Source organism: Lithobates pipiens, unplaced genomic scaffold (assembly GCF_037356315.1).
Source record: "Lithobates pipiens isolate NorthernLeopardFrog02 unplaced genomic scaffold, aLitPip1_a1.2 Scaffold_3, whole genome shotgun sequence".
In the NCBI taxonomy this organism is placed as follows: domain Eukaryota; kingdom Metazoa; phylum Chordata; class Amphibia; order Anura; family Ranidae; genus Lithobates; species Lithobates pipiens.
In genome coordinates this window covers 169,038,513-169,155,833 of record NW_027507790.1, presented here as the reverse complement: position 1 = coordinate 169,155,833, position 117,321 = coordinate 169,038,513, and the positions used below count along the sequence as shown (strand labels likewise).

Here is a 117,321-nt window from a genome sequence, read left to right as displayed (position 1 = left end):
ACTTGTACCTCTGTATAGGCTTTTAGTTAGAAAGCTGCAGGAAGTGTCAGTGGACTACACGTGCGCTAATCAGCACACTCGTAGTGCTTTGAAAACTACAAATCCATCCTCTGTGGTGGAAGATGCCACTTGTAGTTTATTTATTCACAAATCTCCATTTCCAATCTGACAGCTGCTCCCAGAGATGTACCCTTGTGAGACCTCAGGGATGGAAGGGGGGGGGGGGGGTAATTAAAGCGCATGTTGTACCCTAAATACAGGTGCAACATTTTCTAAAGATGAACTTATTATCCTTTAACTGCATCTGCTGACATTTAGAACAATTACAATATTCACCAGACACATGCTTGTTGCTAACAAACAGTCCTTAAAGTGGTTGTAAACCCTTACTAGATTAAGGCTTACCTGTAGGTCCAAGAAATATCTCCCAAACCTATACACTTTAGGAGATATTTGCCCAAATGGGCACCGCGCCGTAGACAGCGGCGCGCAGGCACACTGAGCGTGGCATCGTCGATGACGAAGATGCCGCGCAATGCTGCGAATGACAGCGGCGGAGCTGCGAGACCCCACCGAGAAGATGGATGTGCCAGACTACAGGGGACAGCGGTGACTTCTCTGGCTCCTGTGTCAGGTAAGTGACACATAATGGGTTACTATGCGATGCATAGTAGTCCATTATGCTTTGCCTTTGCAGGGAATGAAAGAGGAAGTAAACTCATCAGGGTTTACTTCCTCTTTAATTGGTACATTGCAGAATCATGAAGTGTGGATAATCACAAAGATGCAATTGTCTAGCAAACACTATAGCATTGAATAGGCATGTCAATTAGCAGCTTATTGTAAGAATTTTAAGCCATACAATAAAGAAATCACCCAAAACATTGTTATTTTTAGGTGTTGGCTTCAAAGCAAGCGTCTGACTTTGGGAGACTTTTTTTTACATTATAATTAATCACAGAAAACATGTCTCTTGATCTATCATTACTGTCCATGTCAAGTTAGTCCTAAAAAGGAAAAAATGTATAACAGTAAAAATAAAAAGTATGGCTATTCCACTATTAAAGCGGAGCTCCACCCTAAAGTGGAGCTTCCGCTCATTGGAACCCTCCCCCCCTCCGGCGCCACAATTGGCACCTTTCAGGGGGGAGGGGGTGCAGGTACCTGTACAGTACAGGTATCTGCACCCACTTCCAGCATAGATATCTGCAGAATCTACGTCCCTTTCCTAAGGTCCCCCGCTGCCTGCTGGGAAAAACACGGATCCCAGAGACAGTGGGGACCATCCATATTGTGCAGCGCGACTCACGCATGTGCAGTAGGGGACCGGGAAATGAAGCCGCAAGGCTCCACTTCCTGATTCCCATACCCAAGATGGCGGCGGCAGCACCTGAGAGACGATCGAGAGATCGGCTTCGGGTGCTGACATCGCGGGCGCGCTGGGCGGGTAAGTGGAATTAGTTTAAAAGGCAGCAGCTGCAGTATTTGTAGCTGCTGGCTTTTAAAAAAAAAAAAAAAAAACGGCGGACTCCCGCTTTAACATTACAGTCAAAAAGTATAAGGGCTTGTGCACACAATGTGCAGAGACCTACATTTTTCTAGTGCAGAACGAGCATGGATACACAGAAAACAGGTCCCCTGCCCAATACTTAGATTTGTCAGATACAGAGCAGAGGATTACATTTTCTCCGCCCATTTTGAAGTAGTGAAGTTTAGCTGTAGTGCATAGAAATAAATGAAGTCTCACTAACACAGAGATACATTTAATATTTTTGGCCAAACTTTCTTATAACCGACAAAATGGAAAGTGTCTTTGTTCATACCAGATTAAATCCCTTGAGAATGAGAGAATAGAAATTCTTTTTATAAAAGACTACATTTTATATTTATATTTCTCTTTCGTTCATTGATGGACAAAGCTCCAGTAATCTTGACCGTAGGGTTATTACGCCACCTTCAGGAAGGAGAGGACTAGGCAGAACATGTACTACATGTGTAACACAACAGAACTGTACAGTTCCGCCCAGGGGGCGGTCCCTCTAGTAATAACCCCTCAGACTGCCTCCTGCAGCTCAGTTTTTTTTCTGCCTAGTGAATGAGAAGGACCTGGGCTCCCTGCGGGAACATCGATCCTGGGGATTTTTTTCTGTTTTTTGCCTTTTGTGCAAGATTTTAAGATCCTGTGATCTGCTACCAACAGCTGGCTGGGTGACAGTCTGGATAATATAGATCCTTGTAGTCTCCCCAGCCTGGTCATCGAGCATGTGAAGACCCTAGCTACACGCTGGGCCGGCCATGCCATGCCTCTCAGGCTCCAGGGGTGGCCGGTGAGCGCAATGCTCTGGGGCACACATATGACCGGACTACAGATGTCTTTTTCTGTGGCCACCAGCCACCCCGTACTGCTCGGGTGTGGGTCTGTGATGGCATGTCCCCAGCTATCCGGATGGCAAGTACAGCTCTTCTTGCCTCGGCGGAATTGAGCAGCTGGGCATTACCTGGGAGGTCGATTAGCGGATCCCTCTCTTTTCCCCCTGTCCCTATTTTACCTCCCCCTCCTGTGGGGGATGCTGCATGACTGGGCTGCTGAGCGGTGTGTGTACCTGAGCCAGGGGTCCTCCTGGGGCTCTGATCCTTGATTGGGGGCTGTGCTGGCCGTCTGTGGGCTCTGTATGTGCTGCCGCCATTATCTGTGTTCATTCACTGTGTACAGTTACTTGTCGGCCATTTTCTGTGAGTCTCTGTGGGAAGCATGGTCGGCGGCCATTTTCCCTGGGATTTCCTTATACAGGGCGCCCATTTTTTTGTAGCCTCAGCGTGGTTTTTCTCCTCAGCGCTGGTTCCTGTACCTCAGAAAAGCAAGTTTTTTTGCTATGGTTACCTGGGAGCTGACACTGGACACAGGCACCCGTAACAGCATGGTGCAGCGCTCGGTCGGGCTGGTGAGTCCTGCAGTGGGGGCCCCTGCTCTGATGTGTCAGAGGACGCTGACCAGGACCGATCGGACAGCAAGGATGATTCCACATCCGGGTCCACGCAAGAAAAAGCGATAGAGCATTTATCACAGCTGTGCGTGATACCCTGAAAATTCAGGCTACAGCAGGATCCTCTGCTGAAGTAGCGGTCCCTTTTGGGTCCTGTAAGCCAGCCCATGCACCTAAGGTGCTTCCGTATCCGACTTATTTTGATAAGTTCATATACAAGGAATGGGGAAGCCTGCAACGGACCTTTTCCATCCCAAAAAGAATGGCGGTGCGTTACCCCTTTGATGAGAGCCTTCTTAAATGGTTGGCTCCTCTGGTCGTGGACCCCCCGGTATCCAGGTTAAATAAAGTAACCATGATCCCGATAGAAGGGACTCCCGTCTTTAAGGACCCTACCGACAGGAAGGCCGAGGCAGTGGCCCAGTCCATGTTTACGGTAGTGGGGTCAGTGATACGACCAGTACTGGCCACAACATTAGTGTTGCAGACACTTACTGAGTGGGCAAAACTATTTCACCGTGAATTGGAGAAGCAGCAGGCCTCTTCTGCCTGCGCAGAACTAGCAGACCAGTTAGTGCACAGCCTTAAGTACGTCTGACGCGGCCCTGTATACGCTTCCCTTGCTCTCCAGAGTGTTCAGCAGTGATGCTGCGGCGCTGGATTTGGCTGAAATGCTGGTCTGCGGACCAGGCATCTAAAAAAGCCTTGACGGATCTACCTTTCCTTGCTGAGCGGCTATTTTGAGCCTCATTGGATGACATTAAGAATGTCACAGGTGGGAAGAGCACCTTGCTCCCACAGTCCAGAAAGAGTAAGAAGCCACACCACAGGCAAGGGCCCTCATTTTCCACTCAAAAAGGCTTTTACGTCCACCCGTCTCTTCAGCAAAACGCTCACAGTCTGACTACCGAGGGACAGAAGCATCCCTGGACTCGTAAGCCTAGCAAACCAGCGAGCAAAGGTGCTGCCGCATGAAGGTTTGCCCCCGCCTGCCACACGGGTGAGGGTCGCCTTCGGGAGTTTGCAGCCTGGTGGGCCTTTCAGCTGTCCGACCAATGGGTCTGCAAACTGATTTCATCGGGCTACAAGATAGAGTTCCTCTCTTGGCCACCAAACAGATTTTTCCCCTCCAGCATACCCTTACTCCCGGCTCGCCAGGAGGACCTGTTTGGGGCAGTAAGGGACCTGCTAAGCCACGGGGTGATAGTGCCCGTTTCAGAAACTGAAAAGTTTCAGTGGTTCTATTCCAATCTGTTTGTAGTCCACAAAAAGGAAGGGGTACAAAAGGAAGGGGTACGTCCAATCTTGGACCTGAAAGCCCTCAATTGCTTTGTGAAAGTACAGAGGTTCAGAATGGAGTCACTGCACTCGATCAGGGGGACTCCCTGGCGTCTTAGGACATCCAGGACACGTACTTGCATATACCCATATGCCTCAGGCATCAGAGTTTTCTGTGATTTGCAGTAGGGGAAGACCACTACCAGTTTGTGGCTCTCCCCTTTGGCTTGGCTTCAGCATCCCGAGTCTTTACCAACGTATTGGGTCCAATTTTGGCATTGATGCGACAACATGGGAACGCAATCGTGGGTTACCTAGACAATCTCCTTCTGAGAGCAGCTTCCGCCTCGGAATTAAGGGAGGATGTGGCGATCACCATGCAGGAATTTGGGTGGGTGTTGAACTTCAAAAAGTTGGTTCTTGTGCCAACTCAATGTCTGGAGTACCTAGGCTTACTGCTGGACTCCGTGGAAGAGAGAATGTTTCTCCCTTCAGACAAACGGCAGACTCTCAGAGCAACGGTGAAGCGGTTGAACCACAAGTGGTCATCGCTGCGCTTCTGCATGCGAGTCCTGGGCTTCATGGCGGTACCGTATGCCCAATTTCACACCAGAGTCTTGCAGGAGGAGATATTGGCAAAATGGGACTGCGCTTCTGCATGCGAGTCCTGGGCTTCATGGCGGTACCGTACGCCCAATTTCACACCAGAGTCTTGCAGAAGGAGGTATTGACAAAATGGGACAAATCTCCGTTATCCCTGGATCGACGGATTCAGGTGAGTCAGTTAGGGACTCTGGTGGCTGGGATCTCCGGCCCTTTGGTCAAGGAAGTCGTTCCTACCTTTTCATTGGACAGTGATCACAACAGACGCCAGCCTGAACAGCTGGGGTGGAGTACTGGGAGTACAGTCAACCCAGGGCCTCTGGTCGAGCGAGGAATCCCAGTTGCCGATCAATGTGCTCGAACTTCGAGTGATCAGGCTATGCCTCTCCATATGGTCGATGAGACTACAAGGGCCTCCGATCAGGATCCAGTCAAAAACCGCCACAGCAGTGGCATATGTCAATCAAAGAGGAACAAGAAGCTCGCTGCAGCACAGGAGATCGCTCACATCCTTCGATGGGCAGAGCAGCATGTACCAGCCCTGTCGGCCATATACAACCCAGGAGTAGAAAACTGGCAGGCGGACTAAGTTGCAGATGCTGGACCCAAGAGAGTGGTCATTGCATCCGGAGGTGTTCAGGCTTCGTTGCCTGCGGTGGGGCACAGCAGATGTGGATCTCCTGGCCTCTTGGCTCAATCGAAAGGTGCAGAGGTTTGTGTCCAGGACAAGAGATCCTTGGGCGGACACGTCCACCGCATTGGTGGCTCCATGGGAGCAGTACCGGCTGATTTATGCCTTTCCTCCACTAAAACGGTTACCACGTTTGCTCTGCAGAGTTGATTCCAGTAATACAGATTGCCCCACATTGGCCTCGGCGTCCCCTTGGTACGCCGACCTAGTACACCTGGTGGCAGACGCTCCTTGGAGGTTACCAATGCGAGAAGACCTTCTGTCACAAGGTCCGATTCTCCATCCTGCTTTACCGTCGCTGGTTTTAAACGGCATGGCTATTGAAAGCCAGATGCCAAGAAACCGAGATCTGTCTGTGATTTCCACTATGTTGAGGGCACGAAAATCTTCTTCTGGGAAGATATACCATCGTACGTGGAAGGCTTATATCACCATGTGTGAGGAGATGGAATAGGTGCGTGGACGCCACCCCATTTCCAGGATCTTGCTGTTCCTACAGCGAGGAGTGGACCAGAAACTGGCCTTAAGCACCATCAACAGACAGATATCAGCCTTGGCTGTCCTTTTCCAACAACCTCTGGCATCTCACTGTCTAGTGAGCACCTTTCTACAAGGAGTCCAGTGTGTAGTCCCCCTGGTGTGTCCACCTTTACCTCCATGGGATCTGAACCTGGCGCTTCAGAAACCGCCATTTGAGAACATCAGGGAAATCCCTTTGTTAACACTCTCAGAAAGTGGTCTACCTAGTGGCCATTACATCAGCCAGGAGGGTTTTGGAACTGGCGGCCTTGACTTGCAAGTCGCCCTATCTTGTTATCCACATGGATAAGGTGGTGTTGCGTCCACAACCTTCTTTTCTACCGAAGGTGGTTTCAGCTTTTCACGTCAATGAAGACATTGAGTTACCATCTGTGTTCTAAACAGACACATCCTAAAAGGAGGTGGCCCTATATTCCCTGGACGTGATCTGGGCTCCAAGGGTATAACTGTCTGCCACAGCTCCCTTCCGGAAGTCAGACTCCGTTTTGATAGCTGGTCCGAAAAAAGATTGTCGGTCTCGAAGTCCACCATTTCCAGGTGGATCAGACAGATCGTGATCCAGGCTTATGCCTTGAAGGGACAGGTGCCCCCCCTTTCCTGTCACGGCCCATTCCACCAGGGCAACTGGGACCTCTTGGGCTTTCTGACATCAAGTGTCGGTCGCTCAGGTGTGTAAGGCAGCAACTTGGTCGACCGTTAACACTTTTACAAAGTGGATGCAAGCGCATCTTCAGATGCCTGCTTTGGCCGCAAAGTTTTGCAGGCAGCCGTATAATGTTGCAATTTTACTGTCTCTTCTGTTAAGAGAAAGTTACCTTTTTGAATTTTAATGCACTCTGATGCATATGTTGATCACAAGTTCTGATGCGGTTGGTTCAGATGGTGACTCCCCCATTAGGGAGCACCTCTGGTTGTGGGTGAAGTTATGTTGCTTTTCCCACCCCTCATTATGACACTGCTTGGGGATGTCCCTACTGTCAAGATTACTGGAGCTGTGTCAGTCAACGAACAAAAGAGAAAATAGGATTTTTGTACTCACCGTAAAATCCTTTTCTCTGAAGCTCATTTACGGACACAGCACCCTCACCTCCTATTGGTTTACATTATACTGCTTGTTGACGTACTGAACTGCAGGAGGCAGGCTGAGGGGTTATTACCAGAGGGATCACCCCCTGGGCGGGACTGTACAGTTCTGTATTACATGTTCTGCCTAGTCCTCTCCTGAAGGTGTTGTAATAACCCTACGGTCAAGATTACTGGACCTGTGTCAGTCAATGAACGTCAGAGAAAAGGGTTTTACAGTGAGTACAAAAATCCTATTTTTATAATATATCTTTCTCCAAGTGGTGCTTTAGTCAGGAATTCAGTAACTTGGATAAACTCATGAACCAGTTATTAAGAGGCAAAAATATAAACTAGGATCAAATTATCACTTAAAAAAAAAAAAAAATAAATAAAAAAAAAAAACTAATCGCTCCCTAAGGATTAAGCTACACAAGAAGCAGCAATTTAGTCTTGCATGGTTTTACAGTGTACGATATGCAATTAATGGCTACAAGATGCCATTTGTGTAGCATACTCCATAGGGAGACTTTAGCGCTAAGAGATCATTTGTTAATCCTAGTGATTAAAGAGGAACGGCAGTCTGCTCACATAGTTTGTAATAAAAACATCTTTGACACTCTGAAGCTTCCCTTCAACCACTTTGCATATTTTATATATACCGCGATTCTGTACTTGCCAAATATGCTGCAGAAAGCTCCCTCCACCAAGTCTGGCAGCAGCCATTTTGACTGTTAGCAGCTGAAGTTGCTTGCCTGTTCACTTCCTGGATTTACACAGACGCATACCTCCAGCCCTCTTATGACTCATCTCCCCTCCCAACAAACTGAAGTGTGTGAGAGCTGTGCATGATGTCATAAGCCTAGGCTTTTTATCAGACAAGAAACAGGAAGTGGGCTGTATAAGGTATTTGGCTAGTAAAACTTTTTCAGAGTGTATATATATATATATATACACACACACACACACACACACACACACACACACACCTAAACCTGTGCAGTGCATACTAGCTCATTATGCCTTTTCCTTTGCAGGTCTTAAAAAAAAAAAAAAAAAAAAAAAAAAGTCAGCAGGTTTACTCCCGCTTTAAGCTTTAGCAATTTTAGTAGCAGGGTCAAGCTACTAAAAATCTGTGTAGCTGTAGCCCAATGAAGTGACTGGCGGTTGGGCGCTTGTAAGGTGTGTTGAGGTGCTATTTAATCTAATGTGCGTTTTACCATGTGTTACACTTTTGCACGTGTGAAGCTAGCCTAAAGGGCATCTGTGGTAAAAATGTCAATTTCAAGCCTACTCTTAACTATCAAAACAATCTTGAAGTTTGAAAATGTACTTTGCAAAAATCCCAACATATATTTACTTACTGAATTCTGTGGTACGCAATTCACTATGCCCTGTGAGTAGGCATTGCTGTGTCACGTTTCACAGTGCCTGCCCTCAGAACTACAGGGGTGTTGAGGAGGGGTTTCAGGAGGTGGAGTCAGAGGAAGAAAGGTTGTAGGCAAGCTACCATGGGATATGTAGCCATTAGAAATTGATATCAAATGGCAGAGAAGGTGAAAACATGCATGGAATCCAGGAAGCTGTGGAATGATGGCCAGCAGACAGGCAGCACCTCACAGCATGAATGGGGATTTTTCCCAGTAGGCCTATATTGGATTGTCAAAAATAATTGTATTGCCAATACAATTCTGAGGTTATAAAATGAAAGTATATGCTGTGACTAGAGGTTGGATATGGCGGGGGGAAAAAAAAAAAAAAAAAAAAAAAAAAAAAAAACACACAACCTTTCAAAATTCCCAAATACATCAAGAAAACCATTTTATATATGTGTGGGTAGATTTGGGGAAAAAAAAATAAATAAATAAAAAAAAATAATCGAAAACCTGTCGGCATCCTTCTCCCAATAAACAAAAGAACACATGCAATACCTGCACAAATCCAATCCTTGTTGGAACTGTCAAAATGGAAAAAAACAAACAAAAAAAAAAAACGATACTCTCAAATCTGGTGAAACTGACCCACATTGAAATCTTTCTGGGGAAAAAAAAAAAATGCCTAGATCCATACACCAGCAACCTTTGCTTACCGTTGATGTTTATCCTTGCTCTAGTTATAATTTCAAGATTACTAAGGTCAATATCTTGTGCAAAGAAATCCCTTTGTAGGGTCTTTATTTCTGTGGCTAAAGCCCTACACCCAAAATCCCTAGACACAGAAGAGTTTTGAGCGTTGACATGAATCTTCTGGCACCATCTTCCACTAGCTTTATTCTATAAAACATTAGTACATTGTCTTTATTCCATATTTTGCACCTTTCCTTTCCAACTCAGACTGGTCATTGAACACCTGTTAGCATTTGCTTGCTACAATGATTTTAAAAAGATTGTACTTGTATTCTTGATCATGATTATAATAGTCTGCCTTTTAGGTCTTTAATAAATCAGATCTAATTGCATAAAAAAAAAAAAAAAAAAAAAAAAAAAAAAAAAAAGGGAAGACGATTTGCATAAATAAAAACAAACAAACAGTCACTGCATTTGAAACAGAATTTTAAACATTTATTATCACAGTTCACATGAAAAAAAGTTATATTATTTTGTTTCTATAACTCAAGTGCCAAAGGGCCCAATGTTCTTAATATCTGTAACAATCATGGTATGTTGAATCAACAAAAACAAAAAAAAGGGGGGGGGGGGGGGGGGGTAGTCTGGGAAGGATAAATGAAAATTTATATACAAAAAAAAAAGGTCTAAAAAACACAGTAAAAAAAAAAAAAAAATTATAATCTAAAAACAGTAATTTTTTTACATTCATTATAGCATAGTTGTTAAACTGATTTCCGTGACTTACACCTAGTAAAGTACAAAAGAGAAAAAAAACAAAAAAACAAAACAAAACAAAAACCACATTTTGGGCTGCATCATCATTTGCAACACCAATTAGACAAATATTAAAATGAGAAAACATTTCTATAATTTTAGTCCTTTACCATAGAACAAAATTGAACACTCCTGTAATGAACATTGCATTTGTAAGTTGTAGGTACAATCATAAAGAAAAATGGCTCACAGACACACTATCGCAGGTCATGTGATCACTGGCTTATACTGGAAGATGGTGTCGGGATTAAAAGATGGGGACCATATTTAAGTCTATTATTCAATTATTGGTCGAATGCTCTCTGGGTTGCTTAACTTTACCAATTACTTTCGTTTCTAAATTTAGCCTTTTTTTGTTTAACACAGATCTGTGATAACACATGCATCATACACTACTTATTCCAACCAACAAGATGCACCTATGGATTTCTTCATACCATCAAGTGGACCAACAGTGACCCCCCAAAAGTTTGTAGCAATAGAATTAGAGAAAAATTAATGAATATGAAAAATATAATATTTTCTATCCCCCCCCCCCCACTATAAAAAAAAATTAAAAAAAAATCCCCCCCCCCCCCCCCCCCGGTTGTATAATCAAGAATGCACTGGCTGCCATAACCTGGTACAAAAATCAGTGCAAGATGCCATCTAAAATCGCTTATGTGTTATAGCGTTATTTTTTTTTTTTAATCAAGGCATTCAAAGTCTAAAGATTTGTCCTCTATGCAAAATATATATATACACATACACAGATTCTAACTTGAAATGGAACAGCACAAGTTTAAAAAAATAAAAGTACATGGCTTTCAATAACTATAAAAAGATATGCACAGTTGGCCCTTTGTGGCTTTAGGAGACCAAATACGATGCAAATTTGGAGATGTTCTGCACCCATAAATGGAAGCTTAGATATTATAAGGGACTTATAAAATGCCATTTTTTTTTCCATTTTTAAAATATTTTAAAACACGGATGATCTAAGACTTATTCATAGAAATATATGAAATCTGTAGTTATGACAAGCCTGAGCCACTACCAAAATCCCATACTTCATGGCTCAACCGCATTAATACAAAAATTTGATGGCCAGGGCCACAAAGTTTGGCTTGTGTTTTCAGTGTGAAAGTCCAGGTGACTATTTGTTGTCATCATAGTCGCTGACCATACTTTTGATGTGGTTTAGTTTGGTCTTGAGCCCTTTGCAGCGGTTCCGTTTGTTCTTGAAATCTGAAGACTGGAAGGAAACAAAGGCTTATTATATAGTACCAAAAGATTCTGACTGGAATTAGTTAACCTCTATTTCTTTGTAATTATCTGACTATAGTAAATTGACATACAGTACTAGTTTGTGGGTTATTGCAGTGCTTGCAGCAGTCAAAAGCTGCACAAAAAATTCAAGTGTATGCAATGTGTTCTAGCGTATGCAGTCAGAGTGCAATAGTACAGTTGGGAGAGTTCTGTACCAACATTGCATGGTTAGTACAGCAACCGCCTCCGTTTTTTTTGTTGAACGACAAAAACATTACATGTTCACCAGGCATTATTGTACAATATATTTAATGTTTTGGTAAAAAATATAAAAGATGAGATTGAGCTGAGTAAAAAAAGATACTGAACAGTGTTAACACATTTACAATGATAGAGTCCTTAATTGCCTTGTAGGAGCCTCATGTAAAGCTGAACTACGGTCGGGGGGCATGACCGGATGCTCTAGGAGGGCGGACGTGTATGACCTAGCTCCGGAAGAGATCCTGTCAGCTGTAGCCGATACAGTGGCGAGGGCACACCTCAGTTTGGCAGCCCTGATGCCACACCGTTCCCTCCAGGGGAACGCGCTCTTTACAGTGGGATCGAGGGACTAGAGAGGAGAGCCACTGATGCACCTGCAGTACCCACCCCCATCGTTCGAGACACCCTCGTGCAGCGTGGATGGTCAGACACCAAGTAGGGTGTGAGCTCATACAGTCTGGACACTGACCGGCGAGGGGAGAGATCTTAAAGCGGAGTCCAGCATCTATAAATTTACCAGGGGAGGCTAGACTGGTCTGCAGCGACACCCGGTGGACTGTAAGTTATCTGCATCTGGGATATGCCTATTCTCTTTTGCATGGGGGGGGTGGGGTGGGGGGGATTAAGGGGACACCCTGGATTATTGGGGTGATAGCCCTCAGCCTTATTAGATTACCTCTCGGTTGCAAGTACTGTTTTACCCCCAAGCGTCTCTGCTAAAACCTAGCAATGACGAGGAAGCGGAGGAGACATAAAGGGGAATCAGGCGGCAGCCAAACTAGAGAGATTTGCCCATAACCCAGCTCAGACCCCCATAAAAAGTGAGGGCAACAGGACTTGCAAGCGCAACTTAAGGCGCATGCCGGGGCCGCAGCTGTGAGGAAAAGCCAAGGTCAAGCAGCACCAGGGGTAAAATCACACAGGACTGAAATCCGCAGGGGAGGACATACGGGATATTCAAGATACTCCAGAGCCCCCTTCTGGAGCTGTAGATTTAAAAGAAGAGAACCATCATTGAAAGAAATCCTGCAGGCAGTTCCTGTAGGACTTCCCTAGGTGAACTGTCAGACCAGCTTAAAATAATCCGGGAAGAGCCATTCTTAGTCAAGCATGACCTATAAAAAGGTGTGAGAAAGGACTACCGCCCTTGAAGGAAGAGTTATTCTGGTGGAGGACATGCTGAATCCCCTTAGGCGGGAGAGAAGGACAGTAAAAGAACAAATGCCCAATTATGAGATATAAAATGGATGATATGGAAAACAGAGTGCAAATGAAAAGGGTTAGGATCATGGAGCTCCCTGAGCGCAGTGAGGGTGCGGATCCTGTGATATGTCTCTAAAAATGGTTCAGTGATCTTTTTTGGAAAGGACAGGCTCACCCTTTTTTTTTTTTTTTTTGCAATGGAGAGAGCTCATAGGGTGCCTTCTAGACCACCATCAGGGGGCTACCCAAAACCCCTACTGGTAAAAGAATGCTCTTCTATAAAAAGACAGTAACCATACTGCAGAAGGCCAGGGATATGGGTAAAATCATTTATGAAGGCGCTACGGTATCTATATACCCAGATTATTCACCAGAACTGCAGAGACAGAGGGCTAAGTTTTTGGAAATGAAACGAAAACTACAGCATTTGAAAGTTTCCTATTGTAGTGATATATTATATATAGTGGGTAGATGATTAATTCGTTATTATAAGTACTCTTCCGCAGCAACCCAATTCTTCCAGAGAGATGCACTTTATTGATTTCCAATACAGAACAAAGTCTTGCAACAGATGACAATCCAACAGAGTAGATCTTACAAATCTAGAACATATTCAGAGCTCCATGTTCCTTAATCCTTGGTGCCTTCCTAACCACACACCCAGACAAGACTGAACGCCATGTTATATATCCAACACATTCAATGGCTGCGCAATTTGATTGGCCCTTTCCATTAAATGCTTTGATCTCGATGCGTTTTTCAGCGAGGCAGAAGATGACCCCTAGCCGTGAACAGCTGTAGTCATAAAACTGCTCTAATTCGCATTCTTGCATGTTTACATGAACAAGTTTCCTTCAATATGCGCAATAAGATTGATACCACCTTAACAACCTTTTTGTCAACAAGTCCCCTTTGATATGTGTAATTGAGTTGGCTCGGACAAGTCACACAAGTCAGTCAACTGAAATCTGGCCTGGTCAATCTTGTACTGTATGTGTCCATATAACACCATATACATGGCCATACACACTAAATATCTATATCTATATCTATATCTACATACATAATATATATATATATACATACACACACACACACACACACACACACACACACACACACACACACACACATATATAAAAACAACATATACTATATACTATGCCTTGTTCTAGCCAGCAAGACTGCAGGTGACTGCCATGGGTGAGACAATTTTTTGATTCCCAGAGGGGGTTGAGGGGTGGTTGGCATCCCATAAAGGGAAAATTAAAGAAGAACTAGAAAATGGAGTTTCAAAGATTGACGTATAATAACTGCATGGGTGACCTAGGGGCACAGCTGATCACTTATTCGCACATTAAGGAGTTGGGGTGGGGGGGGTTACAGTAGGTTAGAGGGATAATGTGTATATGGCCTTCTTTCAGTTATTGAGGGGAGGTTATGTACGCAGGAATATATATTTGTTATCTTGAGCACATAGGAAGGTCACTTTGGAAGCCCCTAGAGAGGACCCAAGAGGGTGGTGAGTGAACCAGGAATGAGACACAGATGGTGTGTTAGGTATGAAAGGGGTATGTATGTGGGGATATGAAGAATAAACGCATTTCAAAAAGGAAATTTTTTGTCACTAAATTATCACAGAAGACATTTTTTTTTGTTTTTGTTAAGACCACACAAATTATATGGAAGCTACACAATCTGGAGCAGATATTTTGAATTTTATGCATTTGTTGAACACTAAAATGGTTAAATGATTAATTCTATGCAGGAAAAAAAAATAATAATAATTTATTATATGTTCTTGGAATGTCCAGGCGTTAGGAGATACCACCAAAAAAATAAAAATAAAAAAAAGTATGGGGTGGGATTACTCTGCCTACAGGCGACGCACATTTACTCATGTCTCTATAACACAGCTGGGCTGGGGTGAATATAAAACACAGTACCATTCATTTTACACCTCCTATTCTAGGGCGGGTGGGTATTCTGATCAGGTCTGGGGTAATGTTCACCTGCAGGCAGATCAACACTGATGAACTGAGGTGCTACATTTTTTTTGTATTGTACTACGTGTTGGCTGATTTATATGTACCTCCTCCCTTTGACACTTTAATTTTGTATAGGTTGGTGGAGTTTGTTCTGAACAAACCAGGTGCACAGGTTATTGTTATGGACGATTTTAACAGAGTTTTGGACAAGGTGGTGGGTAGGTTTTCCCAGAGGACACAGACGGGCGCTACTGCCGACGACTGTCCCTATTTTTAGGAGAGACCGGACTGATGGATATATGGAGAGCGCGGAATCTGCCAGCCCAGCAGTACTCGTGCTTTTCCAGGACACACCCTTTCTAGAATTTATTTGGTTCTGGGGAATGAGGAGGCACTAGAGGTGAGAACAAATGTAAGTTATATGCCAAGAGGTCTTACAGATCACTCCCCGGTGACAGTGACAATAGAGGTGAGAGAAAATAAGCCCTTTTTGGATGGAATTAATGGGTGACCCAGATGAGGTGCTAACAGCCTTAAGAGAGTTTGTTGTTTTGAATAGAGGAACAGCTCCGGGTTGGGGTAATCTGGGACACCTTGAAGGCCTTTATTCGTGGTATATTGATGCAACAATTGTAAAAAAAAAAAAAAGGACCAAGGATTTGGAATGCATGTCTGGGGAGAGGGTGGTAACCATGGAAGAATAATATGTGAATAATCTGACCCCTGATACTCTCAGGGCTTGGTCAGAGGAAGAGATTAGCAGGACACTAATGGATTAGGAAAGCAGAGCACAAACAACTTTTTCAGAGGCAGAAAACCTTTGGGGAGGGTGGAGCGAATGTTAGCCCATCTGGTTAAGACAAACTCTCCCCCATCTATGGTCCCCATGATTAGCATAGGGGAGGGTAGGGTTTCCAAGGCCATTTATCTTTAATGCTGCTTAAATGTCATCCTTTTAAATAAAACATGGTTTATAAAACAGATTCTGAACAGTAATTCATGAACATCTCCAATTAAACTGTAAATATACTTACCGATTTAATGTTCTTTAGACGGTTGTATTCATCAGCAACAGCCTGTACCAAAAGATAAAACTTATTATAGCAGAAATTAAATGATTGACTGTTGGAGTATATTAATTTTTCCTCCCTCCCCAGTGTATATAATTTATTCTGTGAGTGTCCTGACAAGAGGTCCTTGGGACAGAAGTAAAATTTTTATTGTTGCTGTATTAACATGAAAGGGTAATTCCAGTCAAAAATTTAATGTGGCTGTTTCAAGAAGCACAATAATTAGGCACTTGAAGATATGGGCTGTGTGGTCGAGTCATCAGAAGAAAGCCATTACTACACAAATATCACAAAGTGTCCCACTTACAATATGCCAGAGACAAGCCTCAAACCTTCTGGCACCAAGTCATTTGGAGTGATGAGAAAATGTAGCGTCTATGGTTGTGGCCAAAAAGCTCCATTTAGAGAGGAGGAGTTAACAAGGCCTATGATGAACGGTACAGAGATGGATGGGGAACTGTGCACTACAAAATGGCACAGAAAATTTGGTCAAAATTGTTGGCAAGATGAATGCAGTATGTTATCAAAAAATAGTGCAGGAACATTTGTATTCATCAGCCATGAAGCTGCGCGTGGGACATACTTGGACATTCCAACATGACAATGATCCAAAACACAAGGCCAAGTCGACCTGTCATTGGCTACAGCAGAATAAAGTGAAGGCTCTGAGTGGCCATCCCAGTCTCCTGACCTCAATATCATTGAGCCACTCTGGGGAGATCTCAAACATGCAGTTCATGCAAGACAGCCCAATAATTTACAGGAACTGGAGGCTTTTTGCCAAGAGGAATGGGCAGCTTTACCATCTGAGAAGATAAAGAGCCTCATCCACAAATACCACAAAAGACTTCAAGCTGTCATTGATATTAAGGGGGCAATACACGGTATTAAGAACGGGGTGTGTAAACTTTTGATAAGGGTCGTTTGGGTAGTTTGCCATTATGATTTAAAAAGAGTAAGTGGTTTGATAATAAATGGCTTCAGTCAAACACTAACCATGAGTGAAAGAAAAGTGTGTGTGTCACTCACATTCTCTGAAAAATGGGCAAAAAAAAAAAAAAATCAAATTCTGCCAGGGTACGTGAACTTACGTGTACGTATTAGATATATACACATACATAGCTATAAAGTCACTGGTGCATAACAACTATGTCAAATGTTTCAGAGATCGTACCCTGTACGATTGGCTCCCCTGTGGAAGTTCATCCAATTCTTTATCCAGCCTGGACAGGGATTTAGTGACCTCATCTAGTTCAGCTTGCAGCTTCTTGTATTCCTGTAGGCCTGTATCAAAATCTCTCTTGTACTCTTGTCTCTGTTGGTCTGAAGTGATAGGAGGATACTCGCTGTATAAAATAAATAATATGGTGAGCAAATGTCAATGCAAGGTATAGTCACATACATCTGGTAGCAAAGTCTAAGGCTACTTTCACACTGAGTCGCTTCACAGGTGCTACAGTGCCAAAAATAGCTCCTGCATAGCACCTGTAAAGAGCCTCTCCTGTCTCTACAGTGTGAAAGCCCGAGGGCCTTCACACTGGAGCGGTGCACTTGCAGGATGGTAAAAAAAGGTCCTGCAAGCAGCATCTTTGCAGCACTGTAGCAACAGTGTCTACACTGCTCCTAAAGCACCCCTTCCCATTGAAATCAATGGGGCAGCGGTGCTTTGCCGGCAGTTTTAACCCTTTTTGGCCACTAGTGGGGGTTAAAGGTATCATCCCACTAGCTAAAATGACGGTAAAGCACCGCTAAAAATGGCACCACTTTACTGCCAAAGCCCACAACGCCTCAGTGTGAAAGTAGCTTAAGGATATCATTGTTTAAATCATCCGATTTTAAAGTGGTATTAACGCAAAAAATAAATAAATTGTAAACTGCAATATATTACATGTGGTGGCTGCATTCGTTTTCCTTTATGCTCCTCCTCTTCCCCCCCCCATATCCATTTTCACATGGCGATCTGGCCACTACCACTCCTCCTTTGAATGGAGGAGCACCTATGCACAGCAACATTGTCAGTCTGGGGATAGGGGGTGTTAGTGTATCTAAACCTGCTAGTCCATCTAAAAAAAAAAAAAAAAAAATCAGATTCCAGCTACCACTTTATAAGCAGTTACAGCAAACTTGCTACATCAGTGTGACAGCTTGTTCTGCTAAAAAGCAGACTTAATGGCCAGATCATCAGTGTAAAATAATGTAAATAAAGATAAAAAAAATAATGCAGCCACCACATCCACAAATTGGTAAACTGCAATAAAAGTTTGCTTTGAGGTTTAAAAGCAAAGTTTTTTCTAAATTCCAGCTTCCCTACCTGTACCAATACACCATTATTATACTGTTGCAGAAAAGAAAGCTTATGCTATGGCATGCATAACCTCAGCCTTTAGTTTCTTCTATAGAAAACTCCTTCATGACTTCCTGGTATACATCATTTACGACATGAAAACCTAGTAGAACGAGGAAAGTATTTCAGCAGCTGACCACATTAAAGTGGGGTACACACTAAGAAAATTGGGTGATCGATTGTCTGATTTTCCCCATTGTTTCACAGCAAGTCAGAACCGAGGAAGGAAATAACGTATGAAAGTTCTTGTACGACAAAATTTCTTTTGCCATTTGTTTCTGATCATGCGCAGTACATCTTTTCTGATGTTTGTCGTATTAAGACAGTACACATTAAAAAATGAAAATTGTTTGAGCTGTTCCCATATGAGAAAAATTTTAGTTTGTCTCTTCGGAAAGGTCGGAATAGGCTGTCAAAGTTGTGTACACACCATCAGAAAATTGTACAATCGTTCCTCAGACGAACAAATAGGATTTTTTTTTTTGTCATACTTGCCTGTAAAATCCTTTTCTCTGGAGTACATCATCGGACACAGAGTGAGGCTAATATTCATTACCTGCTGGGACATCCCAGAGCAATAGCCTTGAGGGAAGGGAGACAACCTGCCAAACAAAAACCGAATCCTCGGCTGCTCGAACATCCACTTGATAAAATTTTGTGAACGTATTGCACTGAAGACCAGGTAGCAGCCTTACAAATCAGACACAGATACCTGATGGCAAAAAGCCTAGGAGGTTTCTATACCCCTGGTAGAATGAGCTCTCATCCTAAAGGGAGGAGCTTTACATTTCAGATGTAGGCCTGAATAACTAATTGACTGACCCAATAGGCAATGGAAGCTGCCTGCCCCTTCTTGGGTCCTGTTGGTAAAACAAGAGTCTGATCCTCGGATCTCTGCAGATCTAGACAAATAAATCTCAATCTCAACTGCCCAGACAACATCCAAAGAATGCAGTCGTCCCTCTTCCACCGAAAGGGGCTGAGAGAAAAAAGGCAATATAATGTCCTGATTTAAATGAAAAGGCCAATGCCACTTTTGTCAAAAAGGATGAAAGAGGCCGTAACACGATCCCGTTGTGGTGAAGGATCGAGTACGGTTCCCTGCATGAAAGGGCCGCCAACTTCGACACCCTTTTAGCTGAGGTGACAGCCATCAGGAAAGCTAGCTTGCGTAACAGCAAGTCCAATGGGATTTCCTTGATAGGTTAACATAGGTGACCTAATGGGGGGAAGCAAACGAGTTACCCCCTGCATAAAGGTGAATGGGAAGCTAAAGGTCTTTTGAAGAATACTGATAGGGCCGAATCTCGACCTCTGATTGTACTCAAAGCCAATTTGATTTCCACAGCTGACTGTAGAAAAGAGAATTCTCCCAATCACGTATTTCCAAGGATAACATTTTTTGGCTTCACACCAAGCAATACAAGTCTTCCACACCTTATGATAGATCTTCCTAATTGACAGCTTTTATAACATTCACTAGGGTAGACATTACTGGTCATGAGATGCCACGGTCCTTCAGCACCCTGGCTTCAATAGCCATGTCATCACTGCCCGTAATGCCAGGACGTTGATCTGTTCTGTCCTTGACCATGTCCCATGACCTGCGAGTCCTTCTTGGGTCGCTCACCAGTCTGAGAGACTGGCATCTGTAGTCAGTACTCTCCAAGTTACCAGGAGAAAGGATTTTCCCTTTTCATGGGTTCCGATTCCACAACCACCAGTTTAGACTTAAAAAAGGTTTGTAATGGCTCGCGTTTTTCACCTTAATGCATCCTATGCCTTAAAGTGAAAACACCTTGCAGTCACCAGCCCCCTAGCGCACGGTTTTACTTACCCGAGCTCGAATTTGTCAGCGCGTCCCGCCGTCACTCTCTTCCTGGGTTCCCAGCTCTTTATTGGATAGATTCATAGCAGCGCAGCCATTGGCTCCCACTGCTGTCAGTCAAATCCAATGACTCAGGCGCCAGGGACGAGTCCTGCATTCAGCCTCCATCGTCAAATGATGGACTCGGGAGCTCACCCACAAGGTGACCCCCTCGAGAGAGCGTTCCTCCAATGGGGTTATCTAATGCGGGGAGGAGCCACCGAGGGACCCCAGAAATGGATGTTCGGGGCCACTCTGTGCAAAACAAGCTGCACAGTGGCAGTATGACAAATTAGTTATTTAAAAATAAAAAAAAAGGATCTTTTGGTATCACTTTAAGTGTGCCCAAGGAGATAAGAACTTTGGATAATTCAGGGCTTGTCCTCTCCAGTTCCAGGTCAACAAGAGGTCTTCTTGTAGAGGCCTGGAATGGAACTGGGTATAGGGCACAGCCTTAAAAAAAGGGGGATACCATCCTCCCTAGAAGACTCTATAGAGCAGAAATGGAACATTGTCTGATGCCCCTTATCTGACTCGCCTGATTCTTCATGGCACAGACCCTTGCAGGTGACAATACGACTCTTGCTTGGACCATATCTAGGATCAGACCTAAATACTTTAGACTTTATGCTGGTTTCAAGGCTTACTTTTTGGTATTTATGATCCAGCATAAGCTTTTCAAATACCACACTGTGCATGGTATGCTCTGTTCTAGAGCCTGTAGTGAGTGATCTGAGCAGAAGGTCATCCAGATACCCGAGCACCTAGAGCCCTTGGTCCCCTAAAAGACCCAGTACTGGTGCTAGGACCTTTGTGAACACCAGGGGGAGCTGTAGCAAGCCGGAAGGGAAGAACCACAAAATGAAAATTATGTTCCTCTACTGCAAATCGCAGGAACCTCTCATGAGGCTGAAATATAGGTACGTGTAAATACGCGTCCTTTATATCGATGGAGGCTAGAAAGTCTCCCATCTGGAGTGAGGCTACTACTGAGCGGAAAGATTCCATCTGAAAAGGACTGGATCAGTAGATACTGGTTCAGGGATCTTCAGTCCAAAATGAGCCTCGTGTCCCCATTCGGTTTACAGTTTAAAAACCAGTTTGAGTAAAACCCTGTGCCTTTTTCGGGTACAGGAAACTCTACAATCATTCCTTGATGCACTAAATGATGTAGTGAATGAAGCCATAAGGTTTCTTTTTGGAGGATCTGAGGAAATGCTGAATCTTAAAAAACCTAAGGGGAAACCCCCCCCACAACTACAGCTTGTAACCCTGGGATATAGTTGGTGACCCACTCTTCCTCTATGCTTGTTCTCCAAATGTGTTCTCCAAGGTGGAGCAGCCTTCCCCCCCACCCGAGTGGGGGCATCTCCTCAAAAGAAGGGCTTGGTTTATAAGAATTTTGGATCAAGGGCTTTTTCTGGCTCTGACCTTGCGGCTTGCCCCTGGCTCTAGCGCCCTGTTGGTTGCAGAACTGCCTTGGCGCTAAGACATTTGAGGAAGCAGTCCCTGAAGTGTTAAAGGGACACCTGGTGCTTTTCTTTACAGGAAGTAGAGAACTCATCCCTCCGGAAATCTTTTGGATTTGTCCAAATGATCACCAAATAAACGTTTCCCATGAAAGGAGAAACCTGCCAATAACTTATTACAAGGAAGCTCGACTGACCAGTTCTTAAGTCACAAAAGTCTGCGCATATGTACAGACATAAGAGCCAAAACGAGAAACCTGCTGTATTGAATCCTTTAAGGCAGTGGTCATCAACCCTGTCCTCAGGGCCCACTAACAGGCCAGGTTTTATGTATTACCTTGGGGAGATGCAGACTAGAATACTGCAATCTCTGAGCAGAAAATGATACCACCTGTGATGTATTTCAGTTATCTTGCAAACCTGGCCTGTTAGTGGGCCCTGAGGACAGGGTTGATGACCAATGCTTTAAGGCATCAACAGTAAAACAGCGCTCGAGGAATATCTGAATATTTTCAGGCAGACCATCCTCCTGGTTAGGCCTGTCAGGCCGTCTGACCTGATCTTGAATTGCTGCAATAGCTGAATAGCTGAACTGGCCAAAAGAAAAAAAAAAAAAAAAAAAAAAAAAAAGAAGAAGGGGGGGGGGGGGGGGACACAGGTTTGTTTGCTGCCACCGCTCCCAAAGTATTGAGCACCAGCCACCATTGTTGCAGTCACTACATCTAAAAAGGGTGAAAAGCTTTCATCTTTCATGGGTTAATTTTGATCTTGGGGTTGGATACATTTCTTAGAGCGGTGTTTACAAGCTTGATGTAAACACATTGCTTATTATACCTGTCCCAGTCCTCATCCTCCAGCTCCTCTCCAGATTCTCCTCCTGTGGTATAGTCCGCATCATAATTCTCATTTGGAGACCTCATGGCTCTTCCTGGTCTTTTATTGCGAGGTGGACCTTTCTTACTTGTATCTGAGCTGCTGCTGTAAGCATTTGGAGAAAACCCATACTCTTGCCTTACTGGAAGCACTTCTTCTGGAATCCTAATAAGGAGAAAAGTGAGGAGAGACAAAAATTAAATTATTCCTCTTCAAAACAAAAAGCAACTGTTCATGAGATTACTCAAGTACACACACTTCCCAGTACTTCAATGACACCATCAAGTGTTTAAGAGCTTAACACAACCCTGTAATCACCACTTCTCAACTCTGAATAAAGAGAAATCAGAGTAGCAATGACAGACACGGCCTGGACAGATCCTACAGAGGACAGTTTTGTCCACCTTTGACAGTCACCAATGTAGCAACATGCCTTTATGTTAGGGTGGACCCCTGCAGACCACCCAATTAGCTCAACCCGCAAACTCCTTACCTTAAATCATTTCTTTGGCCACACCAAACAAATCCAGGTCACAGAAAAAAAAAAGTATAAAAATGCACACACTTCTTAAAGCAGAGTTCCACTCAGATTTTTGTTGTCACCTGTTCTGCTGCTAGATAGTGTAAAGCATGTGAATAATAAAAAGGCCATTCAATTTTTAATTGACTTACATTTGTTTAATGCATTTCTGAGTGCTTCCACCTTCACTGTGGGCATGTAAAGCCCACTCGGACTCGCCAGCATCACCTCCCGATCTCACGCTTTCTACACAGGGCGTAGCGAAGGATTATTATCTGCGGCAATGCCCACCGACTCCTGGGAAAGATGACACATCTCCCAGGAGCCAAGGCGCTGCAGGATATGACGTACATCGCTGCGGCCCAGAAGAGGCAGATTACAAGGGACACCCTAGCAACAAGCCACAAAACACCATTTTTTTTAATGCCAAATGTTATACAATACTTGCAGCAATGGACTGATTCATATAAAGAGAAAAATATGGGTGGAACTCCGCTTTAGGTGTCCCCGATTGTCAAGTTCAAAAGTTGGGATGTATGAAGCACATATTTCAAGCCCCACACTTGAACAGCAGTAAAATATGTTTTTTCTTTCTATTCTTAAAAGGTTATTTATCCCAAATAATGAACTTATCTTATTTGGTCCTTTTTGGTCTGTTAAATACACCATTAAAAAAGTTTGTATGTACATACAGTGCATCCAGAAAGTATTCACAGCGCTTCCCTTTAGCCATATTTTGTTATGTTACAGCCTTATTCCAAAATTGATTAAGCTCATTTTCTTTACAATTTTACAAATACCGCATAATGACAGTAAGAAAGAAGTTTGAAATCTTCGCAAATATATTTAAAAATAAAATAAAACATAACAAGTACATAAGTATTCAGTCTTTGCTCAATACTTGGTTGAAGCACCTTTGGCACCAATTACAGCCTCAAGTCTGAGTATGATGCTACAAGTTGGCACAGCCATTTTTTCAGATCTCTCCAGAGATGTTCAATTGGGTTCAAGTCTGGGCTCTGAGCCACTCAAGGACATTCAGAGTTGGTCCGTACTCACTGGTATGCACAAGGTTTTTCAAAAAGATGGAGCAGATTTTAACTTTTATTACAAACTAAGGAACAGAAGCACATTCTGCACATCGATGGATAGAGGAAAGTTCAAAAGGTTATTGTCCCTGAGGTTGTATGCACTCAACATGAGCACCATGTGTTGCCTGACAAACATCAACACGGTAGGCCATTTCTTGCCACACACATCAACTGGTCGCTAGTTATTGAATTCACAGCCCAACAACTCGACGTCTCAGATCTTGAATAGTAGCAGGCATAGGTGGGTCATGTTCAACAACTATACAAGTATTTTTGCTCCTCAAAATTCTAACATTGTAACATTTAACTTTACCAGAGAGCTAAAACGTTGAATCATAAAACCAAAAAAAAAAAAAAAAAAAAAAGTCCTTGTGGCACTGAATGGAAGTTTTAGGTGGGCTTTTAACATTTGAACCTTCCTCTAGCCAGTGATGTGCGGAATGTGCTTCTATCCCTTACAGTCCGTTTGAAATAAAAAGTTGAAATCTGCTCCATCTTTTTGAATAACCCTGTATTTTCCCAGGCTGCAGTTGATAAGCCAGACACATTACATACCTAACATGTTACTTCATGTCTTCATGTCAACAGCCATTAGAAAAACCAGCAGCACCGTGGTAGTTCAAAGCTATCAATAATAAAGCAGTTAACAACTCTACATGCAGGCAGCCCCGGCTAACAAAAATCCAACTGGCAAACAGCTCCTACTTACAAAACAGAGGGAGACAACAGAAAGTGAGGAAATCTACCCCTAAGAAGGGCAATTCACTCCTGTAAGTCATGGGGGTAGAAAATAAAATAAAAAATAAAGTGTTTCCACTGAGGCTGCATTCACACTTGAGCGTTTTCAGCTCATAAAGTGTTAAAAAAAAAAAAAAAAAACCCAAACAAGCAAAATTTTTGTGGCTGGAAAAGAAGAAAGGAGGAAGAAGAGAAAGAAGAAAGAAGAAAGAAGAAAGAAGAAAGAAGGAAGAAGGAAGAAGAAAGAAGGAAGAAGGAAGAAGGAAGGAAAGAGAAAAGTTCCAACTTGCATACAAATTCAACTTAAGAACAAAACCTATAGACCCTCGTTTGTAACCTGGGGACCACACACTATCTACACACACACAAACTAGAGATATATATCCTGGTTTCCCCGAAAATAAGACCTAGCGTGATTGTCAGTGATGGCTGCAATATAAGCCCTAGGTCTTATTTTCAGGGTAGGGCTTATATTGCCGCCATCACCGACTATCACGCTAGGTCTTATTTATTTTCGGGGAAACAGGAGAAGATGAAAAATTACACACACACACACACACACACACACACACACATACACAGAAAGTTTAATCTTAAAAATCCTCAATTTACATTCAACTCACATTTATATATCAAAAACATTGCTTGTAAAGTGCTGTAGTAGTGAGGGTGGGGGTGTATGAGGTCACCTGCATCCCGGATCTGCAGCCCTGGTTACACAGCGTTTGGTAGATCTGTATAAATGTATTACATACACAGGCAATACGCCTTATATGGAATAGATTCCTAATATTCTTTTGTTATTAATGTAAAGGATTATACTTACACACGTGATCCAATGTTGTGATCTGAATAGGTTTGCCCACCATTTACACTTCTATAATCCAGAACAGATCCATTGATTTTATCATTGTATTCTGACATTGCAGGTATGGCTTCAGGATTGGTTGCCACAGTTTTTACCTATTTAAGTAAATACAGCAATATGTTAATTTTTCTTCATGCATAAGTAAGCCAGAACCATTGGGTATCTAATCTTACTTAGAATGTGCCCCCCCCCCCCCCCAATCTGCAGACCAAGCCTAGTCAGAATTCCAGTATTTTTAAGTATTGTGCAAATCTATACATATACCTCCTCCCAGATACTAGTTGAATGCAGCGAGCGATGCCTGAGCAGCCAAGCACCAGGTCCCAGCACTGGTCACATGGGGTTTTGATCTAGACGTTCTACAAAAAAAAAAGTTCTTAACCCCCAGAACTTTTACCCTCCATGACCAGGCCATTTTTTTGCAGCACGGCACTGCGTTACTTTAACTGACAATTGCACAATCATGTAACTCGCCAAATTTATGTAATTTTTCCTCACAAATAGATGTTTTTAGAGGTATTTGATCACAACTTTATTTTTTGCACTATAAACAAAAAAAAATAAAAAATTTAAAAATTCTTCCTAAAAACTAATATTTATAACAAATTAGCCGATATATATTCTGCTACATGTCTTTGGCAAAAAATAAGCATACATTGGTTTACGCAAACATATAGTCTACAAACAATGTTATATTAAACAAAACAATCCAAATGAATTTGAAGGGCAGACTTTAATTCAAGGGGTTGAACATAAATATCAAGTACAAATTTTAGGAACTGCAACCATTTTTATACGCAGACATCCCATTTTCAAGGGCTCAAATGTAATTGGACAAATGAATATAAATCATAAAAGGTTTATTTTTAATATTTTGTTGAGAATCCTTTACTGGCAATGACTGACTGAAGTCTGGAACCCATGGAAATTACCAAACTGGGTTTCCTCCTGATTCTGCTAGGCTCTAACTGCAGCTGTCTTAAAGTGGAAGTAAACTCCCCTATCGTTTTCAGCCAAGGAAGCTGTCATCTTTGCCTCCATTTAATCTTCAACTGCTATGATGCTGCACATGTGACTTGTTATGACACCAGCAATTGGATGGTTTGATAGTTTGGCTGAGAGCACAGCCAATGTTCAGTTAGCATTCCCGCATGCTTTTTTTTTCTTTTTTTTTTTTAACTGTTTAAATCGATGGGTTTACTTCCACTTTAAAGTTCTTTGTTTGTTGCTCAAATGGGTTGAGATCAGGTTATTGTGAAAAGCTCAGTGTGCTTTTGCAGTGCATTTTGGATCATTGTCTATCTGTAATGTGAATCTCCATCCAATCACCTTTGCTGCATTTGGCTGAATCTGGGCTGACCAAAGCAGCCAGATGAATTCTGCAGTGTTTAGAGATACTGCCACATCATCAATAAACACCAATGACCCAGTGCCACTGGAAGCCATGCATGCCCATGCCATCACACTGCCTCCACCATGTTTTACAGATGACGTGAGCTTTGGATCAAGAGCTGTTCCAAGCCTTCTCTGCACCTTTTTTCTTCCCATCATTCTGGTAAAGATTAATCTTAGTTCCATCCGTCCAAAGAATGCTTTTCCAAAACTGGTCTTGCTTTTTATTTATTTTTTTTAAAGATGTTTTTTGGCAAAGTCTAAGCTGGCTTTTCTATTCTTCAGGCTTATGAATAGTTTTGCACCTTGTTGTGAACCCTCTGTATTTGCACTTGTGAAGTCTTCTCTTCATTGTAGACTTTGACAATGATACGAACACCTCCTGGAGAGTATCCTTCACTTGTCAATGGGTTTTTCTTTACCAGAGAGAGGATCCTGCGATCATCCACCACTGTCTTCCATGGACGTCTAGGCCTCATGTTGCTGAGCTCACCAATGTTTCTTTCCTAAGAATGTACCAAACTGTTAATTTGGCCACTTCTAATGTTGGTGCCATTTCTCTGATGCATTTGTTTAGTTTTTGAAGCCTTACAATGGCCCATTGGCCTGTTCCACTCGCATGGGCAGCTCCTTTAAGCGCATGATGTAGGTTCACAGCAACAGATTACAAATGTAAATATCACACTTAAAATCAACTCCAGACCTTTTACCTGCTTAATTGATGAAGAAATGATGGAGTAACCCACATGTGGCTGTGAAACAGCTTTTGATTCAATTGTCCAATTACTTTTCATCCCTGGAAAAAGTGGGGATGGCTATTAAGAGCTGTAATTCCATAACCCTGATTTGGCTGAACATACCCTCAAAATTAAAATCTGAGAGAGTGCGCACATTCAGCCCATATCCATTATACAACTAAAGCTTGAATAAGTTTTGGTAAATACAAAAAAAACAAAAAAACAAAAAACAAACACACAATACACACTAAAATTGTGCCCATGTCATAACATACACACACACACACACACACATCTCCAACTATACACACACCTACCTGTGCAGAGCTGCCGCCCAGTAACAGTAAATCTGCTATCGGGCGCTCAGCAAGTGGTTAAATAGATGACCAGTATGCTCTAAATACAGTCAGGTAGGAGCTCTGACTTTAGTTACTACATATTTGTTCTCGATTGGTGGTGCAGCGTTTTAATGCAACAGCATGACAGCCAAGCAACCAGCCTTTTCAAAAAGGAGGCCAACAATGACAGCCTATGTAATTCAGCATAGGTTTCCATTCTTGCAAGTGTACAATAATCGACACCAACACATTGGCATTCATTATTCCAAGACCCATTTAAAAGGCTCGTAACTGTAGATTGTGCAATAACTATTGTTTGCAATAGGTTATTAAATAAACCCATTACTTTAAAACTTTCCATAGCGGTGGGATACCTATATACACACAATCCTGTGTATATAGGTATCTTTGATCCAATCTGTTCTCTGTGTCGAGTCTTGAGGCCAAGAAAAGATCACAGTTCTCCATTTAGAACTGGGTCTACGAGTCAACTTCAGCATAAAAATCATGAAAAGTTCAAACAACCCTTTCTACCACTCCTTGAAATGCCTCTCTCGCTTTGTCCGTTACAATGACAATGCACATATACAAGCCATCCCAGTGTTTTAACTCTAAACAGAAAGGAGAAAAACAAGTTTTTCTTGCTTTCATTACCATCACAAATTGATATGAAAAACAAAAAAAACAGTGCCAAAGTACAAGAATGCAATGAATTACAGGAAGCAAACCATGGTGAAAACCACCTCTACTGCTAAACCAATTCCCTCTAAAGAGGTGCTTGCATGAGTCACTGCACTGTGTCTTGGCACAATACTAGACATACACTAGATAGTGATTTGGGCACAATCAAAAGAAGGTTCTTTTGCTTTCTTTTAGGACCAAAGTGGTGTCATTTGAGCTACCTTCTATACAATAGGAAAACAAAGTATCTACTTCATTCAACCATCTGCTTCTTTGTCAGATCCATCAGTGGTCATCATATATACAGCAGATCACACAAAATAATTGGATATTTGCTCTGCTAGATATCAAATATATTATTTTACCAAAAACGAGTCAGTCAATGTATAGAAGAGGGTGTGCAAGATACCAGAAAACCAAAATATGATACCAGAATTACGCTATCTGGGTGAAAAATAGAAGATATTAAAAAGTGAACTGTTCCTGGCTATGGCCCATTTCAACCCATGTTGGTAAGGCTGCCCATTACCCAATTTATCATCTGTATTATCTGAATTCTAACAGTTTTTTTTTTTTTTTTGCTAGCAGAGTTAATTACATTGTTGACACTGTATTCTAGTCTCAATTGATTGCCTTTAAAGCATTAACAACTGAATAAAACGTTCTCTCTTATCATAACCTTTACTGCATATCTCTGGAGTTTAAAAAGTTATTACCATAGATAAAAGTTTTACTTCATTTACAAGCCTCTTGAAGTAAAATCTGGATAAACATTTCAACTAATCACTATGCAGAATGAGAGTTTAACATGCACTGTGGATTGAACCAGATGAACTATATTTCACTTTATTCTATTAACTCGTGAGCAATTATTAAAAAAAAAAAAAATAAAAAAAAAAAAAATTTATATTATATATATATATATATATATATAGAAAAAATAAATACTACGGTAGGTAAAACCATATACATACGGGCACGTTTGTTTTGGTAAATACCTGGGGGGGGGGGGGGGGGGAGAGAAAGGGAGAAAAAAAAAAACACACCCTTATTCAAGCTATAGTTATATAATGGATATGGGTTGAAAGTACATACTCAGGTTTAACTTGAGGGTATGTTCATCCAAATTGGAGGAAGGGTTTAGTTATTACAGCCCTTAGAATAACCACCCCCCCTTTTTCAAAGGAACAAAAGTAATTGTACAATTGAATCAAAAGCCATTTCATGGCCAGGTATAGGCTTACTCCTTGGTTATTTCCTCATCAATTAAGCAGGTAAAAGTTTTTTCTTTTTTTTTTTTTCTTTGGAGGGTGCATGTGATCAGCACAGGGCCAATCAGCACTGTCCAGACAGAAGGTGGTCAGGGGTTCTGCAGCCACAGTGCAGTCAGTAGACTGAAAACTCCTCCTACGAACCTTTAACCAGACACTCATAAGACTGCTAAATACTGCTGATGGGAAAAGGTCTTTAGCAGTGTATATTTACTAAAATAAATGCATTTTCATGTTGTGTGTACTGTGGGAGACCAGATACAGCGCATCCGGAAAGTATACAAAGCACTTCACTTTTTCCATTTAGTTATGTTACAGCCTTATTTCAAAATGGTTTAAAATGTATTATCCTCCTCAAGTCTACAAATTACCCATATTGATAACGTGAAAGAAGTTTGCTTGAAATCTTTGCGAAACGTATTAAAAATAACTGCGATTCCTCCCCCCATGTACATAAGTATTCCCAGCCTTTGCCGTGACACTGGAAATTGAGCTCAAGTGCATCCTGTTTCTAATTATCCTTGAGATGTTTCTACAACTTGGAGCCCATCTGTGGTAAATTCAGTTGATTGGACATGATTTGGAAAGGCATACCTGTCTATATAAAGTCCCACAGTTACCAGTGCATGTCAGAGCACAAACCAAGCCATGGACCACTGAGACAGGATTCTATCAAGGCACAGAAAAATGTCTACAGCATTGATGGTCCCAATGAGCACAGTGGCCTCCATCTGTAAATGGAAGGCGTTTGGAACAAAGAGACAGAGACATCCAAAACTCTGCTGACCAATAGGGATGGGCCAAACAGACCTGCTCAGTTTGCACCAGAACTTCCAAACACCGTGAAAATTCGGACCCAAATAAACAAGTGAATGGGACCTGGACATCAAAAGTGCCCATGCCCCTGAGGGGAGGGAGACACATCAAAAAGCAGGCTACCATCAGATGTGAGGACCTATACTGCTGCCTGTAGTACACTGCCCAAAAGCGACATCCTCCTGCCGCCTTACATCCATCTGGTAAAATTTAGTAAATGTATGTCGCAGCCTTGCAAATCTGTCATAGAGGCCTGGTGACGCACTGCCCGTGACACTCTCTCCCCTGGTAGAGTGTGCTCTAATTTGAACAGGTGGAACCCTTCTTTTCAGTCCATAAGCCTAAATTATAACCTGACTAATCCACTGTGAAATAGTCCATTTTGACGCTGCTTACCCTTTTCTGGGCTTCCTGGCAGCACAAACAAAAACATCAGTCTTTCACATCTGAGCTGTCACCTTCAGATGGATCCTGACAGCTCTCACCACATCGCGAGAATGCAACAATTTTTCTTCCGCAGCACAAAGTTCTGGGGAAAAAAAAAAAAAAAAGGCAGGGAGGCATCTTGGTTGAAGTGAAAACTGGACACTACCTTAGGCAGAAAGGTTGGGTGAGGATGCAACACCACCTTGTCTTTATGAATAATTAACCAGTTGCCGACCGCCGCACGACGATGTACGTCGATAGCATGGCACGGGCAGGCATATTGGCGTACATGTACGTCCCTTGCCTCCCGCGGGTCGGGGGCCCGATCGGGCCCCCGCCCGGTGCCTGCGGCGGTCGGTATTCGTGCGGGAGCGATCCCGGACGAGGGGACGGCCATTCGTTCATGGCCACCCCCTCGCGATCGCTCCCGACGAATAGGAATCCCCCGTGACATCACTTCCTCTCCTGTAATGTAAACACAGGAGAGGAAGTGATGTATTCTCTCCTCCGTGTCGGTATTTTCCGTTCCGACACGGAGGAGAGCGGATCGGTGAGTTGCACCAACACTCTACACACACAGTAGAACATGCCAGGCACACTCACACCCCCCCTTTACCCCCCGATCACCCCCCCAATTACCCCTGCCCCCCAGTCACAGTGACACCAATGTCATTTTTTTTTTTTTTTTTTTTTTTTTTTGCATTGGTGTCATTTGTGACTGTAATAACTGTTAGGGCAGTTAGAGTTAGCCCCCTTTAGTTCTAATGTACCCCCCTAACCCCCCCAATAAAGGTTTAACCCCGTGATCACCCCCCGTCGCCAGTGTCACTAAGGCTGGGTTCACATTGCAGCGGTTTATGAGAACGAATGTGATTCGCACCGCACTGCAGTGCAAATCACATCCGATCTCTGTGCGATTCGAGTTCAGCCATTCGCCGCACCCGCCACACCCGCCGCACCCACCGCAAATTCGCACGGGACCCTTTTTTTGGCCCGCAGCAGAATCGGATCGCATGGGTGTTCACACCATGCGATCCGAGTTTGCAGATCGCACTGCGATATGCGAACTGATCTGGGGGTGTCAGTAACATTTCACTGACACTCCCAGCAGTTCGCATAGGGCAGTGTGAACTGCCGCCGGGAGGCATGCGATGCGGGAACCCGCCGCGGATTTGCGGCGTTTCCGCATCGCTCCAGTGTGAACCCAGCCTAATAAGCGATCATTTTTCTGATCGCCGTATTAGTGTCACAGGTGACGCTAGTTAGGCAGGTAGGTATTTAGGTTCGCCGCAGCTTTTTATAGCGCCAGGGACCCCCATATACTACCGCATAAAGCCCCCTGATTGCCCCCTAGTTAACCCTTTCACCAGTGATCACCATATAACTGTTACAGGTGACGCTGGTTGGTTAGTTATTTTTTATAGTTTCAGGGCACCCGCCATTTATTACCTAATAAAGGTTTAACCCCCTGATCACCCGGCGGGTGTCATTTGTGACTAATAACTGTTAGGGCAGTTAGGGTTAGCCCCCTTTAGTTCTAAGGTACCCCCCTAACCCCCCCAATAAAGGTTTAACCCCGTGATCACCCCCCGTCGCCAGTGTCACTAAGGCTGGGTTCACATTGCAGCGGTTTATGAGAACGGATGTGATTCGCACCGCACTGCAGTGCAAATCACATCCGATCTCTGTGCGATTCGAGTTCAGCCATTCGCCGCACCCGCCGCACCCGCCACACCCGCCGCACCCGCCGCAAATTCGCACGGGACCCTTTTTTTGGCCCGCAGCAGAATCGGATCGCATGGGTGTTCACACCATGCGATCCGAGTTTGCAGATCGCACTGCGATATGCGAACTGATCTGGGGGTGTCAGTAACATTTCACTGACACTCCCAGCAGTTCGCATAGGGCAGTGTGAACTGCCGCCGGGAGGCATGCGATGCGGGAACCCGCCGCGCATTCGTGGCGTTCCCGCATCGCTCCAGTGTGAACCCAGCCTAATAAGCGATCGTTTTTCTGATCGCTGTATTAGTGTCACAGGTGACGCTAGTTAGGCAGGTAGGTATTTAGGTTCGCCGCAGCTTTTTATAGCGCCAGGGACCCCCATATACTACCGCATAAAGCCCCCTGATTGCCCCCTAGTTAACCCTTTCACCAGTGATCACCATATAACTGTTACAGGTGACGCTGGTTGGTTAGTTATTTTTTTATAGTTTCAGGGCACCCGCCATTTATTACCTAGTCTCACTAGTGTACCCCTAAATTTAGGGGTGTCTACTTTCCAAAATGGGGTCATTTGGGGGGGGTTTGTGCCATCTTGGCATTTTATGGCCTTCAAAACTGTAACGCCCTTAGAAAGCCTGAAGGCGGTGCTTGGTTTTCGGGGCCCCGTACGCGGCTAGGCTCCCAAAAAGTCCCACATATGTGGTATCCCCGTACTCAGGAGAAGCAGCAGAATTTATTTTGGGGTGTCATTTCACATATGCCCATGGCATGCGTGAGCAATATATCATTTAGTGACAACTTTGTGAAAAAAAAAAAAAAAAAAAAAAAGTTTGTAATTTTCCCGCAACTTGTGGCAAAATATAAAATATTCCATGGACTCAACATGCCTCTCAGCAAATAGCTTGGGGTGTCTACTTTCTAAAATGGGGTCATTTGTGGGGGTTTTGTGCCATCTTGGCATTTTATGGCCTTCAAAACTGTAATAGGTAGTGAGAAGTGAACTCAAAAATTTACGCCCTTAGAAAGCCTGAAGGCGGTGCTTGGTTTTCGGGGCCCCGTACGCGGCTAGGCTCCCAAAAAGTCCCACATATGTGGTATCCCCGTACTCAGGAGAAGCAGCAGAATTTATTTTGGGGTGTCATTTCACATATGCCCATGGCATGTGTGAGCAATATATCATTTAGTGACAACTTTGTGTAAAAAAAAAAAAAAAATTTTTTTTTTTGTCATTATTCAATCGCTTGAGGCAAAAAAATAAAATATTCAATGGGCTCAACATGCCTCTTATCAATTTCCTTAGGGGGTCTACTTTCCAAAATGGGGTCATTTGGGGGGGTTTTGTACTGCCCTGCCATTTTAGCACCTCAAGAAATGAGATAGGCAGTCGTAAACTAAAAGCTGCGTAAATTGCAGAAAACGTACCTTAGTTTGTAGATGTGACAACTTTTGCGCAAACCAATAAATATACAATTATTGACTTTTTTTTTACCAAAGACATGTGGCTGAATACATTTTGGCCTAAATGTATGACTAAAATTGAGTTTATTGGATTTTTCTAATAACAAAAAGTAGAAAATATCATTTTTTTTCAAAATTTGCGGTCTTTTTACGTTTATATCGCAAAAAATAAAAATCGCAGAGGCAATCAAATACCATCAAAAGAAAGCTCTATTTGTGGGAAGAAAAGGACGCAAATTTTGTTTGGGTACAACATTGCATGACCGCGCAATTACCAGTTAAAGCAGCGCAGTGCCAAAGTGTAAAAAGACCTCTGGTCATTTACCAGCAAAATGGTCCGGTCTGAAAGTGGTTAAGTATGGCTCTTTACAGGAAAAAGCTGGCAATTATGACACTCCTTGCCGAGGTTACTGCAACAACAACAACAACTAAAAGAAAAAACACCCACACACACTTGTCAAAATGATCAAGGAAATATGGTACAAAGGCTCAAAGGGTTGCCTTTGCAAGACAGATAAAACTAGAGTCCAATCCCATGGGCACAATGGCGGCCCAACTGTCAGTGTTATATGAGTCACTGCTTGTATAAAAGGCTTGGATCAAAGAATGTGTAGCAAGCGGTCTTTGAAGAAATACAGACAAGGCCAAGATCTGACCCTTGATGGTATTCAAGGCTAGCTTAATTTCTACCCCCAATTGTAGGAAGGCAAGAATTCTTCCGATGACATACTTTTGAGGATGCCATCATATGGCTTGCCCCCAGGAAATATAGGACCTCCACATCCTATAATAAATGGCCGGCTTCCTTGCATCAATCAGGGTACTTGCCACTGAGCCCGAAAGCCCCCGGATCCTTCAAAATTTGGGCTTCAATAGCCAAACTGTTCAACTTGCTTGTAAGGCAGGATGGAACAAAAGTAACTGCAAAAGCAAATCTGGACGGGATGGAAGAGTTCACGGTCTCCCTACTGCCAACGTTATGATCTCGTGCATACAAGGATCTTCTGGACCACGCCAGAGCTACCAGTCTCACCAGCTTCCCTTCCTCCTTGATTCTGCATAGAAGCTGCGGTAGCAGCTTAACTTTGGGGGCGGGGGGAAAGAAAATCTGTGAAAACTGATCCTAGAGGGTCACTAGAGCATCTGTCCCAAATGCAAGCAGATCCCTTGTCACAAAGCGGTCCAACTCCCTGTTGAACCTGGACACCAACAAAACTATGTCCGGGGTACCCCACTTTTGGCATATGGCTGAAAAAACCCTGGGAACAATTATTGGCAGCTCAAGAAGCCTGCATGCCAATTTTCCACTGCTGACAGAAAATGCACATGCTTCTCTGCCCATGTGAGAATATAATCCACCTCCCTATGGCCTGCCTGACTCATGGTAACCCCTTTCTTGGTTGATATAAGCCCCAGCTACATTGAGTGTATCCTGACAGGACAAACCACAGCCTGAAAGTCCAGGATATTAGAGTCAGACGCACTGCCCGAATCTCTAGAACATTAATGTGTTTTTTTTGGTCTCTGACCACTCTCCCTGGACAGTGGCCTTCTCCAGAACCGCTCCCCAGCCCAAGAGGTTGGTATCCGTCATTACTACCTTCCAGGCTACCGGCATGAAGGATTTTCCCTTCTGCAAATTTCTGGCCATCAACCACCAATTTAAACTCCGGCGCACCTTTGGGGACAGATACATGAGGATCCAAGCCTTGGACTGCCCAGTGTTCCAAGCAGACAGAATACCATTTTGCAGCAGTCTCTAATGAAATTGGGCATAGGGAATAGTTTTGAACAAAGATACCATTTTCCCTAGCAACCTCAAGCAAAGGCGAATGGAGGGATCCTCTCCCTTGACCACGCGGACCAGATCTCATATCCCTGACCTTTGTCTGAGGCAAAAACAAAAATAAATAAATAGGTAGTACATCACAGGACACAGAGCCACAGTATTTACTGATGGGTTATATAGGCACCACTAGGTAATGGACACTGGCACACCCTAGACAGGAAGTTTATATAACCCCTCGCCTTACTGGAGTACCTCAGTTTTGTAGCAAAGCAATATATGTGTATTAGAAGAGCGGAGGGAACTCTGTATCCCGTGATGTACTTTAAGAAAAGGATTTTACAGGTAAGCTGCTATAAAAATCCTAATTTCTTTTTTGGTACATCACAGGACACGAGCCACAGTATTTACAGATGGTATGTCCCAAAGCAATGCTATTTGAGGGGAGGGAGACACAACAAAAGTAAGGAGAAATCAGACCTGAGGACCTTGTACTGCTGCTTGCAGCACACTGCACCCAAAGGCAATATCCTCACGTCTTCTCACATCCACCTGATAGAATCTGGTGAATGTATGACTGAAGACCAATTTGCGGCCTTGCAGATTTGAGCCATGGACGCCTGGTGATGCACTGCCCATGAAGCACTAACAGCCTTTGTGGAGTGCCCTTTAATTTGAAAAGGTGGAACTTTCCTCTTCAAAACATAAGCTTGAACAATTACCTGTTGAATCCACTTAGCAAAGGTAGATTTCAACCTTGCCTTTTGTTTTTTTTAGGACCTTCAGGCAACATAAAACATCCATTTGGGAAACTGAGCAGTCACTTCCAAATTAGTGAAAGTTTTTGACTGCTCTCACTACATCCAGAGAAGGTAGTGACTTTTCTTCCATGGAACAGGGATCTGGAAAAAAATGAAGGCAGAATATCCTGGGTTAGATGGAAAACTGAAACCACCTTCGGTAAAAAGCTAGGACAAGGATGCAATACTACTCTATCCTTGTGCGTGATTAAATATGGCTCTTTACAAGAAAGCCGCCAATTCTGATACCCTTCTTGTAGAAGAAATCGCTACCAGAAAAATTTAGAGATAGAAAAAGTAGTGGTGCGTTGTACACAAAAAGAAAAGATAAAATGCTAAACGTCCTAGTGAAACAAAATGACAGTGGAATAGATATCTAAAAGCAGGTGCTGGCAATTGCCAGGCTAACGGCGTGTAGAAAGAAGCCAAAACACAAATGTGGGCTAACAATAAGCAATTAATACAATCAAAATGTGCAAAACAAGTGTTAATTACCAAACTTAGGTACGTGAAGCAAGGTGCATATATCCCAAGTGAAAAATAATAGATAAAATTAAAATAAAAGCAAATATTGGATTATACATGTGCATAAAAAGTTAAGTCCAAACAAAAGCATATATAACAATCTCCATAAAAAATGCTTCCTTCTGCAGAGATATACGTAGTGCAATATATAGTGGCTTTGCAAACCCAATAATAAAGTGCTGGTAAACAAAATTCGGCAAGGTGCTGCTAGTGATGGGCGACTAGTGAAATCCTGTGCTGATTAAATATATGGGTGTTCCCTTACCTTACTGCTGTAAGGTAACAGCATGTAAATATATATCTTTGGGGTCCTTGGTGGCCGTCCTAGCGTGGTAGCCCAGGCTCTTGTCGGTATAGGTGTCCAGCCTACAGTTGGCGTTAGCACCCCCTTTAATAGTGACCTTTAAAAAGGTAACCAGGATGGATGGGTCTCGCCATAGGTGGAGATTAAGAACAGGAGGGATGCCCCATAGTGTAGTATATTAAAGCGTGTTCATTGAGTTAAAATAAAGCTAGACAGGTACACGCATAAAAATTAAAGACAGTACAGCAATGTAAAAATGAGCTCAAAAGCATCACTTCCGGTATCATAGTCCCGAAGCGTGTTCGTCACAATCACGTGACTTCCCCTGATGAAGTCACGTGATCGTGACAAACACGCATCGAGACTGATACCGGAAGTGACGCTATCGAGTACGCTGGTCATTTTTACATCGTTTTTATCATTAGCCCACATTTGGGTTTTGGCTTCTTTCTACACGCAGTTAGCCTGGCAATTGCCAGCACCTGCTTTTAGATATCTATTCTACTGTAATTTTGTTTCACTAGGACATTTAGCATTTTATCTTTTATGTACAGCGCACCACTACTTTTCTATTTTTTATTGGGTTCAGACATTTCCCTCAGTGTGTGCAGTAGTACATGCTCTATAGCCATTTGAATTGGCGCAGGAATACCCCTTTCTATTATTTACCAGAAAAATTAGCTTACTTGTCAAAAGGACCAAGGGAATATGTCATATCGGCTCAAAAGGCCAGTTCTGTAATGCTTACAGAACTAAATTCAAGTCCCAAGGGTTCAGGGGCATGCTAACAAGTAGATTAAGGCACGTTAGCCCCTGTATAATGCGCCGGAACAAAGAATGCGAAACAAGCGGACGTTGAAATACCGACAAGGCCGAGACCTGGCCCTTGATAGTACTCAAGGCCAGCTTCATCTCCAACCCCATTTGCAGAAAAGCAAGAATTCTCCCTATGACATACTTTCTGGAATGCCAACCCCTAGATTCACACCAATAGACGCATGCCTTCCAGACTTTATAATAAATTACTCTGGAAGCTGGCTTCCTTGCATTAACCGGTTCCCGACCAGTGCACGCTGATGTACGTCGGCAGAATGGCAGGGGCAGGCATATTGGTGTACAGGTACGTCCAATCTTCAATGCCGCCCTGCCATCGCGAGCGCGCCACCAGCGGTGCGCTCGCGTGCCGGTCAGGACCCCCGTGAGTCCAGTCGCGGGTCCCGCGGACTCGATTGCCGCGGGCATACCCGCGATCGTCTCACGGGACGGCTGAATGGAGAAGTTCCGTTTTAAACAGCATTTCTCCATTCTGCCTAGCAACTAGTGACGCTGATCTCTGCTCCATGTGATTGGAGCAGAGATCAGTGTTCACTAAATGAAAGCCCAACCCCCCACAGTTAGTAACACACCCCTACATTGCCACCCACTGGTTAAGCCCTTCACTGCCAGTGTCATTTACACAGGAATTACTGCATTTATATAGCAATGATTGCTGTATAACTGACAATGGTCCCAAAAGGTGTCAAAAATGTCCGATGTGTCCGCCATAATGTTGCAGTCACAATAAAAAAAAAAACGCTAATCTCCGCCATTACTAGTAAAAAAAAAAAAATGTATTAATAAAAAGGCCATAAAACTATCCCCATTTTGTAAATGCTATAACTTTTGCGCAAACCAATCGCTTATTGCGTTTTTTTTTTTTTTTTTACCAAAAATATGTAGAATACGCATTGGCCTAAACTGAGGGAAAAAATGTTTTTTTATATATTTTTGGGGGATATTTATTATAACAAAAAGTAAAAAAAAAATATAATAAAATATAGGGGGCTAAACTTTCTGTCTAGGGTGTGCCAGTGTCCATCAACTTAGCGGAGCCTATATAACCTGTCGGTAAATACTGTGGATCTGTGTCCCGTGATGCACGAAAAAGAAACCTGTGTGTGTCTCTATGACCAGACCCAAGTATTCTAGCCTTCTTACTGGCCATAAGGCTGACCTCTAGGTTGAGAATCCAACCCAGGTGTTCCAAATACTTGACCAAGCTGGACAAACTCCATTCTAGCCGTGCAACCGACTGATCTACAAGTAGCAAGTTGTCTAGGTATGTCATTACTGATATAACCTGAACCCTTAAATCTTGCCAATACTGGGGCCAGAATTTTTGTAAACACCTGGGCGGCAGGAAACCGAAGGGCAAAGCCACAAACTGAAAATGGTGCTGTTCCACTTCAAAAACAGACATTTCTGGTGAGTGGGGCAAATTGGCACATGCAGATATGCATCTTTGATGTCTATTGATGCTAGAAATTCTCCTCCTCTCAGAGTGGACACGAGTGACCGGACTGACTTCATGCGAAAGGAGCAGATGGTTAGAAATTTATTTAGATCTTTGGAGATGTCAGACCCATTCTAGATTTCATTCAGTTTTGGCACTGTGAAGAGATTTGAATAAAAACCCATGCCCTGCTCCTCTGCTGGAATTTCTGTAATTACACCCTGTGACATCAACCAGTGCCTGGAATAAAGACCTTTTTAACCACTTGAGATCCGCGCTATAGCCAAATGACGGCTACAGCGCGGATCTCCTTTTCCGGGACTACGTCTATTGACGTAGTCCCGTGTACGAGCGGCCTGCGCGCCCCCTGAGGGGCGCGCGCGGCGCGCTCTGTGATCGGCGAGTCCATGAGACTCGCCTGATCACCGATCCGTGCAAGGGGGGGGTCGATCCCGACCCCTTATCACGTGATCAGCTGTCAGCCAATGACAGCTGATCAGGTGACATAACGGAGCCAGTAATCGGCTAGTATTCCTCCTCGCGCTTACAGCGCGAGGAGAAAAAAAAAAAAGGCCGATCACCGGCGGCCGTGATCGGGACATCAGTCCCGATCACGGCCAGCAATGCAAGCGCTCACCTGCCCCCTGCAGTGCCACCCTAATAAAAAGTACGTGCCCCCCGTCAGTGCCACCCAGCAGTGCCCATAGTGCCACCCAGCAGTGCCACCCACAGTGCCCACAATCTGCCTCAAAGGTGCTGCACCCCAGTGCCGCCCATCAGTGCCCAGCAGTGCCACCTATCAGTGCCACCCATCCATGCCCATCGGTGCCCACCAGTGCAGCCCATCAGTGCCGCCTAATCAGAGCACTTCAATGAAGGAGAAAAATGACCCGTTTGCAAAATTTTATAACAAACTATTAAAACATGATTTATTTATTTATTTTTTTTGCATCTTTTTTTGTTTGTTTAGCAAAAAATAAAACTCCGAGCTGTAACTAAATACCACCAAAAGAAAGCTCTATTTGTGGGAAAAAAAATGATAAAAATTTCATTTGGGTACAGTGTTGTATGCCCACGCAATTGTCATTCAAAATGCATCAGCGCTGAAAGCTGAAAATTGGTCTGGGACTGAGGGGGGGTTTAAGTGCCCAGTAAGCAAGTGGTTAAACAGGTCTCTAGGAACATTCAATCTTGGAAAATGAAACGGAAACTCCCACAACTATAGCTTGTAGCTTAGAGATAACCCATCTGTCTTCCATCATACCGTGATCTCACCAAACACAGGGAAGCATAGGTTTCCCAAACGCCTATTACAACTTCTTTAGCAGCTCCTTCAATCGCCACTACATTTGTACCACTGTAGCAATATGTAAATTGCTTGTGTTAGTTGTGGTCCCCCCACAGAGAGCTATGTAGTTTTGTAGTGGTTACTACTTATGGCCGCCATAAATAGTATGGCTACTGTGTTTGGCGGGATCACCGTATGGTCACTTGGAGTCGGTAAGGGGCATTAATAATCACTTGTGGTGTGTCACCATCTTGGAGGATATGATTTCACTTATCTTCGTTTGGATTGTGATTTTTTGCACCTTATGTGGACTTTTATTTGTTTTTTTACTTTTTTGCACCCATTTTCTATTGAATGGAACTTTTGATTCGTTGAATATTTTCTCTTTATTTTTATGGACCCCCAACATGCTTTATGGATTAATCACTTAATATTGTCAACAAATTTGTGTCTGCTTTAGGTTTTATCTAGTGAGAATTTTTTCACCAATATGTTCATCATTTGAGTGAATGTTTGTTTTTCTTTTGTTCACTAAAGGATGTGGTAACTGCTTTAGTTTTCTCAGTTGAGAATTTGCCACCACTCAATATTATTACATTTAATATATTAGCGCTGCACTTTTTTCCCCACTATATTGCATTTTAAGTTTTTGTATTAGACTTTTTGTGTTAGCTGGTTCTATTCATTGAGTTAAAACATATCCAAATATTAATTACATATTTTTATAGCACAGCATTACCTTTGGGTTTTTTAGAATTGAAATTTGGTTGCAGATTCCTAGGTCCGCTTGCCTGCACTTTGATAGCCAGAACACAATAATGGTAGTAGGTAGGCTAGACATTTAATTCTATTTACATTTATAAAACAACATGTCAAATTATGCCCAGAATAGTGCAATTTTTAAAAGTCTAGCAATTTGTCCCTTTCACTTTGCTGTGTAAAATATGCTTTCAAAGGGTAGCAATGAAAGCAGGACACAGACAGCACTGCACGCTCTCTTGTAGATCTCAGCATGGAGCCAGAACAAACAAGCTGACAATGTCATGAAACTACAGTCCCCTCCCAGAAACTCGAGTCTCATTACAAACACGTCCCTATCGTGAGACATCTTACATCATCTCCAAGCAGCTGAAAGACTTATCAGCACCCTCATCTTGAACTTGGAATGCTAACCTGGCAGGTTTACAAGGCAGCAATACCTGTATACCTTGTCACAATCCCTGTTGTCTATATTTCCACTTCTAAATACATGAACTACTGTTTTTATGTCAAAATTCTGAAGTGTCCTTTGACAATTTTCATAGACAAGGTAATGCTCTTTGCCATGGCTATACTACACTGCTTACCAAAACCTTGCCAGCTGTGTGCCATAATCTTAACCTTTGCCATATTTAATAAAAACAGAACTCCAGGCTGATAAAAACCCAAACCTCCCAATCCCGGGCACAGCTACCATTTTTTTTTTTTTTTAAATCCTTAAAGCTCCAGGGTCCAGTTTGGTTATATCTAGTTCTCCAAATGTCAATGGTGCCGAGCAAGCAACCCCCTGCATTCAGTATAAAGATTTGCGCCAGCAGCACCTGGAAAAAGACCAGTGCCAACTATGAAGCCCAGGTTACTAAAGTGAATTTGTGCCCTCTGAATGCGATATATGAAGGATGAGATGTAACCAAGCTGGGACAAACTAACCAAACAAACATTTTTAGCATTGGGCGTTTATGAATATATCCTTAAAATGTACGAGCTCATCAGCGAATAACTCCTCCAAATCAAAGGCAGGCAAAAAACAGCTCTCGTATGCATCTCATTTGCGTATTTTACAAACAGTTCGTAAATTTACTGAAAGTTGTCAGCCCTGCCCTGTCATACTGACAGTCAGGCAGAAGACAAACTTTTCGTTAGGAAAAAAACAGTTCTAGTTAATCTATAAAATTTGACTTTATACATACCTTAGAAGTCAAATCGCAGATAGTGTAGCAATATGGACTACAACCGTAAAGTACAGCAAAAGCCCGCACGAATCTCTTTCTCCTTCTCCTGATGTGAGACAGATCTCTCCATGCATAGAGAGGGGTTGCGGCCTACCACGCGGTATAACACTCCAACCCATACCAGAGGGGCCTGCTCCGCTGCTAGTCATCGGACGTCCACCCAGCACCACTCTAATCACCGTTTAGCTGGTGTGCCAAGCTTTACATTGAGAAGGCGGATGCGCTGCATGTGTATCACTACACAAGATATTGTCTAGAAGATATATCGGCCTGGTCATTGTTGAGGGGACAACTGCCCAGCCTTTACCCACCGTTTGTCACGGTTTCACTGGGACATTTTGCACAGACCTCTTTACCTTAAAGGGGTTGTAAACTTTTTTTTTCACCTTAATGCATCCTATGCATTAAAAAATATAAAAAAAATAAAAAACACCCCAACCCCCCTTTTACTTACCTGAGCCCCGGAATTTCACACGCCGGAGATGCACTTTTCCTCTACCCAGGATTTTCAGCTCTTGATTGGATAGATAGCAGCGTAGCCATTGGCTCCCGCTGCTATCAATCAAATCCAACGACACGGGCGCCGGGCCAAGTCCGGCATTCGTGTCTACGGACGCAAACGCTGGACTCAGGAGTGTGCCCACAAGGTAACCTCTCCGGGATAGCATGTCTCCAAGGGGGTTATCTGATATGGGGAGGAGCCATGAGAGCCACCGAGGGACCCCAAAAAAGAAAAGAAAAGAAAAAAAAAAACACACACACACACACACACACACACACACACACACACACACACACACACACACACACACACACACACACCTTTACAATCACTTTAAGAATACTTAACTGAACCCATTTTGAACGCTGTACTTAAACTAGACTTATGCACAACGGAAAATTTTGTTTAGATTCGGTTCATTGTCATTCGTAAAATACATCATTTCGTTCTGTTATATTCGTTACGTTAATACGTTTTCGGATAATTCATTATTATTCGTAGAGTATCAAATTCATTCGTATTCATCGAAATTCACTATGTATGTATAGACATTCGTGATAATGATTCGTAGTTTGGAAAGTCGTTTGGTTATTGAATCTTTTAAACACACAAAATGACAACGTCTCCTCCTCGGCTCAAATACAATACAACACCCTTCTAACTCAGTTCTCAGGAATGCATTTTGCCAGTAATCCATCCTCCGGCACAAAATGAATTTGCTGATTGGACTATAAGATTTACTTTAAGCGGACCTTTTGTTTCATTAGATCTTTAAAGAATTACCAAATCATGTCAAATTCATTCGTTATATTTCTTTCGTATTCGTTATTTTTTTATTTGGACATTCGGATGCATCCGAATGTCCGAAAGATGCAAAATTCGGCTGAATTTTGATTTTTTACGAAACGAATTGCACAAGCCTAACTTAGACAACTTTAGCCTTCTTCAATACAAGAAACGTATGAGATCCTATGTACCGGTGAAGACCATCAGATCTCCATAGGGGCACTACTGCTATTACTGATACAAGGGTCATTACACTAATAATTCTAAGCCTCATTTTTTGTTAGAGTAACAGTTATAGGCAGGCCAGGTTCCATCTTCTGCAGTGTGTCAATGTAATCTGTTAGCTGTATTTATCCCTACCTTGTCTTGTGTCATGCGGGGGAATTTTGCCGAGTTGGCGCTGTTGTCTAAAACTCAGCAGATCCATTACCTCCGCTTTGTGACGACATCCCTTTAATTGGTTCAAGTAAATATTATCAGAGTATAAATACACAGAGTTGTCTGATTACTTTACAGTGGTACAAGGATGTCAGAGCCCATAGTGTCAGGTGAGTTGGAATGTTCACCAGGTCACGGCAGTGCAGATGAGAAGGTAATTCCAAGCAGTCACTTGGGGGGGGGGTCACGCTACAATAGCATTACAGACCATGCAAAGAATCTGTTCATGAATTGCTTGGCAAAGTTGTAAGTAGGTGCTTGTGGGGTATCAATGAATGTACTGTATTTCTGCTGCTGTAGTAATTGCTCTGTAGTTTGTTCAGGCTGCCCAGGATGATTAGGGTGACTAGACTCTTTCCTGGGTCCTGCTCTGTTGTAAGCCGCATAACTACAAGAGTAGGGCTCAGAGCTACTCTTACTCGTTGGATTTGTAGAAGGACTGCTACCTCATGTAGTCCTACAGGGGCACATGGCTCCCTTCTAAGAGCTGCCAGCGAGAAAACGTGGTAAGCAGTAAGGTCCAGATCACCAGAATGATTTAACCCAAAGCATCATCAGTCTTCCAACTCAAAAGGATCCTCCACTACTGGACTCTGCCAGTGTTGGACTTGCACCTATACAGGCAAGTCTGGGCAACCACAATGTAGTTAGTTTGGAAAACTAAATGTGCACAGAGACCTGTATATGTTGAAGAAGCGTTGAGTAAAGTTCAAGAACTGTTCAAATGCCTGGTCTGAAGGTACGCTAAAAGGGGTATATGGCGTATAAGAACAGGGCCTGTAAAGCACACAGGATACAAAACAAAAGACCACTACAAAAAGGTTAACTCAGCAGAAGAGTCAAAAGCAGGAAAGTAGTTGCCATGGGTACCCCTAGCACGTGCTCTGGTGCATGTTATAATAGGAGTCATGTGAATGAGCCCTAAAACCTACAAGTTGTGCAGAGTCTAGAGTTTCATAGCTATTCTGAAGTAAAAGTAACTTCTACAATAATGCATTTGTTTGCTGGCTGTGATGCAACACTTTCCTTGGCAACCCTTTTTGCTTAGTGTTTGGCAATTGCATTCCCTCCAACATTTTTTTCTTTGTCAAACAAGTTCTCTGGCCAGAAGAGCGAAAAAGAAAAAAAGGTCACAGTAAAAGTAATGTATAAGGAATAAAAGTGATCCAGGAGACGCATCAGTAAATGTGACCAAATATTAAAAACAAACAAACATACTCATTGCCAAAGATTTGTGGCTCTGTTCTTACACAAAATACTAAAGCAAACCTGGGAGACTCACAGTAAAATATTATATTATACACACACACACACACACACACACCATTGGTGAAATGTGCATGGTGGAGCTATTGTCAACTGGTTCTATATTTTTTAGGTTTAAACTCTGACCAAGCGTTAACATAAAAAAAAAAAAAAAAAAAAAATCAACTCTGCCCTTCCCAAGTCGCTGTTAGTCCATTAACAAAATGGGCAGCCCCATCTACACAGAGAAACTACGAAATGGCAGCAATACAAACAAGCACCTTGTGGTGCCTCAGATCATGGCCATGGTCTAGCGATAGATTCCTTTTAACGATGCTGAAATGGAATTTAAACATGGTAAGTGAGAATAAAAAAGGTAATTGGCAATTACAAAAGTACTCTTGAGCTCAGACTCACCCATTCTTCCACATTAGGATCTCCCTCACCCCCAAACCTCTCTTTCCTCCAGAGAATGTTCATTTTACCATGTTGGTTGATCTTTATTCTGATTTTCACAGCAAAGAATATGATAATGGCAAATGCCACCACTATCAGGAAACCCAGGACAATGGCAATGGCCTAGAAGGGGAAAACCATGACATTAATTAGGCTTTCTGGTGCATCTTGAAATGGGAAAAAAAAAAAAAAAAAACACACACAAAGACGACCCATAACTGTGGAGCAGTTAAAATCCTAATCGGCAGGAATGGGACAACATTAATCTCCAAAAGCTCCAGAAACTGGTCTCCTTAGCTTCCAGACATTTTACAGAATTGTTAGAAGAGGGGATGCTACACCAAGGTGCAAATGGCTCAGTTTTTTCTTAAAATACTACATTTTCTTGGTTTAAAACATTTGATATATTTTCTAGTCTTGATTATGAATAAAATATGGGGTTTATGAGATTTGTAAATCATTGCATTTTGTTTTTAAGTAGATTTTATAGTGTCCCAACCGGGGAACCGGGGGCTGTAAAATGTGGTCATTACAAAAAAAAAAAAAAAAAACCCACTTTGCATAGGACAATTGTAGGCAGCATAAGCAATGGTTTTACATGACCACATAACAGATCAGGTTCTGAAAATGACTGATAAGATGAATTTCAGGATTTAAATTTGAGACTTCCAAGCACTTGTTTACTAATAGTATTACATGTTCTAATAACTGGAAGCGTGGACTACATCACAAAACAATACATTTATTGGGCCTGGCAAGGGTTGGACAGAATGCATTTCTTTTAAATATTTATATACATTTTACATTGAATGGGTCTTAGAGTCTGAGTGTGTGTGAATATATATATATATATATATATATATATATATATATATATATATATATATATATATATATTTTTTTTTTTGTATTAAAATAAAGTCCATAAAAATGTAGGCCAATTTGAATTCTGCACATCACAACTCCTAGCTTCCACCTTCCCAATCTCACACTATACTCCCTCTCAAATAGCGCTTTCATTTTTGCTGGGTATAAACTTTTTGAAATTGGCACCTAGACTTGGGAAGATTTGTACAGGCTAGCACCAACAAATATAGTTTCAATATGTAATAAACACTAGTTCATGACCTAATTGCACTATCAACATAAATGCTATGTCATATCTATTAAATGCTTAGATAGGGTTGTGACAGGATGCCTACAAAAAAATAAGTGTATGCCATTTATTTCCTTATTTGGGAAGATTTTAATTTTCCATTCCTGTAGACAAAATAAGTTATGACGAAGAAATCTCACCAAAAGGGAAAAGGTGGTCCTTTTAGACAGTTGTCATCCCTGGAAAATGTCTCCCTTCTTCTGGAGACAAAACCAAAACTTTTGGTCTGTCACCTACTATCCTCAGGGACAAAGGTCCCCAGGACAAAAGGGGCAATTGTTTATAAATCACTTCCAATCGGTTTTTGTACGTAGATTTTAAATAAAGGACAAGCTTACCTCCTGCGGCTCAACTACACAGTAGTGGTAAAGGTACTGATTCACAAAAACTCCAGTTGTGACTGGCGAATAGAACTGGTTGCATATGGACACAATCTGTGTGTAAAAAGCAGATCCAGATGCCTGTGCTACAGGATTCACTCCTATGGTATACACAATCGTTGCAATGAAGACAAACCCTCCGATAATCGCACTGGCAATGATAACAATCATGTAAAACCGTCTGGTAGTAGAAGTTTCGGTCCTGGTTACAAGCATCACAAAAAGCACCATACTAAGAATAAAGCAAATAGCGGCCATGGCAAGGAGGAATCCTTTAGCAGTTCTTGGGTCAGTATAATTTCCTCCATAGGCAAAACCCATTCCCATCTGAGATGTACCAAATCCATATCCATTGTATCCCCCAGAGTATCCTCCTCCTCCCATGCCATAACCCATGGATTGTCCAGTGACATCCAAATCCCATGGCAACGTGGAAGCTACACAAGCAAAAATGCCAACACACATGACAACAATAAGGATAGCCATAATCTTGATGATGCCAGGTGGAGAGCTCCATTTGTAGAAATGCTGCGTTATAGGGACCTCATCATCTGGATAGTAAGAGTAAGCTGGCTGTGAGCGCATCTCTCCTCCGTACATATCTCGACTTGGGGCATAGTTAGAGGGTCGGCTACAAAAAAAAAAAAAAAAGAGAAGGATAAACAATTACAAACAAAAATTAAAAAAAAAAAACACACCACACAAAAAAAAAAAAAAAAAAAAAAAAAAAAAAAAAAAAAAAAAAACACAACCCACACACATATAGAAGCAAAAAGCAGACGCCTGGATTTTATCATATTATCTGAATGGTAATACTTTAGAAAGAAGATATGCATTCCAATGCCAGATTACATGCTTGTCCCATGTCCAATTACATGTGCATTATATGTTTGCATATACAGTGGAGGAGAATTGAATGATATGCAACCTTATCTTATCAAGTTCAAGCCATTTATTCCTCAGTTATCCATTTATTTTGAACCAAGCATGTAGCACTTTTATAAAGCATTGCAAAACTATTTCCACTTCTACAGCAACAATAAAAACTCCCTGTACAGAGCATCAACAGGGGAAGGAAAACCAAAATGCATTGCCAAGCAGAAGTGAACACCAAGGTCACCCAAACTTGATGACGTTGTGTACACAAGCTACAGAATGGGTCCTCTGAGGGAAAAAATAAAAAAAAAATAATATAAATAATAAAAAAACAAAAAAATTAATTTGTGCTGTTCACCCTCCATGCTTTTGGCCATTGGGCAAAGGGTCTATATAAGTGCCACCTCCATGAAATCATTCTCTGCAGCCATTACCTTGTGTACCACCACCCCCTCCCTTTAGAACGTAAGCTCTACGAGCAGGGCCCTCCTGTGCCTATTGTATTGTAATTGTGTTGTTTCTCCCCCCCCCCCCCCCCCATACATTGTAAAACAATGTGTAAACTGTTAGCGCTATATAAATCATGTATAAAAATAATAAGGCACATAAACAAGTGGTGGAGATAAGATTTTGATTTTTTTTGGCAGTAGGAGGGACCTTTCCTGCATTATAGGAGGTGTACTATAAGAACATTTACACACAACATATAAGATCTCTCTTCACCAGAATTATGAACACCATTACAGAAGTCATACCACTATCAATTGTACTCTCCAAAGCGAAGAGGGTGCATTCTGCACCAGAAAGAACATGGTCAAAACATTATATACACAGTATCTCACAAGTGATTACACCCCTCATATTTTTGTAAATATTTTATCTTTTCATGTGACAACACTGAAGAAATGACACTTTGCTACAATGTAAAGTAGTGAGTGTACAGCTTGTATAACAGTGTAAATTTGGTGTCCCTCAAAATAACTCAAGACACACCTATGTCTAAACCACTGGCAAAAAACAAACAAAAAAAAAAAAGGCGAGTACACCCCTAAGTGAAAATGTCCAAATTTGCCTCAATTAGCCATTTTCCCTCCCTAGTGTCATGCAACTCAGTGTTACAAGGTCTCAGGTATGAATGGGACACAGGTGTGTTAAAATTTGGTGATGTCTCTTATACTGGTCACTGGAAGTTCAACATGGCACCATGGCAACAAACTGAGGATCTGAAAAAAAGAATTGTTGCTCTACATGAAGATTGCCTAGGCCATAAGAAGATTGCCAAGACCCTGAAACAGAGCTGCAGAATGGTGGCCACGACCATACAGCAGTTTAACCACTTCAGCCCCAGACCAATTGTCAGCCTAAAGGACCAGAGGTCTTTTTACAATTTTGCACTGCACTGCTTTAAACTGGTAATTGCGGTCATGCAATGTTGTACCCAAACTAAATTTGCGTCCTTTTCTTCCCACAAATAGAGCTTTCTTTTGATGGTATTTCATTGCCTCTGCGATTTTTATTTTTATATAAATGAAAAAAGACCGAAAATTTCGAGAAAAAAAAAATTGTTATAAGAAAAATCGAATAAACTCAATTTTAGTCATACATTTAGGGCAAAATTTATTCAGCTACATGTCTTTAGTAAAAAAAAAAAAAAAAAAAAAAAAAAAAAAAATCAATAAGCGTATATTTATTGGTTTGTGCAAAAGTTATAGCGTCTACAAACTAGAGTATATTTTCTGGAATTTACACAGCTTTTAATTTATGACTGCCCATCTCATTTCTTGAGGTGCTAAAATGGCAGGGCAGTACAAACCCCACCCCAAATGACCCCATTTTGGAAAGTAGACACCCCAAGGAAATTGCTGAGGGCATGTGAGCCCATTGAATTTTTTTTGTGCCAAGTGATTGAATAATGACACAAAAAAAAAAAAAAAAAAAGTTTACAAAAAGTTGTCACTAAATGATATATTGCTCACACATGCCATAGTTAAATGTAGAATTTCACCCCAAAATATATTCTGCTGCTTCTCCCGAGTATGGGGATACCACATATGCGGGACTTTGAGAGTCTAGCCGCGTACGGCACCCCGAAAACCAATCACTGCCTTCAGGATTTCTAAGGGTGCAAATTTTTGATTTCACTCCTCACTACCTATCACAGTTTCAAAGGCCATAAAATGCCAAAATAACACAAAACCACCCCCCAAATGACCCCATTTTGGAAAGTAGACACCCCAAGCTATTTACTGAGAGGCATGTTGAGTCCATGAAATATTTATATAAGTTGCAGGATTACTTTTTATTTTTTTGCACAAAGTTGTCACTAAATGATATATTGCTCACATATGATATGGGTATAAGTGAAATTACACCCAAAAATAAATTCTGCTGCTTCTCCCGAGTAGGGGAATACACATGTGGGGACTTTTTGGGAGCCTAGCCATGTACGGGACCCCGAAAACCAAGCACTGCCTTCCGGATTTAAATATAAAACGCTACCAAAAAAAACTGTTAGCGATCGCAGGGATCAGGCCTGACTCTGCGATCGTTGCAGTTATGCGTTTAGTGTTTTCTAAGTGACAGTGATTGATCGATCGATACTGCACTTGGGTGGGCTGGGCGGAGGGGCAAAAATGCAGGTGTCAGCAGGTATCTGGGCTGATCCCGCTAACAATGCGTTTTTTTGGAACCCTAAACTGCTGGGGACGCTAGTATAGATCTGATCAGATCAGATATTGATCTGTTCAGATTCTATACCACTACGGGAGGTTTATGCTTTGCGCGTGGGTGTTAGCGGTACTGGCACTAACCTAGCGCTGCCTGGGGCGACGCAGACCCTGACCCTAAAACCTAATTGATATCACCCGCCGGGTGATCAGGGGGTTAAACCTTTATTGGGTAATAAATGGTGGGTGCCCTGATGCTATAAAAAGCAAACTAACCAGAGTCACCCGTAACACTTATACGGTGATCACTGGTGAAAGAGTTAACTAGGGGCAATCAGAGGGTTCAAATATTTATTAGGTAGTATATGGGGGTCCCTGGCGCTATATAAAAACCTGACGGGGAACCTAAATAACTGGCTAACCAGTGTCACTTATACAGTGATCGCTGGTGAAAGGGTTAACTAGGGGCAATCAGGGGGTTAAAACCATTACTGGGTAGTATATGGGGGTACCTAGCGCTATAAAAACCTGGCGGTGAACCTAAAAAATAACTAGCTACCTAGCGACACTAATGCAGCGATCAGAAAAATGATCGCTTAGTGACACTGGCAAAAGGGTGTGAAAGGGTTAACTAGGGGCAATCAGGGGGTTAAACCTTTATGGGGGGGTAGGGGGCTATCCTGGACCTAACACTAACTGCCCTGACAGCTTTTACTGTCACAACTGACACTAAATGCAGTGATCAGAAAATAAATGATCACTGCAATAAGCGACACTGTGACTGGGAGGGGGGGTGGGTTTGTGTGCCTATGTGTACCTACATGTCAGTGTAGTGTTGGTGCACACTTACTTTCTGTGTTCTCCTCGTAGTCCGGTCAAAAAGACCTCCCTGAGGAGAACGACATCACTTCCTCCCTGCCTGTGTTTACTATACACAGGCGGGGAAAGCTTCTCATTCGCCAGGAGCGATTGAGAGGGGATGGCCAGAAACCAACGGCCATCCCCTCATCCCAGATCGCTCCTGCAGCGAAACGGACTACCGCATCCAGCGGGAGGGGGTCCGATCGGACCCCCCACCCGCTGGAAGGCGAGCACGTACATGCTCGCCTTCCAGCGGCGGTCCTTAAGTGGTTAACAGGACAGGTTGCACTCAGAACAGGCCTCGCCATGGTCGACCAAAGAAGTTGAGTGCATGTGCTCAGCGATATTTCCAGAGGTTGTCTTTGGGAAACAGATGTATGAGTGCTGCCAGCATTGCTGCAGAGGTTGAAGGGGTGGGTCAGCCTGTCAGTGCTTAGACCATACGCCGCACACGGCCATCATCCCAGAAGGAAGCCTCTTCTAAAGATGATGCACAAGAAAGCCCACAGTCTGCTGAAGACAAGCAGACTACGGACATGGATTACTAGAACCATGTCCTTTGGTCTGAGGAGACCAAGATAAACTTATTTGGTTAAGATGGTGTCAAGCGTGTGTTGCAGCAACCAGGTAAGGAGACAAGTGTGTCTTGCCTACAGTCAAGCATGGTGGTGGGAGTGTCAAGGTCTGAGGCTGCACGAGTGCTGCCGGCACTGGGGAGCTACAGTTCATTGAGGGACCCATAAATGCCAACAACATGTACTGTGACATACTGAAGCAGATCATGATCACCTCCCTTCGAAGACTGGGCCGTATTCGAACATAACGACTCCAAAACACACCTACTGCTTGCTGAAGAAGTCGATAGTAAAAGGTGATGGACTGGTCAAGCATGTCTCCAGAACTAAACCCTATTGAGCATCTGTGGGGCATCCTCAAATGGAAGGTGGAGGAGTGCAAGATCTGTAACATCCACCAGCTCTGTGATGTCATCATGGAGGAGCACAAGAGGATTCCGGTGGTAACCTGTGAAGCGCTGGTGAAATCCATGCCCAAGAGGGTTAAGGCAGTGCGGGAAAATAATGGTGGCCACACAAAATATTGATACTTTGGGCCCAATTTGGACATTTTCACTTAGGGGTGTACTCACTTTTGATGCCAGCAATTTATACATTAATGGCTGTGTGTTGAGTTATTTTGAGGGGACAGCAAATTTACACTGTTATACAATGTGTACACTCACTACTTTACATTATAGCAAAGTGTCATTTCTTTAGAGTGGTCACAAAAGATATAAAAAATATTGACAAAAATGTGAGGGGTGTACTCACTTTTGTGAGATACTGTAGAATTAGTAGCCAAGCAAATTATACAAAACATGACTGAGTTAAGCCACTCACACACGGGCCGAAAAATCAGACAGCATTGGCTGGTTCAAAAGAAATGGGCCAACATTCGGCCTGCATGCACTGCAGCCGGTCAGGACAGCTTCTGTCAAAAGGGGCATGACTGGAAAAGGTAGACAGGCACTTTCCAGGGGCTGGGGGGGGGGGGGGGGGGGGGGACTTCCAACTATCAGAACACAAAAGAATAGCAGGGGAGACTGCTGTACTAACATCGCATTGTTGGCACAGCAGCTCCAACCAGAGCGGTCAGTTTTTTTTTTCCCCCTTCAGCCTGCTGGGATGAATGAAAAAAATAAACACAAACTAGCCATGTATACTAAGCTTTAAACATGTCCATGTTCTCATTAACCAAAAACGGGTTGACAATCATGAAATTCACTGTAGCGTTCATTTACGCACTTGCCCACCGGCGCACACCGATTTACATCAGCAGAACGTCACGGACAGGCAAATGGGCGTACAGGTGCCTCCCTTTTAATTTGTTGCCATGCCATCGCGTGCGCGCCACCAGCCAGGACCTCCTCGAGTCCGATCTCGGGTCCCGCGGACTCGATCGCCGCGATCGTCTCATGGGGAGATTCTAATGTAAACAAGCATCTCCCCATTCTGCCTAGTGACAGTGTCACTGATCTCTGCTCCCTGTGATCAGAGCAGAGATCAGTGACGTGTCATACAAAGCTACGCCCCCCACAGTTAGAAACACTCCCCAGGGCTACTTAACGTCTACACTGCCAGTGTCATTTACACAGGAATCAGTGCATTTGTATAGCACCGATTGCTGCATAAATGACAATGGTCCCAAAAATGTGTCAAAAATGTCCGATGTGTCCGCCATAATGTTGCAGTCACAATAAAAAAGTAGTTGATCACCGCCATTACTAGTTAAAAAAAATAAAATAAAAAAATGCCATAAAACTATCCGCTATTTTGTTAACGTTATAAGTTTTGTGCAAACCAAGCGCTTATTGCAATTTTTTTTTTACCAAATATATGTAGAATACCATCTATCTTAATCTTAAGATTGGAACAGCTGATTCTCCTGCATTTGACACCTAAGAAGTGAAGTCATCAGCCTCACCATGGTCCCCTGAGGGAATTAGTTCTCCTGCCCCTAGTTCCTCAGTTTGAGGGTCTAGGTAATGAAAAAGAATCTGTCGCATTTTGACCCACACTGGAAGTCACTAAACTTTTTTCTTTAAAAAAATAAACAGCCCCCTAACCACCAATTATTGGGGGCTCTCTGACCCAATTTTATTCCAGGCCATGCCCAGCGCACTACTTATCATTCCTGCGTGTGACCGTCCAGTCTTCTTAGCACTGTAGGTGCGGACCACGAACGAGTGGCAATGAAGTACTATTCACATTATTCAACACTCTAATAAAGTGGATATCAAGTGTTTGCCACATATCTTTCATGTTCAGGGATCAGAGGAACTTTTTGGAAATATTTTAGTTGAGTAAATCTAAAAGAAAATACACATACATATATACACACACACACATATATATTTTACTAAAAATACAATAAGATGTATGAATTTTACAGCAGCAAAGACAAATGTGAAGAGGACCTGAAACACCTTGCATTAGATTTGTAAAATAAGGATTTCATACAAAGAAGAGATTGTAGGAAAACTTTGGAATAAGCAACTATTGTCGAAATACAAGAGGCATGTGCATGCTTCCTTGAATCATGGTGTGCTTTGAGCATTTCTTCCAGGTCTGTGCAGTAACCCAAATTTGAAACTATGGCGGAGGAGCTTCCTTTAACCACTTGGCACTTAAAGGGGAAGTAAACCCTGATGAGTTTACTTCCTCTTTCATTCCCTGCAAAGGTAAAGCATAATCGACTACTATGCATAGTAGTCCATTATGTGTCACTTACCTGACACAGGAGCCAGCGAAGTCACCACTGTCCCCAGTAGTCCGCTGCATCCATCTTCTCGGTGGGTCTCGCTGCTCCGCCGCTGTCATTCGGCGAAGCCGGGATGACGTCGCGCATGCGCACAGGAGCCGCCACATGTGGCATATCGCCGTTGATGGGTGCCGCGCTCACTTGCATTTCGGCAAATATCTCCTAAACGTGTAGGTTTAGGAGATATTTCTTGGACCTACAGGTAAGCCTTAATCTAGGCTTACCTGTAGGTCAAAGTGTGTTGTAAGGGTTTACAACCACTTTAAACCCCCTTAATAACCAGACCAATTTTCAGCTTTCGGTGCTCTCACATTTTGAATGACAATTACTCAGTCATGCAACACTGTACCCATATGAAATGTTTGTACTTTTTTTTCACACAAATAGAGCTTTCTTTTGGTGGTATTTAATCACTGCTGGGGTTTTTTATTTTTTGTGCTTTAAAAGAAAAAAACCGAAAATTCTGTAAAAAAAAAAAAAAAAAAAAAGAAAAATGATTTTTCTTTGTTTCTGTTATAAAATTTAGAAAATTAGTAATTTTTCTTCATAAATTTTGGCCAACATTTATACCACTACATATCTTTGGTAAAAATAAGTACAAATTGGTGGATATTATTTGGTCTTTGCGAAAGTTATAGAGTCCACAAGCTATGGTGCCAATATCTGAAAATTGATCGCACCTGAAGTACTGACAGCCCATCTCATTTCTTGAGATCCTAAAATGCCAGAAAAGTACAAATACCCCCCAAATGACCCCTTTTTGGAAAGAAGACATTCCAAGGTATTTAGTAAGAGGCATGATGAGTGTTTTGAAGTTGTCATTTTTTCCCACAATTCAAATGCAAAAAAATCAAGATTTTTTTTCTCCAGAAAATTACCATATTATATCTCTCACACACACAGCATATGCACACCACAAATTACACCCCAAAACACATTCTGCTATTACTCCCGAGTAAGACGATACCACATGTGTGAGATTTTTTTACACAGAGTGGCCACATACAGAGGCCCAACATGCAGGGAGCACCATCAGGTGTTCTGGAGCACCCAGGACAATTCTGACATTTCTCTCCTACATGTAAAAATCATCATTTATTTGCTAGAAAATTACATAGAACTCCAAAACATTATGTTTTTTAGCAAAGACCCTAAAGAATACAATGGTGGTTGTTAAAACTTTATCTCGCACGGTATTCGCGCAGCAATTTTTCGAACGCTTTTTTTTTTTTTTTTTTTTTCAAAAAAACAACAGTTTTGTGCTAAAAAAAAAACAAAAAAAAAACCCAGTAAAGTTAGCCCAATGTTTTTGCATAATGTGAAAGATGAAGTTACGCCAAGTAAAGGGATATTGAACATGTCACCCTTCAAAATTGCAATGGCACCAAACGTCGCTACTTAAAAAGCCCCATAGGCAACGCTTTAAATTTTTTTTACTGGTTACACATTTTGAGTTACAGAGGAGGTCTAGGGCCAAAATTATTGCTCTCGCTCTATACATTATACAATACTCTGGTGAAATTTTCCTTTAGCTTTTCTAAAACCATATAATAGGAAGTCAAACCTAAAAACATTTTCAAATTGTATGCAATCAGGCAGGCATTTGCACTACATAGTTGAAGGTAAATGTAAAGGAAATTGAATAAGAAATTTGTATAATGTGTGGCCAGCTTTACCTTTTAAATTTAAAAAGCTTGTAAAAACCAAAGCTTTGGAGATTGAAGAGATCTTTCTTTGCCAGAAGCATTATAAATCCTACTGGCTAATCAACTTACAAGTGTACATACAAGTTGGACACCATCACCCGCTTATCACATAAGCTCAGTGTAACCTGCTGCACCTAGTTTACATTTCTTATCACATGTTTATTTGATATTAAAGAAAGACAGATACGTACTACTCATCGGGCCTGTACGGAGGAGGACTTTCAAATGGTTTGGAAGACATTTTTGATGCTGGTCAGAAGAACGAACCTAAAATAAAAAAGGAAAAAAAAAAAAAATGTGGATTAATGAGCATGTTCTGTCCAGATCAGCTACTCAGAACTTTAATATAAAGGAATCCTACAAGGACACAAATGACAGTTCTGTAAGTAAAGACCTAAAAACATCCTCTTTTTGTATAATAGTAGGTAATAAGAAACAAAGACGCATTATTCAGTAATCACAGTCACCAACTCGCTGTGTCCTGTCCCAGACTGTAGATGACAATTGACTTACTATTAAAAAGGAAGATCACCAAGCCATCCATATATTACAAAAACTGCACACTAGTTATCTAGTGTAATGACTGGTTTGTGAATATGTAGCACTGGGAAAATGGACACAATAGAGTCTATCAGCAGCTACTTAGGACATTGAAATACCTCCGTCCTCTAAATTACACACTGCCGTCACAAAGAATTAAATGGGATACAATTTGGAAGAGCACATCGTTTAAAAATGTTTTTCAAGTCAATTTCCTGTTGGAAGCATTCTATGTTTGCGAACATAAGTAGCACACTCCTATTGAGACCTCTTCCTAGTTCAATTGGAAAGCAATGCGTTTAAAAAAAAAAACGTATCACTGTAAGATTCACATTTTTACGGTAGTAACGATATTTCAATAATTCATATTGATGAGGAAATTTCCAATAAAGTCCGTTCAGTTCTCATGTAAAAACAAAAATTGATTTAATAAAAAATACCAAAATATTACAATATCAAAAGTATAGAATGTCATTAATGTATTATATTCTTAAAGGGGTTGCAAAGGTAAACATTTTTTCACCTTAAAGCATTCTATGCATTAAGGTGAAAAAACATCTGACAGTGCCGGTGCCCCCAGCCCCCCCATTTTACTTAGCTGACCCCCTTGAAAGTCCCAAGCTCCCCTCCGACATCCTCTTCGCCGTTCAGCCTGGCCGTTGATTGGCTGGAGTGGATAGATTGAAAGCAGTGCAGCCATTGGCTCGCGTTGCTGTCAATCACATCCAATGACACGGAGTGCTGGGAGGCGGGGCAGAGTGATACAGTGAGCGGCTATAGCCGCCAGCTGTATCACGGGAGCATGCCCAAAAGTGCTTCGCACCGTGCGAGGGAGCTCACACGAACGTGAGAAGTACTTGTGGGGGGGAAGCTGAGACAGCCGCTGAGGGACCCCAGAAGACCAGGTTTGGGGCCACTCTGTGCAAAACGAGCTGCACAGTGGAAGTATAACGTTTGTTATTTATAAAAAAAAAAAAAAAAAAAAAAAAAAAAAAAAAAAAAATTCCCTTTACAACTCCGTATGCATTTAATGTCTCGTGGAGTGTGTCTACAGCTGTCCTTGTGGTGCGAGTGTCCCAAAAAACGTTACTGTACTAGCTTTTTACTCCTAAATTCAGCCCCCATCTTCTCCTAAAAAAAGGTTTGTTTGTCTTCTAGTTCCACAGAAAACTGCGGCAAAATGGTTTTCTAACCTTCAGTCTAATGCCAGATGTTGAAATACAACACCATCTCTATGCAAGTCATTCCATGGGGGTGGGCAAGACTTGTATGCATTTATATTTAAAACTTTACACACAAGTTTCCTTTAACTTCTAAATCCAATACTACATACGTAAGTAGATGTATTCATTTAAAACATCATGTTCTTAATACCTCAATCACAAAATATTCTAATAAAGAAATTATCTTAACTAAAAAACTTCTCACAGATTTGGGGGGTGAAAAAACTCAGCTCACTCTTATTAAAGCGGTTCTCCACCCTAAAGTGGAATTTCCGCTAATCTGATCCCTCCCCCCCTCCGGTACCACAAATCGGCACCTTTCAGAGAGAGAGGGGGGGGTGCAGTTACCTGGATAATCCAGGTATCTGCACCCATTTCCGGGACCGCCGCAGATGCCCCGCCCCCCTTTGTGTTCTGGGAAACACACAGTTCCCAGGACACAACGGGGACCAGCAGAGATGCGCAGCGCGACTTGCACATGCGCAGTAGGGAACCGGGCAGTGAAGCCGCAACGCTTCACTTCCCGATTCCCTGACAGAGGATGGCGGCAGGGGCAGCAGAGAGACGAGCGATCACTCGTCATCTGCCGCCGACATCGCTGGACCCTGGGACAGGCAAGTGTCAATTTATTAAAAGTCAGCAGCTGCAATATTAGTAGCTGCTGGCTTTTAATTTTTTTTTTTTTTGGTGCAGAATCGCTTTAAGACATGTTTTTTCAGATACACACACAATTCAATTATGCAAGATCTAATCAATCCAGTCATTTAATATTTGTTAATAATGAATCTTCTATCACTGAGACATTCTTCATTGTATGGCTCATAAAACAAAAAACACATCCAAGCCAAAAAGGTACGACTAGCAATTTCCCTACTCTGAAACATTCAGGCCACATCCCATGTCTGGTCATACTACATCATCACAATTTAGGACTAAAACAAACCCCAGGAACAGAGTACCCAATGCAGCTGAAAACCATGTTAGTTGGGGAAAAAAAATAATAATATTGGAATCTTTATTGCAGTCTGTTCAAGAATATGTTCCCTAGCTCTATTGGAAAAGCAGACACTATGCATTCCCATAGCTGGTGTCTATTCTGATGGGGCTACTAATAATAAATAATAAGTACCGGTCAGAATCATGAACAGATTAAAAGCCATTTTTAGATCATATTTTTTTCAGTTTCATTGTACACGGTCTTCTGTGTCCTACAGTCTTGAGCTCCATATAAAGTCCAAAACAGATTAACCCGTATTCCAGATGCATAAATAGGTCAGATTGAGGGCGATTTTTGTTGTACCCTATTCAATGAACTAGAACCTTTTTGGGGCCTAAACCAAGGACTTTCCTTATAAAGATTGTAAAGGTTGCCCGAGAGGCAGTACCGGGACAGGTTCGTCCAGCATCCAGTGCAAGGGCACAGAACTGCACCCCTCCAGCATTTTTTTTATGCAAGACTTAAAATGGGGAATACCACCCAGTGCCCATTCTCTGCCCCCTCCTGCAGATGCCTATGTGTCCAGTGCACATGGAGTGTGCACCAGACACATGTAGACAGTCACTTGCTTTCCAGCAGCTGCGCATGCATGGTGTGTTTTTCATGACAGCTGTGGGTGGATTCTGTAGAGTGACTATGTTGGAGCATAGTATGAGAGCAGTAGCTGTCAGAGCACAGATGAATCCGCTGATCTGGAAAGTTCAGCGATGGGCTGCCTACCCAACTAACCTCCCCCCTTCTTTCAGGCACTTATTTTAACACTGAAGCGCCTGAAAACGCCCCAGTGTGAATGGAGTCTAAAGAAAAGACGCACTGGTGACCTAGAGGGAAACAAGAGCCATCAGCTGAGAAAGCACATTTTAGCTAATAGACTTTGCTCCAAGCAGGCTTGGATAAGGATCGGCGGCTAGAGCCATGAACGTGCCAAGCCTCTTCAATTGCCCACAAAGGCTAAAAGATATAAAAAAGGTGAGAGGGGGGCGCACTGAGATTATGTAACACTATCAGTTTAACCACATCAATACTGGCCACTTTCACCCTCTTCCTGTACAGGCCGATTTTCAGCGCCGTCTATGAACGATAATTGCACGTTCATGCAACACTGTACCCAAATTTTATCATTTTCGTCACACAAATAGAGCTTTCTTTTGGTGGCATTTAATCACTGCTGGGGTTTTTCATTTTTTTATAAATAAAAAATAAAAAAAGTAAATAAAGTAAATCTTCCTCTTCACTGATGAGTACTGATCAGGCGGCATGGGCAGCAGTGACTGGCATCACTAATGGGCATGGATTGGTGGCCACGATAGTGCCCCGATTACATGTCCGTGTGTTCCCTGCGAGGATCCGCTCTCCTCACCACACACTGTCAGTGTGAGGCGATGAGAGTCGATCACCAGCACTTCCATGTTTTCTAAAATGTAAAAAAAAAAATACTACGCTAATAGGTTTGCATAATGCATCAACGGCCACACATGTAGGACACCCAACATTTGAGGTTTGTTATTCTTCCAAATCAAAAAACACTCTTGCACACTGGTACCGACTAGTATTCCAGGGTTTCTCTTCACTACTCAGCAAATGTGACCCCCATCACTGATGGAGAGGGGCAGGGGAAAACAAACAAGGATGCTGTGCAGACAACCGACATCCTCCTTATCAACTAACAATGTCATTGGCTTTGAAGATGCCAGTGTTCTGCTGAGAACTGTCCCCCCATCAGATAACGTCCGCCCCATACTGCGCAGTATGGAAGACGCCGAAAGTTCCAGAAGATGAACGGCATCTGCGCACTTGATAGTACCTTGTGCCCTGAGTCCAGGTTGAAGCCCCACCATGCAAGTAGACATATGGTAGATGATGTTAAACAGCACTTAGTAAGAGGGCCGCTCGCCACGCTTCGGGCACGGCATCGCTCTGCAATTTTTTTATTCCAACTCTATGTCCACTTGGATGGTGGGACTTGAACCTGGACTCAGTGCACAGGCGCTGTTCATCTTCAGAGACCTTTGGCATCTCCTTGTCCTCTGTACTGCACAAGTGCAGCACAGGGTGGACACAATCCAAAGGGGGACAGTATTCGACAAGACACCGCGGTTAGAAGGTCCTAATGGTGCACAATAAAAACCTGTGGCTTTGTGTAACTAAAAAGGAAGGCTTGTATACAATTTTGGGGCATATATTTTAGAAATTTTGCCAGGGCACCCTAGTTGAAAAAGGCTGCTCTAAGCAGATCTTAACGGTTTTCCCATAACATTTTGGTATGTCAGTTCAGTGTCCAAAACGAAGAAGCTTTGGCTATAGAGACAATAAAAGTAACCTCATGTTGCACTAGATTTAGCATTTCCTTTAGGGATCTCCCTTATTTTCAGTAAAACCACACTGCCCCATGCTACAATCTTCCTTAATCTGCAGTATTTAAAAAAATTAGAAATCTGACAAATTCCTCAAATATACCCAATTAAGACTCCTTGTCGGTGATCTCCACTGATTGATTGATGCTGTTCACCCTGCTCCATGGGGGTGACCCACCCCCCTTCCCCAACACCCCCATTTCCCCTTCGTTTTTCTTATAAAAAAAATATATATAACTGTGTACACAGACACGTGTTACCCCATTTTAGACTTGCTTCTACAACACAGTAGAGATCTCTAGAGATATCCTCCCCAAATAATCCTGCCTTTAGCACAACTTGAACGAAGGGTCCTACACATCTATGTACAATTGTTTTGTTTTTCTTATTGCACTTTGTACTCCTGAACGATTTAACTTGACAGATAAAAACCCACGTTTAAAACGTCCGTTTTGCCACGTTTGCATGCAGCATTTAGCAAAAAAAAAAATAAAAAAAAAATATTCTTCTTCAAAATAGCCAAAAATTAAAGACGCATGTACATGAAATGCGGCTAAATGCCAGTACCGGGTTTAGCATCTAAAAGTGCGGCGTCTGAACTCATTTTTTTGCCTTCAAAGAAAAGCCTCTAAATGCAACTGCCTAAAAACATTAAAAACTGACCTGTATACATGTACACATAAGATAACATTGGATGAGTTCAGGGGCAGCTGAAAAAAGCAGCCAACTGTCTCTGAACATTTGTTTACCAGCAGCCGTGTACATGGGGCCTACAATACAGCACAAAGTTTTCATTGTGCTTTATACACTTGACATTAATTGTACATGAGAATTTTTCTTTTTATTGTACCTGTGGAACAAATGAGAAGGAACCCTACAAGGGGTTTACTGATATCACAAAAAGCATCCCCCCCCCCACCAAATTCTGACCTAAACCTCAATCCCATGATTGGAAGTGTTGACAATTCAGCACACAAGAAGCCTCTGGATCTGAGGCCATATCTGAATTTCCTTCATCCACCTCATGACTCCCTTTCAGACAATGGCTCTGGCGATGGTAAACACAGAGGAACAAGTACAGCGATGAAAGCTCACGTGTTTGAGGCTCTTGTGCTGTTTTTCTACAGAAACGGCCAAGAATCCTGCTGTGCATCACAACCAAATCAGTTGGAGCAAAGTATGCATAATACTGGGAGGAAGCAGGAGAGGCCTGTTCACAGGGAGTTTCCTCACATCAAATACATTTTTGGGCTCATTTACAAAGCTTCCTAACCTCCTCCTCACAAACAGCCTCAAAATGAAAGAGATTGTTGCTTAATAAACTAAAGAGATCTAATAAAAGCTGGCCATATACTGTACCATTTGTAAAATTCTCTATACAACCTCTTTTAGAGTTACCAAAACCATACGGTCAGAGGAAAAACCTAAACTATTCATGGAATTCGTCCTTGTACTACAAAGCTTTTCTAATCAAACCAAAACCTGAGTGCCAAGAAACACACGGAACACAGCGCTCAAACCCAGTCTGTATTAGTCTTAATTAAGGCATCATAAAAAATTTTTAAAAAAAAGTGTAACTGATTTGTCTAAAAATTTGATTTTAAATAACATTATTATTATTAATAATAATGAAAAATAATAATACTCCCAAGAATGCACATGAGTAGCCAAGAACTAGATATATAAAGAACAAACACTAAGGCAGAGTATGGGGCTATGTGCTACGCAGGGTGGGGGGATTCCATCTATACAAAAACAAGGAAGGGGAGAAACCGCGCAAGCCAACATAGTGTAGTATCATTAGTAAAAACACACACTTCTTACAAGGTGTGTGACATGACACATATGGGAGCTGCCATGATGGAAATAAAATGACCATAATGCCCTGGCCAGGGGCATGAATGTAAACAAGAACAGGATCCTAGAAGCCAACACTGACCAGCTGTGCTCACTGAGGAATTTGCTGAAACCAGTAACTATTCTATTTAGAAAATCTTAATAAACTAGTATTATACTTATATAAACAAAAAGTAGTCTTTAAAGCAATCCCAAATTGGCTTGTTCAATTCCTGGTTGTTTTTCAGGAAAGCCAAGAGAAGCAAGAACACCATAGCCTCCAACAAAGTATCAAAACCAGGACTGGTTCCTAGATGCCATGTGCCTACTTTTATGGCTCTAAGAGCCCTTTCACAGTGTCAGCCCCCGAAAAACGCTCGTAAAGCGCTGCTTAAACTAGAAGCGCTTTACCAGCATTTTTAGAGCGTTATTGGGCGCTTTTAACCCCAGCGAGTGGCCAAAGGGATAAAAGCGCCCACAAAACGCTGCTGCCAATAGCGCTTTTCAGGCGCTTTTTTTTTTTAAAGCTAAAGCGCCTGAAAAACGCCCCAGTGTGAAAGCACATGGGCTTTTAGACCCCTTTCACACCAGGGTGTTTTGCTGGCGCTATAGCGTTAGAAATAGCGCCTGCAATCCGCCCTAAAAAAGCTGCACCATTGTTTGTAGTGTCAAAGCCCGAGGGCTTTCACACTACAGCGGTGTGCTGGCGGGACGTCAGGGAAAAGTCCTGCCAGCAGCTTCTTTGGAGCGGTGCGTGTACCGCTCCTCCACCGCTGCTCCCCATTGAAATCAATGGGGGCAGAGCTGTAATAATATTTTAACCCTTTCTCGGGCACTAGCGGGGGGGGGTAAAAGCGCTCCGCTAGCGGCCGAAATGCGTCGCAAATCTGTCGGTAAAACGCAGCTAAAATTAGCAGCGTTTTACCGCCCACACTATGGGCGGTGTGGTGTGAAAGGGGTCTTGCATTGGGATTGCAGTTGCAGCTTCTTTCAACGCTAAAGCGCCTGAAAAACGCCCCAGTGTGAAAGGGGTCTTAAGCGAGATTGCTTGACATGTCTACTTACCAAGGATGACCAGTAGACTTAAGGATCACTCTGGTCACACTTTTTCTATATATTAACTAAAACATGTTCTTCGAACCAAGGAGTTTACTGTCTACAATGTGTGTGTTTCTCCTTCCTTGTTTGATTTTACTAAAAATGCTTTTGGCAGGGCCATGTCACCCATGAGGCCAATTGAGGCGGCTGCCTCAAGCAGCACTTTGGAAGTACAGTAAGGTGCTTCCACGGAAGCCAGATTGTCCATGCAAGACACTTCATTCTCTATGCAGCTCAGCCTGGTAAAACAACAGGATCAGCATTACTGACTAGGACTCTTTGGCTACTGCACCTGTCACACAGGAAAGCACAGCAGCCAAGCCTCTTCAGTGATGGAAAGCCAGTTTAAAATGCAGTTTTGGCATCACTGGGTACAATTCTACTGGCCACTGCAGGAAACTCTGGGTCAGCAAGCATCCTAGTAATGAAAGCAAGATTCGTATGACCATGTCTACCACCTTAGGCCCCTTACAATCTAACGATACACCCCATCAGGGCCTTCTCACATGAACAGTCTGTCAGCAGGGAATCCAATAAATAACGTGGTACTGCACACATTCCTGTGCAATGCAGCCCTATGTTTTAAATAAGCTTCACAGACAAAAAAAAAAAAAAGAAGGGAGGTGCCTCTTTTATACTCTGTAGCTCCTGCTGGATTTTGCGTCCAATCGCCTTGTGGAAACTTCATTTGTAGATGGGCATTTTATGGTTACACAACCTGTCACATTGTTATAATCTTTTCATATGCACTGTAAACTGAAGAATTTATTAATATTTAAAATGGTTGTGGAATGAATCATCGGAGTTTCCATTATTTCTTATGGGGAAATTCGCTTTGAGATACAAGCATCTTTCTGGAACGAATTAGGATTGCAATCCAAGGTTTTACTGTATTGGAAACGAATCAAAGCCAATGCATCACTAGTCCAAAGGCATTTCACAATTATATGAATTGCCTGGTCACTCAAAATAGGCAAACAAGTGAAATGCAGGTGGTAGATTAACCACTTGCTTACTGGGCACTTAAACCCCCCTCAGTCCCAGACCAATTTTCAGCTTTCAGCGCTGATGCACTTTGAATGACAATTGCGCGGGCATACAACACTGTACCCAAATGAAATTTTTATAATTTTTTTCCCACAAATAGAGCTTTCTTTTGGTGGTATTTAATTACAGCTGGGAGTTTTATTTTTTGCTAAACAAAAAAAAGATGCAAAAAAAATAAATAAAAAAAATCATGTTTAATAGTTTGTTATAAAATTTTGCAAACAGGTCATTTTTCTCCTTCATTGAAGTGCGCTGATGAGGCGGCACTGATAGGCTGCACTGGTGGGCACTGATAGGCACAGATAAGATGGCACTGATAGGTACCACTGATAGATGGGACTGATGGGCTCCGATAGGCGGCTCCGATAGGCGGCACTGCTGGGCACTGATAGATGACACTGATGGGCACAGATATGTGGCACTGGGGTGCAGCACCTTAGTTGAGGCAGATTGTGGGCACTGCTGGGTGGCACTGGGCACTGCTGGGTGGCACTGACAGGGGGGGGGGACACATTTTTTATTGATGTGGCAAAGCAGGGGGCAGGTGGGCACTGGCAGGGGGCAGGTGGGCACTGGCAGGGCTGGCCGTGATCGGGACTGATGTCCCGATCACGGCCGCCGGTGATTGGCTCTTTTTTTTTCTCCTCGCGACAGCGCCAGGAGAAAAAAAAAGGAGCCAATAAAGAGGAATTAAAAAAAAGGAATAATAGCCGATTACCAGCTCCGTTGTATCACATGATCAGCTGTCATTGGCTGACAGCTGATCACGTGATAAGGGGTCGGGATCAACCCCTTGCTCGGATTGGTGATCAGGCGAGTCTCAGACTCGCCGATCACAGAGCGCGCAGGGGGCGCGCAGGCTGCTCGTGCACGGGACGACATCAATAGACGTAGTCCCAGCAAAGGAGATCCATGCTGTAGCCGTCATTCGGCTATAGCACGGGTCTCAAGTGGTTAATATGCTCAACAGAACACTACAAAACCAATAAGCAAATTGGCAAGTGAACAGCCAGTAAACTCTTCACAACAGTTTCCCCGATTCTTGCTTAGACTGGAAAACCAGCTTTAATTAGAACAGGTATGGCATAAACAGGTCCACGTGCTGCCAAGGTGGAGTCAACACTTATTAAAATAGATTCTTTGACACTAATAAAAGATACATGTCAGTGAAAGGCCCTTTTAAAAGTAAAGCTAGATACACACTATACAATTTTCTTTAGATTTATCAAAACCATATAATAGAAGGTCAAACCTAAACACTTAATTTGTATGCAATCAGGTAAGCCTATGCACTACATCGTTGAAGGTAAATCTAAAAAGTAAAAAAACAGAAAAATAAAAAACCCTGAACAAACAAAAGTTGTATAATGTGTATCCAGCTTAAAGTGATTGTAAAGTCCTAAGGTTTTTCACACCTTAATGCATGAAGGTGAAAGTTTATTTGCTGCAGCTGCCCCCAGAGCACCCCCTTTTTCTTACCCAAGTCCATCGGCTCCAACCGCTGTCCCCGGTCCTCATTGGACAGATTGATAGCAGCAGGAGCCCTTGGCTCCTGCTGCTGTCAATCAAATCCAGTGACACTGAGAAACAAGCACACAATGGTGCCCCCATAGAAAGCATCTTTCCATGGGGGGCATCTGATGAAGGGGAGGAATCAGGAGTGGCTTGGGCACCCCAGAAGAGGAGGATCAGGGCTGTTCTTTGCAAAACCCTTGAAAAGCAGTTAAGTATGACTTTTTTTTTTTTTTTTTTTTTAATAAAAACCAACACCAAACCAAACCTTTATAATCACTAAGTTTAGACTAAACTGCAGCTCCTCTGAAAAGCAGTCTGTGTTGCTCAACGTGCCCTCCAACAACTTTGTCACTCTTTGATCACCCATTAGGACTAGCTCCCAATTAGATAACCGCTATGACAGGCAATCACAGCAATCATATGATCAGAAAGCTGCTCTGCCTTCCAGAATTAAAGCCCACTTAAAGGGCTGCTGGGAGACGACAGCAAGGGGTTAACATCCATGACAAAATTATTTTCAGGAATAATCTTGGAATGGAATATTAATATATATATATATATATATATATATATATATATATATATATATATATATATATATATATATATATATATATATATATATATATATATATAAAAAGCAGCCTATAGAAACCATGGCATCCACCAACATAAAGTTATCAGCGGCCACTGGCAAGAGCGCCCTTAGTGGCCACTGGCACTCGCCCCTCTGACACAGTTAAAAAGATCATTGGTTTCTGAGAGGAAGAGACCAGCTTTTCCAAGTGCTCCTGGTCACAGTATGCTTACTCACACTACAAAAATTAACCAGACCAAGGGAGTGAACTGTGCCAGTGCATCCTTAAAGCGGGAGTCCACCGGGACTCCGCGTTTTTTTTTTTTTTTTTTAAAAGCCAGCAGCTACAAATACTGCAGCTGCTGACTTTTAAAATAGTGACACTTACCTGTCCAGCGCGCCCGCGATGTCGGCACCCGAAGCCGATCGCTAGGTCGTCTGTCGGGTCCTGCCGCCGCCATCTTGGGTATGGGAATCAGGAAATGGAGCCTTTCGGCTTCATTTCCCGGTTCCCTACTGCGCATGCGCGAATTGCGCTGCGCAATAAGGATGCTCCCCTCTGCCTCTGGGAGCTGTGTGTTTCCCCAGCAGGCAGCGGGGCACTTGTGGGAAGGGGCGGGCACTTGCGGAAAGGGGCGTAAGTTACGCCCCTTTCCGCAGAGAGCTGTCCCGGAAGTGGGTGCAGTTACCTGGATTATCCAGGTAACTGCACCCCCCTCCCCCCTGAAAGGTGCCGATTGTGGCACCGGAGGGGGGGGGGGGGTTCCGATGAGCGGAAGGTCCACTTTAGGGTGGACCTCCGCTTTAAAGTAGTTCTAGAAAAAAAAAAAAAAAAAAGCAAAGTTTTTTTGTTTTTACCTATGCTTCCGTCATGCACAGCCAGTGAGCCAATGAGGAGAGAGAGGGGGTGGGGCCGATCCACGGCTCTGTGTGTGAATGGACACTCAGGGCAGCGGCTCGGGAGCGAGCCTGCTTGGGTGCCCTCACAGCAAGCTGCTTGCTCCGTGGACACTCGACAGGAGCTCCAGCCGGGGACCCAACAAGAGGAGCGTTTGGAGCTGCTCTGTGCAAAACCATGGAGCAGGTATGATGTTTGTTGTTTACAATAAATACAATTGAAAACATTGCGTTTAACATCACTAAGTTAACCGCACATGGATCAAAACTCAGCCAGTTCAGCAGGGACTGGTCAAATGTCGATCCATGGCAGGCCGATGGTACACTAGTTGATCTAACTTGTCTACAACCAGCCTGTCAGGGTTTTTTCCAAATGATTAGTGTGCCTGGCTATAGCTGGCAACACTGATCATAATACATAAAGCATTGGCTAGGCTCCATGGAACCTTAGTCAAGACTAGATCAATAGCAGCATCCTCCTTGTGTACACAATAAGCAGGCAGAACAACAGAGGACTGACTACAATTTTCTAAACAGTGAAATTCCTTCCAAAAAAATAAAAAATAAGTAGTCCCTGCACTCCCCACAAGTAACTAAATCTCAACCAAGCCCAACAGCATTGATGACAGCGGGCAACCTCCGACCACACTATTCTACCAGACAAAAGGAAATGGAGGAATCGTTTGTAAACAGTGTGACACTGACAGGTGAAAGTTCCCTGATCACATATATATCCCTAGATGTCCACACAGACCACACAAAGCTCACTGACAACACATCCATCACAGGGGAAACCCTACAGGTTAGGCCAGTTTTACAACCACAAACAGTACACAGAGGGGGCGCTCTGATCATCAGCCCAGCCTGAGGAGCTACAAGGGTTATGAGTGGGGGTCAGATACAGGAGCAGGACAGGTGAGGTGGGGGGGGGGCGACATTACTGAAGACGACAGGTAAGGTATATTGGGGAGGACAGGCAAGGGAACCGTAGGGATTGTGGGGACGGGAGGACAGGCGAGGGAACCGTAGGGATTGTGGGGACGGGAGGACAGGCGAGGGAACCGTAGGGATTGTGGGGACGGGAGGACAGGCGAGGAGATTGTAGGGACAGGGGGACCGGTGAGAGGACTGTAGGGATTGTAGGGACAGGGGGACCGGTGAGAGGACTGTAGGGATTGTAGGGACAGGGGGACCGGTGAGAGGACTGTAGGGATTGTAGGGACAGGGGGACCGGTGAGAGGACTGTAGGGATTGTAGGGACAGGGGGACCGGTGAGATGACTGTAGGGATTGTAGGGACAGGGGGACCGGTGAGATGACTGTAGGGATTGTAGGGACAGGGGGACCGGTGAGAGGACTGTAGGAACAGGGTGACTGGTGAGAGAACTGTAGGGACCGGGGGACTGGTAAAGGGGACTGAAGGGACCGGGGGACTGGTAAAGGGGACTGTAGGGACCGGTGAGGGGACTGTAGGGACAGGTGAGGGGACTGTAGGGACAGGTGAGGGGACTGTAGGGACCGGGGGGGGACAGGAGGACAGGTGAGGGGACTGTAGGGACCGGGGGGGACAGGAGGACAGGTGAGGGGACTGTAGGGACCGGGGGGGACAGGAGGACAGGTGAGGGGACTGTAGGGACCGGCGGGACAGGTGAGGGGACTGTAGGGACAGGGGGGGACAGGAGGACAGGTGAGGGGACTGTAGGGACAGGGGGGGACAGGAGGACAGGTGAGGGGACTGTAGGGACCGGGGGGACAGGAGGACAGGTGAGGGGACTGTAGGGACCGGGGGGGACAGGAGGACAGGTGAGGGGACTGTAGGGACAGGAGGACAGGTGAGGGGACTGTAGGGACCGGGGGGACAGGTGAGGGGACTGTAGGGACCGGGGGGACAGGTGAGGGGACTGTAGGGACAGGTACTCACCCGTATGCGCTCCCTATTCTCTTCCACACTCTGCAGAGCACACAATATAACTCTTGTTCGTGTTTCCCAAACCACAGCCAGTCTGATCTGGGCAGGACGAGCTCTCAGGATTGCGGAGCTCCTAAGCCCCGCCCATTTCCTCCCTCCCCTTCCCTTCCCCCACTCCCCTCCGGGGATCAGGGCGTGGCCCAGCAGGCAGTACACCTGAAACTAGTTAGAGAAGATCGGGTTTCAGTGTTGTCAGTGCGCTGTAATCCGAGCCCGCTGTGTGCTGCACTGTACGGTGATCGGAGGAGAGCCGACTGTCTATTATTGCTCAATGTGTGCTGATCTTTGATCTTCTACAGAGGAACAATCATTGGGAAAGGTGACATGATTATAGGAGGGGGAGAAACCCATGATCACAATGTATAGCGATGATCTCTGGGTGAACTCACCTAATTAAAGCATTCTGTATATGAATTTCTTTTTTAACGTCTCCGGACTTTTTACTTTTAGCGCCACATAAGATATTTTACAGATATTCACTGGCCGAAAAAATAAGTTATTTATACATAAATCCGCAGCCAGAATGAGAAATAAAATCAGCGGGGCTGGATGGTGCCCCTGTATCTGGTGCCCCCCCCCTACATTTGTGTCCCCATCAGAACCCCCCTTGTACATTTGAGTGCCTATCAGAGGCTCCCCTGTACATTTGTGTCCCCATCAGAGCCCCCCCCCCTATACATTTGTGTCCCTATCAGAGTCCCCTCCCACATTTGTGTCCCCATCAGAACCCCCCTTGTACATTTGTGTGCCAATCAGAGGCCCCCCTGTACATTTGTGTCCCCATCAGAGCCCCCCCCTGTACATTTGTGTCCCTATCAGAGTCCCCTCCCACATTTGTGTCCCCATTAGAGCCCTCCCTTCACATTTATGTCCCTATCAGAGTCCCCCTCCCACATTTGTGTCCCCAACAGAGCCTCCCCCCCCCAGTGCATTTGTGTCCCCATCAGAGCTCCCCTGCACTTTTGTGTCCCTATCAGAGTCCCCCTCCCACATTTGTGTCCTCCGTCAGAGCCACCCCCCCAAAAAACAAAACCCCTTTGTCCCCCATCAGATGACAGTGCAGACCAAGGCATTCCCCAGCTCCTAACTTGCTGTTACACAGACACGCTGTATTGAAATGACAGTAGTGAAGGACACAGATCTCCGGGGTGGAGCGGGAGGTGCAGCAGGTCTGCACTGGTATAATTTGGGCTCTGATGGGTTTTTTCGGATTGCGGGACTTTCTCGAAATGCTCAATTTACAGAGAAAGCCCCACAACGCAATCAGAGACCGTCCCTGCAGTGAGTCTGAGCTGCAGGCCAGGAAAAATGTCTTAGGCCGCGTACACACGGGCGGATTGTCTGCCCAACTAAGTTCGTCAGACAATCCGACAGACAGTCCGTCCAACATTTGAATGAACGGACTTGACCACACACGATGAACAGACAGTCCGCTGAAAGCTTGCATGATGACGTGTACAGCACGTACGACGGGACTAGAAAAACGACGTCCAATACATTGCAATGCAACCTTCGGCCGTGTAAATCCTTTCTGAACATGTGCCATACTTAGTCCGTCCAACTTGCCTACACACAAGCGGACTGTCCGCTGAAACCAAGTTTGGACGGACAAAACCAAGTTTGGACGGACAAAATTACGGAAATTCCGAAAGACTTAGTCCGTCAGACTGTCCGCTGAAAAAGTCCGCTGAAGCCCACACACGAGCGGATTGTCCGCTGAAACACGGTTCAGCGGACTAAGTTGGGCAGACAATCCGCCCGTGTGTACGCGGCCTTAGTGGGCTAGATGTGGCCCATGGGCCGTACTCTGGAGACCCCTGCTATATATCATGGATAGAGGAACCTGTTAGATTTAACAGTGTATGGCCAGTAAGTCTATTATTTCTCAGCTTCCCTTAACAGACCAAACTGTCCAGAAAAAAAGTATCAGTTAGAGCAGGGGTAGGCAACCTCGGCCCTCCAGCTAAGGTGAAACTACAAGTCCCATGAGACATTGTAAGACCCTGACAATCACAGGCATGACTCCTAGAGGCAGAGGCATGATGGGATTTGTAGTTTCACCACAGCGTGAGGGCAGAGGTTGCCTACTCCTGAGTTAGAGGGATGAGACAAACCAGTTTTATTTATTTTTTATTATCCTTTAGTTTGCATTTTCGGAATATACAGAAAAATAAGCAAAACAATCCAAATCTGACTTCTGGAAATAACAGAATAAAATCGCATCACTGACTAAAGGATGTATACATCAGAAAAATATGACAGCCTCAGTTAAGAAATATTTTCAGAATGTCACATTGTAGCGTAGGCAGCCAGTATAGAAACCAACCTTCCCTGTTTCGGGTAGAAAAGAGTTCATTCTCGTCTGGCCACTCAGTTTACATGTTGCACAGAGACAGCCTGACTTCCACTGTCCCTTAAGACCAGGAGACAAAGCATTTACCACTAACTGGGGTGCTTACAATGGTCAGCTTTTATTCATTTATATTAGGGCTTGTTCAGAATCGCAATTAGGGGGACCAAAAAAATGATACCCCATCTTATTCGGCAGGCAGTACTGCTGATGAACATGACCCATTCAAGCACCCTGCAACTGCATGCAATGTGTACAGTTGCAACATTAAAATAGGCAGGGAAAATACAACATATCGCCTTCCAGCCACCTGTCAACCACCCTCTAAGAAGCAATCCACATCAGATCATTTTTCAGGGGGTGGTAAGGGTTGCTGCACACCTGAGCAAGCCCTAAAACCATCCCCCAAAAAATGAAAAAATATTAAAGAATGTTAGCTGGAGTTCAGCTTTAATTCGATATTCCCTTAAAGTGGTAGTAAGCTCTTTGTATTTGAAATCTGCTGACAGGTAGGGTTTATTATAACAGAAGAGACCCTAATAGTCTCTTCTGTCATCAACGCCCCCCGCCTGTTAGCAGGTAATGAGATCTGGGCATAGATAGTCGAGTATCCGCAGATATCTACGCCATGTCCGGCGCCTCCTCTGTCCCCCCCCCCCCCCACTGTCTTCAGGGAGACACACAGGTCCCAGAAGACAGCAGGGACCAGTGGGATCACGCAGCGCGACCCGCGCAGCTACCCTAAGGTCCCTTTCAAACTGGTGATCCGATGAGGTTCCGCCTGTCAGTTTTTTTCAGGTAGACCTAATTGGATGGTCCATCAGAGGGCTCATCCACCCAATCTGCTCTAGTAGGTCATCAGTGGACAGATCCCCTCCTGGGCAAATAGGATTCTGCCCATGTGAAAGGGGTCTTACACCCGAAGTATGTTTCTGGCCAGATCGCCAGCTTAATATAAAGAGAACAAAAGCCTAATAAAAAATAAAACCAATCCAAAGTAGAGGACCTGTAGGATAAGAAGATGGGAGTTCCAAATGTTTCTGTCACATGATGTGTGCACATCTGTTTATCAGACCTGTAATTATTCTATCATTCATTTTAGTGCACACAAACACAACACTCCACTTGTTTTGTCAAACACAACAATTAACATATAAATAGATACGAAATATGGCAAGATTTAAATTGCGTGTGTCTGCAAAACAGCGGTACACTTTAGTACCCATAACCAGGGTGGATTGGATTTAAATCACTAGTAAAAAGGTTTGATTTGAAATCAAGTCGATTTAAATCAAAAATTTTAAAGAGCAACTATAATTTCTGCTCCTCCTCTGACCCGCTGTTAACTCACCGACAGTCCCATTCACTTTAATGGGACGGCTGGTGATGCGGCGGTGACAACAAGGTGAGGGACGTGGTGGCACCAGGTGAGTGGATGCCTGCTAACAGGCGCTGCCATGATGGATCTGAAATGACAGGTGCTCTTTAAATGTAAGGACTTATTCTTGCTGGTAGTTAGAATCTTTAATAATTGTAAACAAATGAGTGTTTCCTATTTAGAGTAATAAACTGTCAGGTTAGTAAAACAGCGATATCAGAACCGATTCAATCATACAATTTGTAGTGTACATAGATTTGCAAAATAATGGGATAAAGGAATATTCCTGAATGTTGTTTTATCTCATGGTTACTGTGAAATTGTGTGAATGCATCAATGCAGTGCATGTTACCTCAGCTTACAGAGCTAGGATTCATTGAATGAGTTTAAAAAAAATTGAAATATTGCAGAATACACAGCCTCATGCTACATACCTAAGCTCCATTTAATGCTGAATAAATTAAATTATTGATGTACCTTAAAATAGAAAACGATCTTTTGATTTTTATTTCAAAAGCTTTTTATTAAAATAAATTTGATAAAAATCTAAAAAATCTGATTTAAATAATAAAAATGCCCCCTCCCCCCCATCTGATCTGATTCAGACTCGGCTCCGGCTGTGGCAGGCGGCCCCTGTTCTGATGTTTCAGAGGATGTGGACCAGGACCATTCAGACAGTGAAGACCCTGTGTCTGGTTCCCCGCAGGAGAAATTGCTAGTAGGAGCACTTTTCACAGCAGTGCGGGATACCTTAAAGATAGAGGATACAGCGGGGGCATCTGCAGAGGTGTCGGTCCCTTTTGGGTCCCACAAACCAGCCCCCACTGCTAAGGTGTTTCCTTATTTAACTTATTTTGATAAGTTTATTTACAAGGAGTGGGGAAGCCCACAGCGGGGCTTTTCAGTCCCGAGACGAATGGCAGTGCGTTATCCCTTTGAGGAGAGTTTCTTGAAAAAAATGGACATCTCCTCCGGTTGTTGACCCCCCGATATCCAGGTTAAATAAGGTAACCACAATTCCGGTGGAAGGGTTCCCTGCTTTCAAGGACCCTGCCGACAGAAGGGCCAAGGCGGTGGCCCGGTCCATGTTGATGGTGGTGGGGTCAGCATTGCTGCTGGTGTTAGCCACGGCCCTGGTGTCACAAACACTTACTAACTGGGCTAAGTTGTTGCACTGTAAGTTGGGGAAGGAACAGGTTTCCCCAGTCTGTGTGGAACTGGCAGACCAGTTGGTGCACGGCCTTAAGTATGTCTGTGATCTGACTCTGGCTACGGCCCCTTTGCTTTCTAGAGCCTCGGTATCAGCAGTGGTGCTGCGTCGCTTGATTTGGCTTAAACAATGGTCTGCGGGTCTGGTCTGCATCTAAGAAAGTGCTGGATGATTTGCCCTTCCAAGGTGAGAGGCTATTTGGAGCCTCGCTGGATGACATTATTAGGAATGTTACTGGGGGAAAGAGTACTTTGCTCCCACAGTCCAGAAAGGGTAAGGAGCCACGCCGTAGGCAGGGGCCCTCTTTTTCTGCTCAGAAGCGCCTTTTTCGTCCGCCCAGGTCGGCAGGTAAGCATTTCCAGTCCGACAAGGTGCCCACTGAGGGACAAAAGAGTCCCTGGTTTCGCAAGCCGAACAAACCTGCGAGCAAATCTGTTGCCGCAAATCTGTTGCTGTGGGGGATGATAGTACCTGTACCGATGGTACCTGTACCGATCGGAAAGGTTTCAGGGATTCTACTCCAATCTGTTTGTAGAAGGAAGGGGTCCGTCCAATCCTGGATGTCAAGGCCCTCAATTGCTTCGTGAAGGTGCGAAGGTTCAGGATGGAATCGGTTTGTTACGTGGTTGCTGCACTTCATCAAGGGGATTTCTTGGCATCTTTGGAGATCAAGGACGCATACTTGCATGTCCATATATGCGTCAGACACCAAAGGTTTCTGCGATTTGCGGTTGGGGACAGCGCTACCAATTTGTAGCTCTTCCCTTTGGCCTAGCAATGGTGCCAAGGGTCTTCACCAAGGTGCTGGCCCCAATTCTGGTGTTGCTGAGACAACGAGGGATCGCAATCGTGGGTTACCTGGATGACCTCCTACTGAGAGTAGCTTCTGGCTCAGAATTAAGGCAGGATGTGGCGATCACCATACAGACTCACCGGGAGTTTGGTTGGGTGTTGAACCTCCAGAAGTCGGTGTTGGTGCCGACTCAACGCCTGGAGTACTTGGGGTTGATTCTAGACTCCTCAGAGGCAAGAGTCCTTTTCCCTTCGGGCAAGCTGCAGACTCTTCGATCTGCAGTGCAGTTATTGATGTCCTGCAGGGGGTCATCGCTGCGTTTTTGCATGCGAGTTCTGGGTCTCACAGTAGCCACTTTTGAGGCGGTACCATATGCTCAATTTCACACTCGAGTCTTGCAGAAAGAGATCCTGTCCAAATGGGACAAATCTCTGACATCCCTGGATTGTCAAATTCGGGTGAGCTAGCTAGTCAGGGATTTGCTTCTCTGGTGGCTGAGGTCTCCGGCCCTTTGGTCTGGGAAGTCGTTCCTTCCTCTTCATTGAACAATGATCACGATGGACGCCAGCATGACCGGCTGGGGGGGAGTTTGGGGCATCCATTTGGCCCAGGGCCGCTGGACGCAGGAAGAATCCTGCCTGCCGGTCAATGTGCTAGAGCTTCGGGCCATCAGGCGGTGCCTCTCCACATGGTCGCAGAGGCTGCAGCGGCAGTGGTGTATGTCAATCATCAAGGAGGGACAAGGAGCTCAGCTGCAGCGCTGGAGGTCTCTCACATCTTACAGTGGGCAGAGCGGCGCGTGCCGGCTCTGTCAGCCGTATACATTCTGGGTGTAGAAAACTGGCAGGCGAACTACCTCAGCTGTCAGGTGCTGGACCAGGGGGAATAGTCACTGAATCCGGAAGTGTTTCCGCTCATTTGCCTAAGGTGGGACGGATGTGGATCTCTTAGCATCTTGGCTCAATCAGAAGGTACAGAGGTTTGTAGCCAGGTCAAAAGATCCCTGGGCGGATGCGTCAGGCGCGTTGGTGGCTCCATGGGGCATTATCGGCTGATTTTGCCTTTCCCCCGCTCAGACTCCTCCCTCATCTGCTACGCAGAGTGGAGGCCGAGGGGATTCTGGTGATTCAGATTGCCCCAGATTGTCCTCGACATCCTTGGTACGCCGACATAGAATGTTGGCGGATGTTCCTTGGCGGCTGCCGATGTGGGAGGACCTGCTGTCGCAAGGTCCGATACTTCATCCTGCTTTACTATCGCTGGTTTTGAAAGCCAGGTTCTGAGGGATCGAGGACTGTCGGCTTCAGTAATTTCCTCTATGCTGAGGGCGCGGAAGTCTTCTTCCCAGAAGATTTATCGCACGTGGAAGACCTACATCTCCACGTGTGAGGAGATGTGGTGGCGTCCGTGTACATATTCAGTTTCCAGGATCCTACTGTTTTTGCAGCGAGGAGTGGATCAGAAACTTGCATTGAACACCATTAAGGGCAGGTATCAGCTTTGGCTGTATTGTTTCACTCATTGGTGCATATGTTTGTGCAGGGGGTCCGGCATGTGGCTCCTCTGGTACGACCGCCACTGCCCCCGTGGGATTGGAATCTGGTGCTCTCGGTGCTTCAGAAACCATCGTTTGAAAACAGGGAGATCCCGTTATTGAAACTCTCTCAGAAAGTAGTCTTTCTAGTGGCTGTTACATCTGCAAGGCGGGTTTCTGAGTTGGTGGCCTTGTCATGCAAGTCTCCCTACTTGGTACTTCACAAGGATAAGGCGGTGCTGTGTCTGCAGCCTTCTTTTCTTCTGAAGGTTGTTTCGCTTTTCATCTAAATGAGGACATTGTGCTCCAGTCTTTATGTCCTCGGCAGTCGCATCCCAAGGAGGTTGCTTTACATTTTTTGTATGCGGTCCGGGTTCTGCGGGTGTATCTGTCTGCTACAGCTCCTTTCCGGAGGTCGGACTCTCTGTTTGTATCGGTGGCTGGTCTGAAGAAGGGCCTGGCGGTCTGGTAGGCCACCATTTCTTGATGGATCAGACAGATTGTGGTTCAGGCTTATGCCATAAGGGGGCGGGCACCACCCCTTTCCTAAAAAAAAAAAAAAAAAAAAAAGAAGGGATAACACCGCGCTAAACCTAGCTGAATCTTTGTACTAGCCCTGTCTCCAATCCTTACCCTGAGTGGATAAATGATGCAGCTCACATATTGCAAGGAATATTAGCTGCACTCTAGCAAATAAACCAGTGTATACAAGTCTTAATTGGGGGTACTTTTCCTGTTACTAGGAATTTAGCAAATTTTGTATTTTTGTGAATTGAGTAATAGTAACATGTTCTAACGCCACATAAATGTGAGCCAACCATCGACAGCCTTTATACCAATACATTTTGGGACTCATGACTGAGCGGAGGGCAATTACTACATTTACTCTAAGGCCTCCTTTCTCAAACTTTTTTACATAGGTGAACCCTGAAAATAAGTATGTATGCTCAGATAAGCCCTGATAATAACTACTATACCTACAGCTCACAGTATATTAGTGTGATAGTTGATATTAATACAGAACTTCCCCCAAAGGGGGAAGTCCACCCCCCACCACCAATTTTGGCATGTTATATTTTTGGGGAGGAGAGCGGGTACCTAGTTTTGACAGGTACCTGCTCTCACTTCCCCTCGGATCGCCAAGTTCACCCCCTCTTCACCCACAACTTTCTGGGACACGTCAGAGGTCCCAGAAGGCTACAAAGCTCAGCGTGGCTCGCACATGCACAGTAGGAAGCCGGCTGTGAAGCCACAAGTTGTCACAGTTGGCTTCCCACACTAAAGATGCCGGTGTAGAGAACCCAGAGACTAGTGAAGAACTTTTTTTTCTAGAGTGAAGAAGCTCTTTAACCACTTGCCACCCGCCCACCATCAAATGATGGCTGGGCGGTGCGGCTCTCGTTCTGGGTGGACGTCATATGATGGCTTCCCAGAACGAATACTCTTGTGCACGGGGGCGCGTAGCGTGGCTGCCGCGCTGTGTTGCTAGAACACGGCGCAACCCTGATTTCGGTAACCCTGATCTCTTTAACCATGTGATCGGCTGCGTCCAATCACAGCCGGTCACATGTGAACACAGAGATGCCAGTAATCGGCGCTCATCGCCTCACACTGACAGAGTATGAGGAGAGGAGAGCTGGTCAGCGGCATCTCCGCACAGGAGACATCTAGGTATTTATTTAATCAAGGCATTGATCATCAGTGCCCTGATTACAATTAAGCGCCCACCAGTACCAGCAATGAGTGCCAACCAGTGCCAGCAATCAGTGTCCATTAATGATGCCAGTCATTGCTGGCTATTAGTGCTGCCCATCAATGCCCATCACTGCTGCCAATCACTGCTACCCATCAATGCCCAAAAGTGCTGCCGATCTGCGCCCACCAGTGCCGCCTATCTGCGCCCATCAGTGCCACATATCAGTGCCCATAAGGGCGGCATATTCGTGCCTCCTCATCAGTGCCACTTGCTTAGTGCCACCTCATCAGTGCCCATCAGTGAAGGAGAAAAATTACTTATTTACAAAATTTACTGACATACTTAGAAAAACTTTTTTTGTTTTCAAAATTTTTGGTATTTTTTTAGGTAAAAAATGAAAAACCCATTAGTGATTAAATACCACCAAAAGAAAGCTCTATTTGTGTGAAGAAAATGATAAAAATTTCACATGGTTACAGTGTAGCATGACCACGCAATTGTCATTCTTAAAGCGGTTCTTCACCCTAAAGGGGAAGTTCCGCTAGTATTATCCCTCCCCCCCTCCGGTGCCACAATCGGCACCTTTCGGGGGGGAGGGGGGTGCAGTTACCTGGATAATCCAGGTAACTGCACCCACTTCCGGCCAGACCGCCGCATGGCTCCGCCCACCGCCGCATGGCTCCGCCCCCCGTTGTGTTCTGGGAAACACACAGTTCCCAGAGACACAGCGGGGAACCAGCGCAGCGCGACTCGCGCATGCGCAGTAGGGAACCGGGCAGTGAAGCCCTCTTGCTTCACTTCCCGATTCCCTGACAGAGGATGGCGGCGGTGGCTGCAGCGAGACGAGCGATCGCTCGTCATCTGCCACCGACATCGCTGGAACCTGGGACAGGTAAGTGTGATATTATTAAAAGTCAGCAGCTGCAATATTAGTAGCTGCTGGCTTTTAATATTTTTTTTTTTTGTGCAGCTCCTCTTTAATGTTACAGCGCTGAAAGCTAAAAAATAGCCTGGGCAGGAAGGGGTTGTAAGTGCCCTTTATTGATGTGGTTAAAGAAGAACTGCAGTCTGCCCACATAATTTGTAATAAAAAACATATTTGCCATTCTGAATCTTCCCTCCAACCACTTTGCATATTATTTTATATATACTGTATTTCTGTACTTGCCAAATATGCTGCAGAAATCTCCCTCTGTTGAGTCTGGCTGCAATCATTTTAACTGTGGGCAGCTGAAGCTGCTACCTGTTTTTTTCCTGGATTTACACAGAGGCACACCTCCAGCTCTGCAGCTCTCCTTGGCCCTCATATGCCTCACCACCCCCTCTCTTCCTGTCAAACTCTCACAAGAATGAGAGAGAGAGCTGTGTATGATGTCATAAGCCTAGGAAACAGAAAGCGGGCTGCATAAGGTATTTACTGGCAGAAAAAAAATGTTTTACTATCCAAAGTTAAAACAACAAGGTCAGAAGATTTAATAGATGGAAAATGACTGAAGTTCCACTTCAAGCATGCTCCCTGCATTTGTGGTCATTGGAAAGAATCCCCCCTTACAGATAGCTTAAAAGATCATTGTCAGAGATTACTCATCTGAGAGGCAGACATTTCTCATTGCTCCAGGATCCTCTAGAAACCTCTGGGAGAATCCTACATTTCCACAGTATCCTGGTTAGGAAGGCTGATCTAAGGACTTGTGAAGAGTGATCAACAGCTGATTGCTCTTCAGAGGGTGTTTGACAGGCAATGAGGAGGTTTTATGTTACTTCCTTAGTGCCTGTTTAACCCATAAAAACCCACACCACAACTGTGTGACGGTTGCAGTGCAGCCCCATTCAGTCCAATAGGTCACGTTTGGTGGGTGGTACTAAATGCAATGATGGAAAAAGGATTGTGGTTACAGCATGTGTACACTCTGTCTCCTACCTTTGCAGCTTAAGGGGGGGAGTAAAAATTTAGCTCAAATACAGGTTTTTACCACCCCCAACCACAAGTGTGAACAAGGCCTAAAAACAGGTAGCCTGTTCATAGAGCAAGTTTTAAGAGGTCCCATAGGCAATAATTAAGAAATAAAGAAGCTGCATACTCAGTAAGTGATTACATCAACTGTTGAATATGCTTATAAAACAAAAGGTTTAATATGACTTGAGGTACTTGGCCGGTCTGGCCCTGATATAAATTATTACAATATCTTAGCTAGCATAAAGTTTTGAGTTTCGGTTGTGGCGTTACTGATACAATGTAACATTCCTCAGAGCAAAGTAAACAACACTAGACTAGAAGAAAAAAAAAACGATTTCCATAAGTCTGTATTGCAGCCGTCCCATCTGGTATCTCAGAAAGTATGCCCCTCGTTACTATACATTTACAACAAGCATGTTATAAGTTCTCATTTTTAGGACCACTGGTATTTTATATATGCAGCATATTTGCCAGTTGTCCTGATCTTCATGTTTTTCTCACTTCCTCAGACCAAGTGGCTGAAAGATCTGATTGGCTGATAGAAGTGACAAGATCTGAATCAGTGCCCATCAATGCAATCTCACCAGTACCCATCAGCTCAGCCTCACCAGTGACCATCAGCTCAGCCTCGCCAGTACCCATCAATGCAACCTGTTCAGTGCATGGGGATTAGAGAGAGGAGAGCCGTCCAATTATACAGAGCGGAGATCTCTCACTTACCCGGCGCGGCCGCTTCCATACAATGTCCTGCCTCCTGGGCTGGTTCCTATGATAGAAATCATCAGTGTGCTGTCTATCATACTAACGGATCCAGGAGGCAGGACTTCCTATGACAGCGTCCGCCGGGTAAGTGGGAGATCCCTGCTCTGTGTAATCCGGTGATGCTTGTCCCTCCCCTTCCCCTCTGAGGCAGCCCAGTGGGCCCAGTGGGACCCATGGTAGGGTCAGCCTTACCCTGGGGGCTCCCCTTCTGCCCCAGCTTGCTGTGCACCCACCCAGGATCGGCCCTGCAAAGCGGGGACAAAACCTGGGACAGACTTGGTCCAGGAACAGTGTCCTCAGCCCGGGGACTGTCTCTGGAAACTGGGAAAGTCACGTCACCCTAGGCTAGTGGCCAGCAGGCCCCACAGGCCGTGGCCAGCAGGCCCAAGAGGCAGGCAGGACCCACGCGCCATGGCCAGTAGCCAGCAGGACACACAGGGCATGGCCAGCTGCGAGCAGGACCCACAGGTTAATGGCAAGCAGGACCCACAGGTCTGCTGCCAGCTTCCAGCAGGACCCACAGGTTAGTGGCCAACAGGACACACTACAGTCCATTTAACATGGTTTCCTGTGGGTCAAGTTCACAGCTATGCATTTTCTGGAACGGGCGGGGACTTTTTTCTGGTTTTTGGTTCTAATGACTTCAATGGATCAAAGACATGTAATGAAAAAGACAAAATGCACCTGGAATATGCAAACTGCAACCTGCATAGGTGTGAACCAGGCCTTAGCCCTGGTACATGAGACTCATTTAGGGGCCGGTGAAAGGCTGATAGCTGCTGTGGCTGGACATCACAGTGCACCAACCGGTATTAACGATTAGAGCAGTATAAGCCTAGGGACCAAAGGTCAGAATGCAAGCAGTTTGCATTTGAGGCATTAGTTCTTGGCGTATACAGCCCTAAATGTTAGTAAGTACATTGCCAGCAGTGAGTCACCACACTTAAAGGAATAGTACAGCCAAAGCTCATCTGGCTGTACTTCTGTTGTGGATAACAGCAGTGCAGTTCCTTCTGCATTCCCATGACCTGTTTTCAGCAGACAGAAGGCTGAAGCCCGCTGTCAGCAGATGTCACAGAGCCGGTCCAGGCTCGGGCAAGATCGCAACAATTAAGTCAGGATCCGCCCACATGCCTGTACTGGCATCTGAATCTGTGCCCATCGATGGAATCTCACCAGTACCCATCAGCTCAGCCTCGCCAGTACCCATCAATGCAACCTGTTCAGTGCATGGGGATTAGAGCTGTGCAGTTCCTTCTGCATTCCCATTACCTGTTTTCAGCAGACAGAAGGCTGAAACCCACTGTCAGCTGATGTCACAGAGCCGGTCCAGGCTCGGGCAAGATCGCGACAATTAAGTCAGGATCCGCCCACATGCCTGTACTGGCATCTGGCTCAGCCTCTCAGCCACTGCTGGCCCCTCCACAGACCAGCGCTACAGTTAGCGATCTGCAATGCTCGATTCTCAGTGTTAGAGGCGCTGGGGGACTGATGCCGCATCCACCTAGGTAAGTATGAATCTAAAAAAAACCAACATACATCACTTTTAATGCCAGAACCTCATGGCAAAATGCCCAGTGTGCATGAGGCCTTACAGCTCTGCTTTTGTAACTCTTCTTACAGTTCCTTCCTGGTTTTCCAACGTGCACACGCTAATAATGCTGGGACAAAACAGCTATAATACTTAAGCTTCTTCAGATTGTTGCTGGCCCAGATTGCTGGACCCTTCTCTCATCTCCTGCTATGTCTTCTGGTTATTTCTTTGCTGATCTGGACTGTGTGACTACTCACTACTTGCTGCATGCCAACACACCAGACTGAACTCAACTACTCTCGTATCTCCAGCCTAGTTTACTTCTTATTTACTGCTGCTCCAGTACTCCTGACTACTCTGCTTGCCGCCTGCCAAGACCCATGCCTGATCCCAGCTACACACTTGTCTCCCGTCTCCACACTGTTGATCCCAACTACACTCTAGTCTCCTGTTTCTACACCGTAGCCTCCTTGTTGAAACCTGTCTCCACCATCAGAAGCTCTGGTGCTTACACTCCATGTCTTGAGTGAGCCTGTGTCACTTGCCAGGGATGTAATCATACCAAATTTAAAGGTTCTATGTAGTATAATGTTTTGGTAGTTAGATTGGATCATTTTTTATGGAGGTGAATATAACAGACCAAAAAGAGACAACTTAGGTGAAAAGAGGAACAGAAGGATTTTGTTACAAAAAAGGGACAGTCCCTTTTAATTGAGGGACAGTTTGGAGCTAAGAATTCAATAAATGTGACTGTATTTTAATAAGTTTTACTCTTTCATACAATAGTATATATCCCTATCAAATCCTGTGAAATTGTACGAGACCTAAAATCTTGATTTCAACAGTCTTCAGTTCTCAAGATGTTGACCACAAGCCTTTAGTATTGTGCAATCTTCAGTCAAAGTAAAAAAAAAATTCCCCATCTGAAAATGGGACGTAATGAGCCTACAAACTGGGTCTTTCTTGTGCATGGAGGAATATGGCTCCACGCTTGAGAAAGAGCCAGTTAACAGGCTCGAAATTTTTATTTTTCAGATGGAGGATTTTGTATTTTTACTCCTTGCTGCTTATCCCATGTTTCAAAAGAAGAGCTATATGAACTGAACAACGTGATATTAAAAAGGAGAACAGTTTTGAGGCGGTGACCTGGTAAGGTCCAGCACCTCCATCCCTATCTAAATAAAAAAGGGAGAAGGAAGTGGGAATTTGAATGAAGCACGCAGGTGTATAAGCAGTCAAATGTATTATATATGTCAGTAATAAGGTACAAACGATAGCCACAATTCATAATAAAAGAAAATACAATACACATATTTTATATATATATATATATATATATATATATATATATATATATATATATATATATATACACATACATGTAATAAAACAGAATGCCACATGATTGCAGAGAGTTCACATTACGTAATACATATATTTAAGGAATATCCTATGAGACACATGATGAATTGAAACACGGCATATATCAGCTCTACACGTTTTATGGATTGATCCAATCTTCAGGAGCATGCATGTTAGATTTATGATGTAATATATTAGAAAGGGTTCCTATATGGACTGACCCTATCAAAGAAAGGAGAAAATAAAAAATTAGACTATAGGAGGCCCCACTCTCTAAAATACTTACAAACATAGCTGCATGATGGAAATGTGGCGCTGAGGATCGGAAACCCCCTAGGGGCATTACTACCAAGAGCTGTGGTGGTGTGGACAGCCTAAGCAGCCTAACAAGGACAAATTCCAGGGGGGGGGGGGGATAGATTCCCAAGAAATGGAGATAACCATGGGTGGCCATGAGTGGTGAAGCCAACAAAGGAGGACCTCTTTGCCAAGTACAGAACACATTACACAATATATATTAATTTATATCAGCATTCATCATTTTTTTTATAGAAGTCCTCCTTTTTATAGAAGTCATCCTTTGTTGGCTTCACCACTCATGGCCACTATGGTTATCTCAATTTCTTGGGAAGCTATCCCCCCCTGGAATTTGTCCTAAAAATTATCTCATGAAATTACACTTAAATGTTTTATGCTGAATTAAGTTACAAAAATAAATATTAACAACGACTTTATCAGTTCCCCTCAGCAGTGCCCATTAATGCAGGATCACCTGTGCCTATCATTGCAGCCTCAATGTGCATTACAACCTCACCACGCCCCACATTGCAGCCTTTACCGCGCCCCACATTGCAGCCTCACTGTGCTCCAAATTGCAGCCTCACTGTGCCCCAAATAGCAGCCTCACTGTGCCCCCATTGAAGCCTTGCCAGGGCGGAGGAAGTGAGAGGGCGTCTGGATCATGACGAGTTAGAGGAGAGCCAGGATTGCAGAGCGGTAATACACGATGTAACAGCCAATATTGGCACTGTCTCCGCTCTGCTCACTCTCCCACAGCCCGCCTCCTCCTAACCCCGCGTCTGTAATAGCCGGAATGCATCCCAGCATTGGACCCGCGTTCTGTCTATTACAGGCGCGGGGTGAGGAGGAGGCGGGGCTGTGTGAGAGTGAGCAGAGCGGAGACAGTTTCAATGTCAGCTGTTACATCATGTATTACCACTCTGCGATCCCACGGCTCTCCTCTAACGCCATGCACTCTTCCACCGGGAGAAAGGCTCCCGATCAACTCCGCCTGCTGGCGGTGCTAGCCCCCCCCCCAATCCTAGGCAGCCCAGCGCCTTGCCAGCCCTCATTTTCTACTCGCAAAATGCGAGTAGGCAAGCGGAAAATTTGAGGGCTGAAGTAGATAGTCGCCAGCACACTAAGGATCATCAATTTCTTTCAAACGTTTTTTATTCAAGAAAGATCGCATCACAAAATGGTGTAGTACAACATTTCTGAGCCATGCAGGGCCCCTTCATCAGGCATCACATACCTGACAAAGGGGTCCTGCGTGGCTTCGAAACATTAAACTACACCATTTTGTGATGTGATCTTTCTTGAATAAAAACCATTTGGATGAAATTGATGATCCCTGGTGTGCTGCCGAAAATCTACTTATCTTAACTTACAAACTCTCTTTCTCAAGAATGAAAACTGACTCCACACTTGAAAACGGACAGTTTATAGGCTATTTGGTCATTTTCAGATAGAGAATTTCGATTTTTACTTATTGTAATTTCAGAGGTAAATGGACTATAAAAGATCTTGGTAAGGACAAATTTTGAAATGTTGGAGACTGGAATGGCCTGATCAATGCTATTGAGCTGTCGTAATTTTGCACAAGCCATTTGAAAAGCAGTGAATTGGAGTGTGCTTCTTTACAATATTTCACGATTTATGAACTGTAGTAGCATGTTAACGTCTGAGATTTCAGAAATGAAGTTTACTACTTTCTGTTAGAATACAAGTCTGTGCTACTGCAGAGTAGAATATATTATAATGTTCTTTCATAACTAAAAAGTTAGAAAAAACCTTTTGTTTCTGTTTACTAGGGAGAATTGAATAAATCATGGACAAATATAGAAAGGTGTGTAGGAAAAACTCAATAGGGTAAATTTACTAAAACTGGAGAGTGCAAAATCTAGTGCATTTCTGCTTAGAAACCAATCAGCTTCCAGGTTTTATTGTCAAAGCTTACTTAGAAGCTGATTGGCTATCATGCAGAGCTGCACCAGATTCTGTGTGCACCAATTTTAGTAAATCCTCCCCAATAAGTTATTTATTTAATTAAAAACAGTAGCGTTTAATATAATTAACATTTAGGAATATCTATTCTTTCACCCTCTATGGTCTCAGAGCAAGTGAGAAATGGCATAAATATGTGTTTGGGATGCGATCGGAGCCCCATTCCTCAACCCATACTAGTTCCAGGGCCTTGAAATGAAAATTGTTCCCAGAAGCTTGTATAGAAAACATACTTGGTTAATGGTTATTTAAAGGGTAACCACTTCCATGGAAAAAAAAATATTTCAAATAAAAAATAAAAGAACATAGCATATACAATTGTGACACAAGCCATATTGTAACATAATGTTATTAAAAAAATTACCTTTCCTTTTTAATCTGCAGCTGCTGTAATTTTCTGTAAAATGCAATGCAATATGGCAACCTGGAGACATTCTATACACAGATGGTGTACTGAACCCCACCCCACCTCCAAAATGTAATTTCCTGCTTGTGTGATTGGCTTACTGATTTTTGCCCGAAGTCTGCACTAAGATACAAGCCAGATTTTGGGTATCTTCACATCCTTGGCAACAAACATTTCAGTTTTGGTGAGATACTATCCAAGGGTTAATCACATCTAAAGGGATTGCGACCCTGTGACTTTCCTCATTAGAACCCAGCAAGTGCAGCAGCTGATCACTAATGAAAAATTCACTCACATTTACATTCAGTAAGCACATGGACACAGACAAACGGACAGCTATTTCTTCAGAGTAATAAAAGGTAGAAATCTGCAGCTACATTTTGTTAAAAACCTTGTAATATACATAAATCACCCAAAGGGGAATGTTTTTATCTCAACAAAAGAGATACAATTTAAGTCACAGCTACAATAAAATGAGAGTTGCTTTGTATCAATCTGTATTTATATAACTAATAATACAATGATTTCTTTGTGTACTGTTTGTTAGAGGAGTGAACATATTTCTTTGGCTCTACTGATTGACAGTGGTTTATTGTTCTTAGTTTTGGTCTTGTAAAGGCTGTGAGCGAAACTCAACCTTTCATATGTTTAATTTACAATTCACATTTCCCTTTTTTTTGTATTTTAATAGTTAACCTTAAACGTGCTACATGTGAATATTTTATGAAGGTTTTCTTCCTGAAATTGACAACCTAGGTCTCTCTCCCACACCAAGAAGTAGTAAGGTGTAGGGGAATATCTGTGGTACAGCAAGATGAGCAGAGAAATTTAAAGGGGGTCAATCTCCTACTTCTCAGGTGTGTCTGGATTCCTTTTAATTGAACATATTGAAGCTGGGGACAAGGTGTAAATCAGGGGTGGCCAACCTTTTGAAGAGCGAGGGCCATCGTAGTGACTTGGTAACCAGTCGCGGGCCAAAATAAAAGTTATGGGCGGACGACAGGTCTGTATCAACGCTGCATATGCAGAACGGATATGGACACAGCCCACGCTACTCTATGGGCCCCCCATTTCAATCTGACGGAAGGGGACGGTTCCCTTTTCTATTTTGTGTATCGGATTGAAGGTAAGCAGAGGTGAATGGACATAGAGGCAAATGGAGGGTCCGATTGGGTCCTAAGGCTGCTTTCACACTGATGTGCAACGTGCACCTGTGGCTTTCCTGCAGCTTAGCTGCACTTTGCCATACACTTCTATTATATCCTGATAGTATAGTGCACTTTCTGAAAGCGCACCAAACCCACAGGTAATAACAGAAATCTATGACTCAGTGCAAGTTACCCGCAGGTGCAGGATTAGTTTAACCACTTCAGCCCTGGAAGAATTTACCCCCTTCCTGACCAAAGTACTTTTTGCGATTCGGCACTGCGTTGCTTTAACTGACAATTGCGTGGTTATGCGACGTGGCTCCCTAACAAAATTGACGTCCTTTTTTTCTCACAAACAGAACTTTCTTTTGGTGGTATTTGATCACCCCTGCGGTTTTAATTTTTTGTGCTATAAACAAAAGAGCTACAATTTTGAAAAAAAAACACATTATTTTTAACTTTTTGCTATAATAAATATCCCCCAAAAATATATAAAAAAACTAAAAGTTATAGCGTTTACAAAATAGGGGATAGTTTTATGGCATTTTTATTGATATTTTGAATTTTTTTTAAATGACGGCGATCTGCGATTTTTATTGTGACTGCGACATTATGGCGGACACCTCGGACATTTTTGACACATTTTTGGGACCATTGTCATTTATACAGCAATCAGTGCTATACAAATGCACTGATTCCTGTGTAAATAACACTGGCAGTGTAGGGGTTAAGTGTGTCCTAGGGGCGTGTTGCTAACTGGGGGGCATGGCTGTTTTACAGATCACTGATCTCTGCTCCAATCACAGGGAGCAGAGATCAGTGTCACTGTTACTAGGCAGAACAGGGAGATGCTTTCTTACTTTAGTATCTCCCCATTCTTCCTCTCCACGAGAAGATCGCGGGTAATCCCACGGCGATCGAGTGCGTGGGACCCATGAACGGACTTACGCAGATTCCCCCGGGTGCACATGCCCCCGCCACCACGTAAAGGGCAACATACAGGTATGTGATCCTGCCTGTACATGCCCTTCTGCCAAAGTATATTTACATGAGGTGGTCGGGAAGCGTTAACAGCAGCATAGTACCCACTGAAGAACAGATATGCCCATATATACACTGATTTCAGTAAAAAAAACAAACAAAAAAAAAAACACCTCTAATAAGTCTTCCATTCAGTTTTCCCTGGCTGTTGCTGTCCCAAGCAAAGTGTATTTGGTATCGATTGTGACAAGAGCTGGCGCTATACAGGATGCATCAGCTTATGCTGATGCATCCTGTTGCTTTCTCTACTGCCGGCTTCATTCACAACACTGATGCTCTGGGATGGTGGGTCGGCAACCTGCGATCTGGGCTTATCAAATCACCATCCCAGAGCAGGAGGTTGCGGGCCCCATCAAAGGGCTTTGCAGGCCACATGCGGCCCACGTCCCATTGGTTAGGCACCCCTGGTGTAGATTATAGGCGAGTGTGAAAAAAGGTTTGACGTTCCCCCTGTTGTAGGGCACCAGAGATCGGGAGGGATAGCTATGTGTCTAATTGAGGCAGGAAGGGAGGCATAGCATTGGTGGAAACTAAGGATTTCCCGTAATGAGGTATAATAAATCTGACATATGAAGATATCTGTAAAAGGGAAGTGAGACTTTGAATGAAGCACGTAGGTGTACATTTACCAAATTTATTGTATTATACATAATGTTAGTCATGATTCTTTATAAAATATCCAATACAATTCCTACATATACATACAACAGAGGTAAAATACCACATGATTGCAGATAGTTAATATCACCTAATACAAAGAAAATTATTGCGCTAACCCAAAAAAGTACAAAGAAACCATAATGTAGCGCTAAAAGGAGAGTATTAAAGTCACTAACACCCAAAAAAAGGGACACTATAAAGTCCAAACAGTAAAATTTAATTGAATAAGTCCTTGAAATCCACATGGGATTCGGATGTGATATTTCACAAAGTATGAAGGCCCAGGGGTAATCTCAAAGACATTCACAGCAGTGACATCCAGTTGAATCGAAAAAAGCAAAAGGGTGGGTACTCTTACCAGAGGCACAGGACCTGTGTGGGTACACTAGGTCAAACAGGCATATATAGATGGGTCATCCACTCCACATGAGCTCTACATCAAATCCAAACCGGTCCATCAGCCAATGGAGGGGCTGTGGGTCTTCGAAGCAATGAAGAGGTGTTCAGCACCATCATGGAGGTTCCAATCTTCTTCACCACAAATTCCAGAAGGAATATATATTTTTTCCAGTGGGGAGAGCCAAGCTCAAAGAAAATCATATGTAAAACAAAAAAGAATAACGGCTTCCCATAGTGTAGTTTGAAAAAATAAAAATTAACCATCCACGACATCACCTGGTCGGACCATGCTCCTGTTTCCATAGAGGTGGTGGAGGAACACACTCCGTGCTCCGCCTACGTTTGGAGGGCACACTCTCAACTTTTTCAAAACTCCTCGCATGTTGTCACTATCTCCAAGAATCTGGTAGAGTTTTTTAAATTGAATGCTCACTCTGTACAAAGTCCCACTACCCTCTGGTGTGCCCATAAGGCCTTTATACGGGGCATAATGCTCCAAATCTCCTCCAGGGATAAAAAGGCTAGAACCCAAAAATTGAATGACATTTTGGCGGATATCCAGTCTTTGGAATCCTCCAACAAATCGACACCGGACTTCAACACAGCCCATAAGCTTACTCAGCTCCGTGTTGAACTTCGCCGACTATTGCTGGCCAAGTACGACAAATATGTGTACTCATTAAAGATGTCACACTACTCTTCCAGTAACCGTGCTGGAAAATACCTTGCTAATAGAGTGAGGGCTGCCAGGCTCAAAGCTAAGATCCCCTATGTCTACCACCCTGTGGATAAACAGAAGAGGATTAATCCGCAAGAAATTGCGGACGCTTTTGCTGCTTATTATTCCTCTCTGTACAATTTGAAGCTTGATCCCGAGACACCTCAGCCCACAACCGAAAATATACAATCTTTTCTCTCCACTATCAACCTACCCTCCCTTACGGAAGACCAATTGTCCTCCCTAAATCTACCAATTTCGCCTGCAGAAATTATGAAATGCATCAAATCCCTACCTTTCGGCAAATCTCCGGGGCCGGACGGCCTCACTAATGACTACTTTTGTACATTTGCAGACCTCCTATCTCCGGTGCTCTCAGAGATTTATGAGGAAGCATTTTCCTCTGGTTCCTTCCCCCCGGAGATGCTTAGAGCCTATGTGGTTACTATTCCCAAACCAGGTAAAGAACCTAACACCCCCTCTAATTTTAGGCCCATATCCCTTTTAAACACTGACATCAAAATTTACGCTAAGATTCTTGCCCAACGACTCCTTCCCTTAGTCCCCCAGTTGATCCATCCGGATCAGTCTGGGTTCACACCCGGTAGGCAAGCCTCAGATGCCACTAGACGTGTCATAGGAGTTCTCCAATTTGCAGAGGCCCGTCGAACGCCTTCTCTGCTCCTCTCCTTGGATGCGGAGAAGGCGTTCGACCGGATCCATTGGGGTTATATGGATAGGGTCCTTCGAAAGTTTGGCTTTGGTGGACCGTTCCTATCAGCCATTCTTGCCCTTTATTCGGCCCCCTCAGCACAGGTCTTCACCTCTAATATGCTATCATCTCCCTTCTCCATTTCTAATGGTACTAGGCAAGGGTGCCCACTATCCCCTACAATTTTTAACCTCCTTATTGAACCGCTGGCAGAAAAAATTCGTTCCCACCCCCTGATTACAGGTATTCCCATGCAGGATGGCCATCATAAAATCAACCTATTCGCGGATGATATCATTCTTTTTCTGACCTCCCCAACCTCCTCCCTGCCGCAGGCCCATCGAATACTCCAAGAATTTAGCCTGATCTCCTACTACAAAGTGAATTTTTCCAAGTCAGTAATACTAGATACTGGCCTTAGACCTCCTCTTCGGGCACGGTTGTTGTCCACGTTTCCGTACAAATGGAGTGACTCCACCATCCCGTACCTAGGCATACACTTAACTAAATCAGCTTGCCGACTAGCGGAGGCCAACTTTCCCCCTCTTATTGACAAACTCACCGTAGAAGCCAACAGGCTAGCCAAGTATGAACTCTCATGGTCAGGACGACTAGCCACCTTTAAGATGCTATTACTCCCCCAAATTTTGTACATCTTTAGGGCATTGCCTGTCCCTCCCTCTAGGAAGCATCTCCTTGGTCTCACTCTCTTGATGAATAAATTCATCTGGAATTCCAAAAAACCTAGATGTTCTAAATCACTCTTACTGAAGCACAGGTTGGCTGGGGGTATGGGCTTGGTGGAACTGAGAGACTACTACCTCGCATCCAGGCTGGCACAAATCTCTTATTGGTTTAACTCGGCCACAACACCGAAATGGTGCTGCCTTGAACGTGCCCTTACCCCCACCCAAGACCTTAAACTTCTTCTTCTCACCGATTCACGTAAACCCTGGCCTCTTCAGTCCCTCCCTCTCACAGTTCGGGCTTCCCTGCAAGCCTGGCGGGATTTTCTTAGGTCCAAGCCTCCGTCCTGTAAATTGGTTCATCTGCCCATTCCCCTACTGTCCTTAGAGTTCTTAATTCCTGATCTCTCCATCAAAGAATGGATCAAGAAGGGGATACAGTGGTTACAAGATCTTTTCCAGGGACCTTCCATGATCCCGTACTATTCCCTGAGGACACACTTCCAATTAAAACCTACTGACGTGTACAAACATTATCAAATAGCCCATTTGCTCCGAGGTGGTGGAGTCACCAGTGTTTCAGTACCCGAACCTCTTTGGCACTTCCTCAATGCTAACCCCCCCCTACCTAAAGGAATTTCTCTATTCTACAATTTTCTACAGCAAAAATGTGTTTTTAGTAAATCTCGTCCCTTCTTGCGCTGGGAGGAGGACTTAGGCTGCGCCTTCTCTGAGGCGCAATGGTGTCAGGCATTTAAGGCAAACTACAAGGCCTCCAGGTGTGTTGGGCACTGGGAATTAGCCCAGAAGATTGCCCTAAGATGGTATCTCACTCCCTTTAGGATTTCTAAATTTGGCCTGGCTGAGTCCTCTCCCCTGTGTTGGAGGAACTGTGGAGAGGTTGGCAATCTACTTCATATGTTCTGGTCCTGCAAGCATCTTCGAAGCTTTTGGAATACTATTTTTAGAGCTATTTCTGATATTACAGGTTTCCTCTCTGCCCCTGAACCAGGCCTGGCAATTCTCAACTTAGGTATTGAAAAGTACCCGCCTAACTTTAGAATTGTTATCTCCCATATTCTCCTGGTGGCTAGGTCACTGATAGCTAGATTCTGGAAGAACGACCAAGCCCCCAGTGTCTCTGAGGTATGGTCGACCACCTCCCTACACTACTCCTATGAGCTAGTCCTGGCCCTCAGGATGGGGAAAAAAATTCAGTTTGATAACAATTGGCAAATTTGGAACACTTGGTATAAGAGTACTCACCTGTTGTAATCTCTCACCCTAGAGTCCAGTCCTTCTTGTTATAATGTAACAATCCTACTGCAACCTATATTCTTCTTCTCACATGACATACCAGTGCCACGCCCTCCATAGGGAAAACCAATAATTTATCTTGTAACAGGGTCCCCCAAATGGATAACCTGGGCCCTGAACCTATCAGGATATGACAGGGATTGAGGTCTGTATGAAAAAAGCTTGCGAAAAATGGAAAAAAAAGCCAGCGAAAACGGGTCCTTATGGTGTAAAAAACAATTCAGTCAATCATAGATGTTGTCACTGGTATCTCTAAAGTGCATACAACCAATCATAAAAAGAATTCACTGATGTTCATGATTTGTTGCAAAATCCAAAGGGAGGCTTGGCTACATGGAAACCAAGCCTCTCTTCCTAATTGAGCTCAACCTGGAAATTACCTATTGTTTATAGTAAACACCAGAGAGAGGCCTGGATACATAGAAACCAGCCTCTCCTCAAAATCAGACTCAACCCCGGAAGAGTGTATATTGATAACAATATAGAATAAATGGATACAACTAATATCAATAATCAATGCAGAGGAATTTAATAATAATATAAAAAGTAGAGACCGGAAAATAGGCCTGGCTACACACGAACTCAGCCTCTCATTGGTGTCCCGGAAGTGGTATGAGGTCACCATCGGGACATCCAGCCGGAAGTGCGGCTGGATACAAAACAGCCGCACCTTGTGTTGCTCTAAGTCACAAGACCCATAAGACCCGGAAGCAAAGCCAAGCTCAGAAAGAGGCCTGGTTATTCACAAACCAAGTCTCATATCCATACCAGGCTAAACCCGGAAGGAAAACAAATCAATGGAACAGCACAACGAGGCTTGGTTGTAAACAAACAGAGCCACTCCTTAGCGCCCCGGAAGCGACTAAATGTCGCCCCCGGGACGCAAAACTGGAAATGTAACTGAATACGAACAACCAAGCCTCATATTTACATTAATTTGAAACACCCAAAAGCTGAAGTGTCTTGGCGTCTAAAAAAAAGGAATTATTTTGGGCTAAAAATCAGTCCCAAATCTCGTATTGATATCCACCTGCAATGCAAGTAACCAGAGTATCCATTATCTCTGGTGAATCTAGTGAATTTGGGAGGGTTACAACGAACATATTGCATTTTGATATGAACTGCAAATGAGCCCCTGTATTATGTTGCAGTCACCGGATGTATAGGCTATTAAAGCCCTGACTGTGTCCCTTGCATCGCTTATAGACTTTAACTAGTTGCTGACCGCCGGCCGTCCAATGACGGCCAGGCGGCGCACCTATTGTGGCCGGAGGCCGTCATATGACAGCCTCCCGTTTAAACAGGGAACGTGCGCGATCGTGGGCACACCCCTGTTTCTTCGGTGGCGGCGTGTCACGGAGACACCGCTCGCCACCGAAGGGGGTGAACAGCCATTGGTTATGGCTGTTTACCACGTGATCGGCCGTGATGAAGTCACGGCCGATCACAGATGGTCACACCCCGACTGTGCACGGCGCATGCGCGTGATCGTGAGCGCGCTGCGCATGCACGTCGGTGGCGGCGTGTTCCCCGGGAACACTGCTCGTCACCGATGCTGGTAAACAGCCATTGGCCGGCTGTTTACACATGTGATCGGCTGTGATCCTTTCACAGCCGATCACTAAAATGTAAACAAACCGTGGTAACGAGATGTTACCGGGTTTTCCTCCTCACACACCGATCGTGTGTGAGGAGGAGATTGCGGTAACATCTCGTTACCGCCTACAGTACACATCAAGCACACCGATTGCCGCCCCCCCCCCCCAATAAAGAGGACCTGTCACCACCCCTGATAGTACCTGTCAATCACAGTCCATCAGCGTACCTATCACAGTCCATCAGAGTATTTGAGTACCTGTCACAGTCCATCAGAGTATTTGAGTACCTGTCACAGTTCATCAGAGTACCCGAGTACCTGTCACAGCCCATCAGAGTACCCGAGTACCTGTCACAGCCCATCAGAGTACCCGAGTACCTGTCACAGCCCATCAGAGTACCCGAGTACCTGTCACGGCCCATCAGAGTACCCGAGTACCTGTCACGGCCCATCAGAGTACCAGAGTACCTGTCACGGCACATCAGTGTACCCGAGTACCCGAGTACCTATCACAGCACATCAGAGTACCCGAGTACCTGTCACAGCACATCAGAGTACCCGAGTACCTGTCACGGCACATCAGAGTACCCGAGTACCTGTCACGGCACATCATAGTACCCGAGTACCTGTCACGGCACATCAGAGTACCCGAGTACCTGTCACGGCACATCAGAGTACCTGTCACGGCACATCAGGGTACCCGAGTACCTGTCACGGCCCATCAGGGTACCCGAGTACCTGTCACGGTCCATCAGGGTACCCGAGTACCTGTCACGGTCCATCAGGGTACCCGAGTACCTGTCACGGTCCATCAGGGTACCCGAGTACCTGTCACGGTCCATCAGGGTACCCGAGTACCTGTCACGGTCCATCAGGGTACCCGAGTACCTGTCACGGTCCATCAGGGTACCCGAGTACCTGTCACAGTCCATCAGAGTACCCGAGTACCTGTCACAGTCCATCAGGGTACCCGAGTACCTGTCACAGCCCATCAAAGTACCCGAGTAGCTGTCACAGCCCATCAAAGTACCCAAGTACCTGTCACAGTTCATCCGAGTACCTGTCACAGTCCATCTGAGTACCCGAGTACCTGTGCCAGTCCATCTGAGTACAGAGTACCTGTCACAGTTCATCTGAGTACCAGAGTACCTGTCACAGTTCATCTGAGTACCCGAGTACCTGTCACGGTCCATATGAGTATCTGTCACCACCCTTCAGAGTACCCAAATACCAGTCACCAGGCCGTCAGAGCACCCGAGTACCTGTCACCAGGCCATCAGAGTACCCGAGTACCTGTCACCAGGCCATCAGAGTACCCGAGTACCTGTCACCAGGCCATCAGAGTACCCGAGTACCTGTCACCAGGCCATCAGAGTACCCGAGTACCTATATCCAGCCCATCAGAGTACCCAAGTACCTATTTGCAGCCCATGTCTCATAGAATATACGTTGGGGTGTTTGCTTTCCAAAATGGGGTCATTTTGTGGGTAATTTCACTGTCCTGGTGGTCCAGGACCTTCAAAAGTGTGATGGGTAGGAATGAAACGAGATGTGTCATTTATGCTCCTAGAACGCTTGAACGTACTACTTCAATGTTCGGCCTCTCTATGTGACCACGCTGTGTAAAAGTCCTACACATGTGGTATCGCCATACTCGGGAAGAGTAGCACAATGTATTTTGGGGTGTAATGTTTGCTATATACATGCTATGTGTTAGAAATATCTTATAAATTGACAATTTTTTATGTAAAAAAAAAAAAATGCGTTTTAATTTTTTTCCACATATTCCAAAAACTTCTGGAAAAAAAAATTAACCGTTCAAAAGACTCATTATGCCTCACAGATTATACGTTGGGGTGTTTGCTTTCCAAAATGGGGTCATTTTATGGGAAATTCCATTGTCCTGGTACTCCAGGGCTTTCAAAAGTGCAATAGGTGGTTGACAAATGAGATGCGTCATTTTTGCTCGTAGAACGTCTGAAGGTACTACATCAATGTTGGTGCTCTGTATGTGGCCAGGCTGTGTAAAAGTCTCACACATGTGGTATCGCCGTACTCGGGAAGAGTAGCAAAATTTATTTTGGGGTGTAATTTGTTATATGCATATGCTGTGTGTGAGAAATAACCTTATAATATGACAATTTTGTAAAAAAAATAATAATAAAAAAAATCTTCATTTTGCAAAGAATTGTGGGAAAAATGACAACTTAAAAAAACTCACCATGCTACTTACTTAATACCTTGGAATGTCTACTTTGTAAAAAGGGGTCATTTGGGGGGTATTTGTACTTTCCTGACTTGTTAGTGTCTCAAGAATTGAGATACACCTGATGTACTGAAGGCCTGATCAGATGTGATCAATTTTCAGCGATTGGCACCATAGTTTGTAGACTCTCTACCTTTCACAAAGACCAAATAATATATACTAATGTGGGTTGTTTTTACCAAAGATAGGTAGCAGTATAAATTTTGGCCAAAATTTATGAAGAAAAATTACTAATTAGCAAAAATTTATGACAGAAACAAAGAAAAAGGCATTTTTTTCACAAAATTTACGTTTTATTTTATTTATATTTTTGCTCCACCATGTATTGTGGTGATTAAACAGTTGGGACTTCTTCGCCGCCCACGTTACATCCACAGAAGTTCTCGCCAAAAGTTTGTCTGCTCACAGACTAATTTTACCATTCCTACTCTTTGGTCAGCAACGCGAACTGTCACTCCATTGGTGCGCCATCAGAGTGTTGGTGTCCATTGGTCAAGTAGTTTGGATGTTTCTGTGGCAACATTGACCTGTAAGCTGAAGGAGAAACGTGGGGTGGACTTAATTCGTTACATCCGGTGCAAATATTTGTTGCATCGCCAAGTTGTAAAATTTAACTTTTAAATTCATAGTTTCATAGTTTCTAAGGTTGAATAAAGACACCAGTCCATCCAGGTCAACCTGAGTGAGTGTCTACAATTGTCCCTATCCCTGTACATTGCACACTGACATCGGTCCCTACCCTCAAGAAGCCCACAATCCAAGGTCCCCATTCATATACTAGGGACAATTTTGGACAGGAGCCAATTAACCTACCTGCATGTCTTTGGAGTGTGGGAAGAAACCGGAGTACCCGGAGGAAACCCACGCAGGCACAGGGAGAACATGCAAACTCCAGGCAGGTAGTGTCGTGGTTGGGATTCAAACAAACGACCCTTTGAACTGCTAGGTGAGAGTGCTACCCACTACACCACTGTGCAATGCACAATTACAAACAAATCGTGTTTGATTCATGATCACATTCTAGATAAATGTTTATTACTGAGACCTGGTATCAGCCGAATATTTTTTTCTTCCTTAGATGAGAGTTGTCCTGAAGGGTATAGTTACCTTCAAATAGCCCGCAGCACAGGGCATGGTGGAGGCTTGTTAGTTATTTATCGTAGTCATTTGGAGTTATCTTTGCAATCATTACCTGAATTAGTGCAATTTGAATACCTTGCTTTTAAATGTAAATCGCCTTCACCTGTGCTGTTTATTCTAGTCTATCGACCACCGAAATTAAATCCATCCTTTATTGCCGAGATGTCAAATCTTTTGACAACTTTTTTTACATCTTCTGCAAAAGTTATCATTTTAGGTGATATGAATATTCATGTTGATACCCCTTCATGCCCTCCCGCAGCTGAATTTCTTCAGCTGCTGGATTGTTTTAATTTAAAAAAAACTCGCTGATGTCCCCACACATGTTAGGGGGCATTTGTGGATTTAGTCATTACAAACTCTGCACTTCTTACTAATCTGCAGGTGTAGGACTTAGATGTGTCAGACCATAAGGTTATTTCTATGGATCTGACACTTTCGTCTAGTCTTTATAAGCCTAAGCGGAACATTTGTTTCAGAAATTAAAAAAATATAAATCCTGAACTTCTGGAAACAGATTTTAAGCATCTTTCTATGCATTTTTACTCTGTTGATGATGCAGTGGCTTACTATAATAGCCAACTTAACAGTCTGTTGGACCTTCATGTCCCACTCAAAACAAGAACTGTTACCTTCACTCGCTCAGCTCCGTGGTTTAGTGCCGGTTCACACTTGTGCGAGTTGATAACGAATGCGATGCGTTAAACAAAAACTAGATTCGCATGTCATACAAAAAGTAATTGTTTTTCATTACGGTCGTTCACATATATGCGTTGCAATTCCTCTCTGAATGCGATGAGTTAAAAAAAAAAAAGGGTCTTGTGGGAGTTTACAGCGTTGCGTTGGGAATTTAGTTTCCATAGACATCAATGTAAAATCGTTCTGGAATCGTATTGTTTGTTCAGATATATGCGAATTCTTCAACTCCAGCTCCTCCTTCCAGTTTCGCCCCCTCACTTCCTGTTTCCTGTCACATGTCCATCTGTAATCAGTCAAGATGGCCCCCAAGCGTCGGAACAGTGTGGACAATGAGGAGCTCATCAGACTCGTCCGTGACAGGCCATATATATGGGACAGCCGGATAGAAGAATACAAAAATAATGCCAGGAAGAGCAGGAGTCTGTATGCAGACTGGGATGACTTCACACCTCGGGTTCGCAAACACAAACGTAAGTATATTTCCATTTCCCACTGACCACCAATCAAACTCACCACCAATCCCACTGACCACCAATGTAAGGGCATGCATCCCACTGACCACCAATCCCACTGACCACCAATGTAAGGGCATGCATCCCACTGACCACCAATCCCACTGACCACCAATGTAAGGGCATGCATCCCACTGACCACCAATCCCACTCACCACTAATGTAAGGGCATGCATCCCACTGACCACCAATCCCACTGACCACCAATGAAAGGGAATGTATCCCACTGACCACCAATGTAAGGGCATGCATCCCACTGACCATCAATCCCACTGACCACCAATGAAAGGGCATGCATCCCACTGACCACCAATGTAAGGGCATGCATCCCACTGACCACCAATCCCACTGACCACCAATGAAAGGGCATGTATCCCACTGACCACCAATCCCACTGACCACCAATGTAAGGGCATGCATCCCACTGACCACCAATGTAAGGGCATGCATCCCACTGACCACCAATCCCACTGACCACCAATGAAAGGGCATGTATCCCACTGACCACCAATGTAAGGGCATGCATCCCACTGACCATCAATCCCACTGACCACCAATGAAAGGGCATGCATCCCACTGACCACCAATGTAAGGGCATGCATCCCACTGACCACCAATCCCACTGACCACCAATGTAATGTTGTGTAATGATTTTGCAAGCTGAGTATGTTGACACAGTAAGTGCAAAAAATAGATGGACACACTGTTAAACAATAAAACTAATCACATTTATTGAAAAAGTACATGTAGTAGACAATGCAGCAAAAAAGTTTTGTTGTTTATTAAATTGCATCAAGCTGCCATGATACCTGACCGGCAGGACTCAAAGAATTCAGTAAACTTCTCCCGGATGCTGGTCCCTCTGTAATTGCCCCTTGTATGTGTCCAATCTGCGCCTTCCATCTCATCCATTAAAGAGTCCTCGAAAAGGTATCCATCCCTTTCACGGACAAAATTGTGGAGTGCACAGGCAGCTTTTACTGCAATTATGGCGTTTTCCATGTTCAGCGTTATTGGGGTGTGAAGAAAACGCCATTTGTTTGCCAGGATTCCAAATGTACACTCCACAACTCTTCTTGATCTTGTTAGCCGGTAATTAAATACCCTTTTCTCCACAGAGAGTGACCGGTTAGCATATGGCCTGAGCATTTTTTCGGACAGAGCGAAAGCCTCATCACCGACAAATATTAAAGGGAGAGAGGGTTCAGATGTTCCAGGGAGTGGTCGTTCATTTGGGAGGTCAAGTGTGTTCTCCCGAATCATTCTTCCGAAACTGGAGTGGGAAAAAATGCTGGAGTCAGAACTGCTCCCATAAGAACCAATGTCTATGTAGGTGAACGAGTAGTTTGCATCAGCCACTGCCAGAAGAACAAAAGAAAAATATTTTTTATAATAAAAAATTTTTGTCCCACTACCAACTGGCCTCACAATTCTTATGTGCTTGCCGTCTATAGCACCAACACAGTTAGGGAAGTTGCAGCGCTCCCAAAACAGCTCAGCTTTGGTGTTCCATTCCTCTTTGCTTGGTTTTCTCATGACCACATCTCTTAGGACCTCCCAGATGGCGATACAGGTGTCTCGCACAATTGTGCTCACCGTAGATTTTCCCAATTTGAACTCGTAGTGTAAGCTTGTAAATTAATTTCCAGTTGCTAGGTACCTGAAAAATAATATGAAATTACTTAGTTATTTTTTTTATTTTTTTATTAAGGTCTCATATGCACTAGGTGGCGGAAAAATAATATGAAATTACTTTGTTATTTTTTTTTTTTTATTACAGAAGGTCTCATACGCACTAGGTGGCGGAGCCTACACACTTCAGAGACACCAGAGACTGCAACGTGAAGCAAGGAGTGGGTCTGGTGCTGCCCCAAAGCGTCCCTATGCCTTCACCAGATACATGGATTTTTTGAAGCCAGTTTTAGAATTGAGGAAGTAAGTTATCATACATGAATCGGTCACTCTACAACCTCTATCTAATTAACCTGTCCTACCCCTAACCTTTACTCCCCCTATCAGCTTTATACTTTTTCATTCATAACACAGATTCAATTTTAATTTTTTTGTATTTCAGCACGGAAGCAAGTTGGGAGGAGGAGGAGGAGGAGGAAGAGGAGGAGCATGCTGCTAGTGTTGATGATGAAGAAGGAGTATCATTTGCTTGCACATATCAGGAGGAGTCATCTATGGAGCTCCAGGGTGAGCAGAGCGAGTTACACGAGTCCTCTGCTCATGACCCGGACAATGAGGATAGCAACGTTTCAACACCTTCCATCAGAAGGCCAAGGCAAACCTCTACTTCCTGCAGGAAGAAAAGCAGCAGGGCAGTAGAACAGGTTGAATAACAAGACCAGACCAAAAAATTACTACACATAGTGTCAGGGATCACTAAACAAATCGATGCCCAGCGATGCCCAGCGATGCCCTCACACTTTGTTTGCCATTAGTTTGGTGCCTCTTCTCAAAGAGGTATTGCCAGACCAGTACTTTAATATGAGGATTGCAGTGGAACATTGCATCCATTCACTGTGCAACGCCATGTTTCTGTGCCAACACACGACCGTCTTAATACCCAAATAATTCCTCCCATTTCTTCTGCCTCAGACACTGTGCCCAACCCTTATCCCTCTAGTTTTGACGAACCCTCTAGTATGTATGAGACCCCAAGATCACGAATACCATATCCCATTCCTTCACCAGTTGCCTCAGTAATTTCACCCCCAAGTAGAACCACGGATATTAGCAGACAAATTGATATGAGACCACTTGACTCAACATCTTTCCATGTCCTGACATAAAACAGACCACCACAGCGATATGAGCAAATAACGTCCCTGCCAAAACAATTCCCTCCTGTAGCAAAACCAATGGAACAGCACAAACCGATAATTCCAAATCATAATCCACATCATAATCAATCTCTTGAATTTCCCTCAAACATGCCTAGACCCTATCGACACTATGGACCCCCAAGTGTACTACGGGATACCGAGATATCACTACCTGAGTCATGCAGAAAACATCCCTCAACACAAGGTGAAGCCTTGCAGCAAACACCACCGAGCTGTTTAACAGCAACACTACAACGGCATGATGTAACCAAGCCTAATGAACATAGTTTGTCAAGTTATTTGAATTTGTAGATGACTATCTACCAATTCCGCTACCAACTTCATGTTATGTTTTTGTTAAATTATTTTTTGTCATTTTGATGGTTTTTTCAAAAATGTTATATTTTTTTTAAAGGCTCAGGGAAATAGAGATGGAGAGAAAAAAGATTAGGGGGAAAGTGGAGATGAAGATGCGAGGGAGGGAGGATGAGAGAGTGGGAGATGACAGGGAGGAGGAGGTGGAGAGGTAGAGTTTCAGTTACTAAAGTTTTGAACGTTAGAATTAAAGTTCAGTGCAGGTAAAGACAGAGTCAGAGGAAGTAAGAGAGGGAGTTGGAGAGTCAGAGGAAGTTGGAGAGTCAGAGGAAGTTGGAGGAGTTAGTTTTTTTGAAAATATTTCCTGCAAAATATGTAATTGCTAAATAATTACAAGTTTTTCTAAAAAAATAAAAAAATACTTTTTTGGAAGACACTTTTGTTGTGATATATGTCTGCATTCTTTGCATTCATTACTAGAGCTTACTATGGTGTATAGCAAAAATTTTCACAAAGTTTATCTAAGAAATTTACCTTAATGTAACAAGCAACCTTTCCGCTGGCTCCACACTATTCCGAAAGGTGGTGTTCTGATACTCCAAACGTCTACCAAGCAGCTGAAGCAATTCATCGAAACTAAGAATAAAACCACAATACCAATGTAAGTGACAGGATAAAGCACATACTCACAATCAAATAAAATGGTAAGAGGCAAGAGTTCTAGTAAAAGGAGAAAAGAGATAGCAAGTGGGATTGGTGGTCAGTGGGATGCATGCCCTTACATTGGTGGTCAGTGGGATTGGTGGTCAGTGGGATGCATGCCCTTACATTGGTGGTCAGTGGGATGCATGCCCTTACATTGGTGGTTAATGGGATTGGTGGTCAGTGGGATGCATGCCCTTACATTGGTGGTGAGTGGGATGCATGCCCTTACATTGGTGGTGAGTGGGATTGGTGGTCAGTGGGATGCATGCCCTTACATTGGTGGTGAGTGGGATTGGTGGTCAGTGGGATGCATGCCCTTACATTGGTGGTCAGTGGGATTGGTGGTCAGTGAGATGCATGCCCTTACATTGGTGGACAGTGGGATGCATGCCCTTACATTGGTGGCCAGTGGGATTGGTGGTCAGTGGGATGCATGCCCTTACATTGGTGGCCAGTGGGATTGGTGGTCAGTGGGATGCATGCCCTTACATTGGTGGTCAGTGGGATTGGTGGTCAGTGGGATGCATGCCCTTACATTGGTGGTGAATGGGATTGGTGGTCAGTGGGATGCATGCCCTTACATTGGTGGTGAGTGGGATTGGTGGTCAGTGGGATGCATGCCCTTATATTGGTGGTCAGTGGGATTGGTGGTCAGTGAGATGCATGCCCTTACATTAGTGGTCAGTGGGATGCATGCCCTTACATTGGTGGCCAGTTGGATTGATGGTCAGTGGGATGCATGCCCTTACATTGGTGGCCAGTGGGATGCATGCCCTTACATTGGTGGCCAGTGGGATTGGTGGTCAGTAGGATGCATGCCCTTAAATTGGTGGCCAGTGGGATTGGTGGTCAGTGGGATGCATGCCCTTACATTGGTGGTCAGTGGGATTGGTGGTCAGTGGGATGCATGTCAGTGATAGAAAGGAGGGAGGAGGAGAAGGAAATGAGGTACAGTTACTAACCTATTTACTGACATCCGGGAATAGTTGAAGAACTTCTCCTCATGCTGCCTGAGATCATTATAGAGGATCCTGAACTGGCCTCTCTCATCCCTATTTTGGATAATAGGATGGACCCAATATCTTTGTGTACTCATCAGTCTCTTCCTGCTCCTTTTTCTCCTGGCTTTGGTCATCATCACTGCAGCAGTAGCAGTAACAACTGCTGCCATGATTAACGGCATATGATGGAACATAATGGCCTAAAATCAAAATCCTCTCTCACCACACACAAAGAAACCACACTCCTCAACGACAATACTCTCCCCACAAAAGAAAAGCGGGAAGAGCACAGGAACACCCCTTTTTTTCTTGCCTTGATTCATGCCATGAATCTAGCGCATTGATTTGCATTAAATTTGCAATACAATCGCGCTGATAATAACCAAACACGCAATGAAAAAAATTACCGTCCCAATCTCATCGCACAAGTGTGAACCGGCACTTACAGATGAGCTTCGAAAGATGAAGGCAGTGGGGTAGGTCCTTGAGCAGCGTTTGAGCCTCTGGCCTCACTGTCCACAAACAAATTTATCGGGAGCATCAATATCTGTATGCACGGTCCCTTAGGGAGGCAAGGTCACAGTTTTATTGTAATGTTATACAAAATAATCCAGGAAATTCAAAGCAGCTTTTTACAACTATAAATCAACTGCTTAAGCTTAACTGTCCGCCATCTACTATAAATTCAGAAGAGCGGTGCGATACATTTATGGATTTTTTTAGATCCAAGATTGATCACATTCATTCTGCTTTGTCTGGTCCTCCAGTTCAAATTGTCCCTCCAACTTGTATTGTGTCCCAACCATTAAATTATTTTCCAGAAGTGTCATGGGAAGAGGTGCAAATCATTGTAAGGAAGATGAAATCTTCCACCTGTTCTTTGGATCCTATTCCAACTCAATTGGTAAAAACTCATATTTCAGTTTTGAGTCCTCTGATTACATCTATTATAAATCATTCTTTTCAAACTGGCCATGTTCTCTCAGCCTTAAAAAGTGCTATTATTAGACCTCTGTTAAAAAAAATCCACCCTTGATCCGGAAGTCCTTTCTAATTATAGGCCTATTTCTAACCTTCCATTTATATCAACAGTGCTTGAGAAAGCCGTTGCAAGCCATCTTCAGGATCATCTTAGGCACAATAATCTTTATGAAAAATTTCAATCAGGTTTTCTTTTTGCTCATAGTACGGAGACTGCTCTTGTTAGGCCGCGTACACACGCGGGGACTGTTCGCCCAACTTTGTCCGTCAAACAGTTTCGGCAAACAGTCCGCTCAAAATTAGCATGGACGGACATGGCCACACACGACGTACGAACAGTTTGCTGAAACCGTGCGCGATGACGTGAACGGCACGTACGACGGGACGAAAAATACGACGTCCTATACACTGCATTATAACTTTCGGCGTGTAAAGCCTTTCTGAGCATGCGCGGAACTTAGTTTGTCGAACAAGCCTACACACGAGGGAACTGTTCGCTGAAACAAGGTTTCAGCGGACAGTTTTTCGGAAATTCCGAAAAACCTTGTTCAGCGGACTGTTCGCTGAAACTGTCCGCTGAAAGCCCACACACGAGCGGACTGTTTGCCGAAACACTGTTCAGCGGACAAAGTTGGGCGAACAGTCCCCGCGTGTGTACGCGGCCTGAGAGTTGTAAATTACCTTCTTATGTCATCTGATGCAGGTTCTCCGTCTTTCCTCATCCTATTGGATCGGTCTGCCGCTTTCAACACTGTCGATCATGTATCATGGTATTCTTTTAGATCGGCTCCATTATAGTGTTGGATTAAATGATTTGGCCCTTAGCTGGTTTGAATCGTATCTTTCAAATAGGACTGAACAAATTGCACTTGGTCACTTTAAATCCAAGCCGCATATGGTTACTTGCAGGGTCCCCCAGGGGTCATTTCTTGGACCAATTTTATTCATTCTCTATCTTCTCCCTTTGGGCCAAATTATCAGCTGTTATAACATCTCATTTCATTGTTATGCTGACGATACACAGCTATACGTAAAAGCAGCGGTGGATACACCGTCTGTGCAGTCACCACTTTCAGTACTTACCGCATGTCTAGAGGAGAAAAAGGTATGGATGCAAAATTTTAGCAATTAAATAGCTCCAAAACTGAAGTTATCACGATTGGTACGATTCATCAGATTAAATCTTCATTGATAACCGGTATTGTTTTTTCAAGTTCTAAAATTCTTGTTCGTCCATAGTTACTAATCTTGGGGTAAAAATGGATTCTCAACTTACCTTTGAAGCACATATAAATCATTTATGTAAGACTTCTTTTTTCCATCTTCGCAATATCTCTAAACTTCGTCCTTTTCTTTCCCTTTATGATGCTGAAAGGTTGGTCCATGCCTTTGTCTATTCTAGACTTGATTATTGCAACGCACTTCTCATCGGGATTCCGAGAAAGAGTATACAGAGGCTTCAGTATATTCAAAACTCTGCGGCTAGGATATTGATGAGAGTGCAGAAGCATAAGCATATTACTCAGATTCTTAAATCGCTTCATTGGCTCCCGGTTTCTGCGAGGATCGAGTATAAAGTCTCTCTTCTTGCGCACCAATGCATATGTGGACATGCGCCATCGTATTTTAGGGAACTGTTGAGATTGCAAAATCTATCTCGTTCCCTTCGTTCAACTCAATTAAATCTTCTTCAAATTCCAAAAAACTAGATTAACGACAATGGGACACAAAGGAGGGCTTTTTGTGCTGCTGCCCCACGTCTGTGGAATTCTCTGCCTGACAGTCTGAGGCCGCGTACATACGGGCGGATTGTCTGTCCAACTTAGTCCGCTGAACAGTGTTTCAGCGGACAATCTGCTCGTGTGTGGGCTTCAGCGGACTTTTTCAGCGGACAGTCTGACGAACAAAGTCTTACGGAATTTCCGTAAGACAGTCCGTTCAAACTTGGTTTTGTCCGTCCAAACTTGGTTTCAGCGGACAGTCCGCTCGTGTGTAGGCAAGTTGGACGGACTAAGTATGGCGCATGCTCAGAAAGGGTTTACACGGCCGAAGGTTGCATTGCAGTGTATAGGACGTCGTTTTTCTAGTCCCGTCGTACGTGCTGTACACGTCATCACGCACGCTTTCAGCGGACTGTCTGCTCATCGTGTGTGGTCAAGTCCGTTCATGCAAATTTTGAACGGACTGTCTGTCGGATTGTCTGCCGAACTTAGTTGGGCAGACAATCCGCCCGTGTGTACGCGGCCTGAGGGTATTTCAATCAACTGAAAGTTTTAAAAAGGGATTAAAGACTTTTCTTTTTAATAATTTTTTAATTGATGTTGTATATTTTTATTGTAACCATGTAGTACTTTGGGATCTTTTGATGTAAAGTGCATTACAAATAAAATGTATTATTATTATTACCAGGTCACCGCCTCATTTAAAGTCCCAAACTGTTTTTCTTTCTACATATATGAAAAAAATCTGTTGGTGTTTCACAATAGAGTCTGGCTTTTAACAGAGGAGGATTACAATAGAAAATGTAGAGAGACGGAGATGAATAAGAAATTCTACCCATTGGAAAGAGGTCAGCAGAATGGGGTTGATTTTTGATTGGGTACAACAGCATAAAAACAAACTGAGTTGCAATCTAATGTGTATCTAATGTGTAGGTGAGTAGGGTCACTTTATAGACCTTTAAGTGGGGAAGTCCAACTCTATCTGCTGATTTTTACCCAACTAAAATGTCATATCGCAAGCAGACAGGTGACCTGGCTTACATGTATTTCAATAGTGTGGATTTCAGGGTGTGGAAAGAAATCTCTTTAGAATCAAGATCAGCATTATTTAGAACAAAATACAAGGAAGGATGTACATCTTGAATAAAGTGATGTGACTGAACCAAGAATGTTTCTAGTGGGACCACACTTGAGTCTGGCAGGGGTATTTTAAAACAGTGCAGAAAATTTCAAGTCCAGGGGGCTACAAGGGTTACTAATTTTATTAGTCAAGAAACAGTGGCCTAAATGATGCTACCTACAATTAGCAGTGAATTATTGAAGGCTAAAAAAAAAAGACCAGTTACACTTACTGGTAACAGTGTTTCTGGGAAGTCTTCCAGGAGAGGCGACTGGTCCCACCTGAAAGAAAACACAATCAACAAAGAGGTTAGAACCCCACCACTCCCTGTGCTCCTCAGTCGGGAAAAAGTATTGACCCACACCAGTGCACGAGATTGAAACATCTTAAAACTCCATACAAAACATACCAAAAGAGTAGGCGGGAAATAGACCTGCTGTCCTGGAACACTTCCCAGAAACACCATTACCGGTAAGTGTGAATGGTCATTTTCTCAAGTCACCTTCCAGGACGGCACCCTGAGAGAAGAGCAAGCAGCTCAGGCCTACTTAAGGGCAAGACAACAGCTTTTAGGACCTTTCTACTAAATGCCAGATCCTGAGGTGACAGCAACTCCACCCCGTAATGTCTCAGGAAGGTGCTCTGGGTTGTTCATGTAGCTGCTCTGCATATTTGCTCCACCAATGCTTCAGCCCTTTCTGCCCAAGAGGACACCAGAGACCAAGTGGAATGTGCTTTAAGGTCATTCTGGGCTATCCTAACAGCCTGATCATAGGCTAAAGTAATAGTCTGCTTGATCCATTTTGCTATGGATGCTTTACACATTTGCTGACCCTTCCTCTGGCCAGAAAAATTAACGAATAATTGGCTGGACCTTCTAAACTCTTTTACTTTATCTAAATAAGTCAACAGACGTCTGACATCTAAACAATGAAAGGAACTTTCTCTCACGTTCTGAGGATTGGTGCAAAAAGAAGGAAGGACAATCTCTTGAGTTCTGTGGAACTTTGAAGCTACTTTTGGGAGATACAGGGGGCCCTGCCTAAGTTCAACCCTGTCATCAAATAATAGAAAAAAAAGGGCTCTTTTATCAACAGAGCCTGAATGTCGCTTATCCTCCTGGCCGTTGAATCCACCAGCAGAAAGGCTGTCTTTAGGGTAAGCAACCTAAGAGGGATAAGAGCTAACGATTCCAACGGTGCCCTGGTTAGGGCTTCCAAAACGAATGTATGGTCCCAGGGCGGACACTTGCTCATCTGCACTGGGGACAGTCTATCTGGCTGACAAGAACCTTTTAATTAGGGGGTCCACAGCCAACCTCCTGTCCAAAAAAACAGGACAAGGCTGCAACCTGAACCATAAGCATCTTGGTTGCCAGCCCCTGATCAGCACCATCCTGAAGAAAGTCCAGGATGGCAAGGCTCTCTTGTTGGGAAGTCCCTTTCACCTGGCACCAGCGCGAGAAGATTCCCCAGGCTTTTGTTAATACGCTTGGTAACCAGCTTCCTACTTAATAGAAGGGTGTTGATTACTCTCTCTGAACACCCCCTTTTTCGCAGGCTCTTTTTCAAGAGCCAAGCCATCAGCCTGAAGAAGCCGGGATCTGGGTGGCAGACTGGGCCCTGAAGAAGGTCCTGCTGGTCCAGAAGGCGCTGAGGGGGAAGCTATGGACCAATTTCCCAGGGAAGGGAACCAGGTCCTCTTGGGCCACCAAGAAACGATCAGAATCAGTCTGCCCTCTGACAGACTTAGCTTCTGCAGTATCCTTGGGATCAGAACTAAGGGGGGAAAGTCATATTGCCAAGTGGAAGACCCAGACCTGGGCCAATGCGTCTACCCCCTCTGAACCCCTTGAGAGAGAGATTGAGAAGAATCTCTTCACTCTTCTGTTCCTCCTTGTCAGAAACCATGAACCAGACTGAGACAGAAGTACAATTAAATCACGCTTGTTTATTAATAAAAAATAAAAAGGTAAATAGAGTAAGTGTAGTCAAAGCATAGCCAAAGTCCAGTAACCAGATCAAGTAGTCAGCCAGTCCAGAGAATTCAATAACCAGATTGGGTAATCAGCCAGGCCAGAAGTCAGGGATCCAAGTCGAGCAACAGCAAGCAGGGCAAGGAGCCAGAAGGCATGTCAGCAAGCCAGTCTTAAAACAGAACCGCATGAGATGGTTTCTTGTGATGTGACCAAGGTGAAGGCAGAGATGAAGTGAGCTGGACAGCTTTAAGTAGGCAGGTCAGATGAGTAGGATCAGGAACAGCTGGGTGACTGTGGAGAGAGATGAGAGCTGGTCGACAGCTGAGCAGCCAGCTCAGAGAAGGAAGGGCTTAGCCAGCCCTGACACTCCTGCGGCAAATGGATCGATCTCTGGGCTGCCGAAGTTCCGGCACACAAGGGAGAACACTTCGGGGTGCAATTCCCACTCCCGCTGGTGAATCAGCTGTCAACTGAGGTATTCCGCTTCAACATTATATGCCCCCTTTATATGTACTGCTGAACTAGAAGGGATTCGCTGCTCTGCCCACACAAGGAGTTCCAGAGCCAGGTTCAGAGTCACGAGACCTTGTGAATTCTTGATGATTCAGGAATGCCCCTGCTGGAATGGGAACCCTGTTGTCCTGTGTTCCTCTTTTCCAGGCCCAAGTGGATAGGAGAAATTGCTGTAGTCCTGGCATGGATCTGAGCCCATGGGACAGCTGGGATACAGGAAGTCATCAGCCCGAGAACTCTCATGACCCCTCTGTAAGAGACCTCCTCTAAATCTAGAAGGGACATTACTGCTGAAATAAGGCCATCTACCTTCCCCTGGGGCAAAACAAGTTTCTGTGCTATTGAATCCACTAGGAAACCTAGATAGGCCTTGGTCTGGGCAGGAACTAGCGAGGACTTCTCCTGGCTGATGATCAATCCCAAAGACCCCTTGGAGGTGAAGGAATGCAACCACCTCTGCCAGGATCTTTGTGAACAAACTTGGACTGGCTGCCAGTCCAAAATGGTTCTTTTCTATGCAACTTCATTAACACAGATGTCAATGCCAGTCGCACCTGAAATTGCACAGAAATAGTGCAGGGACCTTTTTCAAAGTCTCTGTGACATGAGTCGTGGCAACTTGAACAGTTCCATTGCTGGCAATGAGGTGTGACTTGTCATGCGATTTTGAACTGTCAAATCGCATGACAAATCGTACTGGTGTGAACGAGCCTTTTTTGCTTCTTTTTAATAAAGTGTTACATTGAGGAAACCAGATCTCCTGTGAGATAAGTGCAAACAAATAAACAGATGAATTGTGTTCACATGACATCAGTGGGTCGGTAAACATTTTGGAATCTCTGGCCATGGCTTCTGCATGTATTTCAGTCAATAAAAACTAAGTTTTACGTTCAGCAAGGATGTCCATCCTCTGTAGAGGTCTTTCAGTCTCCCGTTATAAATCATTTTACACATAAGTAAAAAAAAATAAAAAATCATAGAGAAGGCCACCCACAATGGACAGATCATTTGGTTTTGGTTATACAGATCAGATAAACCTGTCACTTTGCTAGGCTTGGAACTTGATAAAATAGAGATACACTTTTGTGCACAATACTTATCAAGAGTAAATTCGGAAACGGAGCCGATATGAAATATTTGCTTTTCTGATAAAACAAATGCAACATCCCTTAAGCAGAGAACTGTATATTGACATATGAACACAGCACTAACATTAAACATAACGGTAACGTGACACTGTACATGCATTTTTATTTTGTGCTAAAGACAAAATCATGTCAAATCAAAAGTACACATCAGTTATGCATGCCAGATCTCCTAAATCACTTAGTTAAAGCTTCAAGTGATTGTAAACAATCACTTTGTAAAACAACCTGTTCAGTTTAAAATAGAAATGAAAGGCAAATTTTTTATATATATATATATATATATATATATATATATATATATATATATATATATATATATATAAATAGATTATAAATACCTTTTTTATAACTGATCACATTATCTCTGTCCTCCGCTGCATAAGAGCTGGGGGGAGGAGAAGCAGAAGTACACTGAACCTCCCAGAGAATGGCCGTGCAGGGCAGGGGGGCATGTCTGGTCATTGGAGGAGAGAAGGGTGAGTACAGAATAGCTAGAGAACGTACGATGTATTCTCTTGCTTAGTGTGGTCAGATTTTAATAGGAAAGCAAAAAGGGACTGGCAGTAACACCAGGAATTTCACACAAAGGAAGCAATACAAGGAGAACAGGATACTTTTTCATACAAATACATGGTACAGCAGGCACATATCAGGAATATGAAGTGTTAGGGTAACAAAGGCTTTAACTCCAAGTATGATTTTTATTGCATAAATTGGTCCAGCTTGGACCAACATAGGTATGCATATTTCATACGCGAGGGACTGTTGTGAGAGGTGACAATCATTGTAGTAATCAGCTCTAATATAGGAATTGTCGAAGTATTCACAGTCCTGTGCTGAGCACTGCCCATTTGCATGATTTCCACCTTGTCCAATCAGAGAATCCCTTGTACTCCTTGAAAAAAAGTAATTCTGTGAATGGTGGATTACTCTCTGACAACTGTAAAGTTTTAGTTTTTCTCTTCACATTTTATCCTGATGACAGCATCACCTACCAGTGAAAATTTCCCTATAACTATATGAATGTACAACTAAACTAAAAGTTTTTATATTTGGCTGGACTTTTAAACAGATAATGTTTAATAACTTTAACACCTCTTTATTTTCACAGGATTTACCATTTTTTGTTGTAATTATATAGTGCATATATTTTTTCCCCCCTGACATATGTCCTTAAAGCAACTATCCCTTTATAACAAAAAATAAATAAAAATTCCAGCGGAGATTCCTGCATAGCTGCAGCAGTTTCAGATTTTTTTCCCACATTGGCCAAATGCTGCCCCATTCTAATTTTTGCTTAAAATGAGTAATAGAGTTACCCACTTTCTCGTATGTCTACACATTCCTACTAGCCAACATGATAGGAATGCGGGCACTGCTTTGCCTGATGAAAATGGCCTGGAGTCTGGGTACAGCAGAGAGAGCTACTGAGGAAGAGTTATGCCCTGTACACACGGTCAGACATTCCGACGGAAAATGTGCGATTGGATCGCATCGTCGAAAAATCTGATAGTGTGTGTGGGCTCCATTGGACTTTTTCCGTCGGAATTTCCGACACACAAAGTTTGAGAGCTTGAGAGTTTGAGAACTGGACCTAAAATTTTCCAACAACAAAATCCGATCATTTAAATTCCGACAGACAAAACGCTGCATATGCTCAGAATAAATTACGAGATGAAAGCTATTGGCTACTGGCCTCTTTATAGTCCCGTTGTATGTGTTCTGCGTCATCTCGTTCTGAACGATCAGATTTTCCGACAAACTTTGAGCGACCATGTGTAGGCAAGTCAAGCCAAAATCTGTCGGAAAAAATTTGACGGATTTGGTCATCGGAAAGGTCCGACCGTGTGTACAGGGAATAACTCGACTTTTGTGTGAAAAAAAAAGAAATAGCAAAAAGAATATAGCATATACAATTGCAACACAAGTCATATTCTAATTGAATGTTATTAAAAATTACCTTTTCTTTTCAAGCTGCAATTTTCTGTGAAATGCAACACAATATGGCTACCTGGAGGCGCCCTGTACTCAGAGTGTGTATAGAACTTCCCCCAGATATGGAATTTCCTGCTTGTGTAAATGGCTCACCAATTTTCCCAAAAGTCTGCACTAAGATACAAGTCAGATTTTAGGCATCCCCTGCAACAAAATGTAATTTTTGGTGAGATACTCCCAATAGGAAATCACATCTAAAGGGATGCAGACCCAGCAGCTTTCCTCATGGGAACCCTGCAGGTGCAGCAGCTGGCTGATAAGTATGAAACCACTCCCATTAGACACACTTATGCACATGGGCACAGACAAACACACAGATATTTCTTTTACAATAACAAAAGGTAGGAATCTGCAACAAAGTTTGTCAAAATCTTGCAATGTACATAGATCACCCAGGTGGGGATGTTTTTTCTCAACAAAAGTGAAGTTACTCTTTAACCTGTTCAGATCCGCGCTATAGCCGAATGATGGCTACAGTGCGGATCTGCTTTGCGGAAGGCTGTCTATTAACATCCTCCCCTTACAAAGCTGACCACTCGGCCCCCCTGAAGTGGGCACACAGCACGCGCTGTGATCACCCAAGTCGATGAGACTCGGGTGATCACAGATCCCGATCCCGGCCCCTTACCACGTTATCAGCTGTCAGCCAATGACAGCTGATCACGTGATGTAAACAGAGGATCAGTAATCATTTTTTTTCTTCCCACGCTGACAGCTGTTTGAAGGGACATTGGTCCCGAAGAGGAAGAGGCGAAGCTGCCTCATACGTGCCCACAAATACCGCCTGCCAGTGACACAAATCAGTGCCCACAGTAATGATTGCCAGCAATCAGTGCCACCTATCAATGCTCACCAGTGCTGCCAATCAGTTCCTCATCAGTGCCACCTAGCAGTGCTGCCTATCAGTGTCACCTACCAGTGCCACCTATCAATGCCCTTCAGTGCCACCCATCAGTGCCGCCTTTCGGTGCCCATCAGTGCCGCCTCTCGGTGCCCATCAGTGTACATCAATGAAGGAGAA

The 117,321-nt window shown here is 43.8% G+C and overlaps 1 protein-coding gene across 1 annotated transcript; it reads right to left on the bottom strand.

Annotated features, from left to right (window-relative positions):
- Window positions 1-10,713: 10,713 nt before the first annotated feature.
- Window positions 10,714-71,923, bottom strand: OCLN (occludin). The gene is made up of 9 exons (XM_077462476.1): window positions 71,782-71,923; window positions 57,969-58,044; window positions 48,309-48,981; window positions 46,776-46,937; window positions 25,539-25,675; window positions 22,325-22,528; window positions 16,985-17,156; window positions 15,775-15,816; window positions 10,714-11,274 (listed from the first exon to the last, which is right to left on the bottom strand). The coding sequence occupies exons 2-9, from the start codon at window positions 58,016-58,018 to the stop codon at window positions 11,176-11,178; spliced, it is 1,539 nt and encodes a 512-aa protein (XP_077318602.1). The 5' UTR covers window positions 58,019-58,044; window positions 71,782-71,923; the 3' UTR covers window positions 10,714-11,175.
- Between the last annotated feature and the right edge of the window lie 45,398 nt (window positions 71,924-117,321).

What these genes read in the sequence shown, in the direction of transcription:
- OCLN (XM_077462476.1), bottom strand. Translation starts at nt 58,018, where the DNA reads ATGTCTTCCAAACCATTTGAAAGTCCTCCTCCGTACAGGCCCGATGAG. An exon ending in AGGGGAGCCAATCGTACAGG is followed by an intron (nt 15,817 to 16,984) that starts GTACGATCTCTG and finishes CTTTTGGTACAG; the next exon opens with GCTGTTGCTGATGAATACAA. An exon ending in GTCTAAAGAACATTAAATCG is followed by an intron (nt 11,275 to 15,774) that starts GTAAGTATATTT and finishes GTTTCCTTCCAG; the next exon opens with TCTTCAGATTTCAAGAACAA.